The sequence below is a fragment of the Equus asinus genome, chromosome 22 (genome assembly GCF_041296235.1).
Source record: "Equus asinus isolate D_3611 breed Donkey chromosome 22, EquAss-T2T_v2, whole genome shotgun sequence".
NCBI lineage: Eukaryota > Metazoa > Chordata > Mammalia > Perissodactyla > Equidae > Equus > Equus asinus.
In genome coordinates, this window is record NC_091811.1 from 21,500,893 (window position 1) to 21,645,071 (window position 144,179).

At 33.7% G+C, this 144,179-nt stretch overlaps 3 protein-coding genes across 22 annotated transcripts; 2 read left to right on the forward strand and 1 right to left on the reverse strand.

The window, feature by feature from the left end:
• Positions 1–27,007: 27,007 nt before the first annotated feature.
• KLRD1 (killer cell lectin like receptor D1) lies at positions 27,008–89,431 on the forward strand. 20 transcript variants are annotated; one of them, XM_070494096.1, is made up of 13 exons: positions 27,008–27,120; positions 39,923–40,037; positions 41,331–41,423; positions 41,566–41,628; positions 43,175–43,326; positions 44,563–44,666; positions 45,479–65,038; positions 65,180–65,267; positions 76,777–76,880; positions 80,440–80,538; positions 81,056–81,219; positions 82,613–82,742; positions 85,144–89,080. In XM_070494096.1, exons 2-7 carry the CDS (start codon positions 40,031–40,033, stop codon positions 45,597–45,599), a joined length of 540 nt encoding a protein of 179 aa, XP_070350197.1. In that variant the 5' UTR covers positions 27,008–27,120; positions 39,923–40,030; the 3' UTR covers positions 45,600–65,038; positions 65,180–65,267; positions 76,777–76,880; positions 80,440–80,538; positions 81,056–81,219; positions 82,613–82,742; positions 85,144–89,080. The 20 variants fall into 20 exon arrangements, with proteins under 20 accessions (XP_070350197.1, XP_070350192.1, XP_070350195.1 ...); XM_070494091.1 differs by lacking the exon at positions 27,008–27,120 and adding an exon at positions 36,328–37,484 and having other exon boundaries at positions 44,560–44,666; XM_070494094.1 differs by lacking the exon at positions 27,008–27,120 and adding an exon at positions 36,328–37,484.
• Positions 89,432–97,831: 8,400 nt separating this feature from the next.
• Positions 97,832–116,401, forward strand: LOC123279864 (natural killer cells antigen CD94-like). The gene is made up of 7 exons (XM_070494266.1): positions 97,832–97,965; positions 99,424–99,543; positions 110,288–110,386; positions 111,145–111,216; positions 111,862–112,013; positions 112,925–113,052; positions 116,158–116,401. The coding sequence occupies exons 2-7, from the start codon at positions 99,426–99,428 to the stop codon at positions 116,282–116,284; spliced, it is 696 nt and encodes a 231-aa protein (XP_070350367.1). The 5' UTR covers positions 97,832–97,965; positions 99,424–99,425; the 3' UTR covers positions 116,285–116,401.
• Positions 116,402–123,498: 7,097 nt separating this feature from the next.
• KLRK1 (killer cell lectin like receptor K1) lies at positions 123,499–133,486 on the reverse strand. The gene is made up of 8 exons (XM_014850916.3): positions 133,311–133,486; positions 132,167–132,272; positions 130,736–130,843; positions 128,648–128,740; positions 128,396–128,431; positions 127,881–128,032; positions 127,486–127,589; positions 123,499–123,876 (listed from the first exon to the last, which is right to left on the reverse strand). The coding sequence occupies exons 2-8, from the start codon at positions 132,252–132,254 to the stop codon at positions 123,759–123,761; spliced, it is 699 nt and encodes a 232-aa protein (XP_014706402.1). The 5' UTR covers positions 132,255–132,272; positions 133,311–133,486; the 3' UTR covers positions 123,499–123,758.
• Between the last annotated feature and the right edge of the window lie 10,693 nt (positions 133,487–144,179).

Below are 144,179 nucleotides of genomic sequence, written 5' to 3' on the forward strand. Positions count from 1 at the left end.
TTTGACAAATATACAGCAAAGTGCAGAAAACATATATAGAGAGCTCAACGAGTAATGATAAAATAAGAGCTAGGTCAAAATAAACATTACTAGATCCCAGAGTATCCCCTACACTGGTCCTCTTTTCTATTATAATACTCCTTCCTAGAGTACCATTCTTTTGATTTTCTTGCTTCTTCCTTGTAATGAAAACTTATACATGCCTCTTTAAATTACCTTTTTTTGGCTTGTTTTAATTTTATTGTATGTGAATAAAATCAAACTGAACATATTATTCTGTACATTGCTTCTTTCATTCAGTGTTATGCTTGTTAGATTCATCCGTGTTGCTGTGGACAGCTGTAGTTTACTCATTTTATTAATGTTTATAATTTCTTTGTATGCTATACTCTCAATCAATATACCCTCTAAGTTTAGAGTCTATATCTGCTTTCGATGGACATTTGGTTGTTTCCTGTTTTGGGATATTATAAACAATGTTAGGGATATGGTGTTTATGCAACCATGTGGGTACATGGGTATAAATTTCTTTAGTGTAGCCTTTGACATTTTCTCCTCATCACAACCTTTTAGTCTCTTTCAACCTTTGCTCACTTGCCATAAGAGAGAGGGTAGAAGAGTAGCAGTGAAAATTTTAAAAACAAAAAAACAGCAACAAAAAATAACCTCAAAACCAAGCTGTTATTGAAAATGTGAGAAATTGATCAAGAACAAGTAAAATAAATTTGTTAAAGGTCACTAAGAATCGAGGTGAAATTTGAAAGCCTGATGTGAATTAGCATTAGGCAGTTTGACTTCCTACATCAGATATATGTAACCTGAATGCAGAAAGAGAGAAGGAGTCTAATTCAGCAGAGCGCAACAGCTAATTAGGCATATAAAATGGAAAATGAGCAGTTATTAGCAACGAAATTGTTCAGACCCCTCATTAGGTCTAGGTTTATGTGATTGTGTCATGAAAGTAGTGATAAACAGAAAATAAAAGTCAAGAGATGAGTGCCATAATGATATTCAAGAAGAAATTTAGCAGAATGAAGAAAGTTAATAGGAAAGATAAATGTTGCCTTCGTAGACTTTTTTTAGATATTTAATGTTCCAAAGGTGGAGCTGCTTCCGGTCTTCTATCTCACATTAAAAGATCCATTGAGACTGAAACCTGTTTTTCTGTATCTTGACTATTGGTTCTGATCCTTGCATGGCACATTGAGAACTTTAAAATATGTTCATTGAATTAAGGAAGGGAGAAAAGAAGGGGGACAGAAAAAGAACAAACAAATGTTATTGTTTGACTTCCTAATTAATAACTTACTATAATTGCTTTTATTTTTATTACAGGGGAGAGCTCAGTTAAACGAATCAATTGCTATTCAGGCTCTGGATAGTTTTGAAAAGTTTTTTAAACTCTGCTTTTTATTATTTTTCCCTCTTTATGGTGGAAAGGGATGAAAGAGAGTGAGATTTGGAAGCTGAATTTTTGAATTAGGGACATACTTCTGCCATTAATTTATTATGTTGATTTATGCAAACAATCTATGTAAAAAATGGAATTTTTACTTCGATTATTTAATTATCTAAAATTGGGTAAAAGTATTTTGCAGGCTGATTGTGAGAGTTAAGATAAAAAATATTTGAATATATTCTTAAATGTAGAATGTTCTATAAACATTATATTTATTATTTTCCCTGTGATACCAAGGAGTGTGATTGTTTGATTATATGGTAAAAGGATGTTTAATTTCATACAACATTGCTTAACTGTCTTCCAAAGTGGCTGTAACTTTTTGCACTCCCACCATCTACGAGTGAGAGTTCCTATTGCTCCGTATCCTCACCAGCATTTGGTCAGGTCAATGATTTGGATTTTGGCCCTTCTAATAAGTATGTAGTGGTTGCTCATTGTTGCTCTAATTTGCAATTCCCTAATGACATATGATGTTGAGTATCTTTTCATACGCATATTTGCCATCTGCATATCTTCCTTGGAGGCGTTAGTTCAGATCTTTTGCTCATTTTTAAATTGGATTATTTGTTTCCTTGTTGTTGAGCTCTAAGAGTTCTTTGTATATTTTGGTTAAAAGTCCTTTATTAGATGTGTGCTTTGAAAAAATTTTCTCCCAGTCTGTGGCTTGTCTTCTCAATCTCTTGACAGTTTCTTTAACAGAGCAGAAGTTTTTAATGAAGTCCAGCTTATCACCTTTTTCTTCATGGATTGTGCTTTTGGTATTGTATCTAAAGTCCATTGCCAAATCCAAGGTACATTTAGGTCTACGATCTATCTTGAGGTAATTTTTTTGAAAAGTTTAGAGTCTATGTCTAGATTCATGTTTTTGAATGTGGATGTTCATTTGTTCCAGCATCATTTATTGAAAAGGCTATCCTTGCTCTTTGAATGGCCTTTGTGGCTTGGTCAAAGATCAGATGACTATATTTGTGTATGCATCTCTTTTGTGATTCTGCTTGTGTTTTCAATTCTATCAGATTTTTCACCTCTTCCATTTCTAGGGTGCTGGCCATCATGTACCTTTTCCTGATGTCCATGGCCATTTGCAGTGACTGCAAACTCTGCATTATTATAGAGTGTTCCACATTGTCTTCCCCTTCAGAGCATTATTTATTTCATAGAATACAATAAGCAGATACTTGGCTCAGAACAAGTATACTTCATCAAAACTTTTCCCCTTTTTACTTTTTTAAAAATTGATGATTTACTTCTATGCAACATAATCTTCTAGTATCTTATTTTGATGTTTTAGTTTAAAGTATAATCTATTTATGATATTTGATATTTTGTAGCATATTCTAAATGAACATCTCTCAAAATTCAGCAAAAAAGGTAGGCAGTGGTTTTATACCCTGACGTCTTATGCTGCGAAGGCATTCATTGTATTTATCAACTCCACAGGCATAGTCTTCCATAAGAAAGCTACTGTACCACATGTTATAGGTGATATAAATATGAATAAAACATAGTCCAGACATTAAATATTTATGTTCTAATTTAATAGGTGTTTAGTATAACTAACAACTTCAAGATAAGAATACAGAAAAGTCTTTTTAGAGATGCATATATAATTCTGTAGGTTTCTAGGAGAGTAGAATTATTTATTACTGCAGATGATCTGTGATTTGAGAAAAAATAAAAAGAACTGTTTTAATTTCTAATTCACAATTTAATCATAACTAATTTTTGTTGTTTTTGCATAATGTTATTAAAGTGATTAAAAAATGAACTTCTGTTTGCAAAATTAGACTTGAGGATTTATTTAATGCAGTGATAGAGAAACTTTGTCTAGGACCTCATTGTCATTTTGGTCTAAAGTATTAGGTTTGCTCAGTATTTTGTCTTTGGTGACTTAGGACTTCTCTTGGCAGCCCTGCTTTTAGTGCCCTGTTTCCATATGTGATGATTCCATCTCCACCGTCTTTATGGATTTTATTCTTTTTTTTTTTTATGCAGTGACATTTGCCCTGCTTTGGTAGAGGATAAAACCTTAACATTCTGGGTATATTCACAATTTGAACCTTCTCGAGAGCCAGGTCTTATGAACAGAATTAGACAGTGAGAATCTAGAAGAAGAGCAGAAGGATGGAGGAAGGCAAGAGAATTAAGGCAGCAAACTGAGTTTAGGACCATGTAAAAGGTCTCTGTTCAACAAGGGGTTCCTTCGAAAGGGCAGAACAGGAGACTAAACACATAGCAGCAAAGGCAAGATGTTGACGCAGATATTTGTTGATTCTTTTGTAACCAACTTTGTAGTTCTCTGATAAGCCTGGATGGTCTTATGTTAGAAAATTATGTTTAAATTAATGGAACACAGGTGAAAGTTTACGGAAGCAGAAGAATACTTTTCAGTCTTAGTTATTCTTAAGAATTTTCTGTGGTACCTACACAAAATCCTTATTCTCATATTCCACCACAGAAATTGTGAATCAGTAGGTATGAGATGAGGCAAAGGAATCTATAGTATTAAAGCAAGTACGGTAGGTAATATACCAAGGTAGGTGTTTTACTGATGGCTCTTTAAGAAAGACTGGACTAAATAGAAAGGAATTGTTCAAACTTTCACATAGAGTTATTAAATTTCATCCTTGTTCTGTTGGTGACTTCTATGACACAATTCTTTGGTTGTCATATATGAAGTAAATGCTGTATAATCTTAGTCTGGTGACATAATTCACACTAATTAAGATGCTTTCATACTCAAGAGCCTGTTTCTCCAACCACGACCTTAGCTCTGTCAATCACACTTCGAATCCAGATCACCAGAAATCCTGCCGAGTATTCCTTAGTCACAGCCCAGGTCCTTTAGCTTTAACAGAAATGTAGTAACTTATCAAAATATACTTCACAAAAATATTCCATTCTATGCCTTTAGATTTTTTTTTTGAGGAAGACTGGCCCTGAGCTAACATCCGTGCCCATCTCCCTCTACTTTATATGTGGGATGCCTGCCACAGCACGGCTTGATGAGCAGTGCCATGTCCGCACCCGGGATCAGAACCAGCGGACCCCAGGCCACCAAAGCAGAATGTGCACACTTAACCACTGTGCCACTAGGCTGGCCCCTATGCCTTTAGATTTTTAACTCCCATTTCTATGCCTACTCATCCGTTTCTTCTTTTTCCAATAATTGATAGCAACTGGAAGCATTTTCTGTCAAATTTATAATACTAATTTAAGCAAATTTCTTTCTATCCATGCTAAAACCGAAATCAAATAAAAATAAAAATTAGAAAAAAATATGTAAATAGAATAATACAAAAGCTCACATACCTATGTATAACCATGGCAAATACCTACTCTTTGTGGATTCCTGCATGTATAAAAATCTGAATATTCAAATATTTAGAATCCATTTAAAATCAGTGACTTTAGTTTGATAGACATGTTACAAATATCCTCCCTCTCACAAAAAAAATTTCATGGAATTCTCTAGTGCAGAAACCAAGTAGAATATTCTTTTTGCTTATAAATTATTGCCTATTAAATCATGTATAATAAGGCTCTGTTTGATACAGTCACTCATGTCAACAAGGCTTATTTGTGAAATGGAAGTGTTATACTCAAGAACACAGATAGCCTGGTCCCAGCAGTGTCTTGTCTTAACCTGAAAAAGTGGCAACTACTCCTTTTGTGGAAACTTTATCCCTAACTCCGTAATCTGAAGAAAAGTGATGGTCTCAGTCTCTCTCTTGCGTCACAGAGTTTCCCCAAATATTTAGGCCTGGTTCATTCATGGCTTGTCTATTTGAAATCTTATCCTGATGTGCCTGTTTTGCCACAGTGCTGTCTATGCACACTCAAAAACTGACGTGGTCGCTATACTCAGTTGGCAGAACTCAAAGCCATTCTCATAGCTCTAGCTAATATTTCTCTGGATGAATCTCATTATGTTCTTTATTGACTCATGGATGGATTGTTGCCAGTGGCCTACCTATGTGGTCTAGATTTGGATATCTATGCAGGCAGATTTAAGACACTCCTCTAGAGGGTCATAAACTGTAGAAAGAATTTACAGTGAGTGATTTAACTGCCTGTGTCTTTTGTGTAGATGCTCACGTTCTCTGATGAGAATGATCAGAATCAAGCTGTTGATTGAATCTGTACTGTCTGATTGCTACCATTGCTGCCTGGATCCATCATCACACTGGGCATGACAACATGGTGCCATCATAGACTGGCACAAAGTATAAGACTGTTTCTGATTGTGAGCCCTGCCCAAGATGATCTTGTTGTTTTGTGGTGGAGGAGACCACAATGTACAGGACACTGCCCCCATCCACTCCTGTCGGATTAACTACATCAGATATTTGAGCTTCTCTTGGAGTTATTAGTGGTGCCTTACTGCTGTCAGCACTTTTCTGAGCAATAATGTTACTGTTCCAGTCTGATTAGCCAAGTCTACCTAACCATTTTAGCCTGTGAAAATAATCTGTGCCAAGCTATCAGCTTTCCAGACTATTTACATAACAATGGTGTACATAAAGCCACTCAAAATGGCTAATATTTAAGGTTTTTGATAGAATTCCATGCTCCCTACAACTCATAGATACCTGGTATTGTTGAGCTTTGGTATGGCCTCCTCAAAAGAACAAAAAATAAATGTTTGAGTCTACCTTTCTCACCTCATCTTGGCCTACAAAATATGTATTTAAGGACAATCTCTGAACCAGTACTGTCTTGATTCCTCTTATTTTTCTGACACTCTTGCTTCTCTTGTGTATCCCGTATAGGCTGTGTTTCATGATAATCATGGATTGAAAAGCCCTGGCATTATTTGCAAAATAAGTCCTTAGTTTTAAATTATATTCTTCCTAAAACTACCACTTAAGTTTGAAGTTTTTGCTATGATTGCTAAGAATGAATTCCTTGTTTCAATTTGTTATGCAAATCCCGGATATTTTATTCATTTATTCTTTCAGGAATTATTTTTATGAAGGTCTAGTTTTCTGTTTCTCTACTATAAATGCCTGAATGTGTTTTCTGAAAACTGTCTCATCCCCTCACATTTTTTTTTTTGGAAGTTTAAGATTTAAAAAGATTTTTTTTAAGTAGGCAGTGTGACAGGTGTTCATACATGCATTAACCATTATTTCTGTTTACAAAATATGTTACCTAAACAGACCCAGTTGAGAAGATGTTTCCAAGAAATACATATTTAGAACATGACTGCAACATTCACATAGTCATATGTATGACTTGCATCATTTTTTTCATCCTCATCTTATTTCTCATCCTTATTATAGATTTTTCCAGACTCATCTTATTTCACATTGTTATATGTCTTTTCAATTCCTTCCTCCCTCCTTCCTCTTCCAAAGAAAAATTCTGTCATGATTCTGAAGCTAATGCTGTTACCTGTGATGATGCATGTCCAACTTATAATGACACTAATGCGGCAGTTAAAGTGGTAGTCATCTCCCACACCCAAGCTTGCAAATCTTTGTTTTGATTTCCTTCTCTTCCTTTAAACTAAACCTACTACTTCTTGGCCAGTTACACAGGTTTTACTTCCAAAATCTTTTACAGTAGAATCTTATTTTTCATTAAAAATTTCATTCTCCTTTCCCATAACCCCTTTAGAGTCCTCAGGAATCATTACAACAACATCAAGTGTGGTCTGGGTGCTAAATGTCCTTTCAAGTGTTAGCAACACTGTGGTTGGAAATATTTTGTGCATAAGAGTGTACAGTGAGCAGATACGTCAACAACAACTTTTACACACATAGAATGTGTTGACCAGATGCATGATGCTTAAATTAAAAATAAACACTGGATTAAATGCAGAAGAAAATCTAGTATTCTTTCTGAAAAAAAAAAATGCAACATGGGCCATATCAGAACACAGATGGTTTATTTATTTGGTAATGATATGGCAAATATTTTTTTAGCAACCAATATTCTGGAAAATACCACAGATCACTTTATAAGAACTAATTTTTTATTTCTTAAATAAAACCAAATAGATTTTTAAGTTACATATATTCTAGGCAATATTGTGTAGGGCAGCAGGATAATGATCAGATTGTGCTCCATTGTTGAGTGTCAGAAGATGCCAAGAGTTCAAAAGGACAGGTTCTAGCCATTGCCAGGGCCTGAACAATCAAGAGGAAAGCTGGAGAATTAAACAGTTTGTCTGCTTTCTCCTCTAACCTTCTGAAACCCTGCTAATGTCTTCTGGTGGCTGAAACCAGCCAGAAGCCTGAGGGCATGAAGGCTGAGTGATGCAACTGTTAGAGTTTAGCTCCCAGGGGAACAGAATGCAGCAAAGAAGTATGGACACGGATGCGGGAGGGGGTTTATGAGAAAAAGGTATTAGAATCATGCCCACTGAAGTACCTTGTGGTGGCACGGTAGTGAAAGCTCCACTGGGAACATATTGCATTTCTGAAATACTGGGATAAACTATGTCTGAGGGTTTCTCGTGGGCTCCAAAGGGCCCACGTGAGGGCAGGGAGCTACTTGGGGGCATCTTGGATTCTGTGGTAGTCTTCAGACTACCAGATCACAGTCACTGTAAACTGTAAATATTCCTTATACGACAAAAAGGATTTTGAAGAAGTGAAGAAGGTTAGAATCTGAAGGTAGAAAGAGTATGCTGAATTTTTCAGGTGGGCTTGGAATGTAATCACAGTATTTGTATAAGACAGAGGCAGATGGAGATGTAAATCCAGAAGAGAAGGCAATGTAACGATGGGAGCAGAAACTGGAGTGATGCAGACACAATACAAGGATTGCTGGCAGACATGAGAAACTAGAGGAGGCAAGGAACAGATTCAGCCATGCTGAAACCTTGATATTAGGCCTATAGAATCTTTTCAGGCTTCTAGCCTTTAATGAGACACAGTGTCTTCGGTTTGCAGAAAGAATCAAAACTATACAACAAACCATAGGGGTTGACTTCCCATGACATAGGAGCTGCAGCTTCGGAGCTGCAGCTACGGAGCTGCGTGGTGATTTCTCCAAGAACTCTCTGAGACAAAGAGAGAAGTCAAACATAGGCCTTATTCTGTGTTTTTTTAAATCTTTTTTTATCTTTTTTTTTTTTTTTTGAGGAAGATCAGCCCTGAGCTAACATCTGCTGCCAATCCTCCTCTTTTTGCTGAGGAAGACTGGCCCTGAGGTAACATCCATGCCCATCTTCCTCTACTTTATATGTGGGACGCCTGGCACAGCATGGCCTAATGAGCAGTGCTATGTCCGTACTGAGGATCTGAACCCGAGAACCCTGGGCCTCCAAAGCTGAACATTCAAACTTAACCGCTGTGCCACTACGCTGGCCCCTATTCTGTGTTGTTTTTCCAGCCTGAGTTCAGTTGAAGCTGTAAGAGGAGAAAAATACTAAATTTGTATAAAATTCAATAATTTTGTTGTTACACAGATTTGGAAATTTGAATTGGTGAGGCAATGTGTTCTTGTGACTGAAAATGACTAAAAGATTTAATTATCTGAAAATTGAGTACATTATTGGAGATTCAAGGGAAGGAGGTAAAGAACAAGACTATATTCAAGTTTAAAGGGAAATTGAGAGAAACCTTGATCCTAAACTGACACCAGGAGTATCTGAATTATTTTAATTGTTTTGGTTATATGAATAGGATTTTGGAATCCTGAGTGACAATGATTAGCGTACAAATATGTATTTTTATGTGAATCCCCTTAAAAATATCAATAATCTATAATCTCTTCTGGTTTCAACCTTGGATTATCTAGTATTCTTGTTGATTTGAAAATCAAGTCCTCTGATGATTATATGTCATTGTTTTGTTCATTATAGTTATTAAAATCTAAATATTTGATTTTTTTAGCATTGCCTATAATCTTGGTAAATCTCAGAATTATATAATAAAATATGCATTCTCTGTAAAGTTACAAAGATCAAATAAAAATACATTTAATATAAAGTTCATGTATAGTAATACATTTAAAATATTGTGTCATTTTAGATTTGAATTTCAGCTGTTGGTTCTGTGAAGGAACTTGGGCTTCTTTATCTGTTGTAGGAAATATTGTAGATCATATGGAATGATGTGGGTACACATTTAGAAAGGGTGGTCAGGGAAGTAGTCACAGCCTAGGTGGGTGACGTTTGAGTAAGGCCTTAATGAAAGGAAGGAGTGAGCCTGTTAATTATCTGGGAGAAGAGCTATACAGTGCGGAGGCTCTGTGATGTAAGACTGCATGGCATGTTTGAGAAATAGCAAGAAGGCATTGTGACTGGAGCAGAGTGAATGGGGGGAAGGGGGGTAGGAAATGGTACCAGAGGAATAGTCAGGGGGCAAGGGTGTGGCAAATAGTTGGTTCTGATTTGAAGGTGGGTGGTATACTGGTGAGGCTCCAGACAGGTAAACGAGCCCACCCAGATCATGAAATAGAGGGAACTGAACACAGGAACACATGTACAAAGTAGTTGGAAAACCTGAAAAGACAAATAGGGGAAAGAGGACAACCCACAGATGAGCACATAGAAAGCTGGTACCATTCCTAGGGCTGGAGGAACTGAGGGAGGAGGTGGGTTTCCCAGAGTCACTTGTTGGGAACTGGGACCACAGTGGATGGTGCCTGGTGGGAAGAAGAGGCAGTTGTCATCTGGCAGGAGTTAAAGTTACGTAGCATAGGTAGCTGTGAGAGACATACCCTGAAATGGAGAGAGAAAAGAAAAAGCACCAAGCTTTCCCTTTTTCCACCTTCCAAATGTCAAACCATTTGTTCTGTTTGACTGAAACTGGAAGCTGGCTGGCTGTGGAAACCATGAAATGTATTTTGCAGGAATCAGCATCCTGAGATATGAGCAGAGCAGGGAGAGGCTGAAAAGGACAAAAGGGAAGTGATTGACACAGAGTGGAAGAAATCAGATCTACCAACACATAGAACCATTGTATTTTCACAGAGATGCTTCTCATACCCAATCAGAAGTATGACTTGTTAGCACAATATTCTGTGAAGACATTAAACTTATCTTGTCTTGTCTATACGTCAATCTCTTTACCCTAATGTGTGGGTAGGATCACTAAGATAAATTATCAGTATGGAACCACACGTAGAAGGGTTCAGTAAGAAGGGAAGGGATTTTAGACAAAAATGTTTTTGAAGAAAGAATTGAGTATACTTTAATCCATGTTCTGACATGGGAGATACAGGTCCTCCATCACTTATTCACTGTGCTGAAAAACAAATATCTATAAGGCAAAATATTTGTGTTAGTTTGGTTCCAAAACCTGAACTAAGTTAATTATGGTTTTTGTTTTATACATTTTTCTGTGGAAATATTGATGTGCTTGGTGATAGGACAAATCACCAAATTCCACTGACACTGCTAATTTATATATGTATATGCACATATTATGTTTTAAAGTACCAAATTATGGATTTTAAAACACATTTCTCCCAAATGATTTTGAGTATGGCATTACGGACTATATTTGTGTCTTATACATCATTTAATTTTCAGTTCTAACTCTTAAAAAATGCTCAGAAAATACAGTATATAAAAGAACAATCTGTGATCTATTCTGCTTGATTTCTCTCTATTTTGGCTCTATTGCTATTGTCTGTGTACCATGCTAGTGATGTCTTATGTTAACCTGGTTTAGAATAATACTTCCTTATTTTCCAAAACACTTTACTACTATTTGTAAAATAAGTTCTTACCTTTCCATTGTATCCTTGCTAAAACTGGCATTTAAGTACAGTGTCTTGCCACCGATTACTAAAAATGGGTTGCTTCTTTTAAAAGATTCTCCAAAGTCATGACTGTTTGATTCTCCTTTATTCTGGAATTATTTTTTCCATATACTAGCCTTCTTTTTCTCTCTTGTGAACTGGCTATTTTGAACACTCTCTGTTCCAACCACTATTCTGTCATGATAACAGTTCAGGAAGAACTCAGGGAGACACAATTCCTGTCACAAAGTTTTATATAAATAGGTACCCCAATAATTTTTGTTGTATTATTTTAGTAAACACCTTTTTCCATAGCAGCTTAAGAGTTGTTCTTTTGTGTCCTTACTTACTCATTATTTCCATCTACAAGAGATGCTACCTCTATGCACTCTATCAAGAAAATTCCAGGTGGAAAAATATCTCATGTAAAGTACAACTCCAGTATTTACAGTCTAATCAATGCTTCATGATCCTCAGGTTATTTTTCTTCATGTTTGGCTCTTTGCTATTCCTTCCTCCCTCTAAGTGGGTAAATGCTGTCTTCATTCTGAATTTAGTGTTGTTTCCTGTGGTCACAGTCCCCTGAATGATAATGACACAAAGAGTGGCAGTTAAGTGATAATGATCACTGTCTCCAGGCTGTACACCTCACTTTGGTCTCCGTCTCTCCTCCTTAAGCTGTATTTTCTGTTCCTTGACCAGGTAAACTACTTCAATTCCCACTTTCTTGTTCTTTTTATCAGACTAGCTATCTCCTTCACCCAATACTCATTCATTTCATCACCAAGATTGTACGATCATATCAAGGCTAGTGTAGGTGTTAAACGTTATTTCGAGCAGCGGCAAGTCTGAGGTTGGAAATTTTCTGTACTGTACAGTATACTTTTTACATACAGAGAGTGCATTTTTTCTGGTGATTGAGGTCTGACCAATTCCAGTAAACTTTAATTTCCAAACTACTATAATTAATGACCTCTGTCCTGTGAGCCCCTATATATGTAAATATTCATTTCGGATGACAGAAAAGAATATTAAAGGGGTTCTGTAACCTACTCAGTTTTACAGATCTAACAAAAAAAAGGGAATCAGACACTTGAAACTTCTGACTTTTGGCACCTCACATTCAGCAGATTGAAGAAAAGAGAAAGATCATCTGATCAGGATCAAATAGAAACTAGTTTTGAATGCTAAATAGTCCACCTTTGTATTGTCATCTCATTTAGTCATGTGCTGGTATTTTTCTAGATTCTCTCTGTGCCTCGTTCTCATCAGATTATTCCACTGATGCCATAATTTTCATGCTACTGAGATAGTTGTGTTGATTCTCACCTCAGTTCATTTTTAAATATCATTCAATTTTTATAAATCTACTTAACACCTGATTGCATTTATATATTCATACATTCATTTATTAAACAGATAATTATTTAGAAAGTATGCTATGGTTTAGACATGGTTCTAGGAGCTGTAGATACAGAAGTAAACAAGACAGATAAAATCCCTGCTCTCATGTTACTTTTTATGGGAGGTTTAACAGAGATAGATAACGACAAGACAGGCACTATTTTAGAGCACATGAATTCTCCTCCCTTATCCACATTTTCTGTACTTGCCACTGTATTAACAGAAATTCAATTTGTCACACCAAAGAGATTATAACAATTTCTTAATTTGAGCACATTTTGTCTGTTTGTGTGTTTGTTTTAGATCCCGAGGCTGCCACAACTGTTTATGTACAGCGTAGTTCATATAATGAACCTCACTGGTTTTTTAGGTGATTAAAAACCTGAGAGAGACCAAGATGGATACACAGTGTAGGGCACAGGTTTGAAGTTAGATCAAATAGCCGTTGGGAGAATGGAGGGGTATATCTGAGTTCAGTACAGTTATTAAATGAATTATTATTTATGGAGTACATAGAAGATTCATGGCACATAATAAGTATTCATTAGTGTTTGTTACATAAATACATACATGCAGAAATGCAAACTACCTAGAAAATTCTCTGGCCCAACACTCATACTGTAGGGGAGGAAAACAAATCCTCTTCCCTGCAAGTCCTTCTGGCTGGGCTACAAATTAAATTGACAGGAATCAGAATAACAGGGGAAAAATCAAACAAAGCTTTATAACATGTATACCTGGGAGACACTCACGAAAACTGAGCAACTGGCCAAAATGCTGGAGGCTCTCTCCTTAATATTGGGGTGTTGGGGGTGTTGGGGGCGAGGTGGGTCAGTTATGGGAGATTACCAGAAAAGCACAGTAAACCAGAGTAAGGTTATTAGGCAGATTTACTTCCTTGCCTTCCACATTGATAAGAGTTCCTAGAGATATGGTCATCCCCTCTTCTTCCTGGTACAGAGAGGGAGATACCTTTACAGATGGAGATTTCCCTTACAAATGTAAATGTCTCTTACAAAGGGTAAATTCTTCTTTTCAGAGCTTTTTCCATGTCTGCAGTTTTTAAAAGTAACCAGCCCAAAATAATCCTCATACCAAAGAGACACATTTTGGGGTGGCCAATTCTGATTCCCCACAATACCTTTCATTGAAAGGTTGCAAAAAATCTTATGTAAATGATAACAGAGTGTTTTCAGCTTCTGTTACATGGCACAATATGCACAGAAAATGTCAGAAACATTCATTCCAACAGTTTCCTCTGCAAATAGAGGTCATATTGGCATTTTTGGCACTAATGGGAAATATCTTTTCTACAGATTTATGTAATTTCCAGCATCTCCATGTCAGTTGTGCGTTTTTGTCATCAGCAGTTGTGATGCCTTAGACAGAATTTGGTATTGAAGCTTTTGGTATCAAAATGATAGGAAATATTCTTTCAGCAACCATGCAGGAGATATAAGGAGATTATAAGATGGTAATGAGGTCCAAAGAGTTAACATGATTGGGCACTTCTACTTTAGGAAAACCTTATTCTTTTTCTTTGAAAAATAAAAGCCCATATACTGTTATATTTCCCCATCATTTTTTCTCATATAGTTTCACCGATCCATATTAACTATAACTTTTAGTCAAAGTAAGTAACTTCTGTTACACAGAGAACACTGGGTGGATAGTTGGAAACTGTCTTTATGTAAAAGAATTTTATCAGATTAGAGGAGCGCATGAACACACATAATGCAACTTTCTGCTCTCATACATTCCCATTTTACATCTTCTTAAGGTGACAAAAATAAACAAATTTGTTAATATAGTATTATATTTATTTTTAAAAATATTTGCATGTCTTTCAAGTGTCTTCAAGTTATTTTACAACTCTTTAAATTATAGGGAACTGATAGAATATTGTCAAACTCCAACTATTATCAACAATAAACTGTAACATATTATGATTCTCCATTTCAGACTGGCTTTGGCTTTAGTTTGTTTCAATTTTTTAATACTTTAAAGCATTATCCATACTCATATTATGGGCATTATTATTTTATAAATAAACATTTATTTTAATAAATTTAAAATCCATTGTGGAAATATTAACAACAAAAACTAAAGCACATTAATGCACCACTTTTCATTCCAAAGGAGTTGGAGACACTAAACTCATCCCGGCGCTTGAGTTTCTTTATTATATCACTGGTAGCCAGAAAAAAGAGACTGGTTTCCAAATCTAGACAACTGCAATGACAAAAGCAAAGTGTACTCTCTTCGCCCTCCTACTCCATAGCTCTCCTTCGCTAATTCTTGTTCTTGATTCTTACTTGTCTTTCTCTGAACCAGCTCAGAATCTTGCTTTATTTTTCCTTATGTATATTTAATGTCTCTTATATTGTCAATGTTTCCTGGAACTACACAGTATGTTATGAGAAATAATATTCACATCAGCGAGCATAAATCCAACATGACATCTCCACTGAATGACTTCAAAAAACTTTTGTCTTCTAGGGAATTCTTGCTTGTTGCAGAAGGGGAAATGGCCATGATGTGGGGAAAACCTCTATCATCTATCTGACATAAGGAAAACTTGAGATAACAGCAATCTACAGAATTTTACATTCTGCAATGAAAAGAGGAATTGGTAATGTATACTTCTCCACATATAGTGATCTCTATTTTGCACCCTATGCTATCTGGCAATTATCTTGTCCTTTTCATCTGACTGTTAATGATAATTATAAAACACCACCTATCTTTTGTAGGTTAGCATAGTTTTTTTGCATTATACCCTGTGATTCGTATTCATCATCTTATTTAGTCATCCCCAAACCAATGAGTTAAACACTGTAATTTTATAAATTGTGAAATTATGACTTAATAGTTATGTAATTCACCAACCTAGAAAGTGGTGGAGCTTAGCTTTGAATCTGGTCTTTCATATTGCAAGGCAAAACCTGCAAATCTCTGTTATTCATGCTATGTTATTCACTATTCTGGCTTAGGCCAAATCAGTTCAACGAGCAGTCAGAATACCAGAATTTTACCTGCAATTAGTGCATTTCATTTAAGGAGGAAAATGAAAACAAAAATAGCTTGGAGTCATATTATAACTGATACAAAAGATCAAATGGGAAGAAATCTTTTATCTCAAACTATAGTTGGTGCAGTCAGAAGTAAAATGTTGTATAAAAGATATTTCTTTTCTTTTATAGAAAACATGTATATATTCATCACACAAGCAGTCCTGATTCATTATCTTGTGCCATTCGGTTATCTTTTAATTTTAATAAAAATCTAAAAGCAATGGAGGGAGAGGACAGAAAGAAACAAAAATTACAGTCTAAACTAATACAAATTCATCTTTTACTTTTTCCATTTCCAAAAAATTGGATGTAAAATTTTGTTGTTATAAAAATGCTAATTTTTAAATGACTATAGTCTTAATATATGCTTTTCTATTATTGTTAATGTTTTAATATAGTTTAAAACAAGTATTAGAGCTACTATTGGAATTCAGAGTAAATTTATTAAATTATATTTTAAAATTTATTTATTATTTATACTTGTAAAAACATAGAATAAAAGAAAATAGAATAAAATAAAATTGCAAACAAATAGAAGAAAACATGCATGTAATAGTGATCGTATTAAGATGAAATATCACACAGCACAAGGAAACTACTGAAGATAGGACCAAAAGAGATGGAGATTAACAGTCAAGAAGACACTTTAGATATGAAGATAAGTTAAAGAAAACATGTGATTAATGAATCAGATCTGTTAAACAGATGAACAGATTTAGTGATTCTAAATAATGACTTCTCCATAACTCCTGTTTTAAATTTAACATTTGGTTAGGTTTAATAACAAGTTAGTAATGTCACTTTCTGAGTATATTTTCATATGTTTCATTTGACTGGAATCTAAGAATGTACTAAAATTAAAATTTTAGTTAAAATTCAAATAAAACTAAAGTTTCCTGACTAGATAAAACTTGATAGATTTCTTTGAAATGCTTTGGATAACATGTGTAACATTGATGTATATAAAGGAACAAAATAATATAAAACTCTTAGAGAAAACCGTGGAGCAAGACAATGCAAAGACTTGAAGTGGATATATTCTTTTTGCTTTGAGAGAAACTTTTAATTTACATGCTTATCTCACATTGTTTCTGTTATCTATTTCTATGTGCCAAACTACACCAAAATTTAATGGCTTAGAGCAACAATCATTTTTTATTTCTCATGTTTCTGTGGGTTGGCTTGGCAGGGCTCAGCTGGATAGCTCTTATTTCTGACACAGGCTGCAAGGTTAAGGCCTGTGTCTTCTTCATCTTCATTCTGAAAGACTTCTCTCCCTTAATGGCCGTTCCTCTTCTATGGCCCATCTCACCCTGTGGCCTTACCAGCATGATAGCCCACACTGCTTTACATGGCAGATTAGTTCTTCACAAGAGAGAAAAACTTCAATGCCTCTTAAGAACTTGGTTAGGGAACTTGAGAAACATCATATCCATTACATTCTGTTGGTCAAAGAAAGTAACAAGGTCAGTTCAGATTCAAAGTGGAAAGGGACAACACAAAGGCATGAATACAAGAAGATATTCTTTAAGGGTCATATTGTAACGCTCTGCCACACATATTAATCAATTATCAATTTAGTCGTGAGTCCATAAATGTGGAAAATGAAATCGAACATCTGCTGTTGCCCATCAATGTTAGGTGATGCAAAGAGAGTAAAGCATAGTCAAAGCCTAAGGTCCATAATGTTATGGATTCTGATTCTCTATAGGATTTAATTCAGTCAAAAGAGATTTACTTTCACTGGATTGATTTGGTTCAGAAAACAAATCAAGCAAAATCTGGAAATGGGAAGATAGCTCAAACATATCTACATATATAAATTGTGAATATTGAAAATCATAGATTTTTGAATGTTAGAATGGATGTTTGATCATCTAAATAAGTTGTTTCTAATTTTTAAAAGTAGTAACCTTAGATTCTCACAAGGACGTATGGGGAGAGTTAAATGAAAGGGCACTCCTAGACTAAACAATAATACTTCTGGGTTTTGTGCACTTTATTTGTTTACGTTTCTACTTAAAATTTTATTTATATAAAGTTCTACTCTAAAAGATAAAATTATGAGAATCAATGACTTAAATCTTCACTCGAGAACTGCTGCAACTGATAGCTAGAGAATTGATTTGTTCTAGACCACATCCTGGTTAGTTGTACAACTGTGTGTGGAGTTCTGGTCCTCTAATTCCCACTTTAGCATTTTTTTCTCCATCATACCTCTCTGAATATAAATGTGTTAATATATTTCTTTTGATCCTGAACATGGAAAATTCTGATTATTTCCTTCTTCTCCTAAGAATTAACAGTTTAACGTATGAATAATTCATTAACTAATTATTGCTTCCATCCTTCAGGAATTTTCAAGGATCAAATACGTGTTTTCCAAGTAAGGTTAAATTTGGAGCTAAAAATTATTTAAAATGAATAAATTAATTTGGGAGAAGAAATCTATAATAAACCCTAATTTGTCACCCAAAATGTTTTACTGTAACCTTTTATTGTTTCTCCAATTTTTTGTAATGCATATCTTTTGTATCTATGATAAAAGATTTTTTTTTACTCTTTTTTTCATTTAGCGTTGTAAGCATTTTTCTGAGTGTTAGCCTACTGTATGAGCTTGTGAATCTAGCTCAGGTCAGATTCTTCCTGACATCTTCAATCTCTCTATACATGTATGAATCCAAATGAAATCAGGATTCCTTTCCTATAGCACTATCTTCAGTGGCTTTGGTTGTGCCTAGCCAAGCATGCCTCTGATGGTGTGACCAGGGTTGGGGCACCATGTGCATTGTACTTTCTCTGAATTTCCTTGAGTTCTATCATGTATCATTTGTGACGTTTGTCCTATTTCATTACCGGACAGGTAGTTGGTGCCCAACTTGACACAGAAACTACTCTTTCCTGAGATATGGCTTTTTGGAAGTGGAATAAGTGTTTTGCATTCACTTTGGAAGTGGGAGACATCTCTTTTTGGGAGAAAAATGGTGAGAATTCAGTGAAATAGGATGGTCAATGATAGAGTGATCATGGGAATAATATCTTGGGACTACTGATACATGGAACAGAGGATCTACCAAAAAATAGAAATCCAGGATAATAAATTTGCTTGAAATCTCAGCTATTGAAACAGTTGGAAGAACCAGCTAACACCGCATCCACAAAGGGACAGATTAGTTCTTCTTAAACCATGAGAACGAACAGAACATAGGGGACCCTGAAAGTTTATTTCAGGACTTGGTAGTTGACTGAAGACTTCCATGTCCTTAATGAGAAAGGGGTCACTGTAGCTCCAGTTAGGCTGGACATTGTAACCTAAGTGCACTGTTGTCACTGCCAACATGTGGGTAAATTTAATAAGTGGCAGCCACTAAAGACATTCCTTGCATTTCACTGCATGCTCCCTAAGCTCAGCTTACCAAGGTGGATAAACGTTGTAGACAACTGCATGGACATTAATTTGGAAACACTTTTGTGCTTTAAGATGGCATCTGGTGTTCATATACAGCAGAAGGGCCACTCTTACCTTACCTTTGCTCATGTTTTCTATGTTTTCACTCAATTCCAGTCCTGAAATTATGAGACACTGGCCCAGTTCTTACTCAGGTGCAGCCACCTTGCTATATTTCCTGGAATTTCCTTTAGTGCCAGAATAGTAACTCCTAGGTTCTTATTGGGCTTTTCAATCAGGACAAAGGACAAATGGCCAGGCCTTTCTAGAGGGTTGTGACAGATCTCCATTAGAAGTACGTGAATATATCTCATGCTGGGAAGCAGGTAGGGGGCTAAATTGTGAATAATTTTTCCTTTCTTTGTATTCAGGTATGCAGAGGCTGCCCTAATCTGTCTTTTACTACTCTTGTAGGCAATACTTCTGAGTGAAACCTTGTTATCCTTGTGGCTATTAATTTGTGTTCCTAGTAAGGATATTTGTCTGTCTGTTTAGCTTAATGTAAAGTAGAAATTGATAAAAGTTTAGAAATGTATCAATTGTAGCCCTCCCTTTTCTCCACAACCATTCCCTTTTATTTTTTTTAACTGATGTTTTGTTACTAACAAAGCAACAGAAAATTCTTGGATATACTTGCTGTCAAAAAGCTTTAGTACAGATATTGGATATTTCTGATTAAAAGTGGATTCATTTGTTGTGGAAACAAAGGAAAAATCTATTTGATATTCTCTAATGAAAATAAAGTAATTCAAGATTCTTGACTAAACTTTGGCCATTCTTTCTTGGTATGTATAGCTGGATTTAATATAAGGAAGTACTTCTAGGATTGGATTATACATTTCCTAATAACAGTTTGAAGTCTATTTCAATAAAGGAGCCAAATAAATACTTGCATCTCAACTGTAGATGCCACAGAATGTTCATTCAGTGTTTCTCTCTCAACTGCATGGCTTGCTCATTCACCTATTTTCATGTCTGCTTAGTTATCTTTTTCACAGTGAGGATTTTCCTTATCATCTAATACATACCTCATCATGTATTCACAGCATCCCAAAGAGTGTCTGGGACTTAGTACGTACCCAGAAATATTTCTTAAATAAGGAAATCAATTTTATCCTGAAATATTTTCAAAAAAAGTATTGAAGCTTCTTAACATAATAGTTGGGAAAAATTTAACTTAATTATAAAAAACATATTTAAAATAGTAATTCACTTTTAAAATATTGAATAGTTGGGAAAAATATTAACTTAATTATAAAAAACATATTTAAAATAGTAATTCACTTTTAAAATATTGATTTGAACACATTCAGATATCAGTTTCACTTTACCATTAAATCTGGCCCCACTTTTTATCCCATAAAAATTTTTTAATTTTACTATAATGGAAAATATGATTCTGTTCTCTATTTAGTGTTGAAGAGGAAGAATGAAAATCATTCACATGAACTTAGGAGTTTCAAAACATTTAGCTTATCATTTTAAAGACAATCAAATAAATAGCAAAGATGTGATACTCGTCTTGGATGCCTCCATTTGTTGATCAACATTCTTACACTTTTCCAAAGTGGAATAACCACACCCTACACTCACTTTCTTCTCATGTCAATCCCTGGAAAGACTAAGAGAATCATCTACATTTAAAGGACCTGGGAGAAAGCAAATAGAATACAGGTCATTTCTGTTCTTTTTAAAATTTCTGTTACTCTGAAGGGATTTATAACCAAGAAAAATTCATATAAACAAGTAAATTATAAAACTTAGTATATACTTTAAGGTAACATAATAAAATCGAATTCCTTAGCATTGACAAAGAGAGTTTTTCTCAACTGAGACATAATTTACATTTGCTACTTCATTTCATGAAGTTGACTTGCTGTACCTAACTCTACTGTCTCAGAGCATGTTGTGTATACCTCTCTTATGCTATCAATAAATTATGTTATAATTTTCTAACCTTTTCACTAGACAGAGATCTTAAATAAGAGATAAGATTTATTCACATATTTCTAGCTTTTGTGTCTACCTGGAACATTGTAAACATGATATTCACGTGCAGCAAATAGTAAATATCCTTTAAGTGTTACAGTCAAATTATAATGCTCACTTTGCACTTACATGTCTCTGGTCAAAGATTTCTCACTTCTCCCACCACACACGTGCACACACACACTCACACACATATAAACACACATATGTACATGCACAGTAGAAGGAGGGAGCAGGATAGAATTATTTTCCCCCATGAAATCTAACTTCAAACAAAACCAAATAAATTCTAAAGAGGACCATCTACTTTGGTGCCAATATCCTTTTCAAATAAATTATTTTATATTGAAAGTGTCATCAAATTCACAAATAGAAATTAGTGTTTATAGACAGATCTTTTTAAAATAAATTCTGCTTCTTAAAAGACAGAAGGCATGAAATCAGGGAAACAAGGAAACAAAGCATATAACTAAAAGTTTACTAAGACTTTATAAACCACTCATAGATTATACAAAATTATGGTTACAACTTAGTTTAATGACTTATCTAAATCTGGGTTTTATCTCTGTAAGAACAGTCAAACAGTGCATAGTCAAATATATGTGCATTGTTAAATAACAAAAATATAACGAAGTGAATTTTAGAGATGTAATTGGCTTTATTTAATGATTTATGAATTGGGCAGCATCCCATCTAGCAAGTAGAGAGGAGCTGAAAAGGGCTACAGAAAGGGAAAAGTTTTTAAAGGCAAAATGAGAAAGTCATAAACAAAAACCATTATTTCAGGCTTAGGTAACTTACCTGTTGGGGCATAGAAGGGTCTATGTGGCAGATTACCTCATATTCCTTTGGGTGATGGAAAAGATTACCTCATGTGTGCTGACCAGAAAATTCCACACTGATTAGTTAATGCTACCATCCCCAGGGGAACATTCTAACTGCAATTAGGTTAGGTATTAAATTTTTGTTTGCTTAGCACAAGTGACTCCATTTTGGTCTTACTGTTTCTTTTTAACTATTCTCGGCTTAGATGAGACACTCAGTTTAACTGAAAGATGTGATCAAATTTTAAGGCATTAACACCACTGTACACAACCACTCTGTAGTTCTGGCAGCTTTGTCCATCCTTTGAGTGATTTCGTAGGTCACATTTTTGCTTAATTCCTGTGATATTCACAGGTCAGGGATTCAGGTTCACTATCTTTAAGTTGGTCATTTTCTTGGCTCCTTTTCTGATGTTCCAATCTTAGGGAGATCATTCACTTGTGGTTTGCAGCCACAAACATACATTTAAGCCTTTTGAGAGAATACAATGCACCAGGGAGATTATTATGATTATAATAAGCAGGATATTTCCCAATGTTTTGAGTGCACCTTAGAGCCATGGTCCCCAGGACCCAGACTAATCAAAATCAAATAAGTCAAAGAAAGACATCACTGAAGGAGTCAACTTTTTAAGGTAAGTGTCTTGCTCAGTGATCTTATGTAGCTGAGTTTTAATTTCCCCGGAAGTGTTAATCCAGGTCCAGTTGGTGTGTTGGTCACATCACAGACATATCCTTGCTCAGCTAAAAGATAATCAAGGGCTATCCTATTTTCAAGACATTCAGGAGAGTTGACCAGTGAGGTATCTAAGTCTGATTGTGAACAGTTAAGGGCACAGTCAGATAACCTAAGACTCATTGCCCAGTTATGCACCAGTTATCTAGGCATTAATAAGCCCAAGGAGAATGATACCCACCACAGATAGAGAGAAATCCTGTCAGGGCAAGAGCCATTCCCATTAAGGCAGCACTATTAATGGACAGATAGGAGTTTTTGATGACAAATCCTACAGTCTGAAAGGCAAAGTTCACCCCGCTTAGCAATGGTGTAGGAGATGGCATTATCTTTCCAGGCATAAGCCAGTGTGAAAGAAGGAAAGGAAAGAAAAAAATGGTTCCATGTTCAGTTAAAGAATGAAGTCTTGATCTGGCATCTTGGGAGGAAGCAGTGTACTTCTCTGTCAGCTACTTCTCTTCCTAGGCAATTTGATTTGCAGGTCTCTAGTGTTTGTACAGGACCAGATGTCAGGTAGAGCCTTTTTTAGCTATGACACATAACGAAGGCTTGAGTCCCTAAAGTTTGGCTGCCATCTGGGTAGTGAGGAGGACCTGATATAGTTCCTCCCAAGGAGATTCAAGGGTAGCGCTTGCTCTTACTAATTCAGAATCAGGAGGGTGGGAGAAAATTGGAAATGTTAGTTTGGAGAGTCATAGCTAGATATTTGTGGAAACTAGAAGAATTCAGGATCCAGTCCAGTTTACAAGTATGTAACAAAATCTCAAAGACAATTAACAGGACTAGAATCTAATATCTACAAATGTGAAAACACAATTTTTTCTCTCTACAATAACCCCCATTTTTTCCCCAAGGATAATCATAGTAAAACTATTTTTTTTGATTCGACTTGGCCTGATTATTTACATAAGTTCAGCAAGAATACTGACTGACCATACAAGCGTTTTTTCAGACTACTTTGCTGGAACTTTTTATAAGGAACCTCAGACTGGACTTAAAAAATTCTCAATACCCGAAAGCCAAGCCAAAGTTCAAGCAGTTCCTTAAAGCTGTCTGACCATATCTGAGTCTATGCATATCTCTTTCAAATATGATATTTCAGTCAAAGCCTTGGTAATATAGTTAATGTTTCTAATTGCATAACAGATTGTTACTGAACTTATATAAATAACTAGCTCTATTGCCATGAAAAGAGTTGCTGAATTTTGGAAGATTCAGGTAGGGAGAAAAAGTAAATGTTTCATCTTTGTTTACAAAGGTATATTTTATCAAATTGCTGTAAGTTGTAGCTTAAGAGGAAAAGTTTTCTTAAAACTGGAAAAACAAAACATTAGAGAACCAGCAATGTTTCAAACAAGGAGTCATAAAAATTGCTATTCTCCTCCTCAGTTTATTCAGTCCCACGTTATTAATTCTTGTTCTGCTTGAGTCCAGTTTTTCCATTGGTTCTGTAAATTCTTACCCAGTTCAGTTTTATGATTTTAAAGTTATCAGAAATTCATATTTGTCAAAGCCCTCTCCATGAGTCTCCTAGAAGATGAAACACTTTTGCTAAAGCATCTGAATAAAAAGATAGCTGTAAATGCCAAAATACTTAAAAATGGCTATGGTTAAGGATCTGATGAAAGTCCACTATAATGCAATTGAGAAGGAAATTTGGTTATTTCAGTGACAAATAACACTTCAAGATAATAATTAGAATTATGACTGATAATATAATACCAGGACATACAAGAATTTCAGGACTTTCATATAATTTCTGGAACACTTATAGCATATACTTATACAAACACAATATAAAGAAGGCTTAGTATTACTTTTCATTTGACAATGCCTTCCAAATAATTTAACATATCAAATTAGCCTCATTATTTTAACATCTCTCTTTTTGATAAAGAGAGAGAACAAATCTTTTAAGGTGTTTTGGGGATCCCTCTGGAAAATCCCAAAGTCAGTTTGAGGTAAAATGAACTTCACTTAGAATTTCATTTTTGGGAGTATATCAAAGATATCAAAGGGTTTTTAAACAGTTGGTCAAATAGGATCATAGTTCACTGTAAAACAATACTTAGTAATCCATTTTACCATGGTAACAATTAAAGACTTTGCAGGCAAATAAAGTTAATAGTTGTAAGTAAAACTCAGGGGTTTTTTTTAGTAGAGAAGACTGTTTTGTTAAGTAATCAAAGGCCTGATAAAAACAACCTGGAACATAAGTGATTATTTGACAAGACAAAAATTCTTTGTTTTCTAGGTGGATTTATTAAAAAATGAAGAAAAACCTTTTAAAATCTCTCATCAAAAACAGACCAATAGTCCAGGAAAACTTTGTTCTTTCAAGAGAGAGAAATCCAGATTTTAACTTTTGCTCCAGCTTACTTTTGATATTAAAACTCATTTACTTAATTTATTTCTATTTTAGTTAGTCCTGGCCACACATAAAATTCCTTTCCTTTCCAAAGATTCCTTTTTCATAAATCTTCTATTACCAAAATCACACATCCTACTTTCCTTGCACATAGAAATGTTTTCCTTGTTATTTCTAGTAGCTTTAATCATATATATTAGAATCTTTTAAGCCTTAGAAAACTTTAATTTCTAGTGAAAACTAAAAAGTAAGCAGTTATGAACTGTCTTTTATAGTATCTTTATGCAAATTGGCAAACTTTTAAACACTTTTTATAAATTCTAAAAACATGTGCCCTCCTCATAGAAATTTTTTCAGCATGTCACCAAACACGTTTACTAATAGACCAGAATATCTATAGCTTCTCTATAAAAGGAAGCCAAATTGGGTAAACCTATGTTCAGTAATTAATGTTTCAATATTTTATCTTATATAAGAATGACCTAGATATTCAATGACTATCCATCATGTAATTTAACTTAGCAAAACTTTAAGGTTTGGGGTTACCAAAGTAATTTGGGTAAAATTATTTTAAAAGTTCATCTAGAAATTTGTATTTTATTTACATCCACTTAATTTACTTATTTTTAGCAATTAGGTTTAGATTAATTATAAAAACTTCACCATATCAGGTAACTTTTCTTGCTGACAAATTTTACAACAGAGATAACATAAACTTATTTGACTAAAAAACCCATGTAGAATAAAAGTTGCATGTTTGCATTATATTCAATGTTGATAAATTTAAAGAAATTTCTGTTGTAATTAAAGCTTAAACTTAAAATCTTTTAAAAAAACCCCTTAAATTAGCTTTTATTTAGTAAAGATGAATCCTGGATTACGTGAACTTAAAAAGCATTTGGATTAGTTTTGTTATATTTCTTCAATTCATATATGTGTTTGCTTATTTTTCTTTTTAACATTTTATTTTTTTCCTTTTTCTCCCCAAAGCCCCCCGGTACATAGTTGTATATTCTTCGTTGTGGGTCCTTCTAGTTGTGGCATGTGGGACGCTGCCTCAGTGTGGTTTGATGAGCAGTGCCATGTCCGCGCCCAGGATTCGAAGCAATGAAACACTGGGCCGCCTGTAGCGGAGCGTGTGAACTTAACCACTCGGCCACGGGGCCAGCCCCAATGTGTTTGCTTATTTTTAAGCCAATTAAATAGAGCTCCTTTACAAATTAATTTTGGCAATACTATCTGGAGGCAGAAAATATCACATGTCTATAAGATACCTACATAGACATACATGAACATATAGGCAGATGCGAACAGAGACCTTATAGTTTCTTTTTAAAATTTAGCTATGATGCAAGTATGATAATGTAAAAGTCACTGGTTGTCAGAGAAATTGTATGTAAGTGTTTTTTTGGTAGATGGAATATGTTAAGGTTACCTATTCAGATGGCTAAAGTTTTTTCTACTAATTTTTGTGGAGAAGACACAATGATCTGCATTTGTCCTTGACAAATAATCTTATGGAAACTGTGGAGCAGTTTGCATTTTTAAAAAGAACCTCTTTTCCTTTTTTTCTCCTTTAGTTCTCTATAGCTATATTTCCAGTCTTTCAAAGATTTATAAGATAAGGACAGTTGCTCTAAGTTCATCAAAGAATTGCTTCGTCACCTAAATGACACCCTAGGTTGATCTACCTGTCCTACTACATCATTGCTAATTTGTTTCTTTAAATCTGGGTAGATAGTTTTATTTAGTTTATGGGAGAAGGCCTAAAAAACAGTTTCCATCAGGCTCTCAATACCAGCTTCCGATTTGGCCTATTTTTTCTATAGAGATACTTAAAAACTTATTTTAAATATCTTGCCAGTTTTCAGCCAGGCCAAAGAGTAAATGTTTTTGGCAGTATTGAACACTTCAAAGAGGGTAAAAAAAGGTATTATCTTCACAAGATCTAAAGTCACTCCCAAAGACAGCCAAAAGAAAGAACCAGCAACCTGCATGTCCTTGGCAGGCAGAAGGCCACGCCAAATTCTTAGGAGGTAAAATGAGACAAGCAAGACAATAGCTATCCTTGGGAGAGAAAGTATAAATAACCAATGAATCTGGATTTAGAAAGGTAGGAACAATGTGAAATTTTATTTTCCTCTCTTAACTGGGCACTAAGGACATCTGGGAGCACTGACTCTGGTAAGAATTCTCATTCTTAGCTGGCTTCTGCCAGTTGTTTTTTTCTTCCAGGTTCTCATCTGCAGGTTCTGAGTGAGGTTTAAAGTGGAGAGTGTAGCTCTGATATTTGACAGAATTTGGCAAGGTTTTTCAATTAATTTTAATTTTAGTTTCCCCTTAGCTGTTTAAGGGAATAACATAGCAGTTTACCAGAAAATCTCTGAGTCTTGGAACTCTGAGAGGGTCCCATACAGGGGCCCTCCCTCAAAGTAGATATGGGAGTGTCTCTAAGGCCATTAACTGGGTGGACTTTTGTTTAGAGTCACATAAAAGCAATTTAGATGGAGGATAACTAGAATGAATACTCAAAGGGGGAGAGAGGGGAGCAGTAGGAATCATGTCAATCCTATTGTATTTTGTTTTAGGTACCTCTTGTGTTTTTAATTTTTTATTAGCCTTTTACAACACATCTTTCAATGAGACTATTCTGGAATTTTGAAGCCTTTTGGAAGCTTTGCATACCAATTAAAATAAGTATCCCATTCTGTTTGTTTAATTTGAGAACTCTTACTTTTAAGTGCACTTCTTAAATGATCTTATCTAATTAGAATGTTCCTTCTAATGGCCATTGTAATTTCCCTGAGGGCTGGCAGCAGTTTGATAGGACTCTTAGCTGCAAATGGAGTTCAACCTACATTTCTATCCAGCCATATATAGCTGCAAATGTGGTGTAAACCACATTTCTCTCCAACCATACTTTTGAGCTCCCAACATGACAGTTACCAAACCAAGATCTCAGTACACAAAACTTTTCAGTTATCCTTTGTAAGTTTTTGCCATGTTTATAGTTATTTTTAACTTCTGGTACCACAGTTCTTAGACAGGTGTGCTAGAAGGGGGTACACTTAATTCTTCGGATTTTAAAACAAAGTTTTATTCATCAGAGGCCTTGTGCTAGACTCAGTCCAACTCAAATTGGACCTAGTCCGATTCTGGACACAGTGTGGTTTTTAACATGGACCCTGTCCAACTCTTGCTAGTAACCACCAACAATTCCCAATGTGGAACTTGGGCCTGGAGAAAGGATTGAACCAGCAGACCTCAACAAAGGAGGACTGTGGACTGATTCCAAATAAATTGGGAACCACTACTGCCACCAATGGCTCCTAAGGTGAAATCTGGGGAAGGATTCCAAAGAAATGGGGAACTGCAACAGCCAGAAATTCCCAGTGTAGACTCTGGGAACATAAATGAGGGATGAGGGTGTCCAGTCAAATGAGGAATTGTAGGCTGAACTACTAGTAGTTCCCAAAGTGGAATATGGGGATTGGAGAAAGGGATGAACAAGGAGACCCCCAAAAGTGGGGGCTGTGCACTGATACCAACCAAATGGTCAACTGCAGCTGCCACCAGTAATTCCCAACGTGGAATCGGGGGATCTGGGGGTAAAACCAAGGCCAGAGGCTGGCCTGGTGGTATAGTGGTTGAGTTTATGTGTTCTGCTTTGGTGGCCGAGGGTTTGACAATTTGGATTCTGGATGCAGACCTACACACTGCTCATCAAGCCATGCTGTGGTGGCATCCCACAAAGAAGAATTAGAAGGACTTACAACTAGGATATACAACTATGTACTGGGGCTTTGAGGAGAGAAAAAAAAAAGAGGAAGATTGGCAACAGATGTTAGCTCATGGCCAATCTTCCTAGGGGGGAAAATAAAACACTTTCAGAGAGTGTTACTAAAAACAAAAAACAAAAAACAGAAACCACCAAAGACAGGCTACCAAATTCTTTCAATAACAAAAATTCAATCGAGTAAATATTAAAGGTCTAATTGGTTTTATTGGATGATTCACGAATAGAGCAGCATCCCATCTAACAAGTTGGGAGGAAGTCCAAAGGGCTACAGAAAAGAAAAGATTTTTAAAGGCAAGACAAGGAAGTAATAAACAAAAAAGATTATTTCAGGCTTGGGTAACCTACCTATGAGGGAGAGGGAAGCGGTGTCTGTGGGGCAGATACGTCATCTTTCTTTATAGGATGGAAGGGATTACCTCATCTGTGCTGACTAGAAAAATTCCACACTGATCAGTTAATACTACATTCCTGGGGAAGGTTGTAACTGCAGTTAGGTTAAGTTAGTTAAGTTTTGGTTTGCTTAGTGATGCGGGGTCAGTGAGCCGAGGAGTTGAAAGAAAGATTTCTTAGACTCTTAAGATCTGGCAGTAGCGCTCTTTTATTTAGAGAATAGTATAGAATAGCATGGGGACAGGACCCACGGGCAGTCAGAGATGCTGCTGCTGCCGCTTCTGCTTCAACCTGGGTGGAGAGTAAGGCTGAATTTAAGGCATAGGTATGTGAGTTATCGCTTTACAAGACAAAAAAAAGTTAAAATGGTACCAGTGCTGGTAGGGTCCAGCCATTGGGCGGTCCCACAACTTTTAGATAAGGATCAAACCGGATTGAGTAAATGGCAGAAGTCACCGCTTAAATATTATCCTCAGCTAAAGACAAAAGAGGATTTGGGGGCGGGGGGTCAGTTACACGAGGTTGCCAGACAGTAAACAACTTAAGTCCTTGCCTTCCCCAGTAAGAGTTTCCAGAGATAAGGCCATCCCCCCTTCCTCCTGGGGCAGAGAGGGAGGCATGGAGATTTCCTTCACAAAGGCAACTGTCTCTGATCAAAGGGCAAGCAAATTCCACTCCTCGGAGCCTGCTTCTCATCTGAAGTTCTAAAATTAACCAGCCTAAAATCCTCATCACTTAGCACAAGTGATTCCATTCTGAGGCTGTTGTTTCTTTTTAACAGCATGCATATATTTACAGATGTGGAGATTAAATACGGAAAATTATGCACAATATCTAACACAAATCCTGGCATATAGTGAGCCTCAAAATTGTCTGTTTTATAGACAATTATTAAATATAATAAATTATAGACTACTTCTCTACTAAAGAATAAGGGGACAAATGATAAAATTTTAACAATAATCATTTATATGACTCCTTTTTGCCCAGTTTTTTTTCAGGCTACTGGAGCTTAGAAATGTGAAAATTGATTGACTTTCACTGGATGAAAGTTTAGTACAAAAGTTAAAAGGTTAATTCTGTAGTCTGACAGATTTTTATAGATCTAAATAAGGCCTGTTTGGGCACTGATGAATCTTACCAACCTTGGGAATCCTTTTACTTTCCTTGTCTTTTCTTTATGCTCAAGTTTCATCAACAGATACTGATCATAGTGCTTTACAATGTAGATATTTTTGCCTAAAGGTCAAAAAAGAGGCTCAGTGTCATTTCAATGATACTTAGTAAAAGTACATGCTTTAGACCTCAGGAAATGACAAATTTGTCACCCTCAGTGTGTTATTTCAGAGTGAGAACCCAAGGCCCACCTAACAGCTCACCACAGAGAAACTGTTTCCAGCTCTGTGGGGTTTGACAAGCCACAGCTGCAGCCAACAAGCTCTTTGCAGCTCTTGCATGAGGTCCTCACATCTTGCTTAAGTCCCATATGATGGGACTTATTAATTAGAAGAGATGTGCATTACAGGCTCAAATTAAGAAATTTTGAAAGAAATTGTATGTTTTTTCCACTCTGGGTTTATAAACCTATTCTTACTGTAAACAATCAAAGAATGCCAGTGTTTTATACAAAATATATGTTACCAGTTAGGACAGCATTATATGAACACTTCTTTTTCTGTGTGGAAATCTCACTTTATAAAACAGCTATTAGGCAGTGTCAAGTGCTGAGAAAGATCTAAACATATCCAAAACTTTCACATTGTTTTGTTTCTTTCATTTGTCTGATAAAGCCCTTCCTGAACCAGATGCAGAATTGGTTGCCGCTTTGGTTTTATTGCTTATCTATATTTCTTTTGATGGGAAGCAGTTCTCTCAGTACTTTTAACTTCATGCAAAAACGGAAAACTTTCTTGAGTAACGTCTCTGGTCAACATCCATGAGTGAATTTGTAACTATCTGTTAAAATTGCAATTATAAAGTGATACCATACTTGTAAAAACAATGCAATATCCCAAACCCATAATATAATTGCAAAGATATTGGGTAATATATCAGAGATCAAATTAAAACAATGTGTTGAATAAGAATTGAAAATCAGCATCTCTACTAGTGGCTATTATTTCCTCACTTGATTAGAACTACAAGATGATCATCTCTACTGCTTAGAGAAGGCCAGAGCAAGACCCCTAAAGAACAATCCTAGTCAATTCTTAGGAAAGTTATCCATGGAACTGAATGACCAGTAAGAAACTGGCTACTCAATTTAAAATAATGTCAGGATCTTTAACTCTAGGACAAGAATATTCAAACACAGGAGAAATTTAAATGATATCTTATTGCTAGGTATGTTTGTGTAATCTTCACATTAAGGAAAGTATTGGATGTGACAATTTCTGGTGTATTAATAAATTTCTATATCAATAAAATTGCCGAATGCCAAAATACTTCACTAGGATTAAATGTACTGATACACTTAATGTGTACTGATACACTTACTGAGACATTCACACTAAGCCTTAGCATAGGCATGTAATGTGTGCTCAATAAATGTTAAAATTGTCCCCTAATGAACCAACTCATTAAAATGAAAATTAGTAAATAGAGGAAAAGTTTCAATCATTCATCTCGCCTTTTCTTAACAATCATATTTCAGAGTAACAAAATAATTGGTAGTAATTACTTTCTAGAATATAAAAACACAGATTATATGATGGGTTACATGAATTTATACATGTGACAAAATTGCATAAAACTGGATACATAAATACACTCCCACAAACACACTCAAGCAAATGCATGCATATAAAACTGATGAAACCTGAATAAAGTCTATAGATTGTACTAATGTCAAGGTCTTGGTTTTGATACTGTACTCTAGTTATGTAAGATATTACCATTAGGGAAAATTGTATGAAGGGTACAAGGGAGCTCCCTGTACTGGATTATTTTTGTGGCTTTCTGTCAATCTATATTCATTTCAAAATAAAAAGTGAAAAAAAAAGATTAACAGAAGACAGTATATTTATTCTCTTGGTATTAGCACTAGCCATTCTCATTTCCATTTTCTTCTTATGTCTCACCTGCACTGTCTGTTCTCTCACTAAAGTAAAAGTCTGTTATATTAACAAAAGCTTCATTCCATATGAGAAATGGTAAATTCAGAGATTGTGGATGTGTGAAATGTTTTCAAATCAAAGCTCATGGAAGTCATTGCTCATCTATTATAACATTCTTTCGTGCTGAATCTGGACTTAAATATTTCTCAACAAAACACGCCCAAATATGTATTCTAATTGATTATAATTGGTACACAAGAAGCAATTCACTCATCTTTTCATTGTGCTTCAAAGTGAACTTGCACATGTAGATCAGTGGTAGACTCATTCATGAAGACGAATCTTAATAGAAAAACCCCAAAATCCAAAAACAAACATAAAAAATCATTGAAAGGGATCAACAATTTTCCCAAGGCTCATCCTCCTAGAAATTCAGGATTTCAAGATTTCCTCTAGATAATCATTAGTATCCATTTTGTTTTGAATAAAGTTGACCCTGCTCCAGTATCCAAATTGGGTCCCAACTGATTTAAATCCATCAATGTGTCTTATCCACTAGCCACAGTAACTTGCATCTAACATAGTGTGCTTCAACAAGATGGACAGGAGTTCTTGGATGATTCTCACAAGAAATTGAGGTAAACAAGCTAAACACAGAAGAGTTTATATTGTATTGTTCTAGTCAGATAAAATTTCAAAGGCAGGCAAAACTATGCTATAGTTCACATTAGAGATCAAGATGGTATTAGAGATGAAGATGATGGAATATCTAGAAGAAGAAAGTGGGTACTAACAGGAAGTTTAAATAAGAAAAGATCTTGGGGGTACTGGAAATATTCCATTTCTGGATGGGGTGGTAGTTACATGGGTGCTGCCTCTGATAATTATTAAACTTCATGCTTTTATAACTTTTTAATACATAAATTATATTAAAAACAGTGGGAAGAGAATATGTTTGTGGAATTTTTTGTTTTATCTAGGTTTTGATTTGAGGCAGGTCTGTTATCTATTTCTCACTTTATGGTAAGCAGAGTTCTGCACTTACAAGTCCTGTTTATCCTACAAGATCATGTTTAAATTTCAATTTTAATGAGAGTCTTTTCTTCATTTCTTTCTGAAGTTTCTCTCCCACTTCTGTGCTCTGTTCCAGATTCAAGTTCTAGCTCCTTTCTAATGAAGCAAAAACTTTGACAGAGAGCTGGGATCTCTGAGATTATCAGAATTCCAGCATATTTCAGTTAGAGAGCAGAGATGAATCAATATTTTCTCAAACCAAATATCACACAGTTTCCTTTGGGAGATAGTGTTAAATACTTCAAAATTAAGCTGAATACTTTTAATTTTATTGTTAGAAATGGAATGAACTTTTGAAAAATTATCTAATTATTACTTGTACTCTAAAATACTCATTATAAAAATGACAAAGTGCCTTAACAAATTGCATAAATAGCATAAAGTTCAGGTTTTTAGGTAAAGGTTATAAAACTCTTAGGAAAATTTACAAGTAAAAATAGATCATTATTAAACATTACAATATAGACACCTGTATTTCCATGAAACTAAAATGGTATTAATCATGAATAAAGTATATGTATTCAATGTTCTTACTATGTAATGGATCATTTAAATAAACTTAAGTTCAAATTTTGTGTTTTAGGTTATTAGAGATAAAATGGGCAATTATAATTCTAATACCTGGCATCAACATGAGTAAAATTTCATTCTTATCCATTGTTCTATTTAACAACTAAATAAATTTTGAATCATAGTAATTTTAATTCAGTTTTATCATTTGTTTTAAAATGATATAGCTTTTTTCACATCTTCAAAATAACATATAGAACCGTATTAGAGGTATGAATATAAAAATTAGTCCATCCTCTTAAGAAAGGTCTTGCAGTAGCTGCGTTCAAACCTGTACTGACTCACTATATAAACTATAGGATGTACCAGTGTTTTATCCACAGTTTCATTGAATTCAGATGTCTTCAGATAGGATCTCTAATTATTTAGGAAGAAGTGTTGTTGAAACATTTATATTCTGACCTCTCCTAAGATGAGCGCAGTTTTGTGGTGATTTATACTTCATAAGTGAATGGGCAAAAAAAAAAGGAAACCAGGAGAGAGAGGGAGAAAAGTGAGTTATGTGATTATTTTCTTATGATATTGAAGCATGCACTTATCTTACTCAAAATACAAGGTGCCCAGAGTTGCGGAGGTGAAAGTGAATACACGAATCTGTGTCACTGGGGCTGCAGCGATTGGGATTCATTTTAAATGTTTCACTCTGTCTCCAGCCAGGGCTTTATAAACTCCCTATCATCTTTTATTGGGTCAGGCACTCACTCAGTACCTGGTTCTGGAAGAATGGCTCTGCTTTCTCCCATAATTTTTTTTCTTTTTTTGAGGAAGATTAGCCCTGAGCTAACATCTGTGCCCATATTCCTCCATTTTATATGTGGGATGCCTGTCACAGCATGGTTTAATAAGCAGTCTGTAGGTCTGCGCCTGGGATCTGAACCAGTGAACCCCGGCCTCCGAATAGGAGCATGTGAACTTAACCACTATGCCACCGGATGGCCCCAGCTTTCTCCCGTAATATGTTAAGAGTCTGGTAATTCTGATGCTCTCCTGCTTTTTTTGACTTTAACCTAAGGTCTGGCCAAAGCAATTCACATTTCATAGAATTGAACTAAAGGCAAAGTCTCAGGGTGTGAAATTTGAGACAAGAAAACAAAGGAAACAGGATAATAATTCATCACCGCCCAGATTACCCTGGTAGACTCAAAGGATGAAAGTGTTCCTGTGCCTATACGAATTTTAGACTTGTGCTTATTTGTCCACAGGTACGTGCATATACACACATACACACACCCACACACACCATCTCTATATTATCATCCTGTAGAGTGCAGGGAAAGGGCAATGTTATGGAATCAAATCATTTGTGAAAAACAGCTTATTTAACTGTTTTCTTAGGAAAAAGTCAAATCTCATCTGACTGAAAATGGAACCTCTTACATTTCAACAAATCATTTCTCATTTCTCTACCTCTAGAAAACAGTGAAATGTAACAAAACGTATTTATCTCATTGTAATAAGTATTATATAAATAAATTTTTAAACCATTTGTATTGTTGACTAAATTTATGGCTCTACTTGAAATATGAATATCAAAAAATATTTTTTAATGTCCTGATTTTAATGTATTTTATTAAACTTAATTTGAGCCTCTTGCTTTGAAACCATGGTTCACACAGTGATTGCTTCCAGATTTTCCCAAAAGAAAAATTATCTCAGCCCTGATCTCTATAATTCAGCACTTTCTACTTTTTCTTTTGGATGTTTTTGCTTATGTTTCTCAATAAAAGAGTCTCTCATTTGTCCTTTATTTCCTTATCAATCCAGAAAACACTTTCCCTAAATATCATGTGTCATATATGGTAAAACTCACTTTTGTGATACTGTCACACATATATCTTAATAAACTTGGATTGATATTCTTATTTTGCATCTAATTGTATATTTCAAGAACTAATAATACGATTGAGGTATGCATGATTTGATTACACAATTTCACCATGCAATGGTTAGCTGTCTTCAGACATTTACTCAATTTCCATAATGGTTCAAGATATTGATGTAGGGAAGTGCTGATGTAAGGTGGCAGAGGAGTCGCCCACTGTAGCCTCTCTTCTTACAGCATGGTTCCTTCCTTTCAGTAGCACTCAGTGCTGATACTCTGACTTCTCTTTCTCTTCCTACCCTCTCCCACCATTATAACGTTAGTTTATTCTTTCCCTCCTATCGAGAGAGTGGGGAACACCTTTTCCACACATTTCCTTTTTCAAACATATATCCCAAAATATTCCTGGCATATTAGAGAAGCAAAAGGAGCTGGGATATTTATAAATCAAATCCTGAGATCATTGGTGTGAGGGCAGCAAAGCTGTCAGCAGATCTAGGGGGAAAAGAAGGCTCCAGGCACAGAGGTGCAGAAATCTACGTAGGTACAACCACATTCCTGGGGATATGACAGAGGCAACAATAACTCTGCTCCAAGTGAAGATGAGTAGCAGGGGATGTTTCATTATATGCATAAAATAGTACAGATTTTTATCCTCATCTATATGGACAAAATTTGCCAATTTCTCAAGAAACAGACACAAATGATTGGGTTGTTAAATCAGATTCATAAGCATTATCAGAGATTCTACCCAGTATCTAGCTTTACTAGTAATTTCAATGATACAATACAAGGATACAATAATGGTCTGTCTCATAGACGAAGGAGTGAGAAGTCCAGTCCTGTCAATACAGCTCCCCATGTCTTTCCACCTTAGGACACAGTCTGGTCTAAACTAACAGATTAACACATGAGGTCTCTAAATGTGGCTGCATCATGTACACACAAGGAGATGCTTTGCTCATTACACACCTTCATTTTATGTTCAGATGATTATATAGTTTATGTGACATCTTCCAAGAATCCATACTTCACAAACCCTTAGATTCTAGTTCTATCTTTTCTTTTTGTTTTGACTATAAACAATTTTAAACAATCTAATACACCTTGTTGAAATCATTTCATAAATAAAGATTTTGACAAGCAAAACCCACGAGCGTTTGCTAGTAGGTTTGCTGTTAGGATGTTTACAAGAAAAGTTTACCAGGTCAGAATCCTTCTTTTTTTCTTTCTCAGGGAGTCCTCCATCCCCCTTAAAAGGAGAATAATTTTCAGTCTGTTGCTAGCAATTTTCTTTCCATTCAGAGAATGTACACATTTTCCAAGCAGCGAGATCAAAATAGGTTTCTCATTTGGGGCTATTGGAATGTGTGCTATTATTATATCCTGCAATATTTTAGCTATAAATTGCCAGGCAGGGAGAAGACCTTCCTGTTTATATCTTAAGTGGACACTGGTTTCTTTTCTCAGGCTCTTTGTTTAGGTTAGAATCATTTTTCAGTTATTGGAGTCATCACTTGTTTTGAACAAGGGCAGTAATAAATTACACAGGAGAAGAAAATGTGGTTGCCTGCAGTGGACACTAGGGGAGAGGAGATCCTGCAAAAAGAGGTGCAATCTTCTAGAAGGATAATTAACTTTTCAAAAACAAGCCTATATAAGTGCAGCTGAAGATTTCAGTGGAATTTCAGTCTGGGTTTTCTCTGCAGCAGACTCTGAAAAAGGTTTTGAGCGCAGAGTTTATTTGGGATGTGCATGGACTGAAGGTAGGTAAGAGAATGTTAATACAGGAAAGGGAAGCCAGAACGCAATAAAGGTCATCTTCTTAATCTAGCCAGGAGGAGGAGACTGCAGCTTAACACAGTGAGTGATTTTGGGGAATGGGGCAATGCAGCGTTCAGAATTGTTTCACCTTAGGGCTGAGGTTGCCGGACTACACTAAATCTTGAGATTTGTTGGTTGAAGCCCATGCAGGTAAGAATTCCTCAGCACTTCTGGACTGCCACCTGTAAGAACAGCAAGTTTTTCAGTGCTTCTAGGAGGAAAAAGTCTGCAGATACAGAGTTGAAGATCCTGGTTGGTCAGAGTTATATTTTGAGGGGTATGGGTGAGGAAATGATAACTTCCGATTCAAGTGAAGATAAGTGTTAGAGACCCTGGCATTAAAACAATTCAACTGCTTTGTACAAAAAGGAATCAAATTACCAGCCAGGGTCGATTTAATTTACTCCAGCAAGAATTAAAGACAGTCGTTATATACATATATACACACACACACACATACATATATACATATACATATCTTGTGTGTGTGTGTGTGTGTGTGTGTATTATCTTTGTGACTTGAGCCTATAGTACTTGGATTGAACACATCTTTGATGGGTTTTTGCTTGTGAGTCAGTGAACTAAGATGAAAAACAAACAGACAACAATGGATGTAAATCTCACCAAGCATGGTTCTGAAAACTTAGAACTGCCAAATGAAGGAGATCCATTAGTGCTGGAAGTGTAGTAATAATTCCTGCTGTATATTGTCACAGATTTGTATTTATCTCAAAGCTGAAGCTGAAAGCAAAATCCTAAACTCCTATTTAGTTAAGGCAGTTTTACATGTGGCAAAAATGAGCAAAATTAGGCAGTTTTTGCTAGTTCAACTTTGTCCAACACTAAAAATGAAAAAGAATAAACTTCAAGTAGGCAAAAGATCATTTAAATCACCTCTCTCAACTTGGATTTGCATAAAATCTGGATGAAGGAATTTTCATGTTTGCATTTTCCGGTAAGAGTTTAAATTTTAGCAATATTGGTGGTTCAAGGAAAGCAAATATGTGCACACAATGCAAAATAAAAAGATGTAAAACTTTTAACTTCATGGAAACTAAGAAATCAAATCACAATTTTTGCTTTTCTTTTTCTTCTTTTTTTTTGGTTGAAAAGCCAGTCTTTCACAAAAAATTCATCTAGGTAGTATTACGCTTAGAAATAAATACGATAAACAACAGAAACCTTATTTGGGAGTCTGCTTATGTATGGGGATGAGTGGTAGATTGTATTTCCAGATACTTAATTGTAGATCAAGTCTGTACTCTCAAGATTCTCATTCTGCCTATCAGTCCCACATTTGAAATTCCCTCTAATAAGGTTACTCTTCTGAGGACAAAAATGTGTAAACTGAACTATCAGTAAGTTGAACTATCAGTATATTACGGTAAAAATTGTAATAATATATTCGCAAAAATAAGGATAATAGAGCAGCAACAGTCATGTTCAAAGGACTTGAAGGGAACAGAATATTAAAGAGTCAAGTGTTGAAAGAAGCTTTTAAAGCTAATGTGAATGAGGCACTAAAGTGAGGGCTTAGCCCAGCTGAGGCAGTTGTAGAGCACAGATGTGCCTGTGCGTGCGTGTGTGTGTGTGTGTGTGTGTGTGTGTGTGTGTGTGTCTGTATGGATACATGGAACTGTAATGAGAAGTCACTCTGGTTCTACCTGTTTGATCCTTGCCTTCCACAGCTGGGTTAATGAGGCAGGGATCAGAAGCACAGAATGAGAGAAGGAAATACTAACCATTCTGTGCCAAAGAAAATAAATGAAATCAACAAAACATATAGACACAGAGAGATAGGCTTGATTTGAAATATATTGCCTGGGTGCTCTGGAGAAATATTGCCTAGGTTTCAAATTTAGTGACCTTGGTCAAGTGCTTAGCTCTACCTTACTCTTCTTATTGGCAAAATAAGTATATCTATGTATCTTCAATACTAAGCCATTTTCAGAGAAAAAGCTAAATTCAGAAATTTTCAGAAATAGCTAATATACCCCAAGTGCTTTAATCTGTGTTTAACACAAGGTAAATTATAAACGTTTTTCATTATTAAAAGAGGAAATTTTGTGTGGAATTTTATTATACCAAGTAAATTTACCTTTAGTTTGCCCATCTTTTTCCCTGTTTTCCAAATTTTAAAGATAATTTTAAGGTTCAAACATTAAAAAAAAACACCCTCTCACCTTCTTTTATGGTAATCAAAGGGTTCTCATTACGTAAGCACAGTGAGAATTTCCTGTATTGTGGCTCCTGGAACATTTTAGAAGCTAGTGATTTTACTGCTTCTTGTTTACACTCTACATCTGTGTCTCACCGATAGATGATTCAAGAATACCACTTAAATATACAATTTTTCTTTTTCTTTTAAATTTCTTCATAGACAACTTTCAGATTCCTTAGCCTCCAGCTCAACTCCATGAACCATCACCGTTCTTGAACAAATCACACATCGTGTCTTACCTGCATCGATACTGGGACATCATTTTTCATGGCAGGTATGTAAGGTCCCAGTCATAAAATTTTAAAAATTAAAATAACCAGAAAAAGTATTCTATAGATATGGCTAATTTCTGGTCACTGCTTTAAGAAAAAAGGGGACGTTTTTAGGCTTCCCATTTATCAGTACTTTCTACTTCTCTGCAACCTCATTTTGTAAATTAGAAATGATTTTTCCAAGCTTTTACAGCAGCTTTAAAGGTGGCTTCTGACAGGAATACCTCTAAATTCTGAATGAGAACCAAATTTATCAGGTTAAATTATGAGTAACACAATTCTAGCAGAAGGCCAAATAATAATGACGCAATTCTTAAAAGTATTTTTAAAAAATTTTTCTTGTGACATCTAAAAGCCACACAGATTAACAGTTTGACACACTGTACTATTGTTACTGACAATAATTTTGGGGAGTATTCTAATATTAATGCAGAATCTCCCAATGTTAAATTGTTTTAGGGGAAATGCCTATAAGCAAGTAATTTGGGGTATGAGAAAATGTAATGTTCTTGTGAAAAATCGTTGCTCAAGTATCGTAATTCAGTGTACTGTGAAATGAACCAGCTCCTCAAGGTCTTACCCGTTGGTTAGGGTGCCTCTCATCGTACCAGGTCCCGAGTGCTCCAATGTCTTGTCTTCTCTATAAAGCCTCTAGGAAGCTATGAGCAGCCTGACATTTCCCAGAGCAACGAATGCACTGAGATTAGCAAAGGGCACGCAGCCAAGTAGTGTTATTGTGACAATGATAGAATATGTTAAATGAAAGGCTCTGGGCCTAGACAAACTTCATTTGATTTCTGACTTGGATACTTATTAGCTTTGATACCTTGAAAAAATAACTTTACTAATGAATCCTAAGTTTTCTCATCTGCTTAGTGGGAATCATATTATCTATCTTATGATTTTTGCTGAGAAAATAAAAGTAAATGTCTGTTATGTAAGCCCATAAAACAGTACTTGGTGCCTGTTGATTTCTTCTTACTCCAGATGTCTAAGTTTCTTTGCCAGATTAAAAAATAAATGGTAAATCCACTTTACTGAGACAGAGTGGGTAAAGAAATAAAGGTATGGATAATCTCATTATTATTATTATTATGAAGAATAAAATGCATCACATGAAAATTTTGGTATTGGGTTCAGAATGGAATGTCTTCATTTTCCAGTGTTTTATTGGCAAGAGGATTGGGTTATCAAACCAATGAACTTTTTGGGTTCTCTCACCAGTTTCTGCTTTTAAGAACTTTAGCTCCTGTGTTTGTTCTTTAAATCAATACTCTTGCTCTCTTTCTCCACAGCTTTTCAGACCACTCCATGGAGATTGATTTCTTGGATCTTAGGAATAATGTGCATTTCGTTGCTGGCTACTTTGGGAATTTTGTTGAAAAATTGTGAGTTTTTCTAGACAAGTCTATATAAAGATCAAAACTGTGATGAAACCACTTAATAATAAAGTTTTCATTTTACTAGTGTATAATATTTTATTTCATAAACCTGTATCTAATTAAGTAAATTGCTAATCATTTCTTATAGTATTTACTAAACCAAGTATTGAGCCAACAATCTCTCCCAGACTCAACACAGAACACCAGCAAGGTAAGTTCCATACTTTTGAAAACCTTAGTCTTGGTAGAAGATGAAATAGTTTCTTGTTTTTCTCACACAGAAATATGATGGAGTATTATACTTAGTAACACAAGTTTACCTACCAATTGTAAGATAGTCTCATTTGATTTTTCTCTAATATAAAAATTATTAAATTACATTAAATGCATGATTTATATATTTGAGTAATAAAGTATTAGACTGAAATGACATTTTTTCCTATATGAGTGCTCATGTTTAAGTAATAAATCAAAAATAAATTACAGTAAATGTTACAGATGATCCTAATTACCTGCCTGGGTTTGCTCATAACTCTTACTTTTCTCTCTTTATCTTTGCTTCTGCTCCTTCCATGACTCAGAATATAGCGCACAGATTTCAGTAAATCTAAACCCTGTTTATCCAGTGAAAGCCAGCTCAAAGTCCAATTTTTTTAAAGTATGTTTTTACAAATGCTGTCCAAGTTGTTTCACCATCTTCTGTGATCATATAGCACTTCATTTATATCTTTTTCCCCTTAGCATTTTTTCTAGCTTTATTGAAATATAACTGACACAGAACATTGTGTAAGTTTAAGGTGTACAACATGTTGATTTGATACACATATATTATATGTTTATATATGTTTATCACCATAATATGATATCATTATCACCATAGCATTAGCTAACACATCACATCACCTAATTGCAATTTCTTTTTGCGGTAAAAGCAATTAAGATCTACTCTTTTAGAAACTTATAAGTATACAGTACAGTATTGTTAACTATAAACACAATGCTGTACATTAGATCCTCAGAACTTATTCATCTTCTAACTGGAAGTTTGTATCCTCTGACTAACATCTCCCCATTTCCTCTGCCTCCAGCCACTGGTAACCACCATTCACTCTACAACTTCAGCACCATTCATTTTGTAAAGATCTGAATGCCTAAAAATTGTCATGAATTTTATCACTGAGGATAATAAATGTTCAAGACACTATCACTGGTAAACTGTATGATTGGACTCTAAGATAATTGTTTTATCTTCACTTCAAAAATAAAATATCCAAAACATATATCGTAATTCTCCCAATGTATCATTCATTTCTGACTCAGAAAATATTCTAAAATGTTTTCTTCCTTTAAGTATCTCTTTCATTTAGTTTACTCCTGTTTACACAGCAGAGCTCAACTTTGGGTCATTTCCTCAAAAAAGTTCCTCCTAACCACCCCCTAGCTATACTGTGCTACATGATGTTTTAACATACTGAATATCTTGTGTACAATTACCCAAACTATTACTAAATAGAATCAATAAATGATTAGAAATTATTTGATTCTGACTTTATTTCTAGAATATAATTTCCATGAAGAAAAATGGTCATATCTGACTCATTCACGTTAATATCCCCTGAACTGTGGTCTATGTAGTAGAATCTCAAAGAATATTTGTAGAAAAAATGAACGAATAACAAATGATTTTTGAACGAGTAAATAGCACTGAAAAACCAGAATCTCCAGTGTTGTCAATCACTTTTTATTTTATCTCTTAGGCTCTGACTGCTGTTCTTGCCAAGAAAGGTGGATTGGGTATCAATGCAACTGTTACTTCATTTCTAATGAATTAAAAACTTGGGCAGACAGTAAGGATTTCTGTATTTCTAAAAATTCCAGTCTACTTCAGATACAAAATGAAGATGAGCTGGCATGTATTTAATTCTAGTTTCCTACATTTTCTTTGCCATGGGAAAATATATTGTTTATATTATATTGTATTATGTTATGTTATATTATATTATATTGTTATGTTAGTGGAATACTTTGATTCAAGTCTTTAATCAGATAGTAAATGGATAGTTATATTTGAGCTGATAACTTACTAATTTCCTATACTTGAAAAAATCATTATAAAACCTACATAAAATTTCTCAAAGATTTACATTACTATTGGAATAAAAATCAAGATAGATGCCAGATAAAGTACAAGAAACTTTTCAGAAGAATTCAAAGGAGAAATAATAGGTCATTATTTTTATTCAAAGAACCAACCAAACACCTTTGTAATTTTTAGTTCTTTAATTGAATTTATAATTTCTTTGGCAATTATATAGACTTCTTTATCATTCTTGAATATAATGTGGAATGAATGAATATGAAGAGTGTGATCATAAAAATTACCCAAATCTTAAGAAGTGAAAAATTTCTCCTACTGCATGCAGAACCTGTGCTGAAGATAGTCTGAGTAGGCTCTATCTGTGAGATTTATCCCTCAAGATACCATTTTGGTTCAAATCTGATTCCTGATCCCCTATGAAAACGGTTTCATGAAAACTCTAGCTCCCTTTATAATATTTTTTCATTCCCTCAAGAAGTGAGAGTTTGTAATATTTTTTTCTCCATTGATGAATGGGCCTGATAAATGAGAAATGTGAGGATGGTGACTATACCTACTAAATTAGAAGTTAAAAATGATTTCCATTTGTATAATTAAAAAGCTTAATCTCTTGCCACAACTAGAAGGACTCACAACTAAAAATATATATATATATATAACCATGTACTGGAGGGATTTGGGGAGAAAAAGTAGAAAAAAAAAAGCTTAATCTGGGCCAGTCCATTGGAACAGTGGTTAAGTTCACATGTTCCGCTCCAGCGGCCTGGGGTTTGCTGGTTTGGATCCCAGATGTGAACTTATGCACTGCTTGTCAAGCCATGCTGTGGCAGGCGTCCCACATATAAAGTAGAGGAAGATGGGCATGGATGTTAGCTCAGGGCTGGTCTTCCTCAGCAAAAAGAGGAGGATTGGCGGCAGATGTTAGCTCAGGGCTAATCTTTCAAAAAAAAGGCTTAATCTAATACTGGACACTGACTTTCTTCAAAGTACGTCATTCCCAGAGTAGAATCAAATTAGGTTAATATATTTGTTTCTGTTTCTAAGCAGCACTTTATGAAGTACAGTAAAAATTTTTACTGGATTGGACTCTCGTACAGTGAAGAACATCACACCTGGTTATGGGAGAATGGCTCTGCTGTCTCCCCAAATCTGTAAGTGTCTGGTAGTCAAGGCCTTTTCCATTCTTTATGAATTTATCCTTAGATCTGACCACAGAATGTAACATTGAGGAAAACACATAAAGTGTCTAGTGCTGTGAGAATACTGAAAAGAGAATAGATACAACAGAATACCAATTTTAGCCATGTCTAGAACATCCAAGCTTATGCTCAAGTGACATGAAGTTATTGTACTTGTGACTATAGAAGAGCTTTTGACATGGTTTTTTCTCTGCCTTGGTACAAGCACTTGGATGTGTATGTGGATATACAACTGCTCACATACACAGAAGCTGTCCAGCCAAAACAGTATATCCATTGTTTTCTTTATTCTGGTGGAGCCAAATATTCTCAGTATCCTCCCTTGTTTCGGATACTCTGGGCTTATTTTCTGTATATTTGTAACTTTTGAATCTCATTTTCGTTGATAAATGACATTTGCAGCATCATACAATGACAAATGTTGTGCTCTGATTTGTTTCCTAGACTAGATTAGACAATAGATCTTTAAACAAAACCAAAGTAAACTACATAATATATCAGAACCATTAATAATAAAGGCAAAAACAAACAAACAAAATCCCTGGGCTCAATGATATTGATTGTTGAAGGAATAACTGAGTTTTTGTCACAGTGTACTCTGAAATTGTGAAAACTATGGCTATTGAATAAAAACAAGATAATGACTCAATATGGTAATATCTCATTCAAATACTTTTTAAAAGTTCGATCATTTGACAAAAATATTATCCCTGAGCACTCTCATTTCTTTTTCCCCTACATTAACGTTTTCTTCTTCATTACAGATTTCCATTCCCTCAAACTGCAAATCCAAAGAACTGCATAGCATATAGCCCAAGCAACAGTATTTTGGATGAAGACTGCCAAGGGGAAAATCGTTACATCTGTAAGCAACAGCTTACTTAGGTATTTCTTGGAACAAAAGGGGTGGTCAATGAAAATCTAGAATTCCTTAGAATGGTACTGTTCCCTCTTACATGAGTAGTAATTACCTATTGCTGGCATCTGTAAAATGTTTCAAACTATGTTGTATCATACATTTTTTATTTATTTGAAACTGTGTGTTTTAAAATTGATGAGATTTGTGCACCTACGCTTGAAATTATAAAGTGTTAAGATAAAGAATTTCATGAATATTTTGATTTAATGCATATGTTTAGTGTGAAATTGAATAAAGATTTATGCATATATTCTTGTAAATTCTTTCTGCATAAATTTAAGGAAAAATTAATTTACACAAAATAATGTGTATCAACATCATTTTAGCCTTTTGAAGGGCATACTGAATTGGGAAGTACCAACTCATCTCGCTTTTCTGGAAATAAAAATAATTTTAATGCTCTTTGTTAGTTCTTTCTGGATATCTATGTATCTATATATTTGATTTAGAGCTTAAAGTGCCATATGACAGTTTCCTTACCTGGCTTCAGAAAGGAATGCATTTGTGTGCCTTCTCTCAATGCTACTGAGTTCTGTAGAACAATTGGAAGTCTTTGGCCAACTATATGGCTCCTGTGCGATTGCTTTCAGATTTTGTAAGAGTAAAAAATCCAAGCCCAGATCACATAAATTTACGATTCTTATTTCTTCACTCCACAGATCTTTCTTGCTTTATGCTTATCCATCCGTTTAAAAAGTTGATTTCAGGTTCATTGAAGATCTTAATCTGTAATCAGTCCAAAAATCTTTTTCCTAAAAGTTATTTCTCAAATACTAAACAATTCCTTTTGGCGGGGGATGGTGGTGAAGGGAGCAACCCATTTTACTGAGAGGTTTTTGAGTGTGTCAAAGAAGGAGTGGGAAGACAATGAGGTCTGATGCCTGTAACCTGGATGGGATTTTCTCAGCCTCACAGATATCACAAGCCACTTCCCTTTTTTGGCTGTTACATATTGATCATCAGAAATTTGTATGACATCTCTGTTTGCTTTCTAGCTTTATATTTCAATTAAATTATTTTAATTAGGAATCCAAAGTTGATTTTTAATATACAAAGAGCCAAGAAGAGGAAAGAACTTATTTTTTTATTTCTCAAAATATAAACATAATAGACCTAAAAATTTATCTTTTCACATTCTTGTATGAAATTTGACTTAGGAAAAATGCACTGAAGTTATATTACGAAAAATACAGGATATAATATAACATCTTTCAAATGTTTAATTTTAAATGTTTAAGACAACATGAATCATACTTTCTGGATGTTTGAAATGTTTTGGCTTTCTTGTCCATGAGATTTCAAAATAATGTATTTTTAATTTAATTAAAAAATAGTATAGACAAGCTTCTATGAAATCAATAGTTTTTTATTCCAGCTACCCCATCTCCCTGTCCTCCTGCCATAAAGCAATTTCCTCTGGATTCTTTGTTTTATTTGCTTGTTTTTTTTCTACTTAGATTGGTTTTCTCTGTAATGGACCAAGGATTGTCTATTTTCATAATTTTTTTCCAGGATGAATCTCAATTGTTTTCATTTAGGCTCACTCAAGGATAGGTTCAAATTGTTACTTTTCACTTCATTATCCTATCATGTGTCCAGAGCCTGATCTGCCTTTTTCCTGAGAACTCATGAACATCCATTACAGTTGCAAAAGCAATGAAGAAACAGAAAGTATTAAATGTGATGGATGATAATCAGTTTCATAGAGTAATCTATGTCAAAAATTGTCATTACTGAGAGAAGAACATTCCTGTTGCCTCCCAATTATAGCTCAGATGTTTTTGCAGCTCCCATATCAATGCAGGGCATTATGATAGAAGGTTCTGGCATGAATGGAGGATACTGGTCACCAAGGCAGAGTGTCTTTCTCACAGCATGGTCCCATCATATTAGCTACACTTAGTCCAGCATGATTTTATGATTCTTCCTCCCACTCTTAAGCAGTCACACCATGGCTGCTTGCTTCTTCAAGGCCAGAAGGAGAGATTAACAGAAGGGTACACTCCCAAGTAGTGTTATTGTGACAATGGTAGAATATGTTAAATGACTCCTCTCTTTCGGACCTCTAGAGTCTCTTTTAAGTGTTCACCTCATTAGGTTGGGACTACTCATAATAATATGTCTTTTGATTAACTGGAAATTGACTAATTTAGAAGCTTAGTTATATCTGAAAAATAGTCTTATCTTTGTCATTTACTGTAATCTAATCTCAGAGTAATATCCAATAATATTCACAAAGCCCCCTGATGTTTAAGGGGAGAGGGTTATACAGCTGTACACCAGGGCATGGGCATTTGGGGGTGTCATCTTAGAGTTCTGCCTATCATAACAACATCCTCTTAAAAATATGTTGTACCTGGTACTTTGTAGTTTACTAAATTGAAAGATTGCCTTTTGATTTCTGATAACTAAGAATTTAATTCACATATGCCAAGAGGGGTAACATTTTTCTATTTATCCCAATATATTAATTCTTAGTTCCTCCATTGATGATATCTAAGTTTGCATTCTAAGTGTTGGGAAAACATATGACACAGTGATAGATAAATAATATAGATTTTGGTACTCAGAAAGGAGGAACTTCTGTAAAGAAAAAAAAACAAAACAAAACTCTAAAATTGGCAGTGCTTTAAACTTGCCAGTGGATGAAAGCTGGATGGATTGGAAAGACTGAAGGCTTCTAGTATGGACTTTCAGGGAAGTGAGAAACATATTATTAGAATCTGGAGTAAAGGAAATTCTTGCTATTTAGCTGCAGAATGTTTAGCAGCACTATTGTCTGTAGTGATGTGGAAAGTAGAAAAGGTACCTAATGAATTGGTGAACTAGCTAAAGTTATTTCCAGCCAGTGTTGAAGATACTGCTTGGTTTCTTTCTACTGCTTACATTACAATGCAATGGGAGACAGATAAACTAATGGAAGAATTTTTAAATAAAAAGAGCCAGAGCTCACTGGTTTTGAAGATTCCTAGCTTCTTCAAATGTCAAAAGTGGTAAAAATAAGAAATGGAATCTGAGCAAAGATCGAATCCAGTGTGCTCTCAGGAAAGCATGATCTAAAACACCCTGTGGATGAGACTGTAAAATTCTCTTTTAAGATCACTGGAAGAGCAAAGGTGGAGACTCAATTCAGTCAGACACAGAACCTATAAAGGGTGTACTTCACAGATCATCTTGGTTAAACAATAACACTACTAAGAAGTTTAAGGACATTTTCCCTCAGCCATCTCAGCAGAAGCTTCATGTAGAGAAGCTCAAAGAGATTTCTATGTGTGGCTTTTATGAATGTAGTAAACCCCAATAAGGTTCATAGGAGACTAAAACATTTTTAAGGTAATTATGTCAGCAGAACAATGGCCAGTTTGAACTGAAAAGGACAGAGACAGTAAAAAATACATATGTACATGCATACATATACAAATGAGAGTTTTGGTCCCCCAAAATATTTGCAAGCAGCAAGCACACTAAGAAAAATATGAAGTCACAAACAAATAATACCTTTCATTAAAGAGGAAGGATGAATCAGAGGGTAGAATCCAGACCCTAGAGGGTGGACCCAAGAATTATGGAGAGTCATTTGGGGACAGACATAGGATTGAGTTCTAATCGAGTAAACCCTAACAGTTTCTCAACTGGATTTCAGGATTACCATAAATCAGTGATTCTGTAGTGCCTCTCCCCATCTCCCCCCACCAACTCCATTTTGAACAAGAAAGTCTATAAAGTTTATCTTCCTTTGGATGAAGGATGTATAGGGGAAGAAAATATAATATTGGTAGTTTTACAGGTCTTCAAATTAAGAGAAAGCTGTACTCAAGAAGCAAAATTTAAGGAACTACACCTGATGAGTCTATCCACATCCACACCTGGACCTCAGGAACTTCTAGACTTTGAGCTGATGGTGTAGTGGGATGAGATTTTGGAGGTGTATATTTTGCATGTGAAAGGGAAATAAATCATTTCGGACCAAATTTTAGACTCTCATAATCAGTTACCTAGATGTTCCTAATGATCCTTGCCTCATGGAATTTGACCCTTTTGAAAAATCAACCACACTGTGTCAGGGTTGGTCACTGTGAGCAACGGAATATGGCAGAAGTCATGTGTGTCACTTTTGAGGCTAGGTCATAAAAGACAGTGTGGATTCTGCCTCACTCTTTCTCATGCCATTTGAGTTGATCAGCTATTGTGTCATGAGCAACACTTTGGAGAGGTCCATGTAGTGAGGAACCAAGGACTCCTATAAACAGCCAGTAAGGAATTGAAGCCTCTTGCTGATAGCCATGTTAGCGAGCCTTCTTAGAAGCAGATTTTCCAGCGCCATGCCAAGCCTTCAGATAACTACAACTCAACCTATATTTTGGTAGAGCCTCATGAAAGATCCTGAGCCAGAATGACCTAGCTCAGCTGCTCCTGAATTCCTGACTTTTAATTGTGTGATATAATAAATGCTTTTTGTTTTAAACTGAGAAGTTTGGAGCTAACTTGTGGTGTAGAGTAGTTAGCTAATACAACATGTTTTTATCATAACAACCTTATGAACAGAGGATATTTCAGAGCCCAATAGTAAATTAAGATCATCTCTTTCTTTGAGGTTCTGTTGTTATAACCTCTACGAGATTAAAAGAAAATTATTCTGTTAAATTAAAGCTTTTCAATGTTCTTAGTAACATTATAAAATCCGTGAGTATCATTTTGTTATCTTTAAAAATATCCTTCCAACAGCCCCTAGCTACCTGCTTTTATTAGACTGGCTCCTCAATATACGTGCTCCGCAAACTATTTTCATGGAATTTTTCTTCATTCATCTACTAGTCAATAACAAATATTTCATTAATTTTAGGTTACCTCTTTTATATATATATATCTATATACACATATATGTTCATTTTAATTTTTTTATTGAGGTCATGTTGGTTTACAACATTGTGTAAATTTCAGGTGTACATAATGATATTTCAGCTTGTGTATAGACTGCATTGTGTTCATTACCAAAAGTCTAGTTTTTATTCACCACCATACAGATGTGCCCATTTATCCCTTTCACCCTCCCCTCATCCGCTTCCCCTCTGGTAGCCACCAATCCTTTCTCCTTCTCTATATGTTTATTTTTTGTTTATCTTCCAGATATGAGTGAAATCGTATGGTATTTGTCTTTGTCTGATTTATTTCACTTTGCATAATACACTCAAGGTCCATCCATGTTGTCACAAATGACACAATTTTGTCTTTTTTATGGCTGAGTAGTATTCCATCATGTACACACACCCTACATCTTCTCTATCCATTCATCCATTGATGGGCATTTAGGCTGCTTCCAAGTCTTGGCTATTGTAAAATAATGCTATGATGGACACAGGAATGCATATATCTTTTCAAATTAGTGTATTCAAGTTCTTTGGATAAATACCCAGAAAAGGAATAGCTGTATCATATGGTATTTCTGTTTTTAATTTTTGAGAAATCTCCTGACTGATTTCCTTAGAGGGCTGCACCAGTTTGCATCCTCATCAGCTGTGTATGAAGCATCCCTTTTCTCTATATCCTTTACAAAACTTATTTCATGTCTTTTTAATAACAGCCATTCTGACAGGTTTTATATTTTTTAATTGAGAGTAAACATACATAAAGTGTATCTATCTTAAGTTTACATTTAATTAATTTTTTAACCTGTCTGTGCTGATGCAGTCATCACTAGATTAAGATATAGACTATTTAGCATCAACAAAGTCTCCCTCATGCTGCTTGCTAATTGCTACTGACCCCTCTCCTCCAAAAGAGCCTCTATTTTCCTATTTCTAAAAACATACATTCATTTTGCCTGCTTTTGGATTTAATATGAATGGAAGCTTAGTATATATATATTTGTGACTTCTATCACTGAGTATTATGGCTGTGAGATTCACCCATTTTGTGTATGTGTGTTAATGTAGTTCATTCTTTTCTTACTGTTATGTAAAATTCATAAGAATATACACAACTTGATTATCTATTCTAATATTCAACATTTTGGATTTTTTTCTTTTTGACCATTATGAATAAAACTACTATAAATATTTTTGTTTCTCTCATTGTTGGACATACACCCTCAGTTCTCTTGAGTACATGCCTAGGAGTTAAATTTCTAAGTCACAGGCTGGTATATATTTAGCTCCATTATATAATGTTTGAAAAAATTATAAAAATGTATTCATAAAATTTACTTATGATCTTACCAGTGGTTTATGTGTGATGCTCCACATCCTTGCCAACGTATAGTATGATCAATTGTTTTAGTGTAAAGACCTTCAAGATGGTATTTGTATATAACTGTATCTTTAATTTCCATTTCCTTAATGAATAATGATGTTTTTCTTTAATTTTTTTTTCATTAAAAAATGAAAAATTATCCTCTTCTATGTAGTGCTTGTTTAAGGTTTTGGGCCTTTATTTTTCAATAGCTTTGTGGAGTCATAACCTATATACAATACTGCATATATTTAATGGATACAATTTGATGTATTTCCATAACTCCGCTTCTATGAGACCATCATCTCAATCAATATGAAGACTATATATCACCCCAAAAAGTTTCTTTTTGTTCCTATGTAATATCTTTCTCCTGTCGCTCCCCAACAAATGACTATTAATGGAATTCTGTCACCATAGATTTGCATTTTCTACAGTTTTATAGAAATAGAATCATACAGTACATACATCTACTGTCTGGATTTTTTTTTCACTCAGCACAATTGTTTTCATATTTATTCATGTTGTTACATGAATCAATAGTTAATTTCTTTTTATTGCTGAGAATCTTCTGACCCTTGGACAAGGTATACGTCTTATATCTTATTATTCTTAAATTTCTCTCAGTAACATTTTGCAGTTTTCGATATGCAGGTCTTTAACATTTTTATAAGATTTCCCCCAAATATTCCTTTGTTATAGATGCTATCATAAATTGCATTTCTTAACTTTTTGATTTTTCATTGCAAGACTATATATACAATTCATATTGTATTAACTCACTTATTCTAGCAGCACTTCTATGTATTCCATTAGATTTTCTGCATAGATGATTATGCCATCTGAATAAAGACAGCTTTATCATTTCTTTTCAAAACAAGATGCCTTTATTTCTTTGTCTTGCTTGATCACAGAGGCAATAACATTTAATGCAAAGTCTAACACAAGTGGTCAGAGTAGATATCCTCGTCTTGCACTTGATCTGTAGAGCATAAACATTCTTTTTTTTCATTTTTATACTTAATCTTAGCTGTAGGATTTTCAAAATGCCATTTACCATGTTGAACAATATCCTTCTATTTCTAGTTTCCTGAGAATTTTTATCAAGAGTGAGCATGTGTTTTTGTCAAATGCTTTTTTCTGCCTCTATTGAGATTACATGGATTTTGTTTTCTATTTCATTAATATACTGATTTATTTTCTAATGTTAACTGACATAAATCCAGGTTGCTCATGATATGCTATGTTTTTTATATGTCTTTGCAACCAATTGACTAAATTCTTTTCTTTTTAAATTTTATTTTACTGTGGTAAGAACACAACAGGAGATCTGGCCTCAACAAATTTTTAAGTGTAAAATACAGTATTGTTAACTATAGAAACAATGCTGTACAGAAGAACTCTAGAATTTATTCATCTTGCATAATTGAGACCTTTTGAACATTGATTAGCAACTCCCTATTACCCCACCCACACCCTGGCAACCACCATTCTACTCTCTGCTTCTATGAGTTTGACTACTTCAGATACCTCAGATACCTCATATAAGGAGAATCATTCACTACCTTTCAGGTTGTTTCCACATCTTGGCTATTGTTGCAAGGAACATAGGAGTGCTAATATATCTTTGAGATTCTGATTTCAATTCTTTTGAGTAAATACTCAGAAGTGGGATTGCTGGATCATATGGTAGTTTTGTTTTTAACTTTTGGGGGAATCTCCATACTGTTTTTCATAGCAGCTGCACCATTTTGCCTTCCCACCAATGGTATACAAGTGTTCCAATTCCTCTACATCCTGCCAACACTTGTTGTCCTTTTCTGTTGTTGTTTTGATAGGTATCCTAATGTGTGTGAGGTGATATCTTGTGGTTTTGAATTGCATTTCCCTGACGATTAGTGATGTTGAGCTTATTTTCACATACCTTTTGGCCATTTGTATATCATCTCTAAAGAAATGGCAGTTCAGATCTTTACCCCATTTTTGAATTGATTTTTTATATTGACTTGTAAGAGTTACTTACTTATTTTGGAAATTAACCTCTTACTAGATATGTCGCTTGCAAATATTTTCTCCCACTCCATAAGTTGTCTTTTCACTCTGTGAATGGTTTCCTTTGATTTGCAGAGCTTTTTAGTTTGATGTAGTCCCACTTGTCTGTGCTTGTTTTGCCGGTGCTTTTGGTGTCATATCCATGAAGTCACTACCAAAGAAGTTTTATGAAAGTTTTCCTACATGTTTTCTTCTAGAGATTTGCAGTTTCAGGTCTACTAGTTAAACCTTTAATCTATTTTGAGTTGATTTTTGTGTATGGTGTAAGATAAGTGTCCAATTTCATCCTTTTGCATGCAGATATACAGTTTTCCCTGCACCCATTGTTGAAGGGACTGTCATTTCCCTCACTGTATATTCTTGGCACCCTGTCAAAGATCAGTTGGCTTTATACGTGTATTTATTTCTGGGATCTCTATTCTGTTCAATTCATTTATGTGCCTGTTTTCATGTCAGTATCATACTGCTTTGATTACTTCAGCTTTGTAATATACTTTAAAATCAGAAAGTGTGATACCTCCAGCTTTTTCCTTCTTGTTCAAGATCACATCGGCTAATTGGGATCTTTTGAGATTCCTTATGAGTTTTTGGAATGTTTTTTCTATTTCTGTAAAAAATCCCTGCAGGATTTTGATAGAAATTGCACTGAATCTGTAGATCACTTTGAGTAGTATGGACATTTTAACAAATGTTTCAACAAAACAAAGTCTTCTGATCCATGAACATGGGATGTCTTTCCATTTGTTTGTATCTTCTTTAATACCTTTCATCAATGTTTTATAATTTTTAAGTGTACAAGTTTTTCACCTTCTTACTTAGGTTTATTTCTAAGTTTTTAGAATTATTTTTGATGCTATTCTCTATGGTATGGTTTTCCTAATTTCCTTTACAGACAGTTCGTTGTTGGCTTATAAAAATGCAACTGATTTCTGTATGTTGATTTTGTATCCTTTAAAATTACTGAATTTATTACTTCCAGAATTTTTTTGTGGAGTTTTCAGTGTTTTCTACATATAAAATCATGTCATCGGCAAACAGGGACAATTTTGCTTCTTTCTTTCTGATTTAGATACTTTTTAATTTCTTCTTCTTGCCTTATTGCTCTGGTTAGGACTACCAGTACTATGTTGAATAGAAGTTGTAAAAGCAGGCATTCTTACCTTGTTTCTAATTTTAGAGGAAAAGCTTTCAGTTATTTCACTGTTGATGATGATATTACCTGTGGGCTTTTCAAATACAGCCTTTATTGTGTTGATCTAATTTCTTCCTGTGCCTAGTTTGTTGACAGTTTTTATTATGGTGTTGAATTTTGTCAAATGCTTTTTCTGAATCTATTGAAATAACATGCACTTTTTATTTTTGATTCTTTTTAAATTTAATTTATTAGAAAGTATATTTTATTCATTCAAATTAGGTTTACTTTCATTATATTTTGAAATATTGTTCATTCTCTTAATGTGATGTATCACATTAAGTGTTGTTTATATGTTGAACCATCCTTGCATCCTAGGGATAAATTCCACTTAGTCACGTAGTATGATCTTTTTAATATGCTTTTATATTAGGGTTTATAGTACTTTGTTGAGGATTTTTACATCAATATTCGTCATGGATATTGACTTATAGTTTTCTTTTCTTATAGTATCTTTTTCTGGCTTTAGTATCATGATAATGCAGGCCTTGTAAAATTAGTTTGAAATGTTCCCTCCTCTTTAATTTTTTGGAAGACTTTAAGAAGAATTGGCTTAAATTCTTCCTTAAATGTTTGGTAGAATTAACCACTGAAGCCATATAGTTCTGGGCTTTTTTTTTATCTGGAGGTTTAAATTACTGATTCGATCTCCTTACCAGTCATAGGTCTGTTCAGACTTTCTATTTCTTCACGATTTTAGTCTCAGTAAGTTGTATGTTTCTGGGAATTTGTCCCTTCTTCTAGGTTATCAAGTTTCTTGGTGTACAATTGTTCATAGTAGTCTCTTATGACATTTTTAATTCCTATGGCATTACTTGCAATGTCTCCTCCTTCATATTTGATTTTATTTATTTGAGTCTCTTGTCTTTTTGTTTTTTTAGTTTAGCTAAAGGTTTGTCAACTTTTATTATCTTTTTGAAAAGCCAAACTTGTTTCATTGATTTATTTTTATTGTTTTCCTAAACACTATTTTGTTTATTTATGCTCTAATCATTCTTATTTTCTTCCTTCTGTTAACTTTGGTCTTAGGCCACGCTTCTTTTTCTAGTCCTTGAGATGTAAAGTTAGGTGGTTGATTTGAGATCTGTCTTCTTTTTTAAGGTAGACATTCATCACTATAAACATTCTTCTTACTACTGCTTTTTCTATATCCCATAAGTTTGGGTATACTTTCAGTTTCATTTGTTTAAATATATTTTCTAATTTCCCATTTCATTTTTTTCTTTGACTGAATGGTTGTTCAAAAGTGTGTTATTTGTTTAATTACCACATATCTGTGAATTTTCCAGTTTTCTTTCTGCTATAGATTTCTATTTTTACTCCATTGTGGTCAGAAAAGATGCTTGGTGTGATTTCAGTCTCCTTAAATTTGTTAAGAATTGTTTTGTGACCTAGCATATGATCTATCTTGGAGAATGTTCTGTGTGCCTGAGAAGAATGTGTATTCTGCTGCTGTTAGGTAGAAGGTTCTTTATATACTTTTTAGGTCCATTTTGTCCATAGTGTTTTTCAAGTCTTCTATTTCTTTGTGGATTTTCTGTCTGGTTGTTTTTTAATTGAAAATGAGATTGAAGTCTCCTACTATAATTGTATTGCTGTCTATTTCTCCATTTAGTTCTGTCAATGTTTGTTTTATATGTTAAGGTACTCTGCTCTGTTGTGTGCATATTTATTTATAATTATTATTTTTTCCTGGTGAATAGATCCATTTATCATTATATGATGACCTTCTTTATCTCTTCTGATAGTTTTTGACTTACAGTCTTTTTATCTGATATTAGTATAGTATGACATAAATCCATCATTATAATATCATGCAGAGTATTTTCACTGCCCTAAAATTTTTCTCTGCTCTGCCTATTCATTTCCTACCCTTCCATTCACCCCCAGCAACTACTGATCCTTTTGTTGTCTCTATAGTTTTTTCTTTTCAAAAATGTCATATATTTGAGAATCATGCAGTATGTAGCCTTTTTGGATACACTTCTTTCACGTAATAATATGCATTTAAGTTTCTTCCATGTCTTTTCATGGCTTGATAGCTCATTTCTTTTTAGTACTGAATTGTCTGGATATACCATAGTTTATTTATTCATTCATCTACTGAAGGAAATCTTGATTGCTTCCAAGTTTTAACCATTTTAAATAAAGCTGCTATTAACATCTGTGTGCAGGTCTTTGTGTTTACATAAGTTCTCAACTCCTTTGGTTAAATACCAAGGAGTGCAGCTGCTGGGTCATATTATAAGACTACTTGTACTGTTGTAAGAATCCACTTATCTGTCTTTCAAAATGGCTGTACCATTTTGAATTCCCACCAGCAACATATGAGAATTTCTGTTGCTCCATATCCTCTCCAACATTTGGTGTTAGTAGTGTTCTGAATTTTGGCCATTCTGATAGGTGTGTAGTGGTATTTCATTGTTGTTTTATTTTGCATTTCTCTCATGACATGATTTGGAGCATCTTTTCATATGCCCATATGCCATGTGTATATATTCTTTGAAGAGGTGTCTGTTAAGGTCTTTGGCTATTTTTTAAGTTGGATTGTTTGTTTTTTTTATTTTACAGTGTGAAGAATTCTTTTTGTATTTTGGATAACAGTCCTTTATGAGATGTGTCTTTTGAAAATATTTTCTCCCAGTCCATGGCTTGTCTTCTAATTCTCTTGATATTGTTTTTCTCAGAGAAGAAGTTTTTAATTTTAATGAAGTCCAGCTTACTGATTAGTTCTTTCATGAGTCATGTCTTTGCTGTTGTATCTAAAAAGGCATCACCATATCAAAGTCATCTAGGTTTTCTCTGATGTTATCTTCTAGGTTTTTATAGTTTTGTTTGTTACATTTACATCTGTGATTTATTTTGAGTTGATTTTTGTGAAGGTATAAGATCTGTGTCTAGATTCATTTTCTTACACGTAGATGTCCAGATGTTCCAGCACCATTTCTTGGAAAGACTGTATTTACTCCTTTGCATTGTGTTTTCTCTTTTGTCAAATATCAGTTGACTATATTTATGTGGGTCTATTTCTGGGCTCTGTATTCTCTCCCATTAATTTTTTTGTCTGTTCTTTCACCAATACTACACTGTCTTGATTATTGTAGCTTTATAGAGAATCTTGAAGTCTGGTAGCATCAGTCCTCAAACTTTGTTCTCTCCTTTAGTAGAGTATGACCTATTCTGATCTTTTTCCTCTCTGTATAAACTTTAAAATCTGTTTGCCAATATCCACAAAACAACTTGCTCAGATTTTGATTTGGATTGTATTGAATCTGTAGATCAGTTTGAGAAAAACTGACATCTTGATAGCATCGAGTTTTCCTATCCAGGAACATGGGATGTCTCTCCATTTATTTACCTCTTTGATTTTGTTCATCAGTTTTATAGTCTTCCTCGTATAGATCTTGTATGTACTTTCTTAGATTTTTACTTAAGTATTTCATTTTTGAGGGTGCTAACATAAACGGTATTATGTTTTTAATTTGTTTCCACTTGTTCATTGCTGTTATATAGGAAAGAAATTGACTTTTGTATAACAATCTTGTAACCTGAAACCTTGTTATAATTGCTAATTAGTTTCAAGAAGGTTTTTTGTCAGTTCTTTCAAATTTTCTATATAGGTGATCATTTGCAAATAAAGATAGTTTTATGTCTTCCTTCCCTATCTGTATACCTTTAATTTCCTTTTTTTGCCTATTGCATTAGCAAAGACTTCCAGTATAATGTTAAAAAAGAGTCATGAGAGGGAACATTCTTGCCTGGTACATGATCTTAGTTAGAAAACTTTGAATTTCTCACAATTAAGTTTGATGTTAGCTATAGGTTTTTTTGTAGTCTTTATTAAGTTGAGTAATTTCCTTTCTATTCCCTTTTTACATTCTTTCTTTGAATATGCTTTCTGATCCTTTCTCTCTCTCCCCTTCTTCTGGGATTCCCCAGATGTGTATATTGTTAGTTTAATCATATTCCATGAGTTCCTTAAGTTTTCTTTACTCTTTTTCCTTTTTTTCTTTTTTTGCTCCACTGAAAAATTTCCCATGACCTGTACTCAAGTTTGACAATTTTTTTTCTTATGTTTGATCTAGCCTGTTATTGAACCCCTTCTGTGAATTTTGAAATTTATTTACTGTATTCTTCAACTCCATGATATGTGTTTGGTATTTTTTAGATTTTCTATCTCTCTTTTGATATTCTCACTTTGTGCATGCATTGTTCTCCTGACCTTGGTGAGTATCTTTGTGATGTTTATTTTGAATTCTCTGATAGGTTAACCATGGAACTCTGTTTCATTAGTTTCAGTTTCTGGTGATTTATCTTGTTCCTTTGTTTGGAACATATTTCCTTTTTTCTTCATTTTTGTTCACTCTCTGTGTTTGTGTCCACACATTAGACAAGACAACCACCTCTCTAAGTCTACATGAACCGGCCTCATACAGGAGGAGACCCTCACTAATTGCCCTGGCCAGAGATTTTGGGAGTTTCTCCAACTTTTGTGCTAGTCCAACCCACTTTCTTTGTTCTTAGTGGCCCCAAGTCTTCCAAAGTATGCTAAGTCTTGAGTGCTCTGAGACAAGGGAGACTGAAGTCAGCTCCTCAGTAAGTCCCCATAAAAGTTGTGTCATTGGATGCTCTTTCCAACTCTCTCCCTCCCCAGGGAGAAGCTGGGTGTTTGAGGTTTTTAAGTCTGCTCACTCTGCATTGGGCCTGTGGGATGGTCTCTGGAGCTATGAAAATTTCCATCCTTTGCTGCCATCTTTGTTCTCAACAGTACCAGGTAATCAGACTCTGCTGCATCCCATCAACACTCCAAGACAGGCTAGACAGAAGTCTGTCCTCAGAGTAGCTCCCAGAAAAGTTAGGGCATTGGACATGTAGTTTACCATTTTTCCCCCCACAGGGAGAAGCTGGTAGTTGGATTTTTTTGTTGTCTTACTTTGTGCTGATCTGAGGGGAAAGGCTATGGGGCTTGGTGACTGCCAGCCCACACCACTGTCTCTGTTCTTACTGGTCCCATGCAGCTAGATTATACGGGGTATCATCAGTGCTCTGAAACAGCCTAGACAGAAGCCAATCCTCTTGGAAGTCCCTGAAAAATCTAGGGCAATGGAAACTCAGTCCATGTCTTCCCTCCTAAAGAAGCTAGGAGCTTAGAGTTTCCTTTCAATTGTATGTCACTGTTCTTGAGGTAGAGATTACGGCAACAGGATGTCTCAAATTTCCCTACTGGCTTCAAAGTGGATAGTTTTGCACTCAACTAGGCTTCAGGAACCTCTAAGCTAGTTTCTGAATTTCTCACACAGGAAATTTGTCCATGAATTATTGTTGAATTTGTGTGTTTGTGGTCAGAAGTAGAGTCAAAGGCTTCCTATCCTGCCATCTTGCTGATGTCACTCTGCTAATTTTTGTTCTTAGAAATATAAACATAAATAAGCATAATATATATTTATAATTTATATGTGTGTATATATACATGTTTCCAGCTTTAAGTGATATAAAATAGAGATATTTATTCCCTCTATTTCTAATTTATATCTAAATTAGATTTGGATTGCAATCAAATGCAATTTAACTGGACTTTAAATGTACTAATATATTACCAAGTGTAAGTGGAAGAAGTTGTGGCTGAGTTCATCTCATGACTGAGAGAGTAATTGCCATTGTAAATAATGCCGTAAAATATCCCCATCTAGGGGCAGGCCTGGTGGTGCAGCGGTTAAGTTCACACATTCCACTTCTTGGTGGCCCAGGGTTTGCTGGTTCGGATCCCGGGTGTGGACATGGCACTGCTTGGCACACCATGCTGTGGTAGGCATCTCACATATAAAGTAGAGGAAGATGGGCACGGATGTTAGCTCAGGGCCAGGCATCCTCAGAAAAAAAGAGAATAACTGGTAGTAGTTAGCTCAGGGCTCATCTCCCCCAACACCAAAAAAAAAAAATCCCCATATAGTACTAACTGGGACTTCCAATATTTTCTAATTAGCTGCTGAGGTTTTCTGGGCCATATTCCTTGAGAAGCTTCTAGCTACTATAAAACCTATATTGTAAAATCCAATGTGATACTCTTCCTCTGTATGTTTTCACTTAGTCCAGTATTAAAATTGTTAGACTTGCATTTTTTCAGCCATTCCGGGCTACTGTTGCTTGTGAAAACAGTAAATAAATAACACAGAGGGGATAGAAGAAAGCAAATGTGTACATGGAGAACACGGCTACCCTAGGTTAACATTTTAGAATGCATATTTACTGAGAACTTATGAGTCTTCCCCACAAGCTTTTACTGGTTGAGTATAAAATAGATTTCAGAGTAAGGATCTAGAAGAAAGAATAAAAAATATACTAACTAAACTCTCAGTTTTATATTGAAAAGATAGTCACCTGATTCCAAATATCCCTCTTCTGTCCCCCAAATCCATAAAATCAGTAAGGAAAGCAAATAAACCACATAAGACCCATGCCCTTTCAGCATCTCCAAGAGACAGAGAGTATCACAACCTTCAAATTATCTGTAAGTAGAGATAATAAATTCTAACAGAACAGGGTAGGGGGATTAGTCCTTGAAATACTCTACGAAAAAGAGAAGAAAAAAACAACACAGATGAAGCACAGACATAATCAACCCAGGAACATAAAACTGAAACAAAAAATACCAAAATACTTAACATATTTTGGGACTTGGTAGTTCATAACACTGGGAAATGGTTTGAACCCAAAGACAAGAAGTGGGAAATATGGAAAAGCAGTTTTTCTGTGGGAGAAGCAGATAATAAAGAAGAGGTTATGCCTTATAGACATGCAAGTGTGAAAGCAAAGAAATAATTTGGAAGACTTAAGGCTCCTGAAAAAAATGAAAGAGGAAAAGACATGCCTTTGTCCTCCTCACCTTCATATCAACACCATCCATTCAGGAAACTGCACAAAATAAGACAGAACTGACAGAAGAGGGAGCTCTCTAACCAGAAACGTTGACCATTAAATAAACAGGATTAGAAAAGAAAGACTACATCTATATGAAACTGTTATAACAATTCAAGAGGTGAATAACATATTTTCTACATACAAGAAGTCATCCACCTAAAAAAGAAAACAACCAAAAAGCTAAAGAAAGCTATAATATAGCACTGCAAATTAAATTAGATATCCTCACACAGTCATAAAAAGAATAGAAATGCAAAAAATAAAAGATGAAATTAAGCAGGAGTTGATCAAACTCAGGAAAGCAATAGAATACTAAAAGCAAAGTGATGAACAAAGGTTTACAAGGCAAACGAAAACAATAAGAAAGCAGAGATTGCAACCTTAATAATAGACAAAGAGGAAGTATACCTGAAGAGAATTAAACAAGACAAAGAAAGACACTTTATAATGTTAAACATGCCACTATGAAGATTAAATAGTTATGAATCTATCCAGTAAGTAAGTGATTATTTGTATAATAAAAAAAATTACAGGAAATGCAAGAAGAAATAGATACTAACACATTAAAAAAAGATGATTTTAACAGTCCACTCTCAATACAAGGTGAAAAGTTTGGACAAAAATAAGTTATGTTATAAATGATATAAATAATATACTCAGTATGGTAGATATTTTGGATATATGTTGACCACTATATACTGATAATAGAAAATATAACATTTTCAAATACACTTGAAACATCCACAAAAATTGAATATATAAAACTCTTGAAAAATGTAAAAATGCATGGATACTTCCTTAAACGGATAAAGTACATACATATACTTACGTGTGTGCATGTATATATGTATATGTATGTGGGTGTGTGTGAGTATTCTAAAGGCAGAACTTTATTTTTCAGAAATATCCTTGAGATATTCCATTAGTGTCAGAAAAATGGTATAGGTGTCCTTATTAACATTGTTTTGGTGGTGTTAGCCAATGTAAGTTGAGTAGAAAAAACATGAATAGTAAGAAAAAATGGAAAAATACTAATTTTGTATTTGCATATGGCATGATAATATACCTAAATAATATGAGAGAATCCATGAAAAACCTAACTAATAATAAGAAATTCAGTAACTTAGCAGCTTTTAAAATTAACATGCAAAAGTAAATACTATTTATTTACACAAATAAAACCAGTTAGACAAAATGGATGACCCTATTTACAACAATAAAAAAATAAGATGAAATGTTTGGGAATAAACTTAACAAGGACTATTCAAAATATATGTGAAAGAAATGTAAATCCTTCCTGAAAGACAAAAAATAGATTTGGTTAGGACTTTTTATTAATTTATGAATTTAAAGTGATCCCAATAAAAATCCAATGGCTGATGGATCTGGGCAAGTTGACACTGAAGTTCATATGGAAAAATAAACACATAGAATGTGTAGACTGCAAAAGTAGACCTACAACGAAGTACTAGACCTACTAATTAATAAAACATGCCTCCCGCTAAAACAGCACCGTTCATAATGACACACAAATTGATGGGCCAAAGGAAAGGAAGAAAAAGGCCAGAAATTGTCTCAACTATATGTAGAAATTAAGATTATGATAAAAGTGGTGTTCTCAAATCATGGGCTTTTAAATAGATGTTGTTATTTTGACCGGGTAGTCATTTGTAAAAGGTTAAAATTAAATATATAACTCAAACTATGTATAGGAATAAATCTCAAGGGGATCATAGATCATCTAAATATATAAAATGAAGCTATAGAAATACTAGAAGAAAACTGGATGTATTTCTCTATGATTTGGGCAAAAGGCTTTCTTTTTATCCTAAAAATTTATGTGGAATAAATGTAAAGCTTGGAAAATATGGCTATCTAAATTTATTTTAATTTGCATAGCAAAACCCACCAAAAGCAAAGTCAAAAGACACATGAAAAACTTGGAAAAATATTTACAATATACATTACAGATAAAGGACAAAAATCCTTAATAAACAAAGAGTGTTTAAAAATTGAGAAAAAAAGACTAAAGTCCTCTAGAAAAAAATGAGCAAAAACCTGTGAACAGTTAATTCACACAAATAGACTTAAAAATGGCCCTTAAATCAAGAAAATCAACTGCAATCATCATGAGAGAACTGCAAACTAAATTTACAATGAGATTCCATTCCTCATCTATCAAATAGGCAAAAATTCAAAAGCTTGATGAAGCTGAGGGAAAAGAAACAGTTTCTTATATTTCTGGTGAGAATGCCAAACACTACATTCCCATGGAGGGAATTCGGGAATTTCTCTTTCTCGCTTCCTTTCTTCCTCTCTTCTCTCTCTCTCTCTCTATGTATAGTATAGATGTAGAGGTAGCAGTATAGGGTTAGGCATAGATATAGATGTAGATATAGGTATCAACACAGACATCCAACACACGCATAACTACATATGCATATACTCCTTGAGTCAGCAATCTCATCGCTAGAAATTTACTTTGAAGATGAAGACATCAGCTACTACGTGCAGTGGAAAGAAATATAAATGTACAGGATGTGTGTGCACAGGGAAAGGAGTCTAGATAAAAGACAGTATAATATGTCACTTAGAGGGTATTCTCCGGAATAAGATATCTTGGATCTATAATCTGTAAACTCTGGACAAGTTAATTATCTTTTCTGGATTCTCATCTCAATTTCCCAATTAGAGAAATGAGGACATTAATAGCATCTTCCTTATAGAATTGTTTGAAGAATAAATGAATTAGTTTAAGCAAAGTGCACATAATTGTATTGGCATACTCAATAATGTTAACTATTATCGAAAGAAGAAAATGTAATTTTAGAACGAAATTAATTTTTGTTTGCCTATCTTTTGTTCGAATATTTGAATGTAGTTTTCCAAGATAACGTTAATTTTCATGGATTAAAAAAAAACAAAGCAAACTGAAACAATTCTGTCTCATCTTTGTAGTTGTTAAGAATAAAAGGAAATTCCTGTATGGTGTGATCCTGAACATTTTAGAAGCAGGTATGTTTTCTACTTCTTGAACATACTATTATACATGGCTCACAAATAGATATTTAATAAACATCATTTATAAATTTTGTTTTTCTTTCTTATCTTTTCTTAAATTTTTCCACCCACACCTTTTGAATTCCTTGACTTCAGCTCAAATTCATGATCCAGCACCACTATTCTCTCTCATGCACTCATACTGTACCCTGTGTGCATCTTGGAACATCATTTGTCATGGCAGGTATGTGGTGGATTCTGAAAAATAATATAAAACTAACTCCTGGGTATCAGTATGTGTCCGGGATAACTTAAGGGTAATGCTTATGTATCGGATAGCACAATTAATATTATAATTAACAGATTGACACGTATAAACACTTTTCACATTCATTTTAATTTCCTATTCTTCATTCTGTAACTTATAAATCATTTTGTGCAGCTTTTCCAAGGGGCTTAAGAGTGAGTGGTATTTATGGTACTTCTGAATTCTAAGTGAGAAACCAAATTCACTTGGTTAAATTATGATAAACAAAACTCTAATATAGAAAACTGTAATGAGTCCAATGTAAATGCATAAAAGGCTTATATACCCCAAATATTACGATGAACTCTGATTATCTGCCTGTAGTTGCTCACAGCCCTTGATTTCCTAATTGTTTTCCTTTGCTCCTGCTGTTAACTACTTAAGTTTTCATATTCTGTGGGATCCAGCTCAAAATCCAATTACTATATGAATCCTTTCTTTCCTGAATTTTTCTTGAAATTGTCCCTCACTCTTCTCATGATCATGTAGTACTTCTTTCATAACTCACTTCAGCAATTTCAGCACCATTCATTTGTCAAACAGCTTGAGTCCTTACCACATGCTATGACTCTTGAGCACTAAGGAGACAAAAGTGAATAAGATATCATCACTATCATAGTGTATTACCAGACTTGAAGCTATTTTTTAAAAATCTATCAACCTTTGGGGGGAAAATAAAAACACTCTCTGAATTCCACCACTGACCTGCCTAATTATGGGTGCACAAATTTATTTTCTTAATTAATTTAAGACTTAAAAAAAATTCCAGGGGCTGACCCAGTGGTGTAGTAATTAAGTTTGCGTGCTCCACTTTGTTTGCCTGGGGTTCGTAGGTTAGTATCCCAGGCACCGACCTACGCACTGCTCATCAAGCCATACTGTGGCAGCGTCCCACATACAAAACAGAAGAAGATTGGCATGGATGTTAGCTAAGGGACAATCTTCCTCACACACACACACACACAAAAACCAGTTCCACCAATACACAAGGATCTTTACTGGCTCAGGAAATGTGCAAATGCTATTTCCTTTGCCTACTAAGCTTTTCCCATTTACTTCCCCCTCTAGTTAACTCCTATTTGCTGCTAAGAGCTCAGTTTATAGGTCTCTTCAGAAAAAGACTTTCTCCTAAGCACTACCATCCCATTGTCTGTGACATGTTCTTTTTAGCATACTATAATTCTTTTAATGCTTTCCACAGGAATAACTTATTATAGTTAATAAATTATTGGTAATTTTATTGTCTTACCCTTTACCTTATCCTTTATAACATGGTGTAAAGGACTGTGTCTGACTTGTTCACAGTAATATCCCCTGAGCATATCATACTGTGGTGTGTGTAGTAGATTCTAAATTAATATTTATTGATAGAATGAACAAATAGCAAGTGGTTTTTGTCTGAGTAAATATTAGCAAAAAATCTTGAAAATTCCAATACTATTAATTATGGTTTATATTTCACTCAGGATCTAGCTGCTGTGTTTGTACAGAAAGTGGATTGAGAACACAGGCAACTGTTAGTTCTTTGCTAACAATGAAAATAGTTTAAGAGAGCTGGGTTCTCTGTGCTCCTTAGAATTCCATTACGCTTCAGATGGAAAGCAAGGACAATTTAGTGTGTACTTAATCCTGATTTTACACATTTTCCTTTGGCAGGCAGCTTGATGTAGGAAACAAACTAAGTATGTAACAAATACTTTGATCTGATTCCTCATTCGGATATTAAATGGCTAATTACGTTTGAGGAAGAGATTAATTTCCTGTACCCTGAAATACTCATTAAAAAGTGGCATACAATGCTTCAAAGACTGACATAATAGGGATAAAAATCAAGATGGCAGATAGAGTGTATATAACATTTATTTTTTCACCACGCCTCTTTTCTTGCCAATTACCTCAACACATTAAAATAAAGAGTGACAACAAATAACATGCATCAACTTTGTTTCAGTACTTCCTATGACCTACTAAATTAAGAAGTATCGTCCTCACTTTTCTGAAATGAAAAATAATGTTAATGGTTTTTGTCTAGCTCTTTCTGAATGAAGATATGGACATTCTATTTAGCTCTGAAAATGCATACAACAGTTTGCTCATATGTATTATCTGTGATATTGTGACATAATAAGAAATATATATTTGGTCTTCCTCCATAGTTCTTGATATGGAGTTCTTAAGACCCTTGTAATTTTCTGAGTGATAGGAAATTACATAAATAGGAGTGAAAAGAGTATCCTTGTTATTCATAATAAGCCCTTTTCAACCTTATCTGAATTAATGCTAATTAGGTGACTTTTGGAGAAGAAGAGCTGATTGCCAGAGGAATCAACCATGTAATTAGAGGATTGGAACTTTCAACCCCACCCCCAGACCAATAGGGAGGGGAAAAGGGCTGGAGATTGAATTCAATTGCCAATGGCTAACAATTTAATCAATCATGCCTACCATAATGGAAGCTTCATAAAAACCCTAAACAAAGGGATTCAGAGAGCTCCCAGGTTGGTGCACAATATCCATGTGCTGAGAGGGTGGTGCACACACCCACAATGAGCATGGAAGCTATGTGCCCCTTGCCACATACCTTGCCCTGTGTATCTCTTCCCTTCAGCTCTTCTTGACATGTATCCTTCATAATATACTGGTAATAATAAGTAACCTGTTTCCCTGGGTTCTGTGAGCCATTCTAGCAAATTATTGAACCTGAGAAGGAGGTTGTGGAACCTGCAATCTGTAGCCAAATCAAACAGAAGTTATAAGTAAATTGAGGATTGTAATTGGCATCTGAGGTTGGGGGGAGCAGTCTTGTGGTCCTAAGCCCTTAACCTGTGGGGTCCACGCTAACTCTGGGCAGTTAGTGTCAAAACTGAAATAAATTATAGGACACCCAATCAATGTCCATCAAAAACTGGAGAATTATTTGGAGTGGGAAAATTTGGCGTCAGAAGTGAAGTAACAGAGAAAGACAGTTTACTTTAACTATCCAATCACAGAGGAGAACAAATTTGATGGTCACTCTCAGTAGTCCTAAATTCTAACAGTTGCAAACCTTTGACCAATACTTGGAAATATGTGATTTACACACTAATTGCTTCTAAATTTTTTCAGGGGAATGTAATCCATTCTCTAGTCACATAAATTTAATGAATTTATATATTTTTTCTTTTTTTCCCTGATGCTTCTTGTCTTAATCTTATCCATCAGCAAAAGAGTTATTTACTTGTGCATTTGAAGATCTTTTTTTTCTAGTCAGTCCTGAAAATCCATTTCCTAAAAGTCATGAGTTGACTATTGTGTAATTCTCTTTTGACTGTTACATATGTAACTTCAGAAACTTGGATTGACATCCCCATTTTATTTCTAGTATTATATTTCACCTAAAACGATTAAAACTAAGAATAAAAATTGGATTACAGCATTCATAGAGTCAAGGATAGGTAAATTTATTTTCATTTATTTTTCAAGATATAAGTCCACTAGGACTGCAGGGCAGAACAGTTCTCACTCCTAAATGAAGGTCGATTTAGGAAAGATGCACTTAAGCTATATGTTGAAAGACGCGGATTAGAAAATAATACTTAAAAATGCTTGAACTCTAAGAGAATTTGTCCCTTATGCTTCCTACATGTATGTAAAGTTTTGTCTCTACTTTCTATTTATTTTCAAAGTAATATACCTTAAATGTAAAATAAACCTCTTGGTACCAAAGAACTTATAATGAAAATCACCAATTTTCTGTCCAACCTTTCCCATCTCCCCACTCTCTTTTCTTGAGGCAACTTCTTTTGCTACAGAGATTTTTTCTGTAATCGAACCAGAGAAGTTCTTTTATTTCGCCACACCAAAGTATAGATAGACTCATGTAACATCATTACCCTACCAGGTGTCCAGGGATCCATTCCTTTCTAGATCTTATGAGCATATATTACAGTTGCAAGGAGAATGGGGATCCAAAAAGTTTAAAATAGGATGATAGTGTCTACACTCAGGAGGAAATCTCCAACAGAAGCTGCCTCCCTGCCCCCAAGAAAGGAAAACCTTTTGCTCACCCAATTAGAGACTGAGTAGTACTCTTGTAAAGGCTCCAGCTGCTCCTTCAGCAACTGTATCACTTCCAGGCATTTGTGATAACAGATACTGGCTAAGCACAGAAAAGTGGTGACTCAAGGCAAAGGTTTTCTCGCAGCTTGGCCTCTCCCTTCCCATTAGTCATATTTAACTGAGGCCTTTCTGACTTCTTTTTCTTAATATTCCCACTCCTCAACCTGACTTATATTCCTCATTCCCTCTTTCCATCATTTCCCTCTTTCCTCATTTTCTGTTTTTTGCTATGAAATTAGAAAATTAACACTGAAGAATCCAGCTGAGTCAATGTCTGCATGTTGGAGGTAGAGAGGGGTATGGAAGTACTGTGGAAAACACATACAACACAAACAGTAAGTGTAAGTTTGTACTTCCAACATATAATCTTGCAACATCTGCATGGTCCTAAATAACATGATGTTTGCTATTTTTTTATTTATGAAACAGTTTTTTACTCTAATTATGATAGCTGAGAAGTCAATTCAAGTATGTCCAGACTAGAAACTCTTTTTCTCTTACAGCTTTCCTCTTTTTTTAATATGAAAGATGACAAATCTAAAATGCACAAGTCATAAGTGCACACTTGAAATTTTTGTCTATGTAAATTGCCATGCAATTACTCCCTGATTTGAGACGTAGACCATTTCTAGCACTAACAAAGCCTTCTTCATGCCCCTTAGCTCTCAATAATTATTCTTCACCCCTAAGATAATCACTATTCTAATATCAAACTCTGTAAAATATTTTTGCCTGTTCTTGGACATAAAGATGGAATCATAGAGTACATACTCTTTGTGTCTGGATTCTTCCACTCAGCATCATGTCCGTGAGATTTTTCTCATTACTAGGTATAACTCATTACATGATTATACAACTATTTCCTTGTCAATTCTATTCTTTTACTAGTGATGGTCATTTTGGTTACTTCTTATTTTTTTAATGCTGTGAATAAAACTTCTCTAAACAATTTTGTATTTCTTGTACATCACTTCTTGTGAACATGTGTTCTCATTTCCCTTGCATATATTCAGGAATTAAATTTCTAAGTCATGTTGTGGGCATATATTTTGTTCTACTACACAATACCAAACAGTTTTCCAAGGTGCTAGGAAAAATCAATAATTTTATCAATAGTTTTATGCAACTTTCTTTTGCTTTACATCCTTGCCAACACTTCATGTTGTCAATCTTTCTGATTTTACATATGCTGGACTGTATTATGTATTCATACACAATTGTAGCATAAATTGCATTTCTCTTATGATTAATGGCGCTGGTAACTTTTTGTTTGTTTGGATATCCTCTTCTATGTAATGTCTGTTAAGTTTTTGGTCATTATTCATTGTTTTTTTTTAAATATATATATTCTGGATACAGTTTGTTAGATATATAGATTGCAAATATCTTCTTTTATTCAATAACTGATTTTTAATGTGTCATGAACAGAATGGAACCTTTCTATAAGTAGAAAACAATTTTAATTAATTCTTATTAATCAATCTTTTCATTATGTATTACTCATTTTTTTGTCTCGATCAAGAAATATTTTTCTGTCTATAAGATCAGGAAGATACTATATTTTTTCTTCTGGAAGAGATTTATTTTCAAGTTAATTTTGTTTTATCTACAGCAGAGATCAAAATTACTTTATTTCTGTCAAGAGCTATTTATTGAAAAGTCATTTTGCCTACTAAATTACAATGATGCCTTTGTCATAAACCAGGCAATGTATATGGCAGTCTAATTCTGGTCTTTCTGTTCTGGTTCAGTGATCTATCTTTGCACAACACTATTCTGTCTTAAATAGTGTAGCTTTATACTAAATCTTGATATCTGACTTTATTCTTGTCCTTAATAATTGCCTAGTTGCCTTGGATATTCTAAGTGGGGTGTGTGTGTGTATGTGTTTGTATAATCTTATCACTTCACATACACACACGGATGAGGTTTTGATTGACATTGCATAGAATCTGTCAATTAAAAGAGAACTGACACCTTAACAATGCTGATTCTTCCAATTCATGCACAAGGATTATCTGTCTTTTTATTTATATTGCCTGTATTTTCTTATAGAAAAGCTTTGTCAATTTCAGCAGAAATGTCTTGCAAAACTTTTTGTTAAATTTTTTCTTAGGCATTTGATAGTTTTTGATGTTATAGAAAATGGTCTTCTTTATCCACTTTCATTTGCTAAATTTTTGTTGCTAGCAAATTAAAAAACATTTGAATTTTTCAGCTTTATTTATGTATAATTGATATGTATACTGAAGAGAACACCTTTAAAGGGTACAATTGGATGTGTTCTGACATATGTATGTATCCATGAAATCACCATTAAAATGATGCACACATCCCTCATGCCCCCAAATTTCCTTGTGCCCTTTGTCGTCTGTGGTTGGTGCTACCATGTCAGTTCAGTTTCAAAACCTTCATTATGTTGCTTGGAGTCTGCCTTGCTCAATAACCACTTCGTTGTTATTGTGAGACTTTAGACAGTGGTAGAGATCACGTTCAGTTCTCAAAGCCTTTGCTATGCTGTCATGGGTTTGTTCCACACTTGTGCAGCTAGTAGGTGAACCCTGAGTTTGTATCAGCTTATATACAAAATTAATTCTCCAACTTTCTCCTCTCTGAGATTTTCTCTATCCTCTCCAGTTCCGGAAGTCCTTCTTCCTATAGTTTTCTGGGCAGGAAGACAGACTTCTCTCAAAGTTTAAACTTCCCATACACCAATCTCTTTTTCCTTTCCTTCTGACTTACTTTACAACTGGAAATTTGTAACTTTTGACTCCCTGCATGCATTTCACCCACTCCCTACCCCTGCCTCTGGCAACCACCAATCTGTTCTCTGAGCTTGTTTTCTGTTTTTCGGGTCTTTTTAGATTCCACATATAAGTGAGATCATACAGTATTTGTCTTTCTCTGTCTGATGACTTATTTCACTTAGCATAATGCCCTCAAGTTCTACCCATGTTGTCACAATTGGCAAGATTTCCTTCATAAATAATATTCCATATATGTATATATACACACTACATTTTCTTTGTCCATTCACCCATCAGTGGACATTTAGTTTGTTTCCATATCTTGGCTATTTCAAATAATGCTGCAATGAATATGGGGGTGAATATATCTTTTCAAGCTAGTGTTTTCATTTTCTGCAGATAAATACTCAGAAGTGGAATTATTGGATAATATGGTAGTTCTTTTTTTAATTTATTGAAAAATTCCCTAGAGGCTTCACCAACTTACATTCCCACCAGCAGTGCACAAGGGTTTCCTTTTCTCCACATCCTCACCAACACTTATTATTTCTTGTCTTTTTGATAATAGCCATTTTAACTGGTACCAGGTGACATCTCATTGTGGTCTGGATTTACATTTTCCTGATGCCTAGTGATGTTGAGCACCTTTTCATGTACCTGTTGGCCATCTGTATATCTTCACTTCACTATATATTCATCCTCTGCCCATTTTTAATAGGATTGTTTGTTTTTTTGCTATTAAATTGTATGAGTTTTTTACATCTTCTGGATATTAACTCCTTATCAGATATTTGGTTTGCAAATATTTTCTCTCTTCCAGTAACTTGCATTTTTATTTTGTTGATGGTTTCCTAAGATGTGTGGAAGCTTTTTAGTTTGATGTAGTCCCACTTATTTTCGCTTTTGTTGCCTTTGCTTTTAGTGTCATACCCAAAGAATTATCACCAAAACTGATGTCAAGGAGCTTACTATGTGTGTTTTCTTCTGGGGATTTTATGGTTTCAGGGCTTATCTTCAAGTCTTTAATCTGTTTTGAGTCAATTTTTGTGTACAGTTTAAGATAACGGTCCAGTTTCATTCTTTTGCATGCAGCTGTCCAGTTTGTCCAACACTATTTATTGAAGAGACAGTCCTTTCCCCATTGAATATTCTTGGCCATCTGTGGTTTCCATGTCACTCTTCATAGAAACAGTACAGCCCAGCATCCTCATTAACCTTGCCCTCTTCCAGCTGCCTCATGACAGTCCTGCAGCCCCCTCTTGCTGCCCAGGTACACCATCCCAAGGGCAGCGTGGGGCAGTCTCTTGCAGCCCATCTTTTCTGAGACTGTCTTAGGTGATGCATAGCCTACTCCACCCGTCCACCCAACAAGTTGCTATCGCAGTCTTACTGCACAATCCAAAGTCTGAGACCTTTTTTGTTTCTTTGTTATCTATGATCTTGTTTGAAGAAAATAAATATTTCCCAACCTCTTTAAAAAAATAATTTCTTCTTTCTCTCCATCTCCCTTGTTTATTTCAGTTCAGACCTCTTGCCTAGTCTTAAATTAATTGACCATATGTGCGTGGATTTATTTCTATTCAGAATATTTCTAAGTAAATTGTAATGGAATATCTCTATTCCGTTCCATTGATCTATGTGTCTGTTTTTATGCTAATACCACACTGTTTTGATTATTATAGCTTTGCAATATAGTTTAAAATCAAGAAGTGTGATGCTCCAGCTTTGTTTTTGTCTCTCAAGATTGCTTTGGTTCTTTGGGGTCTTTTGTGGGTTCCATAAAACTTTAAATTTTTTTGTTCTATTTCTGTGAAAAGTGAGTTTTGAATTTTTATTGGGATTGCATTGAATCTGTAGATTGCTTTGGGTAGTACGGACATTTCAACAATATTAATTCTTCCAATCCATGAGAACAGATTAGTTTTCTCTTTATTTGTATCTTGTTCAATTATTTCATCAATGTTTTATAGTGTTCAGTGAATAGTTCTTTTACCTCCTTTGTTAAATTTATTTCCAGATATTTTATTCTTTTTGATATAAATGGAGTTCTTTTCTTAATTTCTCTTTCTGATAATTCATTATTAGTGTATAGAAATGCAACAAGTTTTGTATATTGATTTTGCATCCTACAACTGTGCTGAATTCATTGATTAATTCTAACAATTTTTTGGTGGAGTCTTTAGGATTTTCTACCTTATAATATCATGTCATCTGCAAATAGTGACAGTTTTACTTCTTTCTTTCCAATTTGGATGTCTTTTATTTCTTTTTCTTGCTTAATTGATCTGTTTAGGACTTCCAATAGCATTTTGAATAAAAGTTGCAAGAGTGAGTAACTTTGTCTTGTTCCTGATCTTAGAGGAAAAACTTTCAGCTTTTCACTGTTGAGCATGATGTTAGCTATGGCCTTGTCATATATGACCTTTATTATGTTGAATTATGTTCCCTCTATACTCACTTTGTATAGTGAGTATACAAAATAAACCTCACGTGGTCATCATGTATGATCTTTTTACTATATTGTTGAATTTGGCTTGCTAGTCTTTTGTTGAGGTTTCCTGCATCTATGGCATCTTAAGAGAATGTAGTTTTAAAGGTATATTTCTTCGATTTTTAAAGAGTAACATGATTGATATTAAAAAGTTGAAAAGCTTAGGAAGAGTAAAGTTAAAAATTAAATTAATCAATAAGTCTAACTAAACGAAATTTATTCATATTTGGATGCATTTTTTCAGTCATTTTCATACAGATATAAGGTTATATATGTAAAACATATGACCTTCATATGCATTTCAAAAATAAAATTTTTCTTACTGTAAATGTATTTCATATTTTTTCTAAAGCTCTTTTTTATGGATATTTAATAAAAATATAGATTTATATTTATGAAAGCATTTTTGAAATTAGAATGTTATCTATTATATATATAAATTCAGAATTATATACATCCATAGTTTATTTGTATGGCGGTTGTTTTTCAAAACAATAAGTATTTTTCATAATATGATTATCAATATTTTCTGAAGACATTGTGCTTACATTCAATTATGTAGCATTTTTTGATGTGTAGAGTTTTAGGTTTTGTCTTCCTTCTGCTTATTATATGATTATTATAATTTTATTATTGTAAATCATAATTTAAGAAATCCTTGTAAGTAACTATAACACTTATATCATTATCTTTTTGGAATTAATTTGTACAAAAATTTGGGGTCAAGAAGTATGCACATAATTAAGACAAAAGTTAAGATTTTTTATCATGAGTTTACCCATGTTTTATACATTATTTCAATCACAATTTTAATACATAATATCTATAAAATTTATCTATTATAGCTTATCAAATATTTTAAACTATTGAATACGTGTCCTTTTAGATTTCTAAACCTTCAGAATTTAAAATAAATGTATCATTTTGAAAATTTTCAAACTTGATACTTTGTTCTTATTTCTGTTTTTTTCCTATCTAGACTTCTAGAAGTGCAATTACTCATCAAAGATGTTATTTATTTATTTATTTATTTATTTATTTATTTTTGGTGAGGAAGATTGGTCCTAAGCTGACATCTGTGCCAATCTCCCTCTATTTTGTATGTGGGATGTCACCACAGCATGGCTTGATGAGCGGCTTTTAGGTCTATGCCCAGGATCTGAACCCTCAATCCCCAGGCCACTGTAGAGTGCACAAACTTAACCACTAAGCCACCGGGCTAGTCCAGTTCAACGATTTTAAATAGTTTATTGGCTTGACAAATATTAAGTTTCATTTTCAACATTGGCAGTAATTTATAAACACACAGGTAGTGTATAATTTGTTATGCTTTCAAAGGTACAGTGTAGGAAAATTTCTAATCTTTCGTAGGTGAAAACTTATACTTTAAGTATAATTCTATCATTTCTATATAAAGGAAAAATAATCCTTTCCTTTTTAGCTATTTGAATTTCCTCTTTATAGAATAAGCTAGTCAAGCACATTATCCATTTAGCTGTAGGAAATTTTCTCAATTTCAGATTACTATGTTTTCATTTTGTCTCTCTTTTCTTTTGTTTACTATGCAAATAATAATAAATATTCAAAAGCATTATTGTGAGGGTTAGAGAAGATATAAGAACTCTAAACAAAATTATTTTCAGCAGAGTTGTCAATGATCCCCATATTGCTAAATCTCCAGTGCTCAATATTCAAACTTTATCTCACTTGACTTGGCTTCTACAAAAATTCATTCTTCCAGCTTGTGTGGCTGTTTCTCTCTGATGATATTGATTATAGTTTTCAATTTTCTTTCCTGTTCGCTACATAGTATCTATTTTCTCTGACTTCTATTTTCTAAGTTATTAATTATCTATCATTTTGGAAGCTACCTGGATACATGGTATTCTTTGTGTCTCTATTGACCTCAAAAATTGATTCAAATATATATGAATTAATATCACTTCTGGGTAAATCACCAAGTTTCAGTAATTTTAGTTTTTTTCTCTCATGCTGCTGAATTTCTCAAAAAATGTTCCCCCATATCATGCTTTATCATAAATTCATCAATTTATGCATTCACTCAACAAATATTTATTGACTGCTTACTTTGTGCTACATATTCTCCTAGCTGTTTTGGATCCAATAGTGAAAAATTATATCTCTGAACCCATGAAGAGACTCTTCCAGAGGGAAGAGAAAGAAAGCAACAAAAACATAATGAATAAGTAAATTGTAAGTATGACTATGAAAATTATGAGAACATGTTAAAGGATAATATAAAAAAAAATCAGAATTTCCTATGTGTGAGTGTCTGTGTCTCCTGAATGTCTGTTCACTTTTTTCAAGAGAATAACTATTTTCCTCCACTACTAGTTACTGAGAGGTAGAAGAATGATAATCTCTTTATGGCTTGGAGGAGGGATGGGAAAATGCAGAGACACCTTAACCCTTACCCTTCCTCAGTATAATAAACCTCAACTTGACTTTGGTTCTAATCTTTAGATACCAGGGTTTCATTTTTCTTATTCTGCCCATCATAATAACTAATATTCACTAGGGATTTGTTAAAGTTTAAGCAAAACGTCTATTGTAACTATTCTGCTCTTATCTCCTGTCCCATTCTTTCATCTTTTTTCTTTATACCATTTTATTTTATTTCTATTATTTTAAAGGGATGTCATGATGAATCAGAGATGAACTCATATGTTCAATATGCCATGTTTAATCAGAAGTTCCTTTACATATTTGATTCTAAGTGGAAATCACATGTCTAAATATTCCAATCTTCTTCATGGAAGAATGCTTCCTACAAATTTCTATAGTCTGGTTGGAATAACCTTGACATATGGTTCTGATTGCAAATCCAAGTATAGCAGAATTATCCTGATGTATCCATTCTCTGCCAGTGGAACATGGAAGCAGCTTGAGAAATTCAGAACACATGAGGCACTGCTCTGAGACACCACCCCCCAAAATTCTAATTTCTTAAGAAAAAGAAAATCTGTGGAGTTAGAATATCATTGGGTTACAACTAGCCATTTCCTGAGAAAATTTTTTGCTGAAGAAGATTAGCCCTGAGCTAACATCTGTTGCCAATCTTCCTCCAATTTATACATGCGTCATCGCCACAGCATGGCTGATGAGTGGCGTAGGTCTATACCTGGGATCCAAACCCATGAACCTGGGCCACTGAAGCGGAGTACCCTGAACTTAACCACTATGCCATGGAGTCCGCCCCAGGAAATTTTTAAGAGTTTTCTTTTTAGGTACTCACACAATGCCAAAAACGTCTGTTACTGCATCTAAAACATTCCAACTTGAATTATGAGTTCTCTCTAAATTTCAATTCCTACTTATACTTGGTTTCTTTGTTATTTTTTGACTTTGTGGTTATATAACAATATAAATAGTTGCTTGTATCTCATGCAATCCTCTCTTCTGTACTTTATACCATATGTCTAAGTTTTAGGCAGTCTCAGTGAAACCATGAAACCATCATTATATCTGATGATTTTAATCTAGTGAGTAATGGAGGCCTATGTGGCCCTCTGAAATAGATTCCAAATAAATCCTGCCCACACTACATCCTCTGCTTTTCCTGGCCATTCTTGTCTCTGCATTACGAAACATGCCAGGAACACAGCTGAGAAAACAAAAACAAATAGAAGGAACATGTATTTTTTCATTTTTCAAGAACTTTCCCAAAAATTTTACTCATAAGTGACATCAATCCTTCTCAAAAGTTATTGCTTCCATTTACTCAATTCTTTTACAGAACTGGATTCTCTTGAACCTCTCAAATGCCAAAGCCCACTAACCAAACACTATGACTAACACCCAAATTCTATAACTTTTATGTCTCAATCACACTCTCCCATGCACACACACACACACACACACCCATTTTAACAGTTTATTTTATATGTGTGTATACACTTTTCATTCTTCTCAAAATTTTTTTCTATGTCACCTATTTTAATTCTATGTCACAGAGAACCTGGAAATCAGACTGACAAAGAAATACATTTTCTTAAAATATAGGACAATAATGCCACCTGAAAAGGGGAAAAAATATGCTATGGTTTGGATTAGGATGGGGAAGAAGGGAACACTCACACATTAATAAATGGGTCTCCAAAAAATTTACTTAAATCTTTGTGTAGGCTGAATGAGTAGAGCAAAACAAACAAAGAATATGAAAACCCATCACCTGTCCATGGTTTTCCATTGATTCTCATCTGAGAATCTGAAGAGTAAAAGAATAAGAATACAAAAGCAGAGATTTCAAGTAGGGGAAGATCAACAATGTCAAATTGTATCCATAAGCCAGCAAGATCATAATAGATGTGTCACTAACAAGATCATTAGTGGCATTCTTGAGAGCAATTTAACTAGTGACAGCAGCAGAGTTCAAAATGGAGATGATGAAGGAAGCAAAGGGAGGTAAAGATCAGAGTCAATGAAACTGTTCTTTCAAAAATTTCAAGAGAGAAGTATGGGAGAGAGTTTGATAGCTAGAGAAGAATGAAAGGAGAAAGGGTGGCTGTTTGCTTGTTCATTTTCTTGTCTTGTGAATTATTTTTAAGTCAGAGAGGTGTGAAATGCCTTCTAAAATAAGTGGAAGAAGTTAGGTAGGTTAAGTGAAAGGACTAAGCAATGTACTGAGAAATGGGGAAGGAATTTGTAAATGTAAGCACAATCAGATACATAATAGAAAATACTGGTAGACTACTGTTCTAAAAATACTTAAAATTTCCCTAGTAAAATTTTAAGAACAAAAACAAGCAAATGGAAAAAATACAAGCAGTCAGCTAAGGAGTTGATATATTAAATATATGATAGGCTCATTAAATAAAATATTTACAGCACTAAAACCCCCAACAGGCAAAAATATATCAGCAGATTAGTCATAGAAGAAATAAAAATAGTTAAAATGTTCACTAAAGAAAAGCACTGAAGAAAATGTAAAGTAAAACCATAGTGTCAACAATGTTTGCCTATAAAATTTCAAACTTGATTGTAACAGACTTGATGACAAACTATAATGCAACATTTTATCATGTGAAAAAATGGAAATTACCTCAGTGGCTGAAAAGAGAAGTCAAATAAATTATGATATATTCATGACAGTGAATATTATATAGTCAATTTACACACATTTTTAAAAAATATAATGAACTATTAAAGGAGGAAAAGCAGTTTTAAGGGGGCCAGCTGGGTTGCATAATCGTTAAGTTCATGTGCTCCACTTCTTCAGCCGGGGGTTCACAGCTTTGGATCCCAGGCGCAGACCTACACGCTGCTCATCAAGCCATGCTGTGGCAGCATCCCACATACAAAAAATAGAGGAGGATCGACACTGATGTTAGCTCAGTGACAATCTTCCTCACACACACAAAAAACAAAAACGGTTTTAAGTAGGAAAAATAGACATATTAAAAGTAAGAAAGCAAAATGTTGATAGTCTGGCTTCTGAGTGAAACGATTAGTGATTGGATTATCATCTCTATCTTTTCTCAAATTTTCAAACATTATAAAATTATTGCTTATAATTATTTATTCTTTTCTATTTGAAAAAGAATAAATATTTCTTTCTTGCATTTACTATTAAACTAATATTAAGACCATTAACTCCAGAATAGTTTTACATAGTGAATTGGCAGATGTGCAAAATCATATAGCCATGTAAGGCCTAGACATTTCTTTGTAGTTTAATTAATAAGCACTCAAAAGCTGTGAATAAACATATAAAAGCTAGTGCTGAACAAATTTACTAATCTTTTTCTAATAGGCTGTTCTGCCCCATCGTCTTCATGGAAATTAACTACAGTGGTTCTGTGGATCCTCTGCTTGGCGCTCCTTGTGTCTGTTGGAATCTCAGCCACAGAGTGTAAGTCTCTCTGACGGAAAACAAGTCAGCTTGTTCACTGTTCATAGAAAGGAATCTCTAAGATCATTTCTTTTTATTTTTAATTTAATTTCCTAAGCACGAATTAGTTATATTCTTGGCATTGTCTCTGTGCTAGAGGTCATTTTAAGAGTAACCTCCAATTGCTAACCACACCTTTGTCCTGAACTTTTATGACTTCATCCTTAGGCCCATTCTTGCTGCTGGTCTCATCCAGCTGGAAGAGCTCTTCTTCCTTTTGCTGCCTGTTAAATTTATGTCTTACTTAAACTTGCATTGGGATTACTTCTGAGAAATCTGCCTGAGGTTTCTCCTGATCAGAAACAATTGCTCTATAATCTGTGTTCTTACCCGTGTTATGTTCATTTTTCTGTCAGATTTGTTTTGTTATTAGATTTCTTTGTGTATGCCTCTTCAATTATACTGTGCCTTTTGGAGGTCATTGATAATGTATTGTTCCTATTAGTGTTCACACAACAAAACATGTTTTGTGCCATAGCAAATTTATCTCAGGTTAAGTATGACAAACCAAACGGATATTTGTGACCTGGTCTTCAGTAACAGAGACATATTCAGGAAATCTCACTTCCACTCAAGAAATAGATGAGAAGGGATTGATTTCAGGAAATTCGTGGATTCAACCACTGCCAACAAAGGCTCAAGGTAATTTAGGAACAAGATCACGTGTTTTCTAGGAGATAGAAAATAACTATATCTGTGTGTTTATTTGAGAGCACATAAAATAATTAATGAATAAATAAATAAAATATGTTACACACATATAATGCAGTGTTAGATATTCAGAAACATGTTCACTAAAAATCCACTTAAATTTGGAAGTTATTGATAATGCTGACGTATTAACAGTTGTCTGATTAGAATTACAGTGTCATAAGTTACGTCTTAGCATTATTGAAATTAGTTAACAGCACAGCAATTTAAAGTGGGTTAATACATTTTTATCATTTAATTTATGTACTAGTTATCACTTAGTTTTCACAATTTAAACATCTGTTTTTCCATTTATAAATGTACTGCTAAAAGACACCTAGACTTACTCTAATTTTTTCTTTTACTTTGGAAATGTCGTCATTGTGAAGACAACAGGCATGAGCATGGGCAAAACTGCTACTCTTTTTCTAGAAATTTGATTCCTTGGACAGATTGTAAACTTCACTGTTCTACTTCACATTCAAGTTTTCTTAAATTAAATGCTGAAAAAGAGATGGGAAAACAAGTATATGTTTCTTAAATTTTAATGAGTTTCTCTGGGAGATACTTCTTGGACTCTAGAGGCTTTCCCTCTTCTGAGGTCACTATTTCAACACAGGGAACTTTATATGATACACATTAGAACATGCCATTCCCTTTCTTGAAACTCTTTCTCAGGGCCTAGTTCAAAGCCCCTAAGCCATAACAGTTGTGCAAGTTTTATTCATTTCTGAACTTTTGGCTATCTCTGCAGCTTCCTTAGTTACTAATAACTTTCCATTACTTCCGCTCCCTCACTCATTTCTTTCAACATGCTCCCTTTGTGTATTCCTTAAAGTGTAATTCAATTTTCTCCTCACAATTTTACTCTCCTCCTCCCAACCCTGTGTAACTTTACACTAATAAATGCCTATTTACTTTCTTGGTTTATATAGAATCACTATACTCTGAAAAAAAAATTGTTTTGATCACGTGATACTATAAGAGTCCCTGATAACTACTGTCGTTTCATCTTGTACTTCCCTTCTCGTAGCAAAGACTTACTTAATTGATTTTCCCCTTTCTTAGATTCTTAGGTAACAAGTCGACTTGCTGACTTTCACTACTCAGTATCTAGCACAATGTCTAGAGTATTATAAAGGCTCCATTATGGTGGTTTCATGAATAAACAAATTATTGGTTATTTGTGAGTGGCTAAAGAACCCCAAGACCATGTTTTGTTATAGTGATACAATTCCAGACAAAATAAAAATGTTTAATAAAGTTAAAAAATGTTTTAATCTCTATATACATAGACAATTAACCATGAGTATTGATTTAATTTTTTTATTGTCAATCTATCAAGAATTTTGTAAAAAACAACTGTCAACGATGAAATGTTTTATGCATCAGGAGAAGTTTTGGATCAGTTTATATTACAACAGCAACCATCTGAAATGGGCTTGGCTAGCTGGCTCAGCTTTTACCTTGGACAAGTAAGTATCCCGCTGTTTTAAAAGACCAGTCCCAGAATAGCAATATTAATTAACTATCTAGTGTGCATATAATCAGATGTTAAATTCCATGACCGATGGTTCCACACTATGGAGAACAGAAGGGAGAATGGAATGGAAACTGTGGAACATAAAATTATATTAGCAGCATGATAAGAAGTTTATTCAGTCAGTTTTCACATCAATCAAGACTTTTGTGTTGTTATTAGAATTTTTATGTTAGTAAACTAAAGCTTAGGTTATTTAACTTACCAAAGATAACCTGCATAGAAGTAGATATAGTATCAATAGCTTAGCTGATCAACAAAGTAGTCAAGACCCTTGAAAGAGGGAAAAAGCAGACTATACATGTGAAATCTAAAGCTCAAAAAGAGGTCATTTTCGGGTCTTTATCCAACATCTACCTTATTGTTCTAGCTAAATGATAAAACATTTTTCTTTTCTTTTTTACCAGAAGCAGTTTACAAATTACAATTGGTGAATAGAGCAACGTATAATTCAGTTTCCAATATTTGTTTCCTAAAGCCCCTCTCTCCCAGTATCAACTGCATCAATAATACTGATGGAGAAAAGGAGGGAAACACATTTAGTCAGTCAATTATCTATACTTAATAAAAACCATATTCCTTATGTACACTTCTACTTAATTAAAGTTTTGACATCTTTAAGTAATTATATTGTCTTTTATGAAACCTCATCCTGATTACTCCAACTTAGATAGAACTCTTCGAATATTTGACCCTTAGAAATGAATAGTAGTAATGTTTAATGTAGAGGCTACTGGTTTATACTAGTGTGTAACCTAATTTTCTAGGTATAGACAATTTTTGTAGCTCTGCACCATAATAATTTACTACATAATGAACAAAAACACTTTTGGGAGGATTGTGGAAACTATTTTCATAATAATATTGAAATGTTATTTACTGTTTTCAATCTCGTTCTTTGATGAGTACGTGGTGAAGTTTTCCTGAGGCTTCATAACATATAATACCACAAAAGATTAAACGCTGAAGCAGAGATAATGTAGGGGAGGAAGATAATCCTTCTACCTCTAGATCCTTCTTCTGGGCTACAAATTAAATTCACATGAGATGGAATAATAGGAGAAAAATCAAACAAAGCTTTATAATATGTATACATGGGAGAAACCGAGGAAAGATGAGTAACTCAGTCATCTGGCCAAAGCTGCCACCTTAAATATTATGTTCAGCTGAAGGCAAAGGAGGATATTGGGGGAAGTGGTTTGGTATTTCAGAGGGAAGGAAGAAAATTTACATGGAGATGGAAATGCAAATGTTTGTCAAACAACTTTTGCAGGGCCAAAAGTGGGCATGTTGGTGCGTTTCTATCACACCTATTTTACATTATACTATGGTTATCTTATGGCATTAGCTCATTCCTGGAACAGGCCTTCTATGTTAAATTCTTTTAGGCAGTTTGGAGGAAGGTCAAATGTTCTTCCTGAGTCTTCTGAGCCTTTTTTGTCTTCAACTCAAAATAATCCGCATACCAGAGGGGCACATCTTGCGGGGGGGGACCTGCCCTAAACCTCATCGATAAGAATTCAGTTGTTTTCTATCATGCCAGACAATTAAAGATTTGCAAAAATATAAAACAATGATAGTATTGGCATTATTTATTGGTTTTGGAAAATATAATTATTCTTATATTAACACAAAATGTATATGTATTTATTATTGTTGTATATAAATGAATGATTTTTTTTAAATATATGTTTTAATTCTTAACATGGCAAATATGGATAGATATATCCCAAATAACAAAATTTCTTTGGGTTCCCCAACAATTTTTAATAGTTGAAAGTTCTGATCCAAAGTTTTGAGAGCTGCTCTTGTAATAAATATAGCACCAATTTTCCTATCAAAAGGATAACATATGTAAGGCACCCATTTCATCCTAGTATATTATTAAAATAAATTTAAAAGGTTCCCATTTTGCCTGAGCACCCATAGAGAGTAATCAAGACTGAAAACATTTTCAGCATCCCACTTCCATTATTTTTGAATGAAACAAATGCTCTCTTACCGAAACCTAGCAGCTTTTTTCCTCATTAAACAGTCTCCTGGTGTTGCACGTTTTTTATTAGATTCCAGAGTTCTGAGAAAGTTGAGTGAGACAGTTTCTGCCAGCTTTATGATTGCTCTGGTGGAGTGACAGAACTTTGTATTTCCTTACTCTGCCATTTTCTTCCCTTAACATTTGAATGGAACAAACATTATTTATTACTTGCATATTAATAAATTTGCTAAAGAAGTATATGATTCTTTATATTTTTGATAAATGCATTGTAACTTTCCTTTAATAGAATTGATATATGAAATAAATTTGCACTTAAGATGGACATTCTTTTCTCTTCTAGGCTTTGATTAAAAAAGATCTGACACTGCCTATAATCATTGCAAATATAAACAAAACGGTCAGTTATTTGATGGTGATTGCAAAGGACCTGGCCATTGTATATGTAAGAAGACAACATATGAAGATTAAATTTTTAAAAATCATAAGAAAAAAACAGAAAATATTGAAACTTTTCCAAGATGATTTTTCATTTCATTTAATGAAAACATTTATTTACCTAAAAATATCGAATCCCATACAAATTTTTTTTGTAGTAAATATAACATCAATTAAATTTAAACATATTAAACAAGCAGGACTTAAATATGTGACTTAGTAGTAGTGATGGACATGAAATGGAGATAGGTAAAGATGGAAAGAAAATATTAAGAAAATACATAATAGTGACAGCTTTGATAAATCTGTAGTGATCGAAGTTTTAAATCCATCAAAACTTCAAAACTCCAAAACTCCAAATCCTTGAAAACTTCAAATACAATTGAGTGACTGTATATCTTCATATTGAACACAAGTTCTTTGTATTTTCCTGGAGTCTTTTCTCTGCTTCATTACAGTGAGATATCACCAATAGGGGGAAAAGAATGAATGTGACTTCAAAGAACCAGCTTTTTCACAAGTTTAGGAAGCAATGGTTTGGAAATGGTTGTAAAGATAAAGAGAACTTAAAAACTTTTCTTGGCTCTAAAGTGGTCATGGAAGATGAGAATGAACAGAGTTTTTGATAGCATCTTGTAGAAGATTTTAACTTTTGGAATCATGTGTTTTGCATTCTTAAGGAAACATTTAAATAACTAACAACAAACTGAAACCAGCTCAAGACAAGGTTGACATAAGGGAAGCTATATTGTAGAAAAGAGACTATGTCGTAACTTTGAATGACCTCTGAATAACTAACCCAACTGGGTTTGCACCCTCTAGGAGATCCACGTGTTCTGTAGATTTTATGACTCCTGCTAGTGCGTATACCTCCCAGCTGCGATAAGATGGTAATTTTGCTCTTTTGAGTTCTTTAGCAATGTGATGACCCCACCCAAACAGAGAGTCTATGCTGATAGCCATCATCAATGAAAACTGAAAGATCCGATGTGGCAACTCCTGGTCTGTAACACCAGAGGGTCAACATTCCTAACCTCCTCCTCTATAACCCACTGGCCTTCAAGAGTCTGCTTCAAGATTCTGTGCCCCTCTTAAGATGGTTCCTTTGGATATTAGTCATCCATCTTCCCTCTTGCCAGCAGAACTTTCAACTCTTAAAAATTGTTGAGGAACCCAAAGAAATTTTGTTATTTGGGATATATCTATCCATCTATCCAAAGGGCAGATCATGCACTTTGTGCAGTAACAAAACTATCAACCAAAAAAGTACCAACAGTTTTAAAAGAAACTGAAGCAAGCTAACTCTATCTTAAATTGGTAACTACTGAACAGAAAGATGAATTACTTCAAGTGACTAAAACACAGTGCTTTGTTGTTTTTACTGTAAATCCAATGTACTCTATGAACAAAAGCACTTACAAGTAGTACACAGCAATCTTTTTAGTTATATATTGATAATGTTATTTTGAAGTTATTACATGTGTGATGTAGAAAAAAGTAAATATGCAGTTACATTAGCATCACAAGAAAATAAGAATTTCAGTGCAAGAAAAAGATCCAATTATAAAAATAAAAGTATTTAAGTAGAAAGCGTATCAACCTAATTTGAATTGAAGTATAAAAGTATAGCTTTTAAACTGTCATATGCATTTCCTAGCTTGGTACACTGAAAGTCATAGAAGCAATGGCATCCAGTAGCATAAATACTTCAAGTGCCTAGGTTATCATGTCCAAATATTAACAACCTCTAATGGCAACCAAGATTCTTCGGAGAAATCATTAGTTTTAGGTAAGCTAGGAAACATCAAACACACACATACACACATACTCCCCTAGGATAAATTTGTTGTGCCAGAGCACAAAAAAAGCTATAAAACATGAAACTCAGATGGGAATAGTGCATAAAGGACTAGAAGACAACTCAAAGATCTTTCCACTGTCAATTTTAAATTCTGAAATGATCAAAACAATGACAAATTTAAATATAAGTATGATAATTGCAATAAATTAAAACAAATCAAATATAAACAATTATATGAATTTATAATTATACTTAAAAAGTTGTCAGTATGTGAGATCGTTACCTCACAAAGGGCATGATCTGCTTGCCATAAGACAAAAGCCAATCATCAAGAGGCAAGATGCTGGTAGAGCAAGGGCATTTTATTACTGCTTGCTAGCAAAGAGGAAGATGGCTGATTAATGTCCAAAGAACCATCTTAGGCACAGAATTTTGAAGCAATCACATAAACCAGGGGGTAACAGAGGAGGGTGTTAGGAATGTTGACCCTCTGATGTTACAGACTGAGAGTCATCACATCAGATCTATCAGTTTTCATTGGTGATTGCTATCAGCTTAGACTCTCTGTTCAGGTGTCATCTCATTCCTAAGGAACTCAAAAGAATAAAGTTATTGTTTTATTATAGCTGGGAGGTACATGCCAAGCAGGGGTGAGAAAATCTACAGAGCAGCTAGATCTCTTGGAGGGTGCATGTCCAGCCAGGTTAGTTAGTCAGAGGTCATTCAAAGTCACAATATGGTTTCTTTTCTACAATATGGCTTTCCTTATGCCAACCTCGTGTTGAGCTGTTATCAAGATTATCAGGGAAAGAATTGTTTACTCTGAAAATTCATAAAATTTAGTAAAAATTTAACATTTAACCTGCCTTCTCTTTGTGAATTCCATTTCAAAGTATTCAAAGAGTTCATGAAGGGAAGTTTTTAGGGAACAATCCCAGTCACTAAATGCAGAAAGAATGATAGGATTAGAAAATTGCCATTTTGGAAATCTTAATAAAATATTGGAGCTGGGCAAGAATCATCAATTGATTTTAAATCACTAGGTGTAATTTTAATGAGGAAATTTATATTAGAGACATAAGGCTGGTACTATCTGAATCCATAAAATAATCTTAGTTATATAACACGTGGGGCAACTAGATATTATTTGCCGCATAATAAGATAAAATAGTAATAACAAAATCCCATTATGAAGGTTCTTTGACCAAAAACAAACAAATTAAAGAGAATCTTATTATAATCAATCCTTTGTGTTTAACTAACAGTTAACAAGAAATTTAGGGGGTAGAGGAAAATTTAAACAATAATCCAAGGAAGTAATCAGACCAATTACAGAATTTCAGGTATTCAAAAAACGAATAGCCATTTTCTCTGACAGATCAATGGCACAAATAAAACAGAGAGCGGAAGTGTGATAAAGACATAAAAAATTAAATAAGGCTTATCAGTTAGAGATGCACACTGAATATTCAAGAGCAAGATGACAAGATGAGATCTGTTTTGAAATCTGGACATAGGGAAAAAATAAAAATTGGAAGGTGTACATAAGGCAAGAATGAGAAACTGTTGATGAAGTTGAGTGAATGACACATGGGTTTTTTTTTATTACTTATTATACTCATTCTCTCTACTTTTATGTATGTTCGAAACTTCCATAATATTAAAAAATAAAATGGCAAATTAAAAAATATTAACAAAGAATGAGGGTAAAATATAGAATATAGAGATGAATAAAAACTGAGTTTCCGGGGCTGGCCCCGTGGCCCAGTGGTTAAGTTCGCGTGCTCCGCTGCAGGCGGCCCAGTGCTTCGTTGGTTCGAATCCTGGGTGCGGACATGGCACTGCTCATCAAACCACGCTGAGGCAGCGTCCCACATGCCACAACTAGAAGGACACACAACGAAGAATATACAGCTATGTACTGGGGGGCTTTGGGGAGAAAAAGGAAAAAAAATTAAAAATTAAACAAAAAACAACTGAGTTTCCTATCAAAATACCCTCCATTAAAGGAATCCAAAAAGATATACATTGAGAAAAGAAAGTAAAATAGATGAAGATTGTGAAGTGCAAGAGAAAAAAAGTAGAATAATAAAAATGTTTACAAAACCCATTTATCTTATATAGAGGTGGTGGTTGCAAAACATTGTGAATGTACGAAAAGCCACTGAATTGTTCGCTTAAAGTTGTTAATTTTGTAATATGTGAATTTCACTTCAATAAATTACTTTTAAAACTCACTTTTTTTCTTTAAAACAGGTCATGAAGGAACAAAAAGAAGCATAGAAAGAATGAGAAAATAAAAATACGACTAGAAAAATTCTAAACATATATCAATAATTAAAATGATAAAAGTCTCTGATTTTTCCTATTAAAATATTTATTGATAAAACAACTGATAATTTCTATGTCTCTGAACAAGAAAAATTACCTGATTTATATGCTGCTAGACATTTATATGCAATTTATAAGAGATATAACTAGAACATGAGAACATACCAAGTTTGAAAGTACAAGTAGAGGAAAAGCTATATCAGGAAAAACTGACCAAACAAAAATTTTCTTATCTCTACTGATATTATATAAAATAAGATGTGAGATAAAAACAGTATTACAAAGAGTAGAATTAACTGCAACATGACAAAAAATTTTAACTCACCAAGGAGATATAACATTCTCAATAAGCATAATCTTCATAAGACAGCTTCAAGATGCATAAAGAAAATGCTGAGAGAACTACTAGAAAAAGTGGGCAAAAGTGAAGCCACCTTTAGAGTAAAATATGTTTTAAAGTCTCTCTAAATTATTAAGATGTAGGATAAAATTCAACAAATAAGAAGATGTGATGAGAAAATGAACAATCTTATCTATTGACATATATAGAATTTCATACTAAGTAGAGAATACTACACAGAAAACATAAGTATAGATATAGATGTAGATATTACATTTAGTCAAATAGATGACCATAAAACATATTTTGACAAATTTGGAAGATTAAGTATCTGCAAGCTACTTACATAACTATGAACTTAATTCAGAAATTCATGTAAATGCATAGATTTTTAAATATCCATATATACTGAAATGAAATGATAAAATAAATAACTCATTACTAGAAGAATAATTTAACAAAAAATCTAAAATACTTTGAAATGAATGATAATGGAATTATTATGCATCAGAACATCTAGAAAGTAGTGAACCAAGAATCCAATTTAAAAAGATAGCAACCAATTAAGAAAACAATGTCAAATAAAGTAAAAGAAAGGAGGTAATAAGTAAAAGAATGAATCAGATGATGATAATTATGGTAAATAAAGAGATGGTACAGAGAATCTACAAAGCAACCAGTTAGTTCTTTTGGAAGACTAACAAAAGAGACAAATGGTTGATAGAATTTACAAATTGAAAATATCAGAAGGCACAGATAAATAATTGTAGTCATTATAAAGGGGGCACTTACAGAGATAAAACAGTTTAGAAAGCTAAAAAGAAAACTGTGATAATTTCAGTGCAAATAAATTTAAAAGGTCAACAAAATGGAGAAATGTCTAGGCAAATGCAGTTTATCCAAAGCTTGAATAATTTTAAAACTATAAAAATATTAAGTTATTGATTAAACTCATCCCATAAAGAAAAGCAGAGTACTTCAGAAAGATTTCTCTGAAAATTTTATGGACTATATTTTACAATTTTAAATAAAATATTCTGGAAAATAGAAAAAGACCACTTCTGAACTCATTCCATAGACTAGCGTAATATTGCCCAAGATAAAATAGATATCAAAGGCAGAGATAGTTTAAACAGTATATCAAATAAGCTTTATTTTATATGTGAAACATATATACTTTATATATCTTTGTCCAATTTATAAAGTTGATTACTGTAATTGCCATTCATAAAAGATCTTAAAAATTCTCAAATATTATCTCAATAAGAATTAGAGTATTTGGGGCTGGCTCTGTGGCCGAGTGGTTAAGTTTGTGCGCTCCGCTGCGGCAGCCCAGGGTTGGATCCTGGGTGCGGACATGGCACTGCTCGTCAGGCCATGTTGAGGTGGCGTCCCACATCCCACAACTAGAAGGATGTGCAACTAAGATATACAACGGTGTACAGGGGGGTTTGGGGAGATAAAAGCAGGAAAAAAAAAAGCAAAGATTAGCAACAGTTGTTAGCCCAGGTGCCAATCTTTAAAAAAAAAAAGAATTATAGTATTCTTCTAAAATTCCCTTGAGTAGATAGAAAATTTAAATAGAAATTTAAAAATATATAGAATAATAAGTCTCATCAAAGTATAAAAGAACTAGGGGCTGGCCCAGTGGCCCAGCAGTTAAGTTTGCACATTCCGCTTTGGTGGCCCAGGGTTCACCAGTTTGGATCCCCAGTGTGGACATGGCACTGCTTGTCAAGCCATGCTGTGATAGGAATCCCACAAAGAAAAAGTAGAGGAAGATGAGCACAGATGTTAGCTCAGGGCCAGTCTTCCTCAGCAAAAAGAGGCAGATTGGCAGCAGATGTTAGCTCAGGGCTAATCTTCCTGGAAAAAATAAAGTATAAAAAAACTAAAAAGATATTTCCATGGTGACCACATGGAAAAATGGACAAACTTTACTCTGATGGATCTATAATTTTCTATAGATCTATAAAAGTTGAATAGGATGCAAAGAAACCTCTATGAGCAGAATTTTATCAAAGGACCAACTCCTGTTAATAAGGAGAGGAGCATTGCAACCTAGATACCTGGGAGAAGTGCTAGTTTTGTAATGGTGGACAAAGGAGTAGATCTACCAAAATCAAGAGATTTTCATACCAATGTGTATTGGTGGTATAATTTGGAATCTTAAGAGCACCAAGTACAAAAAATAAACCACTTCTCCTTACAGTTCTCCTCACCTCTGACCTAAGGCATTTTTCTTAGAACATAGCATGAGAGAGGAGTGGGAGAGCAGAATAAAATTTGCACAATCTCAAGCATTTCTGGGGTGCTTAGTTTCTAGAGCCCTGCTTGGGTTGAATACAAAGACTTTTTTAATATGATGCACAAAAACCAACACAGAGAGTCAAGAAAAATGAGGGAAGAAAGCAATATATTCCAAACAGAAAAGCAAGATAAAATTCCAGAAACAGACCTTAATGAAATGGAGATAAGTGATTTACCCAATAAAGAGTTCAAAATAATGGTCATAAAGATGCCCACCAAGGTCAAGAGAATAATGCATGAACAAAATGAGAATTTCAACAAGAGATTAAAAAAAATAAGAAAGCACCAAACAGAAATTAGAGATCTGAATACTACAATAACTGAACTAAAAAAGTCAATGGAGGGGTTCCACTCCAGACTGGATCAAGCAGAAGAAAATATCAGCAAACTCTAAGACAAGCAGTGGAACTCATTCAATGAGAAGAGCAAAACAAAATGAAATGAAAAACAATACTGATAGCTTAAGAAAATTATAGGACACCAACAAGTGGGCCAATGTTTGCATTATAGGGGTCCCAGAAGGAGAAGACAGAGAGAAAGGGGCAGGAAGCTTATTTAAAGATATAATGGCTGAAATGCTTGAACAAGAAAAAGAAGTAGGCATCCAGATCTAGGAAGGTCAGAGACAAAAACTAATTAACACAAAATTAAATTGTCAAAAGTTAAAGACAAAGAGAAAAATCTCAAAAGCAGCAAGAGAAAAACAACTCCTTAAGTACAAAGAAGGTCCCATAAAGCAATCAGCAGATTTTTCAGTGGAAACTTTGCAGGTCAGAAAGGAGTGGTATGATACATTCAAATTGTTGAAAAAAACCCAACCTGTCATTCAAGAATGATCTGCCTGGGGCCAGCCCCGTGGCCAAGTGGTTAAGTTCACATGCTCCTCTTCATGGTGTGGAGTTTCGCTCACTGGTTTGGATTCTGGGCGCAGACATTGCACCGCTCATCAGGCCATGCAGAGGCAGTGCCCCACATAGCACAACCAGAAGGACCTACAATTAGAATATTCAACTATGTACTTGGGGACTTTGGGGAGAAGAAGAAAAAAATAGAGAAGATTGGCAACAGATGTTAGCTCAGGTGCTAATCTTTAAAAAAACAAAAAGAAATAAAATGATCTGGTCACCAAAGTTGTCTTCCAGAATTAAAGGAGAGATAAAGAGTTTTACAGGAAAGCAAAAGCTGAATGAATTCATTACAACTAGACTGGCCTTACAAGAAATGTTACAGGGACTTTTTCAAACTGAAATAAAAGGATGCAAATTAGTAACAGGAAAACATAAGAAAATATAAATCTCACTGGAAAAGGTAAATATATAGTTATATTTGGGATACTCTAAAGTTGAAAAGGTGGTGAATAAATCACTTAAAATCTAGTATAAAGGTTATAAGACAAAATATTAAAAATAACTATAACTACAAAAATTTGTTAACAGATGCACAAGGTGCAACAATTTAAGCTACGACATGCAAAACATAAAATGTTGGAAGGAAAGAGTAAAAATGTAGAGCTTCAGCATTTATTCAAAGTGAATTTGTTATCAGCTTAAAATGGACTACTATAATTATAGGATGTTTAAGTAAGACTCGTAACCACAAAGCAAAAACCTATAATAGATGCACGAAAGATAAAGAGAAAGGAATCAAAGCATACCACTATAGAAAATCATCAAATCCCAAAAGAAAACAGCAAGAGAAGAAAGAAATGAAGCAGTTACAAAACAGTCAGAAAACAATTAATGAAATGGCAATAGTAAGCACATACCTATCAACAATTACTTTAAATGTAAATGGACTGAATTCTCCAATCAATAAACATAAATGACTGAATGGATTTAAAGAAACAAGAACCAATAGTATGCTGCCTACAAGAGACTCTCTTCAGCTTTAAGGACACACAGACCAAAAGTGAATGGATGGAAAAAGAAATTCCACATAAATGGAAACGAAAAGAAAGCAGGAATGGTTATTCTTAATCAGAAAAAAAATGGACTTTAAGCCAAAGACTATAATAAAAGACAAAGAGGTCACTATATAATGATTAAAATGTCAACTTAACAAGAGGATGGAACATGAATAAATTGTTATTCACCCGAGATAGAAGCACCTAAATATATAGCAAATATTAACAGACCTGAGGAGAGAAATAGACAGTAATACAATAATAATAGGGATTTCACTACCCCATTTTCAACAATAGATAGATCATGCAGACAGAAAATAAATAAGGAGACATTGTATTTAAAGTACAGAATAGAACCAGCTAGACTTAGACATGTACAGAATGTTTCATTCAAAGGCAGCAGAATACACATTCTTCTCATGAATACATGGAAAATTCTGCAGGATAGATCATATGTCAGGCTGCAAAACAAGTCTTAATAAATTTAAGAAGATTGAAATAATATTTAAGAAGATTGAAATAATACCAAACATCTTTTCTGACCACAATAATATGAAACTAAAAATCAATTACAAGAAGAAAACCGGAAAATTTAATCTCCACAAATATGTGGAGATTAAACAACAAGCTACTGAACAACCAATGCGTCAAAGAAGAAATGAAAAGATATCCTCAGACAAATAAAGATGGAAATAGAACATAATGAAACTATGGAATGCAGCAAAAGCAGTTTTAACAAGAAGTTCATGGTGATAAATGTGATCTCAAACAATCTAACTTTACAATGTAAGGAACTAGATAAAGAAGAACAAAGACCCCAAACTTAGTCAAGAATATTCAATGGGGAAAGAATAGGCTCTTCAACAAATGATAGTGAGAAAACTGGATAACCACATGAAGAAAAATGAACTTGGTCCCTAACCTTACACCACTCATAGAAATTAACTTGAAATGGATCAAAGACTTTCACATAAGACCTGAAACTGTAAAACTAGAGGTAAACCTAAGAATCTTGCTGACATTCATTTTGACAGTGATTTTTTAGCTATGACACCAAAAGCACAAGCGACAAAAGCACAAATCAACAAGTCGGACTACATCAAATTAAAATGCTTCTGCACAGCAAAAGAAACAATCAAAAAAGTAAAAAGGAAATCTACAGAATGAGATAAAATATTTGCAAACTGTATATCAAATAATGGGTTAAAATCCAAAACATATAAAGAATTCATGCAACTCAATAACGAAAAGGAAATCTGATTAAAAAATTGGCAGAGGAACTAAACAGACATCATTCCAAATGGCAAACAGATACCCCAAAAGATACCAAACATCACTAATCATCATGGAAATGCAAATAAAAACCATAACGAAATGTCACTTCACATCTATTAGAATGGCTATCATTAAGATCATAAGAGATAACAAGTACTGGTGAGGATGTAGAGAAATGGGAACCCTTGTATACTGTTAGTGGAATGCAAATCAATTCAGCCACTATGGAAAATAGTATGAAATTTCTTCAAAAAATTGAAAATAGAAGTACCATATGATCCAGCAATTCCACTCCTGGGTAACCAAAGGAATGAAAACAGGATATTGAAAAGATAAATGCACTCCTATGTTTTTGTACTCAATTGATCCAAAAGAAGGGAAGGAAAAGCAGTAAATTTGTTAAAATAGTAAAGTAGATTTTAATCAGGACTATTGAGATAGGTATAGGGGCTACTGTAATGGAGTTTTGCAATAGGGGAGAGACATTGGGCTCAACATCTATCACAACAAGGACAAGTTAAGATTCATAGTCAGTGGATGGAAAATTGCTAAGAGAAATGTCAAGGGTAAGGAGGATTCTGTTAAGCCCATTTGACAGGATTAGTGTTGATGGCAGGCCAAAGTGATAAGACAGGAGGGTGGGGAAAAACGAATTTGATCAGATATCAGGGGTGGGGGATTTTTTCTAAACTGACCCTGTGACCCAGTAGGAGTGTTGCTAAAACTGGACTAAGCGAGACAAGGACTGAGTCCAAAGGTGAGCATAGTCCAAAAGAAAATTGAGAGGAAGCTGACTCAAATTTGATCAAGGAGACAGTTTTTGTCAAATCAAAACAAAGGACGGTGAGACAAACAGCGAAATTTTAGATACAAACCAAACTATAACAATAATTATATTAAATATCAATGGTTTAAACATTCCAATTAGAAGACAGTGATATTTAGGCTAATAAAAAGACAACAAACAGTTATATGCCATCTTCAATAACCCAATTAGATACTTATACTATAAATACTTATAAGGTAAAAGTGAGGATGAACAAAGTTATATCACACAAACACTAATCACAAAAGAGAAGACATTACATAATAAAAAGAATTCATCAAGAAGCTATAACAATCCCAAATGTTATCGCAATAGCAGAACTTCAAAATCCATGAAATAAAAACTTGACAAAAGTGAAAAAGATATATGTACAATTATAGCTGGAGACTTCAAAACCCCTCTTTCAGCTGTCAACTTAGAAAAAAGAAGCAACTGCAAAACAAAAGGAAAGTGTTTATCTGGGGTCTTAGAATTGCAATTCCGGGAACACAGTTTCCGGCAGAAGCCGGAGTAGAAGTCAGGAGCTCTTATTAGCAGCTGAGAGCCCAGAACCATCATCTCAGTTGTTTGTGAGGGAGGGTAAACTTATGTTACAGTTCATTAGTTTACTCAAGGACATCTTGTTATTACTAGACAAAGTTTCCTTTTGCACAGTCCTTCAGAAAGTCATTTCTCTGCAAACAACTCCCTTTTGGCAAATAAACAAAGTCAGCACAGTTTCGTATTTTTAACAAAATGGAGTCCACGGTACAAAATGGAGTCACTGCTGTCAACTCATTGCGTGTAGTAATTGATAATATGAGCAGCAAAAAAATCAGCAAGTATGTTGAAAATTTGTGTATCCCCATCAATCAAATTGCCGTAATTGACATTTATAAAACACTTCACCCAACAACAAAAGAATGTGTATTATTTTCAAGTGTACACAAGCTTTCACTGAGATAGACCATATTCTGGTCTGTAAAACAAATCTCTATATATTTTCAAAATTTATATCATACAAGGTCTTTCTTCAACCATAATGAAATTAGACTAGAAATAATAAATAATGAGTGTGTGTGTATGTGTGGGAGCGCTAACATGTATGTTTGTGTGAGCATTGAAAATATTTAAGAATACAAAATTTAAACTAACCTAAGCTAAAACAATGCCAGCGTTGTCTTTTGTTTTAAATATCTATCACAGAAAGGATGAAATTATTTTGAGAAATTGAATTTTACAGGAATGGAAATAATTCATTGATTAGCATTTGTTTTTTTTTTTTGTTTTTTGGTCACTATAACTGATAGGAATGATTTTGAGGAATCGATGGACAGCCAACTAACAATAAATGCTGAGGTGTACTGAGCAGTACATGCATGTACCACCTAGTGATGAAAAATAGTACCCACGCTAGAACTGAAGAAGTTCAAAAAGAGACATCAAAAAGTGCCTTTAAAGAATATTTCCAGAATATAAATCAAATGTAGAATATAATACTTAAGGTACACCGAAAATAATTGAAGGTGTTTGAAACTACTTTGTAAATAATCAATGATGTATTTAATTATATCTGTGACAATGCAAGCGTTGAATGGACCTGGTTGGCCATTAGTGCAAATACACTAGATATCTTGTGTAACTAAGACTGATGAAAGGCCCAATCTAGAGATAATACAGAGCTAAACTGAGCAGCAGTAAAAGAGTTTCCTGTGTGGTTGCATCCAGAGCACTCTTATGCTTGACTTCTGAGCTCACCTATCAGAGTCTCTTGAAGGACAGACAAAGACATTATTAGTTTGTGTATTTCTTTTCTTGTCTTCTTTTCTAGGCTTGTGATCCATACGAAGGACCATCAAAATTTTTAAATTCGAACTTCTGTAATAAGAGTTAAGATCTGCTTCTTCTCGGGATACATTTGCACTCTGCAAAAGTTCAGACATTCAGACTTCTAAAAGTCAGGTATTTGTAACTTCCAAGATATACATTCTATTTCTCAACATGTGTTTTTTTAGAATTTTGAAGCAAATTAGATTGAAGGAAACTAAAATTATAGCTTTAAAGACAGATTGATAAATCAATATGAAGGTATATATGTTTTCTTCCAAATTACATATATATATATATGATTTTTAAGTGATATATATCTATATCTCCTTTTATATCATTTGGAAGAAAAGGGAATAAATGTATGGGTGACAGTATGAAAGGAAGGGAGAAAAGATTGAAAAAATAGAGATGCTAGGAGGGAAATCAGGTGTACTTGAGTAATCTTAAAGAAGCTATTCTAATTGTTATTTATTTTCAGTATTTTTTTATTACTGTTATTATTTGATATGACATTCTATGACACCTAAAAATTATTGTGATATAAAATAGGAGTTTAAAGAAAAGAAACGGAAATACAAACTTCAATTGGGGTAAAGTATAATTAACGTTCCCAAAGAATGTGTTTTTTGATTATGAAGAACTTGGGTATATTATCTTCTAGAAAGACAGTAAAAATACCTCACATGGATTTCTCTCAAATTTTCTAAAATGTTTTAATCAGGAAAAAATCTCTTCTAAATTCCTCCCAACCTGGAATTTATTTAGTACACAAAACATTAGTTTTGAAGATAAATTTAACTGTTTTGTATACTACGTAAAGAAATCTAATAAACAATCATGGCAGTAACAAAGATTAGTAAGATGTATCAAGGAGTTTATAATACAGTGGGGAGATGTTAATGAAAGCAAGATAGGAGATAATTGTTAGAATGGTGACAAAGAAGAATGAGAAAAATTGGAAAAAGAGATTAATTGCTATTGAAGGATCTGGGAGTTTTATTAAAGGTGGTGAAATTTGATTTACAGATTGAATAAACTAAAATTATAATAAGCAAATATAGGAGTAAAATATACCAGGGAAAGAAGAATTTGAGGAAAACATGCAGGTTGGAGAAGCATTTATGTTATGTTGAAAAAGAATAAGTATATCAACAGAATTATGGAAAAATGAAAATAGGTTGAAGTGAAAGATAAGACTGAAAGGAAGACAGGTTCAGGTGAAGTTGTGAAGAAACTTGAATGCCAGGCTGTAAAGTCAAATTCCATCCCACAGAATTCAATAGAGCTGTCAGATCATCTTTTGCATTTTTACTTATCAGTGAATGATATTTATAGATTTGTAATTGTGAATAGACAACATTAAGGTGACTAAAAATGATGTATCATACCAACTCATTAACTAACTTTTAAAAAAATAATACTTTTTCCATTCTTGAAATTTTTTCACGTTTGTAATTATATTCTAACGCTAGTTATTTGAGTTTATTCCAACACCATTTTATTCAACACCAGTTTTACTTACTGATTTCACAATTTACTTTAATTGAAAATATATTTTCCGTTCATTTTTTTCTTATCTCTGTCCTTCAGTAATGAATGAGGTAAGAGTAATCTATTCTGATTTGCGACTTCAACATTCATCTCAGCCACAGAGAAGGCAAAGGCCTGAAACAACTGAAAAAAAAGGTTCATTGTGTTTTAGGCATCAAGGTATGTGTGCTTTCTACATTTTCTTATTTTAAATTGCATTTTAAAGTATAAAGAATTAACGCACTATCATGCTCATATGCACACATGTGCATATATACACACACAATTTAAATGTTTATCTTCTACTAGAAAAGGAAAATAAGCACTTATGAGGACAGATTATGACTTTTTTCCTACGAGATTTAATAATTTTAACTATATCGTAAACCTTAAATCAGTGTTTTTTGGATGTGAAATATTCAGGGATCCAATTATGTTATTTTCCATTTTCTGTCATTTTAAAATATCAATACTATGCGATAGAATATCTTGGAAATAGAGAACTGAGAAAATGTACAGATAATTTCATTATTCCAACACAGTTGCTGTGATTTTGGGATTATTTTTTCCATGTTTTTTTGATATATATTTCTCAGAATAGTGTGTTCAAAGTGTATCTTTTTCAAGTGTCACGCGTCTATCTTGATACACACACTACAATGCTATCATTTTACTGATATATGTGATTACATGGAATTTGATTATCTTCCAATCATTTGAAATTTGCTTTGCTTTGTTTTTTAACTGCTGCTAATTTATATTCCTCAAATGTTCTGAATAGATATGTGGAATGATTAGAAGTGCACTATATATTAATTTACTAGTTCTATTTTGTCTTATGTTAGATGGATCCTCATGACTTTGGCTAAGATGTATTATTTTTAACTATGGCCTCAATTGATTACTTTCCTGTTTTTTAGACTAATTATTACAATGTCATTTGTGATATATGCATTTACCATGTGACTAATGAGGAAATATCTTCAAATTTTGCTTAATATGTTGTTAAAAAAAAAAAACCTTTTCCATCTCATACTCTCTGCCTATAAGGTATTCAGAAATTTTCTTTTTTTTTATTTCTGATACATAATTCACTTTACTAGTGTATATAGTTAGCATTAGATTTGTATGGGAAAACTTTATTCATCAAATTATTATTTGTCTGTATGTGCATAAGTATGTGTAAAATAACATACTTCACCATTATTATTATTTTTCCATATGTCAAAACAGAATGACTTAGAGTCATTATCCTATTATTTTTCCATATGTCAAAACAGAATGACTTAGAGTCATTATCCTAAGTCTTTTAAATTTATTTTTATCTAACAATATTTTTTAGTTTTTCACGTTTATAAATGCTTTTACATATGTAAATCAATATGAAAAAACCCCACAAGGTAAATTCATTTTTATACCCCATATACAAACATAGAGAGCTGTGATGGTTAAGTGGCATCTTTGAAACACAAAAGCCTGTAATTGCTGGAACTCAGTCTATGTTTAGAAAATCCAAAGCCTTTTCTCCTCTCAGAATACACAGGTGACTCTCAACTAACTTTTCTAATAAGGAGCTCTAGGTTTTCTGCCTTTTCTAATTTTAACTCAATTTCTTAAAATTCAATCTTTGATATATATGTCACTCAAGCACCTACAAATAAGGATTGACATACGTGATGATACATGTTTCACTTCACATTGTGAAAATAAAAATCTATTGATGTTTCTTGAAGTGTTAGTTGAAGATAACTTTTGGCCTTTAGGTGTCACTGTTTAGAAGGGAAAGGTCAAAGGTCAAACTTATTCCAGACGTGTGGTGATGTGTTTACAATCCTGAAGAACAAAACAAATCATGGAAGAGTAGAGTAGTTTTTTAAAAGTATTATCATTCTGAAGGTGCTACATTAATTATTTTGTAAAATTACAACTTACCAAAAAGAGAGAAGAAGGAAATAACTTGGGACACTAATTGTACCATGAAAACTAGTATAAATAAAATTTGAATATATTTCTTTTAAATCATTTTTACACATGTATAATTATATGAATGCATCATTAAAAACATTAAAATATACCATATATTATTTAAATAAACTTTCTTCTTTTTCCTTCTTTTTATTCTGCTACAGTGTATGTTTCTGTAATATGAATTAGTTAATATGTAATTGGCAAAGAGGGATGTTATTACAGTGTGGAAATCAATTGGTTTATATACAGTTTTCCCCAATATGTTAGCGTTTTTGACTACCAAGTAAAAACAGCTTAAGTCCACTAATACAGTTGAATGGAGTAAGCTGTGGAGGAAAGCAGTACTATACACAGTGCCCATTCACGTCTCCTTCTAGCTCATAATTCACTTTGACCACAAGCTCTGTCTTGAAAATGCACGTTGAACAGTTCTTCCTGATCTTTGTGCATTTGCTCTTGCTTTCATAATTCAAACTTTCCATCATTCTTTTCTTTTCTTTATATATATATTTTTTTATTGAGGTGACATTAGTTTGTAACATTATATAAATTTCATCTGTACATCATTATATTTTGACTTCTGTATAGACTACATTGTGTTTACCCCAAAAGTCTAGTTTCCATATTTTCATTTGTCAAAGAACAAATGTTACCCTTTCGCCCTCCTTCTAACCCCTGCCCCTCTGGGTAACCACCAATTTGTTCTCTGTATCTATGTGTTTGTTTCCTGTTGTTGTTTTTATCTTCCATTTATGAGTGAAATTGTATGGTATTTGTCTTACTCCATTTGACTTATTTTGCTTAGCATAAAATACCTTCAAAGTCCATCCATGTTGTCACAGAATGCAAGATTTCATCATTTTTATGGCTGAGTAGAAATCCGTTGTACATATAATACTACATCTTCTTTATCCATTCATCCATCAGTGGGCGCTTAGGTAACTTCCACATCTTGGCTATTGTAAATAATGCAATGAACATAGAGTGCATATATCTTTTTGAAAAATTGTTTTCATGTTCTTTGGATAAATAGTTGGAAGTAGAATAGCTGGATTATATTGTAGTTCTGTTTTTAATTTTTCAAGGAATCTCTATAGAGGCTGCACCAATTTACATTCCCACCAGCAGTGTACAAGGGTTGCTTTTTCTCTACATTCTCTCCAATACTTGTTATTTTCTTGTCTTTTTAATAGCCTGTCTGACAGGCATGAGGTGAAATCTCACTGTGGTTTTGATTTGCATTTCCCTAATAATTTGTGGTGTCGAACGTCTTCTCATGTGCCTGTTGACTATTTGTATATCTTCTTTGGAAAAATGTCTGTTCAGACCCTCTTGACTATTTTTTAATAGGATTGGTTGGGGTTTTGTTGTTGAGTTGTATGAGTTCTTTGTATATTTTGAATATTAACCTCTTATCAGATATATGATTTGAAAATATCTTCTCCCAATCAGTATATTGTCTTTTTATTTTTTTAATGTTTTCCTTTGCTGTGCAGAAGCTTTTTAGCTTTACATATTCCCATTTCTTTATTTTTTCTTTTGTTTTCCTTGCCTGAGGAGATATTTCCAAAAAAATATTGCTAAGATTGATGTACCGATGTCAAAAAGCATACTTCCTAGTCTTTCTTCTAAGAGTTTTATGGTTTCAGGTCTTATGTTCAAATTTTTAATCCATTTTGAGTTAATTTTTGTGTATGGTATAGGATAATGGTCTATTGTCATTCTTTTGTATGTGGCTGTCCCGCTTTCCCAACACCATTTATTTAAGAGACTGTCCTTTCTCCATTGTATTTTCTTGGCTCATTTGTCAAAAGTTAGCTGTCCTAATTGTGTAGGTTTGTTTCAGGGCTCTCAATTCTATTTCACTCATCTGTGTGTCTGTTTTTGTGCTAATACTATGCTATTTTCATTACTACAGCTTTGTAGTATGCTCTGAAATCAGGAAATGTGATGCCTCCAGCTTTGTTCTTTTTTCTTGGGATTGCTTTGGCTATTCAGGGTCTTTTGTTGTTCCATATAAATTTCAGGATTCGTTGTCCTATTACTGTGAGTAACGTCACTGAGACTTTGATAGGGATTGTATTGAATCAATAGATTGCTCTAGGTAATATGGACATTTTAACTTTGTTAATTTTTCCAATTTAGAAACATGGAAGCTCTTTCCATTTCTCTGTGTCTTCTTTGATTTCTTTCAACGTTTATAGTTTTCAGTATAGAGGTCTTTCATCTCTTTGGTTAAATTTATTCGTAGATATTTATTCTTTTTCTTGCAATTGTAAATGGGATTGTATTCTTAATTTCTCTTTCTGCTAGCTCATTGTTAGTGTATAGAGATGCAACTGATTTTTGTATATTGATTTTGTACTCTGCAAATTTACTATATTATTTCTAATAGTTTTAAGATTTTCTACATATAAGATCAAGTCATCTGCAAATAGTGACTGTTTTACTTCTTCCTCTACTATTTGGATCCTTCTTTTTTCCCCATAACTACTCTGGCCAGGACTTTCAATACTGTGTGAATAAGCGTGGCAAGAGTGGACACCCTTGTCTTCTTTCTGTTCTTAGAGGGCTAGCTTTCAGTTTTTCACCACTGAGTATTATTTTGGCTGTAGGTTTGTCATATATGGACTTTATTTTGTTGAGGTGCAGTCTTTCTATAGTCATTTCATTCAGAGTATTTTTTTTATCATAAATGGAAGCTGTATCTTCTCATATACTTTCTCCGAATATATTGATATGACCATATGATTTTTATTCTTCATTTTGTTAATGTGGTATATCATGTTGATTGATTTGCACATGTTGAACCATCCTTGCATCCCTGGAATAAATTACACTTGATCATGGTGTATAATCCTTCTAATGTATTGTATTTGATTTGCTAATACTTTGTTGAGGATTTTTGCATCTATGTTCATCAGTGATATGGGCTTGTAATTTTCTTTTTTATGTTTTGTCCTTGTCTAGTTTTGGTATCAGAGTAATGTTGGCCTCGTAAAAATAGTTAGGAAACATTCCTCCTTCTTCAATTTTTTTGAAAGAGTTTGACAAGGATAGTCATTAAATTTTCTTTGAATGTTTGGTAGAATGCACCAGGGAAGCCATCTGGTCCTGGACTTTTGTTTTTGGGGAGGTTTTGGTTACTGTTTCAGTCTCCCTACTAGTGATGAGTCATTTCTTCTAGGTTATCCAACTTTTTGGTATATGGCTTTCCATAGTATTCTCTTATAATCCTTTGTATTTCTGTGGTAGCCATTGTAATTTCTCCTCTTTTATTTCTGATTTTATTTATTTGAGACTTCTCTCTTTTGTTTTTCCTAGTGAGTCTAGCTAATGGTTTGCCAATTTTGTTTATCTTTTCAAAGAAACATCTCTTCATTTCATTGATCTTTGCTCTTGTCTTTTTAGTCTCTATTTCATTTATTTCTGCCCTAATTTTTATTTTTTCCTTTCTTCTACTGATTTCGGACCTTATTTGTTCTTCTTTCCCTAGTTTTCTTTAGATATAATGGTAGATTGTTTATTTGAGATTTTTCCTGTTTCTTGGGGTAGGCCTTTATTGCTATAAACTTCCCTCTTACTATTGCTTTTGCTGTATCCCATAAATTTTGGCATGTTATATTTTCATTTTCATTTGTATTCAGGTATTTTTAAATTTCTCCTTTGACTTCTTCATTGACCCAAGAGGCCCATTGTTCAGTAGCATTTTGTTTAATCTTCACGTATTTGTGATTCTTTCAGTTTTCTTCTTGTAGCTCATTTCTAGTTTCATAGTGTTGTGGTTGGAAAAGATTCTTGATATGATTTTAATCTTTTTAAATTGATTGAGACCTGTTTTGTGGCCTAAAATTTAATCTATCCTGGAGAATTTTCCATGTGCATTTGAATAGAATGTGTATGCTGCTGTTTTGGATGGAATGTTCTGCATATATTTACTAAGTTCATCAGGTCAGATGTGTCATTTAAGGCCAATTTTTCCTTATTGATTTTCTATCTGGATGATCTATCCATCAATGTAAGTAGCATGTTAAAGTTCCCCATTATTATTGTGTTATTGTCAATTTCTCTTTTTACGTCTATTAGTAATTGCTTTATGTATTTAGGTGCTCCTGTGTTGGATGCATAGATATTTACATAGTATCCTCCTGTTGGATTGTTCCCTTTATCTTCATGTAGTGCCTTTCTTTGTCTCTTATAACAGTTTTTGTTTTAAATTCTATTTTGTCTGATGTGAGCATTGCTACCACAGCTTTCTTTTCATTGCCATTTGCATGGAGCATCTTTTCCTGTCCCTTCACTTTCAGTCTGTGAGTGTCTTTAGATCTGAAGTGTGTCTTTTGTAGGCAGCATATAGGTGGGTCTTTTTTTTTTAAATCCATTCAGCTACCCTACATCTTTTGATTGAAGCATTTAGTCCATTTGCATTTAAGTAACTATTGACTAGTATGTACTTATTGCCATTTTGTTACTTGTATTCTGAATGTTTTCGTAGTTCTTCTCTGTTCCTTTCTTCTCTCTCTCTACTCCCTTACGATTTGATGGCTTTCCTTAGCTTTATGTTTGAGCTTTTTCTAATTACTTTTTGTGTACTTATTATAGGCTTTTGGTTTGTGATTGCCATGAGGTTCATATATAACAACCTATGTATATAGAAGTGTATATTAAGTTGAAGATCTCTTGAGTTTGACCTCTTACTATAACAGTCCTACACTCTTACTTTCCACTAACGTTTTATGTTTTTGATATCATATTTTACCTCTTTTATTTTCTTGTATCCTTTAACTTCTTGTCTTGGAAAGAGATATTTTTAGTACTTTGTCTTTGCACTAAATACTACCTTTATATGTGGTTGATCCACTACCTTTACTGTTATTTTCCTTTCCCAGTGATTTTTTTTGATAGTTTTATTATTCCTCTTTGTTTTTGTGCTGTTTTTCAGGTTGAGTGAATCTGTGCAAGGGCCCCTTAAAAGTAGGTTTTCCTTTCCATGAAGCTCTGTAGTTTTCCTGGGCATATTCCCCACTGATTTTCAAAACAAGGTGTTCTGGGGTCTCATCTCTCCCATGCTGGACCTAAGGGCTGGTGTGCCTGATGTGGAGCTTGAATCCCTTGCTCCTCTAGGAAAAGTTCGGTACATTTGAGATCACTCCCAACGATGAAGTGCTGTGGGTAGAGTGTGGTCTTTTTCCTCAGCAGGATTGTATCTCCACCTCTTCCACCCCTCTTGATGTTGTCCCTTATTGTGGAGGTTCTTTTCATTCAGTTTCAAGATCTGCCTCAGAGAAAATAATTCCACGTGTAGTCTTAGATTTGTTGTGTTTGTGGGAGGAAGCAAACTCAGGATCCTCCTATGCCACCATCTTCCAAAAGTTCTGCTCCATCATCTCTTAGTTGTTCTTTTAATAAAATGCAGGTTTACTGTGCAGCTCTTGTTTTCATATGATATAGAATACTTACATTCTCTGGTCCCTAAATATTGGAGTGTCTTTAGATTCAGCCTACCTGCTTATCTTTCATTTTTACATTTGCTCTCTAGGGATTCATTGAGTCTTTGGCTTTAAATATCATCTACATGCTTATGACTCTAAATTTATACATCTTGGATTTTTCCCCTGAATTTCAGACTATGCAGTATCCTAATCCAAATCACCTCTTGCATGTTAATAGAAACTTCAAACATATATCCCAAATGGACTCCCTGATATTACCCCACTAAATGCTCTCTTATTCTTTTCTCCACTTAATATTAGTTACAACTGCATGGTTTCTATTATTCACAACAAAAAGACTTGAAGTTCCTCCTTGATTCATCTTATTTGCTCACAATCTGCATCAGTCAATCCTGTCAGCTTTTCCTTTAAAATATTTACCACATTTACCTTCCTGGCAACACTCTGTTCCTAGCTGACATTTTCTCTTTTGTCTTATTCCAGTAGATGCTTATCTGATCTCCTTCATTCTGTTCTCAAACCCCTTTCCACATTCACATTCTCTTCCTCATCCCATATTTGTAGTAGCAAAGAGCAACCAGGTTTAGCCAATTGAAACATGAATTATGTTGTCATTCATTAGCTTAAAAGACCCCAATAGCTTCCTGGTTCACCCAGAGAAAAAACTGAATTCTACTCTCTGTACGGCCATCCAATATCTGACTTCTGTTGGGTAGTTATGATTCATGTTTTCTCATTTTTTTAAATAATAATAGTTGATGATTATTTTTCACTTACTATGAACCAGGAGCTCTTCTAAGGATTTAAAATATTATAATGTGTTTAACCCTCTCAACAATCCTATGGGTTAGGCACTGTTATCACTTTTTTACAGATAAGAAAACTATGGCAAAGAGAAATTAAGTAAGTTGCCCAGGTTACATGGCTAGTAAGTGGCCTTGAGTCCAGTGTCTTTACTTTTAACCTCAGGTCTATGCTGGACTGATTAATTTATGATCACTCCTCCATCTTCTTTGTGCCTTTCAAAACCCATATTTATCTGTACTCCTCTATTTTCTTTCTTCTCATTCTGTCTTTTCAGTTTATACATTTTAATTCTTTACTGATTTTTAACAGAGTTTCAAGACAGAACAATGATCAATTCCCCAAACGACTATTGTTCCTTCAGTAAAGGAGTGCTTATGGAGACTGAAATAAATTTGATATTATAGTTATTCATTTCATGAGTAACATCTCAATTCTGTTACGATTTAGTGAACTTGTATGTCGCAAACATCTGTTTCTCCGCCTGAAACATCTGTCTCTGAACTGAGAGTTCCCTGAAAAGTTATAATTCCTTCTTTTGATTAATTTCCTAATTTTTGCTTGATGTTATTGACATATTACAAATATCCAATGGCTTAAGCCTAATCCATCCTTCTTAAACATTTTTTCTAGCAATAGTCCAAGTGTTCTGCAGTCTTAGTAAAATCGCATGTCTGGTCAGACCTGAGGTAATGATTTAAATCTAGGGTGAAGGTGGAGAATGGAAAGGTACTCTAAGTATAACCAATAAATTCTGCTTATGTCCACCTTCTGATTGAAATGGCCAGAGTCCAGTCTTGCTTAGACACACATCTTAAATAGAAAAACAAAAGAAACATAGGAATTTGCAGAGGAACTCCAATTTTATATATGCTTTAGAGGGAATTTTATTATAAACCATAGTGATCTTTGTCACAGTTGATGTTTTTTTCTTTTGCCCACATCTCTTACAGGATAAATATTCTCTGAGAACTCTGCATATCTTCCTAATTTGAGTAATAGCACATTCCTGAGGCTCTTAAATCTCTACTTCTACCCATGTAACCCAACTGAGCTCTTTATTATGTAGATTAATTTTCATTTAAAAAATATTCATCTATTTTTTGAAATAAAATGACAGAAAACCTGAAAATCAAACTGGGGAAAAAGAGATTTTTTTACATCTTGGGAAAGAGAAATAAAAATAATCTGAGTGGTTAATGACAATATTCTCTTGGGGAAGGAGGGAATAGTCACATATTTATAAATATGTTCTCTACTATGATTACATCAGTATTTTGCGCAAATTTGATGTTTGAAGTGAAAGACATGGAACTCAGTTAGATGAACATAGGATGGCCACAGGTCCACTGTTTTTCACTGATTCCACTCTGACAAGTGGATTTAGATAATCTTATTGGAGAGTGAAAAATGTAAATTCAAGAAAACGATAGTCTTTTTTCTGCTTTGTTGAGTCTACTGACAAGTCCATAAAGCAAGTTATTTATCTCTGATTCCATGGTATTTATTCATAGCATTTCCATTTTATGCTTCTTGGAAATTTCATATCTCTGCTGAAATGCCCCGTATATTTATGCTGATTTCCATTTTTCTCACTAGATGCTATAACCTATCAATCATTGTTATTTCAGATTCCCTGCCTAGAAATTACAATAACTGATCCATCTCCAGATCTGGTTTTCAATGTACACTTTTAAAAATGTGTCCTACTTAGTGCACAGTTTATTGCTGAGGCAGGCAGATTTTCTGTCCCTTCCTCTGTGACATCTGTCCTGTATTGGTGGATCCCACATATGAGGAAGTTTCCTCTCTCTCTCTCCCAGCTAAGGTCCTTTACTTTGTATCATTTAAGGATCCTGGGCATAAGCTGGTTTTCTGCCCTCTTTCTAGAAGCAGGTGGCTTTTACCTATTGTCAGTGCAGGGGATGGGGAGGACTAGATTTCCACTTTTTCCCTCAGTAGTTGCTGAACTTTTCCTAGAATGGGTGAGGTGGCAGGTGGTGGTGGTGGTGGTGGAGCATTTATTACTAGTTCCCCAGTAGTAGCTTGCCTTTATCAAGGTCCTAGAGTCAGGACCCCCAAGACATAAGGTGAGTTTTATGTTTGTGCCTCAGGGGCAGCCATTTACTACTTTTTGCTTAGGCAGGGCTCAGAGCAGGGATCATCTCCAGATTTACCCACTAAATCCACAGCTTTGGCAGACCCTGGAGAACTGCCCCACAAAAAGGAGATCTCTCAGTTCTTCTGAACTTTCTTTATCTTTCCATGAGCACCCAGTGGAAGCCAACAGAGAATAATTGGCAATCGTGTGTGAAGTCCCATTGGTCTATGGCTACAAGGGATTCAAAAGTCTCATGACAACCTACTCTTAGCCCTGAATATTTGTTAAAATTCTTCGCTGCTTTTATGGCTGCCACGTTTCTTCCTATGCTTTGCCAAAGGTGAAGTAGAGTGTGTGTCCCATCTTTCCACAGAAATGGGGCTTCTCATCTGTTTAGAATTTAGTTCACATGATTGCCTTTTGAATTCTATTGTCTCATTTGCTTAAAATGTTATGATTTTGTAGATTATCTCCCTTTTCTCTGTTTTTAGTATGCAAGCTATGTTTTTGTGTAGTTTACTACACCTAAAATGGAAGCAGAACTCTGAATAAACATTTAGAAGCTGATGTCTCAAATTATATTTATCTCTTTCTGTAGATTGTCCTACTCCAGCTTCTTCATGGAAATTGATTGCAGTGATTCTGTGCCTCATTTGCCTGATGCTTCTTTTGTCTGTTGGAATCTTAGCCATAAAGTGTGAGTCATTAAGTAAAATAGAAATCTGCTTTTCCAGTACTCACATAGTGAAATCTGTTAAAGATAATACGTTGTTTTAATTAATTCAACCCCTTGACCAAATATAATATTCTCTACCCAGAACTGAAGATGATTTCTTGGAGACATATCAAATAATTATTTATTTTTAAGCATATTGTGAACCTTGCTAAAAGCATTACTATTTGTTCTCATGTTTCCTTTACCAGAAATTCCATTTTAAAAAGTCTTTCTCTGCATATGAAAAACTTACTCACACTGTTGTCAGAACAAAGTTTCCTTCTTCTGAGATCAATTGCGATAGGAAATTGTCATCCTTAGCTTTTTTTTGTGTGTGAGGAAGATTGGTCCCGAGCTAATATCTGTTGCCAATCTTCCTCTTTGTGCTTGAGGAAGACTGTCACTGAGCTAGCATTTGTGCCGATCTTCCTCTATTTTATGTGGGATGCCACCACAGCAGGACTTGATGAGTGGTGCTAGGTCCACGTCTGAGATCTGTACTTGTGAACCCTGGGCCACAGAAGCAGAGCACGCAAACTTAACCACAACATCAACTGGGTTGGCCCCTGTAATTTGATTTTTATGTTTATGATTCTATTACATTTGAGTTCTTTGAAGCAAATGATGTTTCATTAATAATTTTTGCATTTCCATATTCAGTACAGTGTCTTGCACATAGGAATGTCCAATTATTTTCTTTTTGAGTTAAAAAGAAACGGTCCTTTCTGAATTCTTTTCAGTGAATCAGAAGTCATTTCAAGCAGAAAGATGTCTGAGAAATCTTTCCTCCAGCAAGGAAGCAGATAAAACAGGTAATTTTGGAAGTGTCTCTGAGTGATAATTTTGTTTGCATGAGAGAGAAGAGAATTAACTATGTATCAACTATTTTCTTGATAATGATACATGTAAGCAGATATGAGTCAAATCTACTTGTATATCAAAGAGTATTTCTCACGGAGTCATATATACATTATTTATACAGTCAAATGATGATGCTATCAAATGATCACCTAAGGGTGAATGAAATATTTTGACAAGGCGTCATCATCAGTTTTTATTGGGTAGATATCTATTTATAATTTTTTTCTGTACTTGTTATATAATTTTTGAAACATAGCTTTTTAAATAAATGCACTCGTTTCACTTTAATTTTGAAAAACAAAGAACATTATAATGACAATTTTAACAGTTAAATATATTGGATATGTTTCTAATTTTGTGATTTTTAAAAAAATTTTTTCCCAATATGCATCTTATGAATCTTAAAGACTAAAATGTTTTGATGAGGTGAATTATTAATTTAAGATCAATCTAATGCTAAATTTAAGTGTACACTGCCTATAATGAAAAAGTCAAATGATGTTTTTGTTTGTAGATGGTAGATTTGCTATGCAAAATTATTGGATGTGAATTGCAATGATGGAAGGCATTCAGTTATATTCTAATTTTTTTAATAGTTTGGAAATATCCTACATGTTCAAACAACTGGCATCAGCATGGAGAAAACTGCTACTATTTTTCAAGAAACATGTTTCCTTGGAAAGAATGTCAACGTTATTGTGCTGGTTTAGAATCAAGATTCCTTAAATTGAATATTCAAGAAGAGATGGTAAAAATATTTCTTTCATAAATTTCAGTATTAAAACATTTTAAGAATGACAGCACTCACTCAAGTTTTATATTCTTCTGAAACACTTTCTATACTGCAGTCACAGAAATCTTTAAAATATGACTGTAATTTTGAATGCATCCTTTAATAACACTTGAGTGACTTTTCTCAGCATTTAGGGAAAAGTACAAATAAAATGCCTATAAGGTTACTTGTAATCTGATTCTTTCTTATTTCTCTGGCTTCCTCGGCTGTTAAGGACTCTCAACAACACTATTCTAAGAGAAGCATGTCACGGTCTCCAGCTGTATTGTAGTTCTTTAAATTCCTCCTTGTTCTCCTGGGCTTTTTCATGTTCTTGTTTCATCTGCATGTGACAAATTTTATGTCCTTCACATTGCATGCAAAACTGTCTTCTCTTGGGTAATGCATCCTTGTTTCTAAGATTTTAGCTTATTAGTTAATCCCCTTGAAAAACATTCTTGGTTCACCAAGACCTGTTAAAACTCCCTACTCATTCTTCTGCTTTGATCCTGTATTTCCACTCTTGTAGCTTGTGTCACTACTTATTACACAGGCTCAATTAATGTTGTTCTATTTTTCTATGTTTTTCTAATCTAAGTGACTACAGCTATATGACTGTTTCCTTACTTTTACAACCCATAACCTAAGAAAATGCCTAGAATAAAATGTAGGCTAAAAAAATAATTTCTTGGTCAATAAATGTCATTAGCTATTGATATCCAGCTTATGCATAAAGAACCTAGGATTAATCCCTCAAATTCTTTCTATATAATAGAACAGAGATTTCAAAGGGAAATTTATAAATGAAATATACATATGTAAACCATTATATTCCTCTCTCTAGAGAAGTTTCATTTTCTGATTTATTTTCCTTTCACTCTTTGCAGGATTTTGTCATAAAATTGTCAAAAATGCAATGTGATATGCGTCAAGAAAAGTTTCTGATCAGTTTATACTACAACAGCAAACAACTGAAATGGGTTTGGTTAGATGGCACAGATCTTACCCTGGACAAGTAAGTCTCCTGTTGTTTTAAAATTTCAGTCCAGAATAATGCTATTTTTTTCCAAATCTAAATATCTAGTGTGGATACGGGCAGATGTTAGATTTCGTATCAGCTGTATCCATAATAAATTAACCAGGAAAAGACAGGATAGATGGAGAAAGGGAGTAAAATACTTACTGTACTAAGCTGAACATTTTACTTTCACAACTCATTTAGATTGTTTATCTGTTCTATGATTGAGGTATTATCATTGTGCATTTTATTAAAACGTAATTGAATAAATAAACTTGCACAAGACTACAAAGTGAGTACATATCAGATTTGCCATTTTAATTTTAATCTGGTTGTTAGACTCCAAGACATGTGCACATAATGGAATTTTCTAAAAGTTTGCTCTCTACCTCTCTAGGACTCAGCCGTTGTACTTCAAAGTGGTTTGCTGGGGACCTCATAACAAATTACCACAAACTGGGTGGGTTAACACAACAGGAATTTTTTTTTTCACAGTTCAGAGGACAGAAGTCTGAAAAAAGTGTTGGTAGAGTTAGTTCCTTCTGAAAGCTGCTTTCTCTTGGAGGAGCTAGTTAAACTTTGCATGGAGTAAGTTAGTTGTTATTGATGATTAACATTTTTGTTATACCATATATATTGCAGAATTTATTTATTAAAGTACTAATGTATAAAGAAAATATGGTAAACCGCAGAGAAAATGGAAGCTACTTTTAAATTGTCTGAGGCCACAGAGAGGATAGCTGGCAATTCTTGGCATCATTTAAATATATATATCCAGTTTCGCATTGCTTTCTTCTCTGCATCTCTGTGTGCCCGTTTCTCTCTTACAAAGATAATCTCACTGGATTTAGGGCCCAATCCTGTATGATTTGATCCTGATCCTTACCTTAATTATATCCACAAAGAACCAATTTCCAAATAAAGTGACATTCTGAGGTTCTGAGTGGACATAAATTTTAGGGGGACACTATGCAACATACTTTCTTTAAGATTTCTAAGCCTCAACTCAGATGATTTCGGTAGGCTGTCTGGAAGTTAGAGGTATAAAATTGCATTCTAAAAATGAATTCCATGATATTATAATATACAGCTAGTTTAAGATCCATTACACAACAATAATATACCTCAACTTAATATTGCAAATATTTTGACCATGGCATAGAAACTTCTCAGGACTTTCTCATGCACTGTGAAATCAAATCATCAAAAATTGAACTGAGGGAAAGACAAGACTTCTGACTACAAGTGATAAAATTAGCCAAAATAAGTGATTCAAATATTAGCAATAAAATTCTCTTACTAATAAGTTTGGAAAAACCAAATATCCTTATACAGCTCTCCTGGAAAAGTGATAGCAATTGTCGACAATTAATTATGCATGCAGTTAACCACATTTTTATCAGATTACGTATGCAGTAGTGGTTGAAGATTTGAAACAATGCAATAATTCTGAATTATTGTAGAACAAATATCTGCATATCAAGTGCCCATATAGCCACTCCATGTTATACTCTATTGTATATGAACATGTTTATGAAATTTAGTGAGACTTGTGCAGCAGCAAATTGATTATGAAAATTAGAAATTTTAATATGCTGTTTTGACGAGTTATGTTTTTCAAGATCATATCTTTCCAATCTACCATGCTAATCTAAACACCATTTCAAACACCTGTATATACAATACACACGTATATACACATCCAATATACTACAAAAATGTTTGCAGCAGTCAATCTATAAAACTGATGAAATTTCCTATTCTGTCATTTCCAAAGTATCTAATTCACTATATGTACCATTTATCATTCATCTCCACGTTTCTTTTTCATGTCTTTTGCTTTAAAATTGATATTTTTATTTCTAGTCCAAATTCCTACTTATTGATTTTTCATTTTATTTCTTACTAACACACCACTATACGACTCCGTACGTGATTCTCAATGTGAACAGGTATATCTCTATGTGTGAAAATGCCAGTTTAGCAAGACTCTGGGAAATGCAGAAATACCAACACCCTGGTTTTCCAGTTTTCGCTTCCACAGTTTAATATAGTAAGCAATTAATAGCGCAGGCTCTGAAGCTAAACTGCCCAATTTACATCTTGGCTCTGATACTTGGGTTATCTTAGTCTCGTGTTTTAGTTTTTGTTCCATCATCTATAAAATGTGGTGAATAATAGAACCTACTTCCTAGTGTGGTGGTGAAAAACACATTACCTGATAAATTTAAGCATGTGGAAAGTGTCTGACACAGAAGAACTCAATAAAAGTATTATCTCCCCTTCCTCCCCTTCTTCCCCTTCCTACCCCAAGTCTTAAGAGTAAATTAATGTCAAATAAATTTTTTAACATATGAATATAATTTAAAAATATGATTTCTACTTTGAAATAATATGAATAACATATGCAAGATTCTTCACAATATGCACACACTTAACAGATGTGATTTTCTAATGCAAACCCTGTGTTCAAATTAAGACTTCAGATTTGCCCAGATTTCTGAGTGATTGCATATTCATTTCCAATTGCTGCACCTAGTATAGTAATTGCATGTCCTCCTTCAGGAAATTATAGCTCGTATTTCGTGAGATCTGTCTGAATTGCTTTGATTCTCATTGTTATATTCAAATATTTGATCTTTTGAAATGATTACTTATACTTACTACTATAGAGGATTCTTTACTCTGTAAGGAGCAAGCTAGACTGTTCCAGAAGAGAGTATGCTGTTATTGATAATTAATAATAATTTTATTGTACAGTAATTTTGTAATTACAGTACTATATATTTACAGTAGAATGTGTTTATCAAAATGCTAATGTATAAAAGAAATATAGTAAACTCCAGTGAAAATGGAAGGTACTCTGAAATTGTCTGAGGTCACAGAGATGATAGCCAGAATTAAAGGCATTGTTACCATCTCAATTCCAGATTTGATATTAAATTTTGAATGACACAATATGTTTGTTATTTGTATTGTTAGAGAACTTGGAAAGTGACATTTCTGCTTCTTTAGAGCTATATTAAAATGTTATGGATTTTAAAAATACGATAGATACATAAAGCAAATTCAGCATTTAATGGAAAGTATTTTCTCTTCTAGGCTTCAAATTCCAGGACGTGTGAATGCTAATAATAAATGTGTACATATAAAATATGGCCAGATGAACGCTGAAGATTGCCAAAGTTATGGCTATTGTATCTGTAAGAAGACAACATATTCAGATTAGATGAAATACATCAGAAAGAAAAAAAATGATCACTTGAGATTTCCCAGTGTGATGACTTCAACTATGTGAAAAATTTATTTAGCTAAAAATAGATTCCATTAAACATTGAAGTCCAAATATTATTCTTTGACTCTACTTCATAATATATAACAGGATAAATATAATAAACCATATATTAGAAGTGTGGATAATACAACGAAATTAAGGAATATGAAGGAATATTACTGACACAGAAATATTAAATAAACCCTTCCATTACTAAGACAGAGGTATCAAATAAATTCAGTTTAAGACGTTCAAATCTTCCAGTACTTTCTTTTCTTTTTTTTTTTTGAGGAAGATTAGCCCTGAGCTAACTGCTGCCACTCCTCCTCTTTTCACTGAGAAAGACTGGCCCTGAGCTAACATCCATGCCCATCTTCCTCTACTTTATATGTGGGATGTCTACCCCAGCATGGTGTGCCAAGCAGCGCCATGTCTGCACCCAGGATCCAAACCAGTGAACCCTAGGCCGTCGAGAATCGGAAGGTGTACACTTAACCGCTGTGCCACCAGACCGGCCCTTCCAGTACTTTTGCCACCATAATTTCATACTTATGCTTAGGTTTATATAAATTATCAGTCTTTTTTTGTCTCTTTATGGTCATCTGTGAGAGGAATGAATTATCAGAGAAAGAAGATAAAATTCCCTGATAAAATGAATCTTAAAGAAAAATTACATTTTTGACAAGATAGAAAATGTGGTTTAAAAACGTTTATAGAGAGCTGAGAGATATTAAAACTTTGTTAGCTACATGAGGCACAGAGAATGGGAAAATAGATAGTCTCCACTGGAGTGGAATAAATGGACAGAATTGACTTCATTCAAAAACAAGGATTTTTTTCCTGCCATTGGTCAGGTACTGAGCTGTAAGCGCTGGAGATACATGGTCATACAAATTCAAGAACTCTGTGTGCTTTCACGGAGCTTGCAAACTAGAGGGGAGGATAGACATTAATAAAGTAATCACATTAATAAATACGCTAATAAATAAAATCAGTCCTTAGGAAGGGGGAAAAGATAGTTATCAGGTTATAACCAAGAACCTGATCTGGACTGAAAAGTTAGTGAAAACCTTCCTGATACAGCAATATTTACGGAGAGATCCGAATAGTTTTATTAACAAAAGAAGGAAGGGATGCAAGAGGTAAGAGTACTTTAGAGAGAAAAACTCGCAGGCAATATAAGGAAAGGCCTTGTGTTGGAATGAAGATCAGGTGGCTAGATTTTAGAGTTGGAAGGGGAAAATGGTCTGATATGATCTGTGAGGAGAAAAAAAGAAACCAGAAACACAGAGCTTTGAAAACTATGAGAAAGACTTTGACTTCTTCAGGGTATTCTCAATCCTTAAACTCACCCAAACTGACATAAAATGGAACAGAGAATCCAAATCCATACACAGTCACAAACAAGGTTGCTGAAACCACCAGATCATATGGGGCCACAGACAAAAATTTTTAGATACCTAAAGCGCACAACTCCTCTAAAAGAAATATAGCACAATAAAATTTCTATTTCATATGATAAGATTAACAGCACAGATTTAACAAACATTTAAAATAGACATTTCAAGAAATCCCTCAATGAGATAAAGGAAAATATTGGTAATGTAAAGCAGGGACTCAATAAATAACATTTCTACTTCCAAATAAAACATAGTAGACAAAGAAAAGTCAAAACAGGAAAAGAAGGATCTTTTTAAAAGTTTTTAAAATGCATCTTTTAAGGAATCAAAGACCTATGGAATGATTACTAAATTAGCTTAAATTCCAGAGTAGGGATCCCAAGTTAGCAATCTGTCACTGTTGTTACTGTTTTTTGTGGATCAGAGCTTGGCCAAGGCAGAAAAATCTATGTCCGAGGAAAGAAAAACTGACAAAGCTTTTAGGAGTGACGTGGACTAGAGTGACAATACTGGAGATTTGAAGGTTCTCAAATCGTCACTTTTTCCACAAGCCACTTGCTAAATTCTGAGACAAAACAGAGAGAGGACTGTGAAACAAAGTGAAAAGATTCTGAAAAAAAAAAAAATAACCTCCCAAAGTTTTCTGGTTTTTAGTCTTTAACAGACTAGCCAGAAGAAGGGGCCTTAAATGAACGAACAAACAAATAACAGTATATGAAAGCCAAGGATGGAATGGTGAACTGATAGTAGAGATCTACAGTGCAGTCACGCCCAGTGACAGTGACTGATTCTAAGAATAGATAAAAGCTAATGATGAGGGGTCGGTGAGCTAAAGAGTAGAAAGAAAGATTTCTTGGACTCTCAAGGTCTGGCATAGTGCTCTTTTATTTAGAGAATAGTGTGGAATAGCATGGGAACAGGACCTATGGGCAGTAAAGAGCTGCTGCTACAGGCATGGGGACAGGACCCATGGGCAGTCAGAGCTGCTGCTGCTGCTGCTGCTGCTGCAAACATGGGTTGAGGGTAGGGCTAAATTTAAAGCATAGGTATGTGAGTTATCTCTTTACAAGACAAAGGGAAGAATATGTAAAAAAAGTCATTAAAATGGTATCAGTGCAGGTGGAGTCTGGTTATTGGGTGGTCCTATAACTTTAGATAAGAATCAGACCAGATTAAGTCAGGATGTCCTGTGCTTCCCAGAGGATGTTGGTGGTGGGGGGAGTCAGCTTCGTGAGGTTACCAGACAAGCACAATAAACAAGACTTAAATCCTTGCCGTCCCCATTAAGAGTTTCTAGAGATAAGGTCATCCCCCCTTCAGCCTAAAATAATCCTCATCAGCTAAGACACCAAGTTTGTCCCTTGGCAGATGGCCATGACCTCAGGACAGAAAAACTAGTTGTGATTTTACTGTTCACAACAGAAAAAAATGACAAAACTGGAGAATGGTGGGATCTTAAATACGTGGCTGTTATCACCCTCAAGATATTTGCCAAACTTTGATGCTGTGTCTGGTAAGATGTCAAATAATCAAAATGAAAATAACTCAAGGGAAGAACTGAATTTCTTATCGATTACAGGGCTGGAGGAACTCAGTGTTATGAAAACTACTAATTTACCCTCTAATTCCCTCATTAAAGCGATTTCATCCCCACACTATCCACTTAAAAGAAAATTAAAAGAGAGAAGGCTTTCTGGTGGGAGATAACTTTCATCTAGACCTCTGTGGTTCTTTTATACACAAGACCTGACATCTAACAGACAAAAATTACACGACTTTTAAAAAAGCAAGAAAATATTATCAATAATCAAGAATAACACACACACAAGAGATTCAGATACACAAATTATCCATACATGGGATTAACAGACCAAAACTTTAAATTAACTGATAAATGTATTCAAGAATTATAGAAAAATAGGTAAAATAGATGTTATAGTTAAGAATTTCACCAGAAAAAATGAATGTAAAAAAAACCCCAACAAATGGATATTATAAAACTGAAAAGCTGTCATACCTGAAATTAAGAATTCCATGGCTAGGTTAAATAGCAGATTGAAACAAAAAAATGTAGTATTGATGAACTCAAAGACTGGTCAGTATAAAAAACATGAACTGAAGTATAGAAACAAAACAAAGTAGAAAAATAAAAGCAGATAAATGGATGAATAAAATGTGTTACATAATCAACAGGACATATGCATGTGCAACTGGAATCATGGAATGAGAGTGGAGAATGAATGGGACAAAAAAACAAAACAAAACCTGGAGAACTCAGGACAGGATAAACATAAACCAAGGCATATCATAGTCAAAATGCTGAACACAAAGATGAAGAGAAAATGTTAATAAGTAGCCAGAAAAAGAGAGCAAAAACAATAAGCCAGGCAGTGAACCTCTTAATAGAAACAATGGAAGGAAGAATTTGATGGCATTTCACTTTGAAAATGACAAACAAAAATAGCTGCCAAAATAATATTTTGCATTCAGTAAGACTATTTTTCAAAGATTAAGGTAAAATAAAAATACTTAAGAAAAATCAAACCTGCAATTCATCAATAGCAGCAGACCTGATGTAATGGAGGTGATAAATGACAGCTCTGATGTATGCATGTGTGTGTGTATATGATATTATGTATGTGTGTGTATACATATATGTGTATATAAATATATATACATATACATATGTGTACATATATAGACTTGTATGTGTATGTATATGTATATTTATATATACACTAATCAGATTTACTGATGTGTTGGATGCAGAGTATAAGAGAAAGAGAAGCTTCAAGGATGACTTCAGGGGGCTTTTTGTTTGTTTATTTTGGCTTTTTATTTCACACTTACAAAAAGCCTGAAAAAGTAGTACAAAAGATTATTGTACACCTTTTAGCTAGATTACTTAAATTAAACTATCATATCCTTCCCCCCCGGCTCTTCCTTTCTCTTCCTCTCTCCCGTTTCTCTCATTCTCTCTCTCTCTCATGATATTTGTCTTTGTATCCAAGAAATTTGGAAAGTTATTTGTCAAAATTTTTTAAAAAGTGAGTTGAAGTTGCTTTCCTTCAAAAAGTACTAGTATTGTTAGTAGGCTGATCATTATTGCTGTGGAACTACTTTAGATACATTTTTGAATGTAACATTTCTGAATGCAACACTTTTGGATTTTGTTGTTAGGCAGGCTTTAGGCTGTAAGCTTAAATGAGGGCTCATTGGTGGTTATGAATGCTCAAAGGAGGGTTTTATTTTCTCCTCCATCTTTTCAGAGGTCAAGACTAGTGCAGGAAAGGCAAAACTTTACCTCTACTCATCTTAGGCTTTCAGGTGGGTCTCCTTAGCAAAAAGACCAATTAACAAGAGAAAAAGTTTATTAACACATGCAGTCCATGTCACTTGGGAAAAACCTAAAACAAAGAGTAACTCAAAGGAGAGGCTTAGAGATGCAGCTCATATAGTATCTTCAACAAAGAACAAGACAAAGAACAATCTGTAGAGGTGATAGGACAAAGACAAGCAATTTTAAGCTTCCAAAGGTGGCAAATTGTGGGAAGGTAAATATGTGGGAGGAAAGTAATGGAGTAAGGTTTGTTTGCAGATTCCTGGGCTGATAGGAGTCTGTCTGCAGTAAAAGGAGAATTTATATCTTGCCCTTAGGCAGAAAAACAGAAAGGTAGAGAGACCATTTCCTGTGTTCACTGCTTTTTGTGTGTGTGTGTGTGTGATAAAAGGAAACCACTGATAGGCTTTTTCCCCCTCAGGTTTATTGATATAATTGACATATAACATTGTGCAAGTTTAAGGTGGACAATGTATATATTGCAAAATGATTACCACAATAAGATTGTTTAACACATCTATCACTTCACATAATTACCTTTTTTTTGTTATAGTGGTGAAAACATTTCAGATGTGCTCTCTTAGCAACTTTCAAGACTGCCGTTCAGTATTGCTAACCATCGCCACCATGCTGCACATTAGATCTCTAGAACTTGCTCATTTTATAATTGAGTGTTTGTACCCTTTGACCAACATCTCCCCGTTTCTCCCAACACCCAGCCCCTGGTAACCACTATTCTCCTCTCTGTTTCTGTGAATTTGGCTTTTTTACATTCCATTTATAAGTGAGATTATACGGTATTTGTCTTTCTGTGTCTGGTTTATTTCACTTATCACGATATCCTCCAGGTTCATCTATGTTGTCACAAATGGCAGGATTCCCTTCCCTTTTTTGGCTATTATTTGTATGTATGAAATTTTCTTTATCTGTTCATCTGTCTGTGGACACATGTTTCCATGTCTTAGCTTTGTGAATATTAATGCAATGAACACCGGGGTGCAGATAACTCTTTGAGACAGTGATTTCAAGCTGCTTCTTTTCTTCAGCTCAAAATAATTATGTCAAAGAGGCATATTTTAGGGTGACATACACAGATTTGCTTGGGTCCCCATTACTATTTCCTGAATTGTAGGCTTTATTTGTTATTTCTTATGTGAGATTGTAGCCTTTGAGGGTCCCAGTTTCAGGAAGAGCACTTGTAATTTAACCCTTTAGGGTAGGTGGCCCCTCAGCTTTGTCTTGTGTTCCCAGTTCTCCGTGACAACCATCAAAACAGAAAGTAAGTTTCCCCAAGTTTACTATAAACTCTCAGAATGAAAGCCAATTTCTGTGATTGCTTTTCTCTTGGCATTCCAATTTTCACTGAATTCTGAGATTCTGCAAAATTGTTACCTTCTTATTGGTTCAGCAATGTTTCCCCAAGCTATAATATATTGTACAATAATGTTATGAAACTTATTTGGTTATTTTCAGTGGGACCTAATATCAGCCTATCTTCTCTTCCTCATTTCCAGAAAAAGAAGCATAGCCCCGTTTATGTTGCTTTACTTTTTCAAAGCAAATCTATGTGCTTTTTTGGAATGTTTTCTATGTCTTAAATATTCAGTAATAAAATTTTAAAGCAAATGTGACTAAATGTTAAATTTTGTTAATTGAGTGGTGCATATTACAACTCTGCACAATAATTTAAAAATTAATTTGGATCAACACATTCCTTGACCCTTGATTGACTATGTAGAAAATAAACAACTTTCTCCATGGCATTGTATACAAATTTCCCCCTAAAATGCTGTTCAACCCACATCTTCAAAAAGCACACAAATGGCAACTACACTTAGAATAAAATCCAAAATTATTAATAAAGTATATAAAGCCCTGAATAATTTAACCTCTGCTTGTTTCTCTACCACTTACTATGCTCCTCTCTTGTCTCATTCTGCTCCCATCAAACTGGCTTTCTTTAGAGTCACAGACTCTTCCAACTTCTGAACATTTGCAAGTGTTATTTCATTTGCCGAGAACTCTGTTACTCCAATAATTTGCCCAGACAATTTCTAGTCGTTCCACAGGTTTCAACTCAGTTGTTATTTTTTTCCCAGAACCCTGGTAAGTCTTCCCCAAACTTGATTCTCATTTCTCTGTGTTTCATAGCAGTGAGTGCCATATTCTTATTGCAAGAAGTAATTTGATTTCTGCCAAATATATCATGTGCTATACTAAATTAGTAATGACCTTCTGAAACTTTGAGAGTGTATTTCTTGATTTTTCAACTTTTATTTTGAAAAATTTCAAATACAGCCAATTTAATGAACCCTCATATACCCTTCACTTAGCTTTAAGTTTAACTTTCAAATGTTTTGAGTTGAAAAAGTTCTAAAAGCCTTATTAGTTTAATATGTGTGCATATTTAGTAAAATCATAGTTTAAAATTTAGTTTGAACCCAGATATCAAGTTTAATAAATTTAAAAATGAATCTGTCCATTACTCAAAAATTTAAAAAATTAAACAAAATATTGTTATCGAAGCTAAATTCTTTAATTGTTGGCCATCAGTCCCTGTAAGGTTATTGTCTGTTGTGTGTCATAGGTGGAAAAATAACTCAATAAACATTGGTGGAATTTTCTTCTGGAAGTTTTCTTCATGGAGAACACTCAGAGAATGGCTTTTTGTCTTTGTCTCCTTTGTATTTTATAAAATCCTCTGCATGCAGATGTATGTGTTTGGAGTTAAACAGTTTTCTGTATAAGCTTTAAAACTTGAGCCATAAACTGCACAGGTTCCATTCTGCATTTCAACCATTGTTAGTCTAGATTAGAAAGAAGGACAAATTACATTCATGACCTCATTAATGCAGAAATACAAAAATAAAATAATATTTTAGATATAGGTACTAAAATAATATCATTTCAGGAGATTTTAGGACCATGTCTGGTCTTTCTTATTCACTGATATGCAAAATATAGCCAACTCAGATAATAAAAGTAAAAATTACATTCTATTATAAATTATGTGCCACTATTTTTTATACATTGTAAATTATTCAACTTAGAAAATCTGGAATCTCTTGATATAAGTAACTAAGTGAAATGAAAGCTTTAGCTTTAAAATGATTTTTAAAACAAATATTTAGATTAGAAATGAATTCAGAATTCAATTTAGAAGTCAACAGATGTGTTTTGTGCAAAAATAACAATCTTCCTAAGATTTATGGAATTTTACTTGGTAAGGAAATAAAATAAATTGTTCAATTCTCTAATGTATTTACACATACTTAAGCATATGTGTATATATTTGTATGTGTATGCTTAGGCATTCCATGTGAGATAGTTATATCTGTATATCTATTTTGCCCGGGGATCTTGAGTATTTTGCAGTTACATAATTAATATAATAAATTTAGAGTTGTTTCATGCTAGAAACAGGTGGGAAATAGAAGTCTGAGGAAAGAATGATGAGGCTACATCAATGTGAAACTGATAAACAAAAAATGGACCAAAGTCTGATAAGTTTATGTATTAAAAAGGATAAGAAAATGAACTCTGTCCTTATAGAAACAACTAGCCACTAGAGGAGAAAAATTAATGGATTTTTAGGAGTCACTCTTAGTTGGTCTCAATCTATGCACACTAGAGCCTCATTCTTTCTAATCTCATTTTTCAAATGGGTCTTTTCAATTTTTATGTCTGTTTTCCCACACAACTCTCATCACATTTCTGCCAGAGTACTAATTACACTGGATTATACTTATTTGTTTATAACCATACCTCTGACTGAGGTGTGAGGTGTGAAGCTCTTGAATGTCCTGTTCATCTCCATGCTTAACTCTGCATACTTCTTGGAAATTGAGTAGCACTCAACAAATATTTATTAAATGTGTAAATAAACAGAAATTTAGTATGTTAGTAGTTTTGCTTCCAAAAGGAACTTTTGTGTTTGTAGAATGAGAAATATTAAGATAAGGTGATAAAAATTTTACCAATATTCCTAGAGAATAAACTCTTTTTTGTCAAAAATAAAATCTCAAGCCATACAGAAATGAAGCTATTCCACATCAATTCTAAGGTGTACTGGGACCTCCAAATTCCAAATACACAATTATGTAGAAAGATATGTAGTCCCTGTTGCAACAAATATAAGGAGAAACTTGAAAGGAATATATGACAGTAAAGGGTTGTGCATTTCTCACTGCTAACCATTAAAATAGCAAAGTAAATTTGAAAGTCAATGAAGAGAGTTTTGTTTTTAGTCATTTAATTCTGTAATTATGATAATTATGATGATTCTGGTTGGAGAGTCAGAAAGTCATATGGTTGAATCCTGCTGCAATTATTACTAATTTTATAGCTTAGTAGAGTATTATACATTCTAAGACTATTCCTTATCAGCAAAATTAGGCTAAAAGTAATATTTGTTAATAGGGTTTTTAAGAGTAGGATTAATAGAGTTTTTAATGAGAAGATACATATGAAGTGCTTAAAACTGTGTTTGACAGAGAGGAAGCCTTAATTAACCTAACATTTACGCTGATGTTGGGACAGGGGAAAGCAAAAGGGATGATTAGGCCCACATATGTGGTGATGGGCTATAATTAGTTTTTGGGTGGTGAGCATGATGTAATCTACACAGAATTCAAAATATATTATGATGTACATCTGAAAACTATATAATGTTATAATCCAATGTTACTGCAATAAAAAAATAAAAAAATTGATGTTTTTATGACTTATTAAAGACAGAGATTCAAATAAGTAAAATATTTTTGAAATAAAGAATTAAAAATGAGCTTCTGCTTCACCTGTGATATCATGAGACTGAAAGAAAAGAGACAAACCACTTAAGTTTTGTTGCTGATCTTTGTGCCAGAACAAAGAAATTACTAACCAGTGTAGTAATAGACCAGATCTTCCAAGTGACAGAAATGACATTTGTCAAGAGCTACCCTAGCATTCATCCAAAGGATTAAAGCTATATTCATTAGCTCTATGAGTGCTTTGTGTCGAGCAGAGCAGAGCCCTGCCCAGTCTTTTTTGTGGCATCATCCTTTCATTTTCCAGTACTATATCAGCCAGTGCCCCGCTACCATTGATAGGGTTTTCATGGCCATTATTTTTGGAAATGGGTGGCCAGGTCCTTCCTCCTAGTCTGTCTAGTCTGGAAGCTCTGCTGAAACCTGTCTACCAAAGGTGACCCTGATAGTATCTGAAATACCAGTAGCATAGCTTTTCAGCACCACAGCAACACGCAACCACCATAGTATGACAATCAACAGACGGGTGATGTGGTTCTCTACGAGCAAATGAACCCAGGCTGCAGCGGTGAGAGTGTTAAATCTTCACCACTAGATCACCAGGACTGGCTGCACACGTGTTAGAATGGCCAGCATTTAAGAGACTGACCAAAACAAGTGTTGACCAGAATGTAGAAGAACTAGAACTCTCACACACTGCTAGTGGGAATGTGAAATTGCGCAACTACTTTGAATAATAGTTTGACAGTTTCTTAAAATGTTACACATATATCTATCACATGACCCAACCGTTCCACTCCTAGGTAATTATGTAGGAAGGAAAAAAAAGCCCATGTTCGTACAAAGACTTGTACACAAATGTTCACAGCAAGCATCTTTATTTGTAATAGTCAACAACTTGGAATTATCCAAATATCCATTAACAGATGAAGATGAAAGGATAAACAGATTGTGCACACCCATTAATGGAATACCTCTCAAAAACAAAAAGAAATTAACTCTTGATACATGCTATGAGTCGGCTGAATTTCAAAATAATTATGCCGAGTGAAAAAGCCAGACACAAAAACACTACACACTGTAGGAATTCATTTATATTAAATTCTACAAATTGCAAACTAATCTCTAGTGACAGAAAGCAGATTAGTTGCCTGGAGACAGAAAGAGGTAGGTAGGAAAGCGAATGAAGGAGGGATTACAAAGATGTGAAGGGAAAGTTTTGCAGGTGATAAACATGCTAATTATCTAGGTATTATTAATGGTTTTGTGGATGTTTATATTTGTCAAAATTTATCAAATTGTATCCTTTAAATATGCGCAGTTTATTGAATCAATTATATCTCAGTAAATCTGGTAGTAACTTCAAAAAAGAATATATGTGATACTTAACTTCTCTGATTTGGTCTCCTTATCTATAAAATGAGCATAGTATTAGACCTGTCTTGCACAGTACTTAGCATATAGCAAACAACTAATGTTACTCATTATTATTGGTATTAGGTGCTCTGCTCCATGATCTCCTAAATTTAGGCCCTAAGAATTTTTTGCTGAATCTATTAGATTACGAGAACACCTTGGTGTTGTGTGAAGAAAAATATGATAGTTGGATGATCATAGGTGTATCTTAGGGACAAATTCACAAACAGAGACCTATTGGTACAGACTTACTGGTTGGGTGAGAGAATGGAGCCGTCTTCCCACTGCCAAGATCCATTTGCTGGATTTTGTACTAGTCCCAGCCAATGATATGACTTCAGCAATCTAAAGAAATCCTGTTTGAAACCACACATAAAATCACTGTTAAGAATTTTAGTAAATGCAAGGTCATAATCATTTAAACATTTTTTCCTACACTTGGAGAAAATGCATTCTGTTCTCTAGCATAATTTTGACTTAAACAACACATACATAATACCTGCAGTCTCTGTGCTTTCTTATTTTTAATGCAGAAAGATTTGGGGTTGGTCTTTCTGAGTCTTAGTCCCTCTCTTATATTTCAAGTTCATGTGTCAGTGAGTTGCCAAGACTAAATATAGGTAAAGAAATTAAAACAGATACTAAACCTGGTCCTCTCTGCTGTAAATCTTCAGGAGACTGGAATTTTGAGACATACAAGAAGCTTGACTCTGGGTCCAGCTTTTGCTCTCATTAGAAAATTGGTAGCAGTTATTTCTGTAACATATCCAGTTTTTAGGACATGGGCCACAGTAACTTTCTAGAAAGGGAGAATATCTTGTTGATTCTGCAGAGTTTGAACGTTATAGCAGATTTTTTTCTAGACAGGTTAAATACTTTTTCTATTCTAACTCTAAACTTCCAGATAATGAAACCATTATGGTCATATCCAATGACATGTCTCTACACATTCATATAGAGAGAAAGAGATGCCGAAAATAAGTTCCTCTACTTTATACAAGTAATCTCTTACTGTTAAAAAATAAATAATAAAAAATAGTTAAATATGGACAAGAATTAATCATTTTCAAATAGTCTTGTTAGCACTATTGGATGCACGCCTATACCCAACATATATAAGTGTATGCAACTGGTGCTTCAAAATTAGAAAATTTTCACTTACTTTTCAAAGAAATTGGAGCTTCTTGATTGAATAATGCTATTAAAGTAATCATAATTGTTAAAAGGGTTTGTGTTGTTAGTAACTTATAGTCTAAACAAAAGTAGTTGACAAATTTGTAGACTAATAGCAAAAATATAAAGACACATTCAATATTGCTATTTTATGTTCCTGTACTTCTGAATACTAATCAGGGTAATGCATTACAATCATTAGACCAACAATGCTGCTATCTACTTCTCGGTTATGACTTACAATTTATGATTACGGCACTGCATATCATTACCATTACAATGAAACGGATCGCCATAGCTACAGCAATGGAACGGGCAAGGAAAAATGGAGATGCTGTCAAAGAAAAAATAGTGAGAAAGGTGAGAAAAGAAGAGTAAAGGGTTCTGGCATCTTCATGTTTAATATAAATATGAAAGGTTTTTTTTATGGTAGGGGGTGATATCAGTGCCTTTTCCTGAATTATTTTTCTCAGAATAGGTAACACAAATACTTTATAAAGGATTAAAAAATAATAGTATAAAAATGTAGTATTCCCTCCTATTCCTTTCCAAAAGTTCCCCCGTCTCTCCCCTTGCATAAAAATCATGGTTATCAGTTTGTAAAATTTTCCATGCAGATACATTAGTATGGACAATTCCCTCAACCTCTTTTATGAACACATATGTAAGAAATTATAGAAAACATTCTGTGATTTTTTTCACTTAAGAAAATATCCTAGTGATTCTTTCATATCATATCTTGTAAAGTTGTTGTCAAATTTGCATAAATACCTACTTGCATTGTGTTTCATTGGGAAGTGAAAGAAATCTAATAATTGACAGACTTTTAATTTTTTTCCATGCGTATTTAAGTTTTGTCTTAGTTTTTGCTCTTATATGTACTGATATGAATAATATTTTCAGTACCTTGTTAGAAGATATTCCTGAAAGGCTAATTGCTGAGTTAAAGGGCATTTGCACTTATAATTTTTGTAATGATTGAAAATATCAGTCCAAAATGTCTACCAAAATCTAATTTGAACACCTGTTTGTGCACACCTTCCCCTGCAGTATTATTCATATTTTTAAATGCATAAATCTGATACGCAATATTATTTTTAAAATTTTAACTTTATTTTTCAAGAACCAGTCACATTTAAAATATAGTACATTGGTCTTTCAATAGAATTCCATTAAATGTATAACCATATAAAGATAATTTACATCTTTAAAATGTTGTTTTTATCTTTGAATAAAAGATATGCCTATCTTATTTTATGTTTGTCAGCACAACTTTAAATTAATAAATTTATTTCTAGGACTTTTATTTTAAAATTTTATGTGTATTTTTCTGATTTTTGGTCTTAGAGAATTTTTTTCATCACATTTTTCTTGCTTTTGTAGTTAGTAAGACAATTAATTTTTATATCTTATTTATAATCAAGTCCACATATCAGATTTCCTAATTTCATATCATTTACTTTTTTCCTTTTCTTGATTATTCCTGTTGGTTAGCACCAGCAGAACAATCAATATTACTTAATAGTAATAATAGTAAAAATTCTTGCCTTTTTCTAACTATAATGAAAATGCTTCTAGCATTTACCAATAAACATAATGATAGCTTTTGAATATATATACATATCTTAAAGGCAATATTTATGTTTTATAGGTTTTAAAAATTAAATTGTTTTTAATTACGAATTCATATTGATTGTTATCCAAAACCTTTTCAACATTATATATATAATCATACAATCTTTCCCCTTTAATTATTATCTATAGCACATTTCTTTCCTATAATTAACTTTTGTAAAGTGATCTTTCGATAATCATTTATTTTTTAACATTTAATCAAAATTCATAGGTGAAAGTAGTCTATTGTTTCCCTTTTTGTGCAAGCTATTTCACGTTTTATTTTCAATGATATTCTGGCTTGATAAAAGAAAGCATATCTTCTTCACCACCAATAGAAACATTTCTGTGAATAGCAAACAAGTCCTCGCTTCCATACTGTTTAAGAACATAACTCTGAAGGATATTTGGTATGCCTTCTCTGTTTTCCTTTTCTATTTACTTCTTCTTAAAGTTAGTTCTTCAGTGATCCCTTAGAAACAGCTGTCTCACTCATTATTATGGTAATCTGACTGTTTTTATGGCATGAAAAAATCCTCAACTCAACAGTTTCTGCTAATTCTATTATGCATTCCAATATTATATTAGACAATCTCATTTCTGCTTTCCTCATCAAAGTAAAATAAACTGAATGTTTATCACTGATTTGATCACATAGTTTCCAAGATTCACCTCAGTACACTGAGAAAAGAAGCAAATGGAACATAGGACTTACAATTTTCTCCACATTTGCTTGTGGTTAATGTAAGTCTTCTCTTTTCCCATTGTGTAGAAGTACTAGTCTTTGCCAGCTCAAAGTTATAATTATGGCATTCACTCATCTCTGGAGAAAAACAATTCAAGCCAATATGAGTCACGACCTTTCTGCTGCTTGGGTTATAAATTTTTACAATTTAACTTGCCATTTCCATTCATATCCTTTTTAAAGTATGAAATCAAGTCACTTTTGTTTTACATTGCTTATTATAATTTTTACACTTTATAATATAAATAAAATTATATTTATTCTATGGCAAAATATCTTTAGCAAGATCCTATGTACTATTAAAATACGTTAATTCTTAATGTGCAATGAAATCTAATATTAAAATAAAGACACCTAACGAAAAAGACACAGGCCTAGGGAGTTAGACATGTGTTTAATTCATAGAGCCACATTTAGTAAGATAATAACTTCACAAATTGCAAAAAGAAAGAAAGAAGAACAAAGGATATCAACACAACCAGGTATGGATTTTTAAAAAGTGAAAAAAAAAAATATGAATTTAGTATTAATAACATCAATCACATAGTAAACATTTAGTAAATGCTAGTGTGTCTAATTTGTTTTTTATAGCGAAGAACATAAGATGAATAAAATGCTATGGTGTAAAATTTTAGGATAAAGACAAATAAAAAATGCTGCCTCTAACAAAACAAGTAAAAAACCATTTTTGATCTCTTCTTGAAATTACAATCATTACTGAATATGTAAAAGCCTTTTATAAATGAAATGATAATACTAATTACCTTTTACTCCTAAAACTAAACTAAGCATTTTTTGTATATACAACATGTAATTTAATTATTAAACATGTGAAGAGGATAGATATTCTTTTGTGGATAAAGAAATTGAATCTTAGAAGCAGCTAAAATCATAGTGCTTAATTAATATAATACTACCAACTGTGAGTAATTTATAATACTTTTAGTTTAAGAAGCACTTTCAAATATATGTCACTTGATTTGAAAATAATATACTTCCACTAAGGTAAATATGGTACATTTTTCATCTCTATTTGATAGAAAAGGAAACTTAAGTGCATAGAGGCTGGGGATTTCCTTAGATCTCAAAGCTAGAGAATGGTAAAAGTTTGAGTGAAGTTGACTTCTAACTCCAAATCCTAATGCTGTTCCTATTTCAGGTTGCCTCAAATTATGCAAGACTATACTTTAGGTAGTTAATGAAATGAAGGGGAAACAAGTTTTCTAGTTTTTGAAGATTTGATTTAAAATATAAATTATGATATAAACATAACATGAAATGAACATAAACATAAGTGAACCAAAGTAAATTTTTTTCCTATGCCTTATACGGTTGTAGGAAATTCTGGGTATCTTAAAATAGTACACAGGCCAAACTACATATTTATGTGTAAATACATACCTGTGCTGTGATGGGCCCACCGATCTCGGACCGACCCCATCATATAATTATGATTGCTCGTCCACTCCGGAGATAAATCCGAAGTCATTAATTTTACAAAGGATTCCTAAATAAAATAAAATTGAGCATTTACTTTTTTCTGTTTTCTTTCCTTATGATGAGATGACGTATTTTGATTGGAAAAGTGAGAATATAGAAAAATTTCCCCTATGTGTATATAGAAAAGGAAAGAATAGAAATGAGAATTCATATAAAGTAAGGTAAAATTAATATTTTTATTTCCCTTGGTTATAAAATAATAAACAATTATTTCAAAAATGTCAAAAATAGATCATGGGTGTTTTTAACTCACCTACCTTTAAGATACTTAGTCAAAAATGTTTTCCATTGTTTATATTGAGTAACACACATAATTTTCTATTTATAGTTGTTTTATTTCATTTGGTGATAATTGCTTTCTCTTCAAAGTATTCTGGGTAAGACATAAGAATTTTTGCTAAATGTTTTTCCTAGTACATTTTAACTCAACTTCTGTCCATATCCTCCTCATTATTATTCACAAGTTATCATCACTATCATCATTAACAAAAATAATCTCACACTTGTTTATATAGTAATATCTTAAAGTGCCTAGCAGAGCTCTTAGAAAAAAATAGCTATTTAGTAATTTTGCATAGTGCTTAGACTTAAAACTCAAAGCTCTTTCATATTTGGTAATAATAGTTGAAAGAAACATATAATTTGTTTCATTTTGCAAATAAAGCTGTATATCATAGAAGGTAAGTGCTTTGCACAGAGCAGAAAACTCGTAAGTGTGAGAATTCAAATTGAAATTCAGTTCTCTAATCCTAAATGTAACGATTAATTCTTCTAGTTTCTATCTAATAGCAACATCTTAACTTCTGATTCTTCAATAAGTATATCCTAATTACCTATCAGTGAACAAAGTGAAGAAAAGTATAGCTCAGAAGAAATAAGCATTCTTTACTCTCAGTAATTCTATTCAAACACTTAAAAAACAATTAGAAATGCCTTATAATGTATATATTTTTAGAAACTTTCTTGAGGTTGAAACCTCAAGCGTTCCTCATTTCTTAACAGTTGTTAGAAACACACACACACACACTAACACACAGACACACACCTGATCAGAGAAAGAAGGTCCTGCTTCTTGTGGATGAAAGCTTCCTATACAACTGGAATATTTAGATATGTCTTGAGTTCCCAAGTTAGAACTGAAACTAGAGACGTGCAGTCATTTCGATCCTTGACAAAGCTATGACAAATACTATTCTGACTTTATCTTCCTGTTGAAAAAGCAAAGCACAAACCACAGTACTTCCACCAATAACTACACAGAAAATTATGCTAATTGGTGAAATAAATGTTAGATCCTAACATCATTTTATGACTTGGAAATGAGGAATTCAGTGATCAGAAGTTTCCTAGAGTTTTGAAAAACACATGATAGGATTACATAATCGCTTTCTGAATCAAAAACTATAAAATATGGTTGTAAGAACAGTGTGGAAAAAACAGAAGAAAATTACATAAATTTCTTAATCATCCTGTGCATATGCTATCATAAATTTAAGTGGAATCAATTATGCTGTATTATGTAAGTATGGGCTAAGAGAGATATTTTGCATATATACGCACATACGTATTTATATACACACACATAAATACATATATGTGTATATATATTTGCTTGTATATACATGAACTTTTAAATATGAAAATATAAAGTGTATACAAAATAAAGACTTCTATGATGAACTATAATATGCGTAACTTAAATAATTACCAATTTATGGCCAATATTATTTCATTTACAATATATGTGGGTGCCGCAGATCCATCTCTGTTCCTAAAGAGGACGTTTTCCTCCTTTTTCCTTGTGGACAGCACATTATATCATTCCCTCTTTATTAGTCAGAATAATAGCACCAAATTTCATACCATAATGGAAACATAATCAACTAATATCTTAATGTTTTGATTTTTAGCTACTCATAATTTCACTTTCATTAAAAAATAATAAGGAACCTGTCACAACCTAAAGAGACATGATGACTAAATGTAACATGTATTCTGGATGAGATAATGGAGTAGAAAAAGGACATTAGGTAAAAGTGAAAGAAATCTGAATAAAATATGTTCTTTGTTTAATAATAATGTATCCATATTAGTTCATTCATTATGACAAATGCACCATACTAATGTAAACTGTTAATAATAAGGGAAACTGGATATAGGGTGTATGAGAACTCTCTGTACTAGCTTTACAATTTTTCTGTAAATTTAAGACTATTCTAAAATAAAAATTTTATTTAAAAAATAAGTAGCTGGAGTCTTTAGAATGTCATAATAATAATAATGATAATAAAGGTGGGGCACTTTGAAGAAGAAAACCAAAACCAGTCTAGAGGGAAACAGCTAATAGGAGCATCACTCATATTAACTCTCACTACATATTTGCTTGTAAAAACAAAACTTCAGTCAGTAAATCCATGTTCCATTCAATCAATGAGAGATAGTTATTAGGCAATGATCTTCAGCAAAGAAAACAATAAGACTGTTACTATTTACTATGTGCAACATACGATAAAATTAACATTGGAAAAAGTTGATTCTGTGAAAGTTTAATAAAGCTAGAGTAATGGTTATGAAATCAGTAGGTTATTTAAAATCCTCCCACATGGATAACACAGAAGCCAAATAGCTTTACAGGAGAGAAATAACGATGTTTCAAGAAAGAGATCATTATAACTTGTAAAAATGCTTCTAGACAGTAGCAGAAAAAAAAGAACAGTTTCTCTTCTTTCACTAAAACTAAAATTACCTTGAGGTCCAAATTAGAAGAGAATGTGTTAAGAAAGAAAAAAGAAGAGTAAATCTCATTCATGAAAATTGTTGCAAAATCCTAAAATAGTATCAAACTAAATCACACAGTGTGTAAAACTAATATAGATGACCAAATTGAGTTTATTTCAGGATAGTAATAATAATTTTCATTGGAAGAAAAATAATAAATACAATTTGCCACAAATAAAAGATTAAAGAAATAGAAAGAACATGATTATATTAAGATGGAATGCACATTTGCTATAATTCAACACATTTTCATGATAAATACAATCTCTAGCATACATTCTGGGATCCATACAAACATCATTTTTAACTTCAAGATACTAGTAGTCCTTTAGTAAATCATGAAGGCAAAGTGGTCACTAATGCCACGTCTCAATATTGTCATGGAGATTCTACAGCACACTTAAGACCAGCACAGGAAAATAAAGAGGTAGGGACTTAAACAATTTTTTTGCTGATGACATCCTTATCTACATACTAAATTAAAAAATAGTTTAATGACCAGTTAATAGAAATAATAGTAGTATATGGGCCAGCCCCAGTGGCCTATGGTTAAATTGAGCACGCTCCACTCCTGCAGCCCGGGTTTGGTTCCTGGGTATGGATCTACACTGCTGTATTAGTGGCCCACATACTAAAAAGTAGAGGAAGATTGACATGAATGTTAGCTCAGGGTGAATCTTCTTCAGAAAAAACAAGAAAGAAAGAAAGAAAAAAGTAATAGTAGTATAATTAAATGTAGCGTTAATTTGCAAAAGCTATTGTATTAAAAATCAATAATAAATATAAACAATTAAGTTTTTTCTTATACCATTAACAACCACAAAAGAAACACTGTAAGGCACTTATGAGTAAATCCAACAGAAACAGATAAGATCTATAAGGAACTTATATAATTTTGTAAAAATATTTTCAAAAAGAACTAGATTTTGATAGGACTATGGGATTTCATAATGGTGTTGATTAATCATAAAATATTTTAGAGATTCAACTCAATTCTGCTTAATATCCCAGGTTTTGTTGTGAAACTTACATAGCGGAATCCTAAATGCTCATTAAACTGCAAAAGCCAGTTTAATGGTCTATCACTATTGAAGAAGAAGAAAATGTGGAAGCTTTGTCCTAAAGATATTAAGATCTTTGCTAAAGTGATGCTAATTAAGAAAAAGCCTTATGAGAATACTGACAAATCAGACAAATTGAAAAAAAAAATACAGACAAGACAAAGTCACGAGCATAGATGAAAAACGTATATGGGGTTGCATTGCAGTTAATGTAGGGAATAAGATACTATTAAATAATTAGTGCTGGATTTTTTAGTCAATATAAAAACATAAAATTGGGTCTCTACCATATATAAATCATATGCATAAGAATTGGGAACTTGAATACATACCTCTGGTCCGCATAAAAAATAAGTACATGTGTAAGAGTTGATACCAATTAACAAGATTGTCTCAGTATACATTTTATTTACATTCATTTATTCAGAATATTGAGATAAAATATGAAGTAAGACAAGATAATCAAAGAATACATAAAATTATAAGGAAAAGTAAAGTTGTCAACTAAAAATTCTTGAAGATATACTAATAATTTCCAAAGGTAGGAAAACAAATTTTAAATGGTCATATGTTTCAAGTTGGAAAATGAACAAGTTTATTCAACACTTTTTTTTAGTGATTACTATTTCTTAGTTGCTTTTACAAGCCTTAAGAATGTCGAAGTAAACAATCCAGACAAAATGTCTTGCCCTCAGGGAATTTACATTTTAGTGTAGGTGATAGAAAATAAGCAGGTAAGTATGAAACAAGTTTAATAATAAACCAGATAAGTGAATACAAAACAAGTTGAAGAACGGGGCTGGCCAGGTGGCACAGCAGTTAAGTTCACACATTCTGCTTTGGCAGCCTGGGGTTTCCTGGTTCGGATCCGGGGTGTGGACTTATGCACTGTTTGTCAAGCCATGCTGTGGTAGGCGTCCCACATATACAGTAGAGGAAGACGGGCACAGATGTTAGCTCAAGGCCAGTATTCCTCAGCAAAAAAGAGGAGGATTGGAAACAGATGTTAGCTCAGGGCTAATCTTCCTAAAAAAAAACAAAAAAAAGTCAAAGAAAAAATGTTAACTTCTGACATTCTTATAGTAAAATTCTTTTCAGCTAATCAACATTTTCCATTGACTACTTACTATACATAGTAAAATTAGATCTATATACGGGGAATACAAGCGGATATTTTCTAACAAACACATTTTTACAAATATTTGGTTTATAAAAGTAAATGAACGGATGCTTGAATGTGGGCTTGTTATGGGGAAATCCAGATCACACTTAACTGAAGAGTTATTTTTATGTTAGCTGCTTTAGATTTAACTGAGATTATGTGTCTCTTCAACAGAACATTGAGAAAAAGAGATAGGAACAGAGTAAAAATAGAGCATCAGAATATTCTATTCATTTCATTTAGTTCAAAGAGGAACTTATAGTCCTGTGGGGAAGTCAAAAAACATACCTACAAGTATAGTTTCTTGAAATAAATATCATGATAGAGCTAAGCATGGGGAGCTATGGTGTCATATATAAAGGCCCCTAAACAAATCGACAAAGTAAAGAAAGGGTTCCTTTTTGAGGGAGGGCAAAGGTTTTTAATTAATTAATTTATTTATTGAGGTATAATTGACATATAACGTTATATTAGTTTCAGTTGTGCAACATGTTGATTCAATATTTGTATATATTGTGAAATGATCACCACAATAAGCCTAGTTAACATCTGTCTTTAAGGATTCTTAAAGAGGCATATTCTAAGATAAGTCCAGAATGGCGAGCTAAAAATATTAAGAGAGGGGAAGAGTTAAAAAGAAACATCTATAAAGAAATAATATGTACAAAGAAATTCCAGTTTCATTTTCAGTGGTGAACATAGACTCACTTTGCCTCTGTATGATGCAACTTTTATTTAGGATTTGCTAAACATTAGTGATACTTTCGTGATATGTGAAGTTGCAAAGGGACATGGCATAGCTTTCAGAAAACATACTTTTTGATAAATGGAATAAAACCAACTAAAATAAAATTATGCAGAAACAGTAATTGACTACAAAAGTACATGTATGCACTTCATATGAACATATTTGCCTGACCTCTTAAAACTATTGGAGAAAGAAATTTACAATGCTTCGTAAACAGCCTGGGTTTAAGCCATTTGAGAACAACCACCACCACCTCAAAAAACTGTTTAGAAACTGTCTTTTGTTAAGTGAGAATAACCACTAATCAACTATCTCCTAACCAGTAAGATACAGGCTGGCTTGCATGGCTGAACGTATATTAAGCTCTTCCTGTGTATCACAAGGGGAGGAGGTGGTGAGGCCACACTGCAACTTTGTGGTGAGAAATAGTCCTGTTGGCAGAATGCTCACTTCAAGCTGCAACACTAAAATTGGATGTGGCTAAAAGTGTTTATCGGACAGTTGGCTAGAAATGAAAGCATGAAATGTGTGGTTATGACCAAATGAATCTTTTGTAGTCTTGACTTTTCTGTAAATGTGCTTGAATTGATGAGAGACATGTCACAAAGACAAATTCTAAAATTCACATGAGCAATGAAAAGGAAAAGGAACTGGGAGATAGAGCGGAGTCTGGATATACATGGGCATATTGTGAAGCAGAAGTGAAATACTGAGAAATATAAAAGTAAAAAATCTGAAAAAATACTTGAAGAAATATTTATTCAGAACCTGAAATGTTTATTCAGAACATTCAGCTAGGTATTATGTACTGTGTAGGATACATATAATGTCAGCTAGTACATTGTAAGAGAATGTACACAAGGCAGAGACTCTATAAATCTTGAATGGCTACTTCAGCAGAAAGAGAGAGAGTACAGGTCACTATCTCGGCAACTGAACAGTTTCCTGAGCTGGTAACAGATAATAATTTATTGGCCCCATCTCAGTTGAAACTTTCTATAATTCTAAAAATAAGCAATTCTATTGAGATGTCATTTCTTTCACAAGGAATTATTTCATTGTAATAACTTAGCCCATGCTAGCAGACTTCATTTTTTGTGTGTGTTTAATATCAATCAATATGATATAGTGGAATAGAAAAGGTTTTTTTCCTGAGGTATTATCTTAGAATTTTTGAATAAATAGCCGTATAAATAGTAACTCTTCAAAATTGCTCTCAAGTAAATCACATGCATGCCTTACAAGTTAGACGACTTCAAATTTCTATTAGCGTCTTTGTTATTTTTCTTTGTTTGATTGCTTGTTTGCTTGTTAGCCATTTAACCCTACATTCCCTGCCACAGTGGTAATCTCCATATTCACGAAAAAAATGCTGTTTACATCTTCTTTGTCTTGCATCCGAATGAATTTTGTGTTTATTTCAGTCCTTTAAATATCAGAGAATTCTAGAATTTTTTAGATGTCATAAAATTTGAACATTACTTATCTCAAGTGCGTAGGGAAATATATGTAGGGATCAGAGCAATTTTCCAAAGGAAAAAAAGCTTGTTAGTTGCAGATCTGCATAGAACCAAGATCTCTCAACTTTTTTCTTTAATTGTGCACCTAGTAGCAGGTGGTCAAATTCTAGTTGACTTATTACTTGTTCTGCTATCCTCAATAGATTAATTTGTGTAAATATGAATAAAAACGCATGTGGTTGAAACTCTACGATTCTTACATTACCCTCTTGGAGAGTATGAAAATAACCACTAAAAGCTTACAATGTTCCTTCTGTGGTTTTAACCAATTGCCTTTCTATATTGAACTAATTTTTTCTCATTATTTTGCACACACTTAACAACACCAAAGTGAAACAAAATATGTAAATAAATACATACATATAAATAGGATATTACTGTTGTTTTCATGAAGACTGTTTCTTATGTATTTTTTGAGCTAGTATCTGTTGAGGACCTTTTGTATGGGAAGCACACTGTTCGGCAATGGATATACATAGTTCAATAAAGTACAAAGCAAAATCTCTGTCATTGGGGCTGGCGCATGGCCGAGTGGTTAAGTTCATGCACTCCACTGCGGAGGCCCAGGGTTTCACCGGTTCAGATCCCGGGCAGGGACGTGGCACTGCTCATCAAGCCACGTTGAGGCGGCGTCCCACATGCCACAACTAGAAGGGCCTGCAACTAAGATATACAACTATGTGCTGGGGGGATTTGGGGAGATAAATCAGAAAAAAAAATTCTCTGTCATCTAAGTTTTAACAATCCATTTAAGGCATAGACATAAGCATGTGCTTTTACATTAATATGGAATTTTCGGTAGTAGACATCATTACCAGGTATTATAAAAGGTAGAATCAAAGATGACAGTTTCACAATGGATGGCCAATATTAACTATGAGAAAACGGCATGAGGGAAGATGTCCTGGCTTAGGTGACTTAGGGTGAGTATTGTTTAAAAATATGTTAGATCTCAAGGTGAATGAGGTTAAAACACTCCGAGAATTAAAGATAGAACTGTCAAAAGTAGAAGAAAGAGACAAAATTAATACAGAGAACTATATGCAGTCCAATATTGTCGGTTGAAAGTGGGGTTTTGAATATCTGGAGATGAGAATGGAGGCTGGAACAGTCTGGAATGACAAGAAGTGGGTATGAGTGAGAAGAAGGAAGATTCGTAATCTAGGTTATGTTGCTTGAATAGTACCATGTAGTCAGTAAAAACCCTCTAAGGAGTTTTAACCAAGGATTGACAAGGTCAGATTTCCATGCTTTGGGCAATTTGACCTGCTCAGAAAATAATGGATTTAATATTAACGAGGATAAAGAACAAACAAGAACAACAGGTATGGGCAGTAGAAGAAAACAGGGTTTTAATCCAAGCCTGTGATGTTAGGAATGGTAAAAATGACATTAATTAGGGAGGTAAATTGACTAGTTAATGATGTTAAATCTGACAATTGTTGAAGGTAAGAGTGAAACAGAGGGAAAATGTTGTATATATTTCTAGATTTTACTGAATGAAATGATGTTGGTACCACTAATACAGAGTAACCAGCTTAAGGAAGGGCATGATGACCTAATAGGTGGATGTAATAAGGTGAAAGTCCAGTCGACGGTTTTAATCTATTTTTATTGTAAAACACAAATGGACCTTACGGGACTTAGTTTTGTGATTCAAAATACAAAAGTTCACTTTCTGAATATCTTTAATTCTAGACAGATTATTTAAAAAATACTCTATGGCTTGCAGAATTTTCTCTTAATAAGAGGTGTCAAGAAAATGAGTTAAAAAGAAATTTAAGGAGGCTGGCTGGCCTGTAACTGAGAGGTTAAAGTTCTGCTTCTCCGCTTCAGCAGCCCAGGGTTCAGAAGTCTGGATCTTGCATACAGACCTACTTCAATCATCAGCCATGCTATGGAGGCATCCCACATACAAAGTAGAGGAAGATTGGCACAGATGTCAGCTCAGGGCTTATCTTATTCAAGCAAAAAAAAGAGTATTGATAGTGAATGTTAGCTCAGGGCCAATCTTCCTCGCAAAAAAAAAAGAAAAGAAATTTAGAAAAGTGATGTGTTCTCAAAATTAACATGAATAATCATTACACTAAAATAGTGTTCAAGTGGTGGCTCCCAAATGTGATTGAAAAGCAGAAGGCAAAATATTTCTTTGTAATTAGATGTAGTTTTAGATTATTAAAGACATATGTGTTTGTATCTTTTGTGGCGATGACTCACAGTTTTAGTCTCAGAGGGGTGATGTGGTCAAAAGAATGCAAACTGTCTCAAAAATACTTTCAAAATATGTATACTTTTTTTTCTTTTTAAAATACTCGGGTCACAGTCAATATCAGTGTTTCTTCTTTCCTCACCTCCTTTCTGTCTCTCTAGCCTCCTTGTTCTTTTTATTGTTCTCCAGTAACGCAATTTATTTCTAATTCAAGAACTTTGGCCTGTCTACTCCCACAGACATGGTTTTTATTTGCGCATAGATTCATTATTTCCTTCGAATTCTGTTCAAATGTTATCTTCTAGAGTTGTTTTCCTGAACATGCTACCAATGTGTTTTATTTCTTATTTTAGCTTATTTTTACTTGTATCATTTATTCTACATTGTTTATTTTGCTTTGTATCTTTCTTCCTCACGAGAATATAAACTCTGAAAGGGAAGGAAGTTTGCCTTGTTCACTGATGGATCTTTAGCACAAAGAATAATGTATGGCATATAGTAAGCACTCAGCAAGCATTAGTTATGAGTTTTATGTATTTTTCTATTATTATTTATTCAATATAGCTATTACTTTCATATAGTTATGTTCATAAATGTTTCTAGTATTTCATTTATTGATTCGGAGGTTTACTGAATTTATTGCAAACTTTTCCGTTACCCTAGGTTTATCCGAATTTTCTGTAGTATCTCTAAATTGCCTTATTTACATAATTTTAGCCTAAAGAATAATGTGACAAACACTAATGGACCCACCATTGAGCTTAAGAAATATAATATTCTGAACAGATGTGAGTCCTTGTGTGCTCATTCCTGATTTCATCCCCTCTATTTCCTTTAGAGGATTCCTACTACCTGTCTATTGCTATCTAATATATATGGCTATTTCTTGAATATATTTTTAAAATTGATATAAACAATATGTAGTGCGCATTTTTGGAATCGTTTATATTGGCTCAAATTTATATTTTTGACATCCATCAATATTGATATACTCAATATTGTGCTTTTTAATTCATTTTCCTCATAAAATATAGTCTATCCTCTGACTATAGCACAATGTTTTTACTTACTTTATTTTCTAAGAATATTTAGATTCTTCTTCTTTTTTTTTTTTTCACTTTTTGCTCTCTCAAAATGCTACCTGGATATTCTTCAATACCTCTCCTTAATTACATATACAGGAGAGTTTCTCTAGAGTATATACTTAGAAGTACAATTGTTGGGTGTTGGGGTAAATCTATTCAAAACTTCACAAATATTGAGAAATTACTCTCCAAAACTTTTGTATTGTGTTCACCACAAGCAGAAGTATGTGAGAGTTTTCATTTTTCTACATAATTGGCATAATTTAGAATCTGCAATCTTTTAATTTTTCTACTATGGATCCAAAATTTTCACAGGGTATTTTAGTTTGCCTAGCCATGATTATTACTTATATTTAACTTTTATAATAATATCCTTAAAAGATATTCTGGACTATATCCACATATTTTCCCATTTTATATTTAGTTGTTTGCCTTTTTATTGATGTATAGAAGTTCTTTACATAGTCTAGATAGAAATCTATTGTCAAGTGCATCCAGTGTAAGATAGTAAATGTTTAATAACCAGCTCTCTGGTTGGGGGAAATATTTCATTTGTAGTGTTTGCCAATTTTAGTGGTGTAAATACCCTAACTATCATCAGTTTAAAGCTACTAACTTGATATCACTGAATGCAGAATTGGGAAGAGAAGTATTCCCACCACTCAGATATAACAGATGTAAATAACTTCATAAATATAGTAAATTTGGCAAAATAGCTAAGAGGTAATGAGTTTTATTTATTACATTTATTGATAATTTAATTTATAATATTTTATGTTTAATATAATTGAACTTTAATAATGACTGTATTTAACAACTGGCTCTTGAAATTCCTGAAAGTTTGACAGTAGTGTCCTGTGATCAGCTATAAGCTTGATCTAGCACACCACTCACTGATTGTATAACTTGTTGTTGTCTGGGTGTATCTTTCCAATTTTAACGATATCTTTTATTGTCCAGAAAATAAATTCATTTATGTAATTATTCCTTTATAGCACCATTTCCATTTATGGTTTTGCGTTTTTGAAATTTTATTAAGAAGTATATCTTTAACCAAAGGTGTTGATATATTTCACTGTATTTTCTATTAAACTTGTGATGAACTCTTTCATAATTAGAACCTTGTTATTCAATATTTTTCCATAGGGTCATGATTTTTCCCATCACTTTAATTAAAAGACCTATTCTTTTATGAGGATCTGTAATCTCACCTCTGCCACCACATATTTATTATTTAATACATCTGTAGGCATTCTTTTTTCCAGAATTTGAGTATTCTTTGGAATAATACCAAAATATATCACCATGTTATTCATCAACATTGTCTTGAGTCTTCTTGGTGTTTGCCACT

Bases quoted from the DNA above. Each gene is read 5' to 3' on its own strand.
- KLRD1 (XM_070494091.1), top strand. The intron at 41,424-41,565 runs GTGAGTTTTTCT...CATTTCTTATAG, and splicing joins GGGAATTTTGTTGAAAAATT to TATTTACTAAACCAAGTATT. The intron at 44,667-45,478 runs GTAAGTGTCTGG...TCTTCATTACAG, and splicing joins TCTGCTGTCTCCCCAAATCT to ATTTCCATTCCCTCAAACTG.
- KLRK1 (XM_014850916.3), bottom strand. From the start codon at position 132,254: ATGACTTCGGATTTATCTCCGGAGTGGACGAGCAATCATAATTATATG. The intron at 130,844-132,166 runs GTATGTATTTAC...GTTTTTCTCCAG, and splicing joins GTGGGCCCATCACAGCACAG to AGATGAGTGAATGCCATAAT. The intron at 127,590-127,880 runs GTTTAGTATCTG...GGTTTCAAACAG, and splicing joins TTTACAGCAGAGAGGACCAG to GATTTCTTTAGATTGCTGAA.
- LOC123279864 (XM_070494266.1), top strand. From the start codon at position 99,426: ATGAATGAGGTAAGAGTAATCTATTCTGATTTGCGACTTCAACATTCA. The intron at 110,387-111,144 runs GTGAGTCATTAA...AATTCTTTTCAG, and splicing joins TGGAATCTTAGCCATAAAGT to TGAATCAGAAGTCATTTCAA. The intron at 111,217-111,861 runs GTAATTTTGGAA...TTTTTTTAATAG, and splicing joins CAAGGAAGCAGATAAAACAG to TTTGGAAATATCCTACATGT.